A 144,179-nucleotide genomic window follows, 5' to 3' on the forward strand; every position below is an offset into this window, starting at 1 on the left:
GTCACAGCCAACCTTTGAGCTGAATAATAATCACACGACTAAGTTCTAGCCAATAGGGTTTGAGTGGAAGTGTCACGTGATTCCTCTGCTTCCTTTCCCTTCCTGAGGCCCCAGAGATGGCGGAACCGTACAATGGAAGGAACCAATGCCCTGTACTCACTCTCAGGAGCAAAGCTGCCCACAAATTATGCCTGCTTTGAATAGTTATGTGATCAAGAAATAAACTTGTGCGTTTGAACCATTTTATATTTTTAGATATGTCTTATATAAATTAATATATATTTAGATATATTAATAAATTGATATTAATAAATATATTAATATAAATATCTAAAGCAACCCACAAATTGCCTGCCTTGTGTAGTTATATGATCAAGAAATAAGCTTCTTGTGTGTTTGAACTATTTTATATTTTTATATGTATATAAATAATGCGTAATTTAGATATTTTATATACAATTTATATAGATATATTAATATATTGATATTAACAAATATATTAATACATATTAATATGGATAGCTAAATATTTAACACATAATATCTATGTGTTAAAGCAATTCAATCTAACCCACCATTTACAAGAATTAGCATTTTCAAGTGAAGTACTGCTTTACCGAACACTGATAAAATATATAGCAATTAAGACCTTATCGGACCAACAACAGGTAGTACAGAAATAGATTTCACAATCTGGAAAGATGGAGACACGTCTGGTAAAACCGTACCTACAATCTCTTCTAAGGAAGATCAAGTGCATACTGAGCCTCTTGCTCTGGAAGCAGCAGATGGAATGTGTTAGAACATTAGTGCTTACTGGTTGTTTCTTGCTGCTTATAGCAAGTAATTACAAGCAGAGTTTTGCAAGCAGAAATTAAAGAATTTACAGGGCTAAAGAAGCCAATTTCTCATAGATCACAAAGAACAGGAGACAATTTAAGACTTCTCAGTTAAAAAAGAAAAAAGGAACATAGCCTTGTGGCAAAGACAGATTAAGGTTGTTATATTTCTACCCAAGCCCTTTGTTTCAGATAGCCTCAAGGTAAGTGCTATTAATTTGAGAGAAAGAAGCATAGGACAAGGAAGAAAAGAAATATGGAAGATGCATCTAGGCAAAAACTTAGGACATGGTTGCTGCTACCTAGAACTCCCTAGAAGCAAATAGATCAAAAGTCTACTAAGTTTTTAAGAGAATTGTATTGCCAATGAAAGCATAAGCCTGGCCTAAAGAAGCCTTTAACTGCTCGAGTCATAAAACATCCCAAGGGCTCAAAACTTGTACCAGCAGCAAGCAGGCTGCAAAAGCTCCGTATGGGCACCTCTGTGCACTTCAGATGTGGCCAGAGGAGAAACAGGTGAGGAAGAGCATCCCAGAGGGTCTTCCTCCCAGAGAGCAGAAGGAGGGTCTGATGACTCTAGTCAAGGAATCTCCTCCACTGCCGGGGGTCTTCACAACGTCTGATCTCAGGATCCCATCATGGCAATGGACCAGACTGATGACTGTTTTGCATCCTTCTCCTTTTATATGGGAGTTTTTATTGTGATCATCCTATCCCTGTTCCACCACTGCACGTTGGGCATGTCTAGAGGTTCTCCACCAGCGGTGGTTTTATACCCCAGGGGACATTTGGCAACATCTGGAGGCATATTTTTATAGTCACAACTGTGGGCAGGGTTGCCACTGGCATCAGTGGGTAGAGGCCAAGTACGATGTTAAACATCCTACATGGCATTCCCTACATAAAGCACTATCCAAACCCATTTGTCTCCTTGAATTTTGCCCTTTGAATTTAGGTGAGGTTATATGACTAGGTAGAAAGTGAGCAGGAGTGATGTGTGCTGCTTATGGGCTGGTGATTTTAAAAGAGTAGGCGGGGGCCGGGGTGGCCCCGTGGCTTAGCGGTTAAGTGCGTGCGCTCCGCTGCTGGCGGCCCGGGTTCGGATCCCGGGCGCGCACTGAAGCACTGCTTCTCCGGCCATGCTGAGGCCGCGTCCCACATACAGCAACTGGAAGGATGTGCAGCTATGACATACAACTATCTACTGGGGCTTTGGGGGAAAAAATAAATAAATAAAATTACAAAAAATGAAAATAAATAAAAGAGTAGGCGGGTCTCTTGCTACACGGATTATATAGACAAAACCCTAAATGATGATGAAACCACAAAATGGAAAGAGCCTGGGCAGAAGAACCGCCTTACAATGAGCAATTATATATTCAGGGTCTATTTTTTAAGGTAGTCCTGCCTACTTTAATCAAGATACTGTAGAGTCTGTGCTTTAAATAAGATAACAGGTGAAGGTCTAAGACATAATTGGCTCTCATTAGATAATTTTTCTCTATTCGAGTGTATCTCTTATTTAAATAAATGTTTCATGTACTCAGAATTGTGAAAAAGCTATCTCCACACACAAGAAGTAAATAGCATTGCCTCTAACTTTAAGGAGCTCACAGGCTGTCGGGAAAATAAGAAGCTTAAAATAACAGCCAACAATACAGGATAAAGAGTTCAGCAAACATTACCTTTGAATGCCACACTTGGTTTGCTCCTACAGCTTCTATATACAACAATTATAAACTTACCTGCCAGCCATAACTTCTGCATATTAAACACAACCATCTTCTCCCTTGTCCCACATCTGTGAGAGAAGGGGACATTCTATGAATAAATAAAGAAGAGAAAATCATGGAGGAGAGAATCTGTTGTTTCCTTAGGAAGTGCCTATCAACAGGCAGTCTACCTCGAAATCTCTCCTTCTTACCTAAAATGATGGGGACAGGGAGCCATGCTGAGTGGTCACAAAGGAACCATCATGGGCTGAAGTTCCAAACATATTTCCAAATTCTGGGAATGTGAGTGTCCCAGAGTGAGTAGCATGAGGTTAGGACAATACATGAGGCACAGTTGCTCAGTTTGGCCAATAATCAGCAGAACAAAAAAATAGAAGCAGGAAACCTATCATTTCCAGTTTTTAACAACTCCCATTTACTAGACACTTAAAACAAGGTAAGCACTGTGTTCAGTGCTTTATGTACAATATCTTACTTAATCCCCAACACTATTATTATCTATTGTTGACTCCACTTTACAAAACAAGAAAATTGAGACTCGGAATGGGAAAATGATGTGTCCAAGTTCACACACCTAGTATAAGGTGGGGCTGGGTGGGAGTCAAGGAAATCTCTGTGATTCCAGAATTATTTTGACCATGTGGTTAGGCATTGGCAATTTGAAACTTGTCCTCAAGGAGAGGTTATTAGGCAGAAAGCACAGCATTGTGGAGGGAACACACGGGCTGGCAAGAATTGATCAGAGTCTGTCCCTATTAGCTGTTACTGTATAACAAACTACTCTAACACTTAGTGACTTAAAAAATATTTTTATTAATTTTTATTTTGCTCCAAATCTTATGGGCCAGAAATTCAGGAAGGGCTCAGCTGGGCAGTTTGAGTCTGAACCATGTGGCACCAGCTGGGATGGTCGGGGCTGGAGGACCCACAGCCAAGTTCTCTTTGTTCACACATCTAGCACCTTGGTGCACCTCAGCCTCTCTCTCCCTCACCACATTGCATCTCCACACTAGCTCAGGGCTCTCACAGCACAGGAGCCTCATGGTAGACACAATTCTTATGAGATTGCTGGCTTCCAAGTGGGAGAACTATGAAGCTATCAGGACAGCTAAGGGCTATGCTCAAAACAGGTACAGCATCACTTCCACCATATCTATTAGTCAAAGCAGTACAGAAGCTGCCTAGATTCAAGGAGGTGGAGAAATAGACCCCACCTCTTGATGGAAGAGTGGCCAGGTCATTCTGTAGAGGAGCGTGAGAAGTGGGAGACAATGTGGTCACCATCTTTAGAAAAGACAACCTATCCCACGGTAGGACACTCCTCAGGAAGCAGTGCAGCAGGACACATTGGAAGCTGGGACAGTCCAGGAAGATTATCAGACTAAAAATAAAAGTTTTCCTGACCAAAGACACCTCCCACCCAGCAGTGCCAAAACAACGCCCAAATAAGTAAACACAGGGGAAGAGATAGAAGAAGGATGGTTTAAAAGCAGAAGTGGCTGTTAAAGGTAAAGAAGGCATGTACTTCAGAAAGTGGGCTTGAGTGAAGTCCTTTGAATGCACTGACTATGTATCTTAGTACCCATGTGCCAAACCCTGTTTTAGGTGCTGGAGATACAAAGATTATAAAGCATAATTTCTGACCTCAAGAAACTCCAAGTCCAAAGAGAGTGTTATGAGCTCTTTTAATTAATATTTTTCTATTGTCACCTAGTCAAGGCTGAAATTGTGGAAATGGAGAAAAAGGAAGCAGAAAAAATCAAGACAGAGAATTTTGCGACAAAAAACTTGCGTTAGAAGACTCTGCTGATTCATTGGTGAATTGGGATTACTTGTTAAACATGAATTCTACCTGAATTAAACATAATTTAAACACCAATATATTTGCGAATTCAGGGATGAGCAATACATGGTGTTTGCACTCATTCTTCCCATCTCGAGTAGATCATAGCACTGTTTCCTCCCAAGGCCACATGTAGCTATAGTATCCTTTTCAATATCATCTCCAACCAGCCACTACCAATCTGTCAAGTTGCCATGCAAAAGCAGACCTACTCGCCATCATGTTGGTGTGAGGGATTTCTCACTTAATGCTTTTGATTCCAACATTCTGGGTTGATGATTGAACACGTCTAAAGACAAGTCCCCGTTCAGTTACTGTATTAGACCTCATAATAAAATCACCTGGGGAATCTTGAAAAAATCCTATTGCCCAGCTGCACCACAGACCAATAAAACACAAATCTCTAGTGTGCAACAGGATTTTCTTTAAAGCTGCGAGATGACAATATGCAGCTAAGGTTGTGAACCATTGTGGCTAAACAAGAAATGCATCCTTGAATTTCTGGGTACAAAGACACTAACTAATTATACACCATGCTCCCAAAGAGGGACATTTGCTGATTAAGGCATTGTCTGATCACTGGGTTTTATTCCTAGTTTGTTTAAACTTCCAGATGACCTCCAGATGTAGACTCTTTCACACTTGCTTCCATGTTTATATGCTGATAAAACCTCAGAATTAATAAGTACATTACAATCACGATTTTGTTGTGCTTTATAATCTTCGCTCTTGATTCTGTTAATTTTTCATCTTATATTAAGCAGACTAGGGCAGCAAGGAGTTTTAAAAATATAATAATAATGGAGAAAGGAGTGTAAGGCTGTTTTGTTTATCCTCTGGCTTACTTGAAATATTGACATTATTGGAAAAAGTCAACAAAACAAAAACACCAGAGATAATAAAAATGCCCCCATTAGAAGGGAATTTATCACATCAAAATTAATGATTTTCAGCCAGTAACAATGCCACTCTTTGGTTGTCAAGTTAACTCAATTTCAATTTAACTGAGCCACTCTATCATCTGAATCAGAGTAACAGACAGAGATGAATTAAGGCGATTCAGAGGCTGCATGTACTATGTGCCCAGGATAAGAATTAATCCTGGAGAATGTTATTATCTCTTCATATTGTCTCTCTCTCATGCTTCTTTGAGAATTAACTTTCTTAATTGCAATGATGAAGGTATCATTAAATTTATCTTATTCAATGGCTGTGACGTTCATTTTCTTTGTCTCCCTTTGTGAAAGGGAGAGTGATACCACACTTGCAAGGGAACTATTATGAGGTCTCTATTCCACCTAATGTTATAATATTTCCCTCTGCCTTCTCATGGAATCTATGGCTATTTTAACAAAGATCTTAAGTGTCTCTTTTTAATTCTTTATGACATTAGAAACTTTCAATTGGTATAAATAGTTCCATATCTCCTTTTTTGTGTGTGAGAAGAGTGAAACTAGGACACCGGATTCATAGGAAGCTCAACTTGGCATTAATTGGCATACTGACTCAGCAATCATTTCCTGAAAGCACAGACATCAAGGCATCCTCTTAGGCCATAAGGATGCAAAGATGAATAAGACATGGTCCCAATACTCAAGAGCAATTATAGTACAATGTGAAAAGTGTAACAACCTTCACCCTGACAAGGGATATGGAAGTCATAGAATAGCAAGACTGACTAGCTGTTAGAGACCTCTCTCTTCCCACTTCCCAGCCATTTACACCAAGGCCGGTCTCTGAGGCCAGATCCTGCACCTTTGACTACACTTACACCCTTGCACTCATGTCTTATCTCCACAAGCAGATAGTGAGCATCAGAACAGTCTAGTTTCTCCCTGTAACTTTAATAAATTTTGGAGCCCTCATGTGGCTCACTCTCTGTACAGAATTGCACTTGAGAAACTCTTAGTAGTCTAAGACCAAAAAATAATTTAAAAGAAATCTCACTCTTGATTGTGTCTTTCCAAGACCATCAAAAGGGGCCCATTCATAACCCACAGCAGTACTTCTCCAAATCTCTCTTCCTTGCCTCCGGAATGATCTCACATCTCAGCACTACCGTAGTGCCAAAAACACTCCCTCCCCCCAGTTTATTCCCTTCTCTCTACTCTCTCCTGCCTTTCTCTCTCCCATCTTTTCCTCCATTTTTCATCATATAGATTGCCTTTGTTTTCTTCCTATTTCTTATCTTCTCTGGTTTTCTTTGGGCTTTAAGCAGAGAAACTTCTTTCTCTTCTGCTTCTCTAGCTTTGTCTCTATCTACCTAGTCTCCTGATCCTGTTTAATAAAAATTCAGGGCCGGCCCCGTGGCTTAGTGGTTAAGTGCGTGCGCTCAGCTGCTGGCGGCCCGGGTTCGGATCCCGGGCACGCACCGACGCACTGCTTCTCCGGCCATGCTGGGGCCGCGTCCCACATACATCAACTGGAGGGATGTGCAGCTATGACATACAACTATCTACTGGGTCTTTGGGGGGGAAAGAATAAATAAATAAAAAATAATAAATAAATAAATAAAAATTCAGGGAACCAGGCAGGCAAATACAGAAGAGAGCAAAGAGAGAAGGCCTGGAGATGTTCATATTTTGATCAAATAAATGCATTTCCATCTCATCTCAGAATCCTAAAAGCTCAGGACAGTGCTTCTCAAAATCTGGTTTTCAGATCACCTAAATCAGAATTACCTGGAGAACTGGTTAAAATGACAGATTCCCCAGATCTCTTGGTGTGAAATCCCACCTCAGCCCTATGGATTCAAAATCTCTGGGGGAGGAGCCTAGCAATCTGTGTTTAAATAAGCACCCGGCAAGGTTTTTAAAGAATTTGAGAATCTGTGCTGCAGGAATATGAAGGAGTAGGAGATGATTGGGGCTGGAGTTTCCAGGGAAGTTCGCATGGACTTTTGAGTCAAGCTTGGAAGAGTGCGTAGGATTTAGATAAGTGAAAGGTACAATGGAGGTGCAAAGGTATTGCAAGAAATTACATAAAACAGACAGGAATATGATGTATCTATAAGACAGCGTAAGTTCTGCGAGAAGTGAGTGTGTGTGTGTGTGTGAGGCAGAGCCAGAGCCAGATAGCCAGATAGATTCTCTGTAAGTGAGAGAAATCTCCATGGCTTCCTAAGTGTTCAGTGTCTTTCAGACTCTGAGTGTTTATCTTCAACATTCCCAACCTAACTTGTAAAAAATTATTCTTGTTTATGATTTAAAAATGATTTTTGTTTCTAATATCTTTGTCAGTGCTTGCCCATGATCTCCAAATGTTTGCTTATAGTTTCTCACACATAGTGAATAACTAAAATTGTAGTTTAATAATTACCATCAGTATTCTTATTTATGCCAATTCTGTGATAAGCTTAGCCAATAATGTGAACTAGGTTGGCTCTAACTCATGCTCTGCTAATGTGAAGACAGTTGAGCTGAATGACTCCTCTTGCTATAATCAGCTCTAACACTATGAGGTATTTTAAAAGATATTCTAGCAGTGTATAATCTTCTGAGAATCAAATAAAAAAGGGTTTAAGAAAATGGCTTTTGTGTCATACAGACCAGACTATCTTTAAGCCCCAGCTATGTAACTGTGTAACTGTAACTTAGAGTAGACTCTTAATTTCTCTAAGTCCCAGTTTCCTCTTCTGTGAAATGGGGATGAGAATAATAACTACATTATAATGTTGTGTGATGGTGAAGTCATATTGTATGGAAAGCTCTTGTCACATTGTCTGACCCATGGTAAATATGCAAAATGGTAGTTATTGTTTAGCCCATTTATGTAGGTTAATGTACTAATTCATATTAATGTCATTATTGTGTTGGGATGTTAGGGATCGTGTGTTTGGAGGGGTTTTGTGTAGGGTTAATAGCGTAGTCTCTGGAATCAGGCTGTTTGAGTTCAAATCCCTCCATATTTCACCAACAGCAGCTGAGTGATCTTAAGCAGGTCACTTACCTTCTCTCTTTTTCAGCTACCTCAACATCTAAAGGGGGTTAATAATGGCACCTTCTTCACAAGGCTGTTGTAAGAGCTTAATTAGATAATCCATAGAGTACATTTGGAATAATGCCTTAATAATTGTTAATTATGATTATTATCATATAATCAAATGTTTAGATGATATAAACTCTATATTTTGCATTAAATTCTGATGAGGAAGGTGTCAAAGTATAAATTTAAAATTTGCAAAACATGAGTCTTATACAAATATAGAATGATTATATGACAGAAATATATTAACTTATTAATGAGTAACCAGTAAAATGGTAAAGCTGGTCCCAAGATCATGTAAGGAACTGAATATTTATTTATATGAGGATTAAAAAAATCAATGTTAGAATCAGCTTGCTAGGAAAACTGGTTAATGCCCTATAGGGCAATAAAACCGTAACGTTTGGAGTTATCTTTTCTATCATACAGAAATCTACAAGTAAACATGTAAGTTCCTAGTGTCTGAGTCTAATTAATTAGTAAATAGCTAAGTCAAACACAAATACATTTTCCTAAAGAATGAAATAATTCTTGGTGGGCCTGCTAATTCTTGAGTGGGCCCGAAAGCAGGACTTTGAATGGACATATTCTAAACATTTTTGCCTTATTTCCAAATTTTGAAAAATTTTTCTTAACAAATATAAAGTGTAGTTACTGGTAGTTAGGCTATAAACAGCTTGAAGTAAGAAACTTATCTTCTATATTTTGAGTATTCCTTGCAGTATTTACTCAGTAACATTTATTAAATATCTATTATGGGTTTCCATTATAGGTGCTGAGCATGAGATAATCTAGAAAAGGTCTCTGACCTTGAAAGGTTCACAGATAAGTGGATACACCCAGTGCATTCTTGTTGATTGAAAGACAAGATATGCACTATATTTAACCAAAGTATCCAAGGGTCTAGATTCTGAAGTCACGCTGCCTGGATTGGAATAGCATCTGGCTGTGGGGCCTTGGCAAGTTTCTTACTTCTTCTGAGCTTCATTTGCCTCAGTTGTAAAAAGAAGATAATAATAATAATACCTCATAAAATATGTAAGATTGTTAAATGAGTTAATATTTAGAAGAGCGCCTGGCACACAGTAAGTGTACAACAAATATTAGCTAGCATTGTTATATTACTACAGCAAACTACTGCAAACTGCTTAACTGGATTTCAGAGACAGAACTTGCCTGATCCTCAAATCTTAACAAGAGATTAACACAATGCCTTGCCAATGGAAGATACTCAATAAATATTTAGTGAGTGGATGAATGAATGAGTGAATGAATGAATGAATGTTGAATTTTTTGTAATGCCTACAAATAAAGCGACCTATTTCTCCTCCTCTCCATATGACAACAATTTTCTAATGTAGACAGTATGCAACAGTATGAAGTTAAAACTTCATCACAACATTTCTGTATTTCTTCAACCTTAACTTCAATAGGTCAGCTTGACACTGTTAGTGTACCCATAGACTTAGCATCCTATGACTTGCAAAAAATTATTGAAAATTGAATTCCAAACAAATTACTGAGCTGAGACTTAATTATAAGAAATAGAGATACCAAATAAAATTGTTCTCTAAATTATGTTGACTTTGCAGCCCATTGTTTGTTTATAACCTTATCCTTCTTTCAATTATCAGCAGAAACCACATTCCCTCAAACAATCCATTTGGCTTTCAAACTACAGAAGCTTGTGTCTGCAGAGCTTATGTTGCTCTAAAAGGGGGTGTGTGCTTTTATAAACGTATCCGCAAGAGTCGAAAATATTCTTTGTTTCCAGGTCTTTTTTTTTCTTTTCTCCCCTAAGTTTGTCAGGCCCCTAAAATGTCAGCTGCAATGCTAAGGCTGAATGGGCCAGATGAAAGGGCCACTGCTTTTAAGTCAGAACACATTAGAACTTGATTTGCAGAAAGAATAATTCACATCTTTGCCATTTAGGGTTTTTCCCATAACATCCACACAAAAGTGCCTGATTCAGTTTTTTGATTTGCGCACTATGACAGAAAAGAGACTGTATTTATTTCTAGCAATCCCCACCTAGATGATACCCTTTCTTGTTATCACTAGGAGATCTTAAACCTCCATGATTGTGTGTATTACACTAATTTTGTGATTATTGACTCGCTTGTTTGGCTCTTTCAGGAGACAGTGAGATTCTAGAGTATCAAATATTACTTATTTTTAAATGGTAATTTAACAATACTAATTGTTAAACTGTTAAAATGGTGCCCAGCACACATTAGGCATTTAATAAATAAAGCGTGTACTATACATACACGCTTCCATTTTCACCTACTACTCACTAGCTCACAGTATCTAAGACATCTGGCAGCAATCCTTACTGTGCCTTACAAACTCGGGGGGCTAACCCAGTTCCAGATTGCTCCCAGACTGTTTTCCACGCCTACTGTTTCTTTCTTTTTTTTTTTTTTTTTAATATCTAAGGCCATTCTATTTTGAAGGACAGTCTTTTTATTAAAGATATTTTAGTATTTATCTTTTATTTTTATTTTTTTAATTTTATTTATTTATTTTTTTCCCCTGAAGCCCCAGCAGATAGTTGTACATCATAGTTGCACATCCTTCTAGTTGCTGTATGTGGGACGCGGCCTCAGCATGGCTGGAGAAACGGTGCATCAGTGCGCACCCGGGATCCGAACCTGGGCTGTCAGCAGCGGGGTGCGCGCACTTAACCGCTAAGCCACGGGGCCGGCCCCCACACCTACTGTTTCTTTCCCTTGCAACTTATCTGTAACCTTCGTACCCTTTTAACATTTCTTCAAGCCCCACTTCACCTGACACAATCCCTCCTCCCTCTGATCTCCCTAAGAGTTTACAGTGATGCCACCCTTGAGTCCCGCCACAAGCTGCCTCATATTGCCCCTGAATTGTTCCACGTGGCTGATCACACGCCTTGTCATGATGTCTTCTTTCCTAAGGTATGCTCCGTGATGCCCAGGGCTATGTACAGAACAAGAGCTCAAAGAATTTTTTTTTTCAAATTGAATTTGCTCATATCTCATAAACCAATCTCTTCCAGCAATTGGAATTGAAAGCGCCTGGTGTAAAATTGAAATTTCAGGCATAAGGATGCCTAGAATATTCGATCTGACAATAAAGCCAGTAATAGATTCATTCACTTTCAAAATCTTAAGAAACTACTAACCAATTGAAAAATGTTAACTGGTGGCTCAATAATAAAATAAAACTAAGAATATTGCTTTTTAAAATCTGCTCCTCCGCCTCTCTCCTCCCACTCAGGGTTATCTCATTGCTAAGGTACACTTCTGCAAAAGCTAGTCTGTTTCTTTCTCTTCTTTTTTTTCAAATTTTTAATATAAATGCATGGTCAGGTCCAGGTGAGAATAAACACGTCAAAGGCAGACTACTGCTGGTTGCTGCTACTAAAGTTGTGATAATGGAAATACCTGATTTGATTTATACAGCACCTCTCTTTCATATGGCTCAGAGGGCATGCACACTTTGATGTATCTCATTGAATCTCACCATGTCTGCACTGGAAAATTCCAATATTACCAGAACAAAAAGATCCATGTGTAAAACACTGATCTCTAATCTGGAGGTGAATATCTTCTCTTAGAGTCTAAGAGGGTGGCAAATGAAAGCCCAGGGCTACAAACTGGCAGAGGAGGAAGAAATAACTCAGGGGAAGGAGGAGGAGAAATAGGGAGGACATAAATGGACTTTACCAGCAGTGGGGTTGCCATATAGAAGTACAGAGTATATGGGCAAGAGAGAAGAGAGTGTTGGGGTAGGCATGAATAGAAGGAAAAAGTCAGAGAAGAACACAAGAAAGAGAATAAAGAAGGATGTGTTGTAGAGAATTAATCAGTTACATTGGAGTGGATTTAGAAGGCCAGATAACTTCTGAATCCGTCATGACTTTGTTTTCTAATAGCTCTGACGTTATCTCCCTAATGAGGAATAGCCATGAATGGTCAGATATTTCCATATTTGATTTCCTGCTGTGTCCTGGCAACTGCTTTACTGTGTCAGGGCCAGTTGCAGACCCTTGCTCCCAAGAGTGTAGTTAGAAAGGATGGGGGATATATATATTTCCTCCCTGTGTGGAAAGTATTAGTAACTTTTAATTTTGGTTTCTTGGTCCAGGGAGCTCCAGAATCTGGCATGGTCTATTTTAAAGGGTTAAAATAATGGCAGATTGGAAGACACAAGTTTCCCTTGAGAAGTTGGCATTAAAAATGTCTTTTTCTAAACCTTTCATGAGGTGGGTTTCCTTCTGGAAGGAAGGAAGAATAACTAGAATAAAACTAGAAGAGTTTCACAAGTATCCATTTCTGGTTTAGGCTTTGTGTGGGACATCACCAATTTCCATAGTTTGATACATGCCAAGTAAATTACTTCTGGTCAAATGTTCTATGTTTCTTCTATGTTACATCTAGACACTAAAGAGTTATAGGTACTGCGCTGCAGAAACATTGACAGAGAAGTGGATGCATAAATGTGCAGGAAATGAAAGGAGGGAAAAATCAAAAGGCAGGGGGAAAAAAAGAACAAAAGATGCATAATAAAGAGAATCAATGGATATAAGGAGAAAAAGGCAGACAAATGCAGTTAAAAGTCATTATAATTGGGAACCAGGGCCAAATTCATGGATGTGTGACCTGTGCAACTGCACAGGGCCTTTCACTTAGAAAGTTGTCATGCTTGCTTTAGAGCTCTGCTGCCACCATCTTGAAATTTTTAATAATTTTTTAAGTCTTTTCTTCTTTTTTAATGTAGGTATTTATCCCTATAAACTTCCCTCTTAGTGCTCCTTTTGTTACATCTCATAAGTTTTGGTACGTTGTGTTTTCCTCTTCATTTGTCTCAAGATATTTTCTGATTTCTTTTTTGATTTCTTCTTTGACCCATTGGTTGTTCAGGTGTGTGTTGTTTAATTTCCATATATTTGTGTATTTTCCAATTTTTCTTCTGTTATTGATTTCTGATTTCATACTAATGTGGTAGGAAAAAATACTTGGTATAACTTCAATTTTCTTAAATTTGTTAGGATTTGTTTTATGGCCTAACATGTGATCCAACTTGGAGAATGCTTTGTGTGCACTTGAGGAGAATATATTCTGCTGGTGCTGGGTGGAATGTTCTGTATGTGTCTGTTAAGTCCAGTACAGTGTTGTTCACATTTGCTGTTTTCTTATTGATTTTCTGTCTGGATGTTCTATCCATTGTTGAAAGTGGGGAACTGAAGTCTCCTACTATGATTGTATTGCTGTTATTACTCTCTTCAGTCAATGTTTGCTTTCTATATTTAGGTGCTCTAATGTTGGGTGCATGTATATTTATAATTGTTATATCTTCCTGAAGAATTGGCCCTTTTTTCATTATATAATGTCCTCTGTCTCTTGTGACCATTTTTGACTTAAAGTCTATTTTGAGTGATATAAGTATAGCCATTTCTTCTCTCTTTTGTTTACTATTTTCACGAACTATCTTTTTTCTATCCCTTCACTTTCGGCCTATATGTGTCCTTAAGTTTAAACTGAGTCTCTTGCAGACAGCATACAGTTGGGTCTTTTTTATCCATTCTGCTACTCTATGTCTTTTGATTGAGGATTTTAATATATTTATTTTTAAAGTAATTATTTAAAGGGACAGACTTACTATTATATTTTGTTTATCGTTTTCTGCCTGTCTTGTAGTTCTTTGTTCCTCTTTTCCTTTCTTGCTGTCTTCCTTTGTGTTTTTTTGATTTTGTGTAGCAATATTCTTCTCTTCTTTTCTCTCTTTCTTTTTTGTATCTTCTATAGGCATTTTCTCTGTGGTTTCCATGAGGCTTACATATAATATCTTATAGTTATAACACTCTATTTTAAGCTGATAACAATTTAACTTCCATAGCATAGAAACACTTTTACTCCCTCTACACCATACTTTATGTTATTAATGTCACAATTTACATCTTTTTATATTCTCAAATAAACTCAAATAAACAACCTAGCGTTGCACCACAAGGAACTAGAAAGAGAAGAACAAATTAAGTCCAAAGTTAGCAGAGAAAGGAAACAATAAAAATCAAAGAATAAGTAAATGAAATAGAGATTATAAAGGCAATAGAAAAAATCAATGAGAAAAAGAGTTGGTTTTTTGAAAAGATAAATAAAATTGACAAACCTTTAGCCAGACAAAGCAAAAAGAGAGAAGACTCAAATAAATAAAATCAGAAATAAAAGAGGAGATATTACAACTGATGCCACAGAAATAAAAGGATCATAAGAGACTACTATGAACAATTATATGCCAAAAAATTAGATAACCTAGAAGAAATGGATAAATTCCTAGAAATATACAACCGAGAGTGAATCATGAAGAAACAAAAAATCTGAACACACTAATAACAAAAAAGAACATTAAATCAGTAATCAAAACATCTCAACAACAACAAAAAAGCCCAGGACCACATTGTTTCACCAGTGAATTCTACCAAACGTTTAAAAAAGAATTAATGCCAATCCTTCTCAAGCTCTTCCAAAAAAAAAAAAGAGGAGGGAACACTTCCAAAGTCCTTTTACTAGGTTATCTTTATCCTCATACTAAAGCCAGATAAGGACAGTAAAAGAAAAAAAAATACAGACCAATATCCTTGATGAAGATAAGTGCAAAAATCCTCAAGAAAATACTAGCAAACTAAATTCAACAGCACATTAAAAGGATCATACACCATGATCAAGTGGGATTTATCTCTAGGATGCAAGGATGGTTTGACATATGCAAATCAACAAATGTGATCTACCACATTAACATAATAAAGGATAAAAATCACATGATCAGTTCAATAGATTCAAAAAAAGCATTTGACAAAATTCCTCACAATTTTATGATAAAAACACTCAACAAACTAGGTATAGATGGAATTTACCTCAACATAATAAAGGCAATATGAAACAAGCCCACAACTAACATCACATTCAATGGTAAAGCACTGAAATCTTTTCCTCTAAGATCTGGAACAAAACAAGCTGCCCATCCTTGTTATTTCTATTCAACATAGTACTGGAATTCCTAGCCAGAGCAATTAGGAAAGAATAAGAAATAAAAGGCATCCAAATAAGGAAGGAAGAAATGAAATTATCTCTATTGGCAGATGACATGACCTTATATATATATAACCCTAAAGTTTCCACAAAACTGTTAGAACTAGTAAGTAAATAAATTCAGTAAAGTTGCAGGATATAAAATCAACAGACAAAAATCAGTTTCGTGTCTATGCATTAACAACAAACTATCCTAAAAGGAAATTAAGAAAACAACTTCATTTACAGTAGCATCAAAAAGAATGAAATACTTAAGAATAAATTCAACCAAGGAGGTGAAAGATCCGTATACTGAAAACTATAAAACATTGATGAAAGAAATTAAAGAAAACACAAATAAATGAGAAGACACCCCATGTTCATGGATTGGAAAAATTAAAATTATTTTTAAAATTTATTTTTATTATATTTTATTATATTATTTTTATTACATTTAAATTTTATTATTTTTAAATTTTAAATTTAATATTTAAAAATTTTATTAAAATGTCCATGCTACCCAAAGTGATCGAAAGATTCAATACCATCCCAAACAAAATCCCAATAGCATTATTCACAGAAATAGAAAAAACAATCCTAAAATTCATATGGAACCACAAAAGACCCCAAGTAGACAAAGTAATCTTGAGAAATACATGCAGAGCTGGAGCTATCATACTTCCTGATTTCAAAACATATTACAAAGTTACAGTAATCAAAGCAGTATAGTACTGGCATAAAGACAGACATATAGACCAATGGAAGAAAATAGAGAGCCCAAAAGTAAATCCACACATGTGTGGTGAACTGATCTTCCACAAGGGTGCCAAGAATACACAATGGGGGGACCAGCCCCAGTGGCCCAGTGGTTAAGTTCGGCGTGCTCCACTTTGGCAGCTCGGCTTCAGTTCCCAGGCACAGACCTACACCACCCATCTGTCAGTGGCCATGCTGTGGTGGCAGCTCATGTACAAAACAGAGGAAGATTGGCAACAGATGTTAGCTCAGGGCAAATATTCCACAGCAAAAAAGAAAGAAAGAAAGAATACACAATGGGGAAGTGATAGTCTCTTCAATAAATCGTGTTGGGAAAATTGGATACCCATATATAAAAGAATGAAATTGGACCGCTATCTCACATCACAAGCAAAATTAAGCTCCAAATGAATCGAAGACTTAAATGTAAGACTTGAAACTATAAAACTCCTAGATAAAAACATAGAAAGAGAGCTTCTTGACATTAGTCTTAGCAATGATTTCTTACATATGACACCAGAAGCACAGGTAACAAAAGCAAAAATAGACAAGTGAGACTACATCAAACTTCTGCACTGCAAAGGAAACAATCAACAAAATGAAAAGGCAACGTATCAAATGGAAGAAAATATTTGCAAACCATATATCTGATAAGGGGCTAATATCCAAAATATGTAAGAAATTTCTACAATTCAAAAGCAAAAAACCCCAAATAACTCAATTTAAAAAAGGGCAAAGGACTTGAATAGACATTTCTCCAAAGACATAAAAATAGCCAGCTACTATATGAAAAAGTGCTCAACATCACTAATCATCAGAGAAATGAAAATCAAAACCACAATGAGATATCACTTCACCTGTTAGGATGGCTATTATCAAAAAGAAAAAAAAACAAAAATAAAAATAAAAAATGTTGGTGAGGGTATGGAGAAATTGGAACCCTTGTACACTGTTGTGAGAAAGTAAAATGTTGCAGCTGCTATGAAAAAGAGTATGAAGATTCTTCAAAAAATTAAAAATAGAACTACAATGTGATCCAGAAATCCCACTTCTGGGTATATATCCAAAATAATTGGAATCAATACCTCCAAGAGATAACTTCACTTCCATGTTCATTGCTGTATTATTCATGATAGCCAAGATATGGAAACAATCCAAATGTCCATTGACAGATGAATGGATAAAGAAAATGTAGTATATTTATACAATAGAATATTATTCGGCCTTAAAAAAGATAGAAATCCTGCCATTTGTGACAATATGGATGAACGTGGAGGGCATTATATTAAGTGAAATAAGCCAGTCACAGAAGGACAAATATCGCATCATTCCACTTATGAGGTATCTAAAATAGGCAAACTCATAGAAGAAAGAATAGAATGGTAGTTGCTAGGGGCTGGGAGGACGGGGAAATGAGGAGTCGTCGCTCAATGAGTATAAAGTTTCAATTATGCAAGATGAATAAGTTCTAAAGATCTGCTATACAGCGTAATGCCTATAGTTAACAATACTGCGTTGAGCACTTAAAAATTTGTTGAGGCCAGATTTCATGTTAAGTGTTCTTACCACACACACACACACACACACACACACAAAAAAAAAGAGACAAAAGGAAATTTTAGGTGGTGATGGATATGTCTATTACCTTGATTGTGGTGATGGTTTCATGGGTGTACGCATATGTCCAAACACATCAAATTGCATACGTTAAATATGTGCAGTTTTTTTCTATCAATTATACCTCAACAAAGCTGTTTTAAAGATAATGATAGTATTTTTTGGCAAAGGATCTTGCAAATTATGCAGCTGGTTCTGCTGGAATCATATTCCTTTTCCCACACTCTCTAGCTGAATGGACAACGTACTGTATATTATTCAATCTCATCTCTTTATGTGTGAAGTGGTAGTAGGGATAGCTCACTATATTGCTGGGAAGATTCAGTGTGATAATGTATGCAAAGCACTTACCAATGTGCCTGACAAATATTAAGTACTCAATGAAGGTTGACTTTGGTCGTTATCATTTCTGGTTATGTTGGATGGTGTGGCACAGGGAATGCCACTTGCTATCTACAGTGTCAAGCAGGCAGATTCCTTCTATACTTACAGTTGCGTCATTCCTAAGACAAAGAATTTTGGCAGCAGTATATAGAATATGTGATCTAGGCCATAACGCAAATCCCTCTTGCTCTATGGAATCTTCCCTCACAGCCCTCTGGACTCTCCATGCATGAAATATGTCCTAGGCCTTCCTCCTCAACTTCCCAGTAGCGCTGGCACCCACATTCTGAGCCAGGCGAATCTCCACATCTCTGTGCTGCTCTGGCTCATCACCTCCCTCTGCCAACTTTAAAAAGAATCACGGTTGCATGTCTATCTCTGAACTTAGAACTTGATGTGCTCTGGTTTGGGGTTGGGGTGAGAAACTTCCTCTCCAAATGCTTATTTTTTAAAACTTGTTTCTATTTTTAGTTTGATTTCATTAGAACACAACTTTGCACCATGTTCTCTGAAAAACTCCAGACCTGTCTTTATTTACACTTTGGGCTCGTTCATCTTCAAAGTCCGAGTCAGAAGATGGGAGATCCTAGCACTCAAGCCTTCGCTTCCTTTCCCAAGTCCCCCAGGCTATACATTCTCCTTCTCCCCATGTGGGCTGGAGCTCAGGGAACTGTTGCCTAGCTGCAAGAGGCCCTGGAGATACAGGAGCATCTTTGAGATACTTGAAACATAATAAGAAAATTCAACTGTTTGATTTGAGAGAAGATTGGCCCAGCAAGCAATATAAGAGGATAGTGGGAATATTGAAAAGAGACAGGCAGTAAGTTAGGGGAGAAATAAAAAAATAAAAAAACAAAATGATACAGGACATTATTATTTTAGATTTGCCCTAGCTTTATATGACAACTCTCAAAAAAGAATACTAATGTAAGACAATGAAAGTAGCTGAACAACTTCAAATGTTCTATTTTTCTTTCTGGAATGGTCGCAAAAGGAAAATTACTTTTGATTATATAGCTCTGTCAGAATCTACTCTCTTATTTGGGGATTGATACTTATACCACATTCAAAGTCTGGTCTCATAAGGATTTATGGAATAGACACAAAAGAATAAGGATATCTAGAAATAATCTACTAGGCCAACAGAGAATTTGGTCAGACACAGGTACCCCAACTACATACTGGGCTCAATATTGGGACTTGAGGCTGGAAGGCCCTTAGAAGGAACAATATGTTACAGGTCTAAGTGAAATTGAATTACTATTCTATCAGGGAAAAAAGTTTCCCCGACTCCCATCATATCTCTTTGCTCTGGGACAATTTACAGACAAATGTTATTTCTATTGATTCCAGGAAGTTATTTGGAAACTTGTGTCAAACTATTTAAGGCTCAACTTATGAATGCTAAGGGTTCAAGTACACAGAAAATAGTTTAAATACTGTTGTGACTTTAATTTCCTAACCCTGGGGATTGAAGAACACAGTATAATCAAGAACATTTTCTACAATTTCACTTAACCTTTGAGTCTGCCTACATGTCAAGGTCTGATCATTTTCTACTTAGCTGGATGCCCATAAAAGATCCACTTCCTCCTCGCTGTAAGGCCTGGGATTTGGACAGAAACTACACCATTGACTCACCATATTCCTCATATTCAGACAGGAATTACGCCATTGAGTCACCATAGTTTCCAGCTTGCTGACTCACCCTGCAGACATTGGGACTTGCCCACCTCCATAATTACGTGAGCCAATTTCTTACAATAAATCTCTTTCTGTATATACACATCCTACTAATTCTGTTTCTCTGAAGAATCCTGACTAATTACCCCCTCCTTTGGATAATACAATGGAACATGTTATCTCAACAAGAGGCACAGCTCCTAATACTCTGACTTGATAATGTCTAGGGCAAGTACTTGAACATTCCTTTGGTAAACGAACTTCTTAATCCTTTACTTCAGGTTAACATATCTTTTCTTTTCACTAAAAACAAACAAACAAACAAACAAAAGTGGCAATGTTCTATAAAGCGAGGAATACCATATTGTCCTGTGGTCATCTGCTGGGCACAAAACCAGGCCTTTGTGGATTAGGAGATGGACATACGTAGCCACCAACAGAAGGTATCCCAGTTAGTAAGAGGGATCATAATTTTTTTTTCTGTTGCTTGCCTCATATTTACAAAGAAAACTTAGAAATATCCTCTGTGAGACAGAATATGTATGTGTATGTTAGCAGGAGGAGGGTTCTACACAGATTATACACACATATTTGCACAACCTCTTCCTTGCTTTTTCACAAACCCAATTTATGAACCTATGCCTTAAATATCTTGTTAGTTGTATTTGTCAATGAATACTTTTCAATTCTCCAAAATCGGTGTTGAAATCTCATAATCATAAAATTGGCCCTCCTGGAGTTTTATAAACATAGAGTTTCTTTAATTTTATTCTCAGAACAGGAATCTTAAAACCTGTGTCATATCTCCTCAAAAAGATGTACAACAAGATCCAAGAGGAAACCCCAGATAAAGGAAGAAAGAAAAGTGCAAGTTTCTCTGCTCTAAACCCTATATCCACCCCAACTGTAACCATTCTCCCTTTAGCTATCATTCACGACATCGGCGAACACACACAGCTGTAATGTAACCTCTCAGCATATTTCTGTGAATGAACAAGCCAAGTTCTGAAAGGGGCAGACTTTAAATGGTGAGTATCACAAGTTAGAAGCTACAGAGAACCAACCAAATTATCCTATTCCTAAACTTGCCCTACAGCTGGAAAGCTAGCGAGTTCTCAGAAAACTCTCTTTCCCTCAATGGTCCTTGATCATTGTTGGTCCTCTGGTACAGGCAGGAGCCCTGTAATGGGAGTCAGAAGCCTGGACTCCAGTCCCAATTCCCCTACAAACTTAAACAAAAGAATAAACCAAAATAGTGACTTAAAAAATGGTAGCACATCCTTTTCTTTAAATGAAGCCTTACACCAAAATTCAGAATATAAAACAGATCAAAGTGGCAGTCGCTCATGGATTGCCCACAGCCATTATGACGATTCCCCCAAACAATTAGTGCACGGTTTGAAACCAATGGTCTTGATTTAGAGAGGTCCTAGATCTAGCTGAAAAGCCTTCTCATGTAATACGGATTCCTGGGCTCCGTGCTAGATTATCTGACTCAGTCTCAGAAAACTCTCTGCAAGCGCCTGGGTGATTCTTATGACGCACAGCTGGCTGGTATAGATCAGCATTTGAAACTACTACAGTAGAATCTCTCTGATAGTCTTTCAAGTGCTCAAAACAACGACGACGACTAAATAATGTATAATTCCCTCTCCACAGTACTAGACTATTTTTATTAGCTTCAAGTTAACATATTGGAAACAGATGGCTTGTAAATTGCACCATCCTTCCACCTGGGTTATGCTTAGGTGATAACAGGCAAATAATGAATTAATTGCAATTAATCTCTAACCTCGCAAAAGCTTCTCCTTTTCACCATCAAAAATATCTTCTTGGTTTTTTTTGAAGGATGTTATCTCTTCTGAGAGAATAAGAGGGGCCACAAAAATGCATCCCACAAATATAGGAGATGTACCTACTAAGTCACTAACCCAGGGATGGTTACCAGGGTATTGGGAACTCATTCGGGGCAGACACTGAAGTCAAAAAGTTCCAGTGTCAACTTTCAAAAAGGAAGTAATACGTGTAAAGAAAGTGGTATGATCCCTCGTATATAAGCGTTCAATAAAGTTTACCTGCTATTACTTTTACTATTTATTATCATTATCAACAGAAATAAGTTAAGACACCTTCAGGTTGTGTAGGTCTGGCAAATTATTTAGACAAGGAGAATTTGTGTGCGATAAACGTTTCATAATATTACACTCAAAATATGCTTTAACTACCCCTCATAAAAAAGATAGAGCATGTTTTGAATCTACAGCATTAGCGCTCTACTTTTAGCGTGCATCAGGATCACCTGAAAGGCTTGTTAAAACAGATTGCTGGGCTCCACCTAGAGTTTCCAATTCAGTAAGTCCCTGGAAAGGCTGTGAATTTGCATTTCTAGCAAGTTTTCCCTGTGATGCTAATGCTGCTGGTCCAGGACTGCACTTGGAAAATCACGGCACTAACACGTGCTTTATACTCCAGGATGCTTAGAGGAATGTCCTTTGTAGCTAAGGCCAAAGGCTATGATTGGAGGGGGATTGTCCTTAATATTTTCAGTTATGTATAACAGCCCCATTCTGAGCTGAAACTGGTTAATCAAAAGCATATTCAAATGACCCAAGTCTTTAGGACTCATGTGGTGTAATGATCAGATTATTTTCTGTCACAAAACTGACAAATACAACTCATACTCTCTGATGCGGTGAGAGGAATTTATTTGCTTAAGTAACGGGGAAGTCCAAGGCATGGGTGGATCCAGGGCACAGCACCATATGGGCCGAGCTCCCACTCTCTCCATATTTTCGTTCTGCTCGCTAGTCCTCCTCTTTGCAGGCTGACCTTAGGGTCTCCTGCCACAGACAGCTCTCTCTTCAAGAGACAAAAAAGAAGGCATCTCATAGTTCATGATCCACAAGGAAGAGAGAGACACTGTCTCCCCGTATGCTCAAGCGAAGTCACATAGAAGATCTATGATTGGCCACACTGGAAACACATACCCACATTTTAGACCAATCAGTATGAACAGAGGGAACCAGTACCAGGATTGGCCAACCCTCGACCACATGCTCAATATAGTGGCTGGGAGAAGACAGAACACTTTGATTGACAGTTGTAGCAGAAGCATGTGTGGAGGGATAGTCAGTATCACAATGGGAAAAAAGTATCTAACAAAGAAGACTTTCTGCTGAAAATAGAGATTAAATGCCTGGAATGGAGAAAAGAGAAGAGTATAAATGCTGAAGACAAGAAACTGAGATCACTGGAGTGAACCCCAGTTCCGATGAATTTACAATTATGTGAGATCCTGCCACAGCACCCTATGATGGAAAATTTTCACAGGAAACCTGTTCTTTCAGTTGCTTGATGATGCCACTTTCCTGATGCCACGTTCCTGTCTCAACAGGGCCTTCTCTTGTCTGGAATTCCATGTCCTGCTGCTGTAATCCCTGAACCAGTTACCTTATAAGCCTCCATCACATATCAGACATCCTATATATGTTATTGAAGAAATAAATGAACGGAGGGAAGAAGGAAGGACCCAACCAATTTGAATTTGGGTAAGTCAAGGGAGCTTTCTGAGCTCATTTTTTCACCTAAAAAACAAATGGAATATATTTTCTGATTACTCTTGAGGGTAGCTTTGAGAATTAAATATATATATGTGCCGCTGAAAACTGACAATAAAAACACAAATGTAAGGTATTATTATTAATATACTGTGTAAGATTTGTTGGTTCCTTGCATAGCAAGGCATTATTAATATTGCAAATTAAAAACCCAGCAACGTTGCCAGATTTAGCTCTCCGAAACAGCTCAAATATTATTATAACGGTCATTTATTTCTTCACCTAAACCAGGGGTTCTCAGCCCTGGCAGTACATAAAAATCACATGGAGAGCTTTGTAACACTCTGCCACCTAGACTCGACCCAGAAATTTTACTCAAAATTGTGAGGGTTGGGTGTCTAGGTGTCTGTGGGTTTTTAATCTTGCCAAGTGATTCTTATGTGCAGCCAGGGTTGAGCAGCACAGGCCTCAGCCCATTATAGCCTCATTAGTTCTAAGTGCTTCTCTCTGCCTCTTGAAAGGAGGCTTCTCAGTTGACTTCAGGTGAGTTTCTTAAACCTCAGGTACAGTACATGAAATTGTCATTTCCCTTAAGTCAGCATTATCCGCTTCAAGGGTATGATAGGCCACTTTTGTAACAGTCTCTCAAGCATAAATTCTCTTCCGAACGTGTCTTTCTTGCAGGGATCTGAACAAAACAAATAAAACAATTTAACCCTGTAGCTAAATTGATGACATACACTAGAGATGAAAATTTTGTGTTTGCAGTTATTAAAATTTCCTTCTGCTTCTAAATACTTAGTAAATTAAGAGGAAGAGGTTAATTCAAACCTGAAAGCTGGTAATCTGAGTTCTAATTACAGATGTACTCTCAATTTACCAAATATTCCTTACAAAAGTTAACTCAGAGGGCCGGCCCCGTGGCTTAGCGGTTAAGTGCTCTCACTCCGATGCTGGCGGCCCTGGTTCGGATCCCGGGCGCGCACCGACGCACTGCTTCTCCGGCCATGCTGAGGCCGCGTTCCACATACATCAACTAGAAGGATGTGCAACTATGACAGACAACTATCTACTGGGGCTTTGGGGGAAAAATAAATAAATAAAATTATAAAAAAAAAAAGTTAACTCGGAGTAGGAAGAGACAAACCATTCCTTTGCCTGCATTCAATTAATCAAAATATTATCTACTTCCTGCTATGTTCCAGGCAAAGTTTAATTGTTTGAGTTAGTGGGAGCCAGGGAAAGGAAGCAAATTTGGAAACAAAGCCAAATACTCAAGCTTTATGCCCCCATGGGAAAGTTACGGGGACTAATTTTGTAGGGTAGGGTTTCTCAACCACAGCACTATTGACATTTGGGGCCAGATACTTCTTTGTTGTGGGGCAAAGCAGGCGGCTGTCCTGTGCATTGCAGATTCTAGCAGTATCTCTGATGTCTACCCATTAGAGGTCAGTAGTACTCCCCAAGTTGTGACAACAAAAGTGTCCACAGACCTTGTAAATTGTCCTCTGGGGGACAAAATTGCCCCCAGTCAAGAACCACTGTTTTACAGTGACCACAGAATTCACCGTTATGGTATGACCACAGAACTAAGTCTTGACCAGTTTAGGAAACAATTTCACAGAAAGTTAATATTAATAACCACAACGATAATAATGAATAATAATTTCAATCATGCCATCACTGTGTACCAGGCACTCTTCCAGGATTGGGACTATATGATTCCATTTAATTCTCACAACTCAGAAAGGTGAGATAATTCACTCATGGTTATCTTGGTAACAACTGACAGAGCTAGGATTTAATTCCAGGTCTTTCTCCCTCTGGAATAAGGTATGAGCTCTATATTCTGCTGCCTTTTTTGTTTTTGTTTTTGTTTTTTGGAGAAAGCTGTAGCTCTGAGAGGTAGGGTATGCATGAGCCATAGAGGTATGTGTTTTCGCATTGAGGCATGAGGGTCCTGATCTCACACAGCAACTCTAGGATGAGAGCCCATGTATTCCAACACCCAGCCCAGAGCTGCCACCTCAGCTCCCCAAGGGCATTTCAGTACCAAATTCCCAGTATCGCAGGGCTGGGCTTGGCAGTGTACACAAAGTGGGCACCTCCCTTTCAAAGCAGTATAGCCCAATAAACAAATCCCAAAAAGTCAGTCTTCCCTACTAGGCATTTATGCTTTCCCAAATTGGTCATTTTTAATTGGTAGGCTATACAGATTTCTGAGGATCCTCACGAACAAGAGGCTGGAGGTGTGGGTGGGCCTTAGGAAAATATTAGAATTCCACATAAAGTTTTGCTTATGGAAAAAAGATTTCACTGAGAAACGATTTGGAAACAAGTCATCTCCTGTACCACCAGCCCTCTTGCCCACTTAGCTCCTGGTACATGAGCCCTTTGATTATTCCTCCAGTGCACCAAGGTTCCGACTACCACTGGGTCTTTGCATATGTCATCACTCTTGTTGGTAATGTGCAACTTCCAACTTCCTATTCCCCCACCACTCACTCTCAGAAAGAAAACTACATCATGCCTACAAAGTCATCAAACCTCTACACATGGAAGCCCTCCTGACTTCTCTAATTAGGCCAAATCCCCCTACTATTGATTCATTGTCTCCACTCATTTAGTCATTCATTCATTTGGGGGAATATATTTTTTGAACTCCTATGTCTTAGGCACAGTTCTGGCATTGGGAAACGTATGACATATCACAAATAAGGTCTCTTCTCTTAATAAATGAGAATATTTTTGGTAGTACTAGGCTGAATAATAAGAAATTTATCATTTCTAAATGAAAAAATATAGTCATTTCTTGTGGTTCAACTGTTGTTAAATGAAATAAATAGAATAGGGTGATGTGATAGAGCATCAGTATGTTCTTATTTTAGGTGAGTCATAGGGAAAGCCTCTCTGAGGACATAAAGTTGATTGAGACCTGAAACATGAGAACTCAGCGATGGGAAGAACTGGAGTGAGAGCATTCCTGGAAGGGAACTAACAAGCACAATGTCTCTGACATAGGAGGAAAGGCGTTATGACTAAGGCAGAGAAAGAATGGGGAGCTACTAGACATGAACTTAATCAAGTTAAGAGATAATGGTTCTAATTAGAATGATGACAGTATATATGTCACAGGAAGCACTGTGATTTGGGATATATGTTGGAAATTGAATCTACAGAACTTCCTTATGGATTAAAAAGTCAGGAAAGGTGAACTTAAAAAATCAAAACTCCTTGGTTTTTAGCTTGAGCACAGGTGGTGCCATTTTCTATGATGGGGAATTCTAGAGGAGGAGTAGATGAGGAGTAGGAGTCATGGGAATCGTTCTCTTTTATAACTGTTTTAGATGCATGTTAGATAGTCAAATGGCAATGTCAAGTGGGCAGTTAAGCCTGAGACTGAGAGCAGTCAAGACTAGAGAAATGAATTTGGGAGTCAGCCTCTAGATGACATTATAGCCATGAGACCTGATGAGCTCGCTTAGGAGGAGAACAATCATAAGTTCAAAGATTGACCCATGGAGCACTAAAAGTTAAAAGTTGAGCAGAAAACCAGCAAATGAGACAGAAGAAAATAACCAGTGAGGTAGGAAAAAAGCAAAAACCAACCAACCAACCAAACAAACAAAACACATAAAGTGTAGTGTCCTAGAAGCTGTATAATTGAAAATATCTTAAGATTGAGAAACATCTGTAGCCCGTGTTGCAAACCCCTTAAATGAGGATTAGCTGTTTTGCAGATGGGAAAAATGTCCTTTGACAATGAATCAAATATATGAGCCTAAGGGAGAGAGTCTACCAAAGGGCCTTAAAAGGGGATGGGGGAATATGACACTGATTTATTGGAGTTTAAAGGATAAATAAATGCGTAAATGATAAATGATCATTTTCCTTGAAGACTGCTCAGCCCTGAATAATGGACCCCGCATGCAGGAAAAAGATCTCTGGACAGACACTCTGCACATCACAGCGAGATGAGCCTGACACAGGCTGGTACATATAGACCCAAGCAGCAAACATTCTATGGTCGTTGGTCCAGATCTTTTCATCTCTGCTTAAAATCTCTGCCCTCTCCACCAACTATGCCAGTTTTTACCACCATCTGCATTAACCTGTGAATTATAACCATGTGAATCTTACCTGGAATTATAATGTATATATAATACATATATACATGTATATAATATGGTATATATATATGAACATATATATGTGTGTGTATTATATACATATCTTACCTGGAAATTATATATGTGTATATATATAATATATGCTATCTATATAGAATATATATAAATGAGATACAGCTTTTTTTCTCACCTGATCAACATATCAACAATAGTAATGATAATAACGATAAAAGTCATCAGTTATTAAGCCTATACTGTATCAGACTTTTTTGGAAAATTCTCAAACCAGGCTCTTTCTGGCAAAGTAGTAGAGAAATGACTAAAGTATACAGAGAATTTAATAAATTTGCATAGCTAGTATAATTCTCTTGAAAATTAATGTTCCTTTTCCATAATAACTTTCTTTTGGAATTAATCATCCAAATAACTCTCTCAATACTCTACTTGGTTTTATCTCAGCAGCCTTAGCCCATCTCTTCTTACTCCTAGATACCTACATAAAAATAAATTATAAAGCTTTTCTTTCTTCTTTTTCCAGAAATTTATTAAATTTCAGGAGACTAGCAAAGATAATTTGTAAACCATTCTTGGTTTTGGTTGCCTTTTTCGTTTTGACCCTGACTGCTGTCAATTTTCACTATCCAGATAAGCATTATACGTGGAGATGTGAGTTTTAAAAACAAGGCTGCTTCCCACTTGCTACCCAATACTTGTGTGAGTAATCATCCTGCTCCCACCAGTATGATTTGGTCTTGGGGAATTAAAACCCTTCCCAGTAATAAGCAGATGTAAAGTCAACAGTTCTCTTTTATATCTGTTTTAAATGCATGTTGGATAGTCAAATGGCAATGTCAAGTGGGCAGTTGAGCCTGAGACGGAGAGCAGTCAAGACTAGAGAAGTAAATTTGGGAGTCAGCCTCTAGATGACATTAGAGCCATGAGACTTGATGAGCTCATGACCGCCTACAAATGTTGGCTGATTTTAAAAGAAATACTTATATGACACCTTTTTGAGACTAAGGGATTTGGAGATATATCTAAGTGCCTTGAAAATTATTTAACTGGTCTTCAATTTACTCCATACTTGGTAAGTAAAACCATACCAGAAAAGAAGATGCATGTATTATCAGTTGTTTTCTATTTGAAAATAATGTTCCTTCTTTTTTTTTTTTTTTGGTGAGGAAGATTAGCCCTGAGCTAACATCTGTTGCCAATCTCCCCATCTCCTCTTTTTACTGAGGAAGATTGGCCCTGGGCTAACATCTGTTGCCAATCTCCCCATCTCCTCTTTTTACTGAGGAAGATTGGCCCTGGGCTAACATCTGTGCCCGTCTTCCTCTACTTTATATGTGGGACACCTTCCACAGCATGGCTTGATAAGCGGTGTGTGGGTCCACACCCGGGATCCGAACCTGTAAACCCTGGGTCACTGAAGCTGAATGTGTGAATTTAACCGCTACACTGCTGGACTGGCCTCCTTCCTTTTTATACGTACACTTAGATTAAAATTTTCTGAGCAGAAAAATAGCTTCACGAGGTTTGTTTCTGAGCTTCCCTTTAGTTTGACAGTTATATGAAATGCTATATAAATCATACCATTTTTGGCAAAATAAAAAACTCAATTCAAACTCAATTAAGCCAAAAGGGGGACTAAAATATGCCGGGTTGGTTTGTTTCAGGCGTGGCTGAAACTGAGGGCTCTCTTCCCATCTCTGGGCTCCCCTTTCTTTTATGTAAACTTCCATCTCAAGTACCCTTTCCTTATATAGTGGCATTTCTAATAAATTCCATAATCCCAGTGGAAAGAACCTTCTTTCCTCAAAATTCTAACCAATTCCTGGCATTTCCTTTGTTCTAGTAGATTTGGGCCATTTTATAGTGGTAAGGAGGCTGGAACTTTCTGATGGGCCAAGCTATTCCACGTACTAACCACCTAAAATAGGTTAATAATGGAGAAGGATAGTTTCCCCAAAGAAAATGGGAACTATTTTACAAGAATCAGGGAGAGTGGGTTTTGGGTAGTGTTTTTATTTGTTTTTGTTTTTAAAGACAGGTTTTTACCAGAAAAAAAAACTTCTCATGGTAGCATGTTTTTATAGACAAATTATCTTGACATCCAGGGTATAGTACACACTCAAGAATTATATTGTATTTGTTCCATTTAAGTGACCTCAATTCTAAATACTTCTCTATATAGGCCAAGCACTGTCCTTGTGATAATAATTTCAATTCCTGATTTAAACACAGCTCTACAGAGAAAAAACATAGTTGCCTACTGCTTTTATTTATAAACCAAGATTCCACTTGTTTTCTTCTGAGATCTGACTTTCCTCAATTTTTTCTCTTTTTTTCAAAGTTCATAGTTTATTACCAAAAAAGTACATCACATAGAAACATAATTTTAAACAATAAAAATTTTAAAGATATTGTTTCCAGGTGTGAAAACCAGAATTCAAAAACAATGAGGAAACCTATGGTAGTTGTATGGTAAGCATTTCTCTAAGGACTCATGGAAACTTGCTAAAATGAACATATGTTTAAGCATCTTAAAAAAAATCCCTACAAAATGCTAAAGGTAAATTTTTATTATTGTCTTAAAAGCCAAGAATATCAACTGTGTTAAGAACTACTACTATGTGGGACTGGATTTCTTTTTTTTTTTTTCCAGTTTTATTGAGATATAATTGACATACAGCACTGTATAAGTTCAAGGTAAACAGCACAATGATTTGACTTACATATATTGTGAAATGATTACCACAGTAAGTTTAGTTAATATCCATCATCTCATATAGATAAAAAAAATGAAAAAGAAAAAATAAATTTTTTCCTTATGATGATAACTCTTAAGATCTGCTCACCTAACAACTTTCATTTACATATCCATACAGTAATATCGACTATAGTCGTCATGTTGTACATTACATTCTAGTACTTATTTTCTTATAACTGGAAGTCTGTACATTTTGACCACCTTCCTCCAATTCCCCTATACCCAACCCCCACCTCTGGTAACCACAAATCTGATCTCTTTTTCTATGAGTTCCGCAAGGTTCATCCGTGTTGTCTCAAATGGCAAGATATCCTTCTTTTTATGGCTGAATAATATTCTATTGTATATAAATATACTACATCTTCCTTTTCCATTCATCTGTTGATGGACATTTAGGTTGTTTCCATGTCTTGGTTATTGTAAATAATGCTACTATGAACATGGGGGTGCAGAGATCTCTTCAACACAGCATTTTCTTTTCCTTTGGATATTTTTCCAGAAGTGGAATCGCTGGATCATACGATAGTTCTATTATTAATTTTTTGAGGAACCTTCGTACTGTCTTCCATAGTTGCTGTACCAATTTACAATCCCACCAACAGTGTACAAGGGTTCCGTTTTCTCCACATCCTTGCCAGCGTTTGTTATCTCTTTTTGATGTCTTTGTTTGTCTTTGTTTGATTTCTTTGTCTTTTTGATGATGGCCATTCTAACAGGGGTGAGATGATATCTCGTTGTGGTTTTTATTTGCATTTCCCTAATAATAGTGATTTTGAGCACCTTTTCATGTAGCATTCATTGGCCATTCGTATATCTTCTTTGGAAAAATGACTATTCAAGGCCTTTGATCATTTTTTTTATTGGATTATTTGTTGTTTTGCTATTGAGTTGTATGAGTTCGTTGCATATTTTGGATATGAACCTCTTACCAGATATATGGCTTGCAAATATTTTTTCCCATTCTGTAGGCTGTCTCTTCATTTGGTTGATCATTTCTTTTGCAGTGCAGAAGCTTTTTAGTTTGATGTAGTCCTGCTTGTTTATTTTTTATTTATTTTGTTGCTTATGCTTTAGGTGTCTATCCAAAACATCATTGCCAAGACCCATGTCAAGGAGCTTTTTTCCCTAGGTTTTTATTTTAGGAGTTGTGCGGTTTCCAGTCTTACATTTAGTTCTTTAGTCCATTTTGAGTTAACTTCTGTGAGTGGTATAAGATAGAGATCTAGTTTTATTCTTTTACATGTGAATATCCAATTTTCCCAGCACCATTTGTTGAAGAGAGTGTCTTTTCTCCATTGAGTATTCTTGGCTCGCTTGTCAAGTACTAGCTGACTGTGTCTGCATGGATTTATTTCTGGGCTCTCAATTTTGTTCCATAGGTCTATGTGTCTATTTTTATGCCAGTACCACACTATTTTGATTACTATAGCTTTATAGCATATCTTGAAATCAGGAAATGTGATGCCTCCCACTTGGTTCTTTTTTTCTCTGGATTGCTTTGGCTAATTGGAGTCTTTTGTAGTTCCACACAAATTTTAGAATTATTTTTCCTACTTCTGTAAAAACCGCCATTGAACCTCTATAGGGATAGCATTGAATCTATAGATGTCTTTGGGTAGTAGGGACATTTTAACAATATTCTTCAAATTCATGAACACAGATACATTATCATTTCTTTGTGTCTTCTATTTATTTCATCAATGTTTTGTAGTTTTCACTGTAGAGAAATTTCACTTACTTGATTAAATTTATCACTAAGTATTTCATTCTTTTTGATGCTGTTGTAAATGGTATTGTTTTATTTCTTTTTCAGATAATTCATTGTTCATGTATAGAAATGCTAGTGATTTGTGTATGTTAATTTTGTATCCTGCAACTTTACTGAATTCATTGATTAGATCTAACAGTTTTTTGGTGGAGCCTTTAGGATTTTCTATGTATAAAATCATGTCATCTGTAAATAGAGACAATTTTACTTCTTCCTTTCCAATTCTGATACTTTCTCTTTCTTTCTTTCTTTTTTTTCTTTTTCTTGCCTGATTGCTGTGGCTAGGACTTCCAATACTATGTTGAACAGGAGCAGCGAGAGTGAGCACCCTTGTCTTGTTCCTGATCTTAGAGGAAAAGCTTTCATCCTTTCCCCATTGAGTATGATGTTAGCTGTGGGCTTGTCATCTATGGCCTTTATCATGTTGAGATATATTCTTTCTACACCTAATTTGTACAAGTTTTTATCATGAACAGGTGTTGAATTTTGTCAAATGCTTTTTCTGCATCTATTGAAATGATCATATGAAGTTTTCTCTTCTTTTCCTTTTATTAGAGTCTTAAGGAAGTACATTCATAATTCAAAAATGCCAGTCCACACAGTATTCTCAAGGATGCCAAGACTCACTGGCTGAGAGAGCCCGTACTCACTAATCTGCTTGTTTGGATTTGGTGGATAAGATTCAGAGGGTTTCAGCTTCTTCCCATCACTGAAGTTTCCAATTCTCCTGAGGGCATTTGTTGCATTTAGATCTCCTGCCATGTTTATCTTAATGCAAGGCAATTGCATCTCCATGTTCACAGGGGTGGCAAGGTGAAACATGTTTAGGGAGAAGAATTTGTAGGCTTGATAATTGTTGAGTGATTTCATTTACACACAGGACTTTGTGTCTTGGGGGGAAGAAGGAAAGCAGGCATTAGGAAAGAAGGCTCCAATTCTGAGTTAATGAAAATTGCCAAGATCTGAATTTCTCTGCAAAAACATGAATCGTACTTACACTAAACTTCCAGAGTGGAAATTACTCTGGGAGGCATGTTTCCCCTTTGATGAAATATATTCACCTGAGATTGTTTTGCTAAATAAACTAATCAACAAAATTAAGAGCAATTTGTTTTAAAAAGATAACACTTCCTAAAGTTTAACATGGACACTCTATATTTTCATATATCCCTAGAGGCTTACTTGTCATAATAGTCTGTATGCCATTTTGCATTTGCCCTTTTTCACTTAACATGTTTTTCATGTTTGAACACAGTCTTCCTGATGAACATTTTAAAACTTTCCTGGATGTTACAGACATTTCAATGACTATCTATCTACCTATATATTTTTGTTTTTAAAATCAGGCTTTAAGTTCCTGGGAGTAGGATGTCTGTGCCAAAGAGACAAAACACCATTAGAGTCGTGACTCTATAATAATATATTGTCTTTCAAAAGTGCCAGGTAATTCACCCTCCCAGTCACAGAGCAAGAGTGCAATGGTTTCAACACAAGGTTGAATCACAGGGTGTTAGGGAAAGCACGAAGCCTGTCAGATGGGTTTAACCCTTTGAGGATAGCTAGCAGGTATGAAGGTTCTTCTGCTTAAAGAAAAAGCAAAGAATGGCAACTCACACTTCTCCATGTAGTAGGGATCATGACCTCAAATGCCCTCACAGTTCTGGCAGGGAATGTGAGTTAATTAAGCAAGGTGTCAGGAAACCTGTAGGAAAAGACATAAACTATGCAAAATGGAGCGTGCATGCCCCATCCACCCCACTTCCACCCCCAGCTAAAGAGCAATTTCTACTCAGCCCCAGCTGAAATGTCCCAATTTCAAAACATTGGCCACTAATTCAAATTAAATATGTATAAAACATACTAACACTTCATAGATGAAAGAGAGGAAAGAGAAAAAGAAAGAAGGAAGGAAATAAACAGTTGTTTTGAAACCTCTGCATGCAGATTTTATAATGTACCATTTGCAATGATCTTTTCTTTATGGAAGTAAGGCAAGTCACAATGAGAAGATGCCTTGTAAAACTGATTACTGGGATTAGTACTGATGAAAAAAATACAAAATGAAAGTGCTAAGCAACGAGCAACATCTAAAATAAATCACTCATGATGATGTACGGTATGCATGCATGAAAAGCAGAATTAGATGTTGGGGTTTAGCAGATGTAATTATATAGCATGATAAAGTAAGGCACAAAAGGAGTTGAACCACTCTTTCCAAATTACAAAGCTGTAAAGCATTCAGCAGTCAAGTAGTAAAAAGAAAAAAAAAAAAACGCGTTTTACTTCTTTAATTTGTGTAACCTATTTTTTCCCCCACAACAAAATGCCTAGGATGCACAATGCGTTCACGAGTTACAGAATGACTGCTGTCCCTCTCCACTTATTTTCCAAGTGACTTAATTTCTTCAATAACATCAGCTACACAGGATAGTGAGAAGCCCTAGTTAGTGTGTCTTTTTCCAGATTTGCCTTTGTGACATGAGAAAACGTAAGTGACAGCAAGAAGGAGGGAAAAAACCCTCTAAATCAGGGTAAGATATTGACAAGGATAAAAGAGCTCAGCCCTTCAACAGCAAATTTCTCCTCATTTCTCAGTATCCTTTAGAGTTTATTCTTACGTGTTTTGGTGGAAGGCAGGAGTTATCTGATATGATGACCACTTGAAGCTGTCCACAAGGCCATCTGCTATCAAACAAAGTAAGTGGAGTGAGAGTAAGATTAAAGAGGATTTGGAGGAATAAAAGACTGACGAGAGGGTGATAAAGGCCATAAAAGAAAGCATTTTGCCATCAAGACAAAGACCTAGAGGCATTTGTTGTTGGGAAATATTTCCGGGCTAAGAATGTAAGCAAAAAGGACAACTAATAAGTTATGTAAATTGCCTTTTACTAGGATAATGAAAATCTGGGGACTGGCAGGAAGACAAAAGCAGTCCACAGATGTAAGTCATTGTTCCCTGATGTTTTTCTGCTACCCTTTGGCAGAGTCCTCGGTGCCACCATTTTGGCAACTCTAAGTACGCTTATGCTCAGCCAGTTCACAGGGCTGTCATTAAGAATGTGGGGATTTTAATTTAGATACTAGGGCAAATATTCAGGTAATTCAAGCAAAGTTAGTCTTGACCCTAAATTCGCCTTAAAGATGTCTTGATCCATAGGTGTGTTTTCCAACGAGTTATTATAATTAAACTCTTCCAGCACTAATGTTTTCTAAGCCTAGCTGATTTGATAAAACTCCTCTGTGTAGGATCCTGCAAGGCTTCTTTGGACTAGAAAAGGTTGTAATGAATAATCCTCTATAAGGTCCTTTTACTCAAATCAAACTCTCCCTTTCATCTTCTCCCCTCCTTTCCTTGATCTGAAAGTGCTCCTATGACACAAGAGGCTATTTCACATTGCATCTCCCCTCTATATCTCTTCTTCAATGCATGGGCCTGTGAATTCAGACATGAACCAGGTCATAGAGATGAATAATCTGCTCTGGAGATATTTATTGTCTTGTGGAGAGACGGTATTATCATCATCACTTACATTGGCTGGGCATTTACTGTGCGCTAGGCACTGCACTGAAGTCTTGATTGACATGCATCTCAATTACTATAGTGACTGAATGCATTATTTTTTATTCCCAATCGGAAGATGGAAAAATTGAGAATGAGAAATATGAAGTCATTTTTCAAGGTTGTGTACCTCTCAAGTGACAGATGAGGACACAATCTCAGGTCTGACTCTAAACTCTATACTCTTAGCTACTAAATAATACAAAAGATGAAGAAGAAGAAGACGATAATGATGATAGCTAATGTTTTTTGAGTAGTTTTTATGTTCCAGGCAAAGTACAAGGCACTTGACATAGATTATAATTTTGTTCAGTTAGAACAACCATCCTGCGAGGACAATAATGTTGCCACTCCCAATTATTAGATGATGAAAACCAAGATGTATAGAAATTATGCCTTATGAAAGGTCATTCAACGTGGTCTCAGTGAGCAGAGTGGGTCCCTCTTCCACAGCAGAACCAGTGCTTCTAATTTTCACCTGGCAGGTATCACATCCATCTTTGGCTTTTGTAGAATCAAAGGAATATGAAGAAATTATGTAGCAAACACAAAGGATAGCTCTGCTTGCTTGAAGTAATATGAGGAAATAATCAAGTAAAAGCAAACAAATTACCAAGAAAGTTAACTACTAATTACCTCCCCCCAACACCTTTGCAGAATTCCTTGGGGACTATCATAGTCATTCAATTGTTAAGTCAAAAGAGCTAGATCTATTTTTCCCTAGGGTCCCCTTAGAGCATCACATCGAAAGTGTGTTTGAAACCACTTAATATCAAGGGGTCTAGCTCCCAAGTAGATTGAGGTAATGTCTTATGGGTTTTAGAATCCCTGCATCCAACTGAATTCCTTGTAATCAGTGTACTTAGTAAATATTTGTTGATTTCAATTTTTGATGCTTAGGAATCAAGTGGTTAATGATTGATTTCGATTGATATAAGTAGTCTCTCATATACCCTGCGGCATTTTTTGCTTTAGAAAAAAATGGTAGCAGTATATGCTTATATTTGATTCATCAAAACAATGGTTATAATATTATTCTTTTCCCATCACATCACTGTGAAATTTATTCGAGAGCTATTGAAGGATGGGGACATGATTTAAAAGAAAAAAACAGATATGATTTAAAGGGAGGAGTAGGTTATTATTATTGTTTGTTTATTTGGAAAACATTACTGAGAGTCTATTACATGTTAGGCACTTTGGTAAACCTGGTGAGGAAGACAAAGATGTATAAAGACATAGCAGTCATTCCAACAATAAAATGTTATTTGCAAGCTTCACTATGCGGAGGATAAGCTTCTTGCATCATCTACAATTTGTCATCTACTTTAGGCTCCTCATTTGCAAAAGCAATTAATGGTCCTCTTAGCAAATGCGTAAACAATGGCTATTAAATACGTAAATACATTCATTTAACTACTCCTTTCCTTTTGCTAATAAAATACATCTTCTCTTCTCTAGTAATAAACTGCTATACACAAACATAGTTTATAGATGAACTGCACTTACACGAAAAAATGCCCTGAGTGTGCAGTGGTAGAAATGATATAGGAATCTAGAAATGAGACATTAGAAAAATTAATCACATTCTTTCAGATCTAACTGCCTGTGGTCTTCATGGTAGCATATATTACAGAATTAAAAGTACATTCATTTTCAAGACTTTTGTTACAAAAATGATGGTTTTACTCTACCTTTAGAAATTATATTTGCGTTTGTTTTTAATACTTTGTTTTAATACACTTTCTCTACGAGATGTTTCCACTCATTCACATACTGACTATAAAAGCAAAAAGAAATGTGGAGTTTAAGTTATGATAAAAAAATTAAAACCCTATTGCCAAAAAGGAAGAAGTGGCAGTTTTATTTTTTCATTGCCTTCTCTAAATAACTGCCTAATCTTCTACTTGACGCTGGCAATGTGGGTAATGAATATAAATCCCTTATATTTGTAAAACACTTGGATTTTTATTTGCAGTTGTAAGGTAGATGAAGTACCTTGGCCAAACCAACTAAAACTGGAGGATAATTTTTCTTTTACTTTATTGAGGTATAGCATACATACGTTAAAGCATGTACAGTGTACTAATCCTGAGCGTACAGCTAGATGAGGCTTTATACCTGTGTAACCACCACCCAGAACAAGATCTGGAACATTTCCAGAGCCCCAGAAATTTCCAGCATGCCTCTCCCTAGTCAATAACCAACGACGCCCCCGCCTCGCCCCTGCCACCACCACCAGCAAGTCAGAGTAACCAGCAATGTGGCTTCTATTAACACTGGTTGCTTCTGCCAGTTCTTGTATGTCATATAAGTGGAATTATGCAATATGTACTCTTTTGTGTCCAGTCTTTTTTTTTCACTCAAAATGTGAGATTCATCTATATTGTGTGTAATTTGTTGATGTGTGTAGGTTTTTTTTTATTGCTGTAGTGTATTAATTTGTATGAATACAATTCAATGTATTTATCCATTTTTCTGCTGATAGATATTCAAGTTGTTTTCAGCTTTTGTATAGTATGTGAATAAAATATTTTAAATAAAACTTTTTAAAGGTATCCATATGCTGAAACAAAGTAAGGCATACTCAAAAGACCAAAAACTAAATAAAAACAGACTGAAGCTGGCTTTAATCTTGAGAGTATTTGCTGAACTTGGTAAACCTGAGCTTCAGTTGTCACAGCTTCTCAGGTTTCATAGGACAGAACAAGCCCCTACCAAGTAGCCAGAGAAAAAAGGAGTCTAATACTAACCTCCTGCATTAAACTGGAACCCTCATTTAAGGGTAAATGAGAAGTAAACCTACCTCTGCAGGGAGCTGCCAAGAAAACTGCCCATCTTAAAATGTAGCACAAAGTATAGGAGAAGAAGAAATCCACTCTGAAATTTTATATCCCCAAGTTAGACCCATTGTGACTTTGAAGACCAATTTGTACCTCCTACTTGATCCTAGAAACCTCAAGCCAAAACTTTGTTTAAAGTTTTCCTAGGATATTGGTGCCACTCAGATACCTGGCTGAAACAATTGAAAATTCTTTCTGGGAGAATTCACTTTCAAATAAGGCCTCAAAAATTCAAATAAATTTTTAAAAATCATGAAACACACAGGAAATATGGTCCCAGAGCAAAAGTCAGCAGAAATAGACCAATAAAGAAAATCTATATTAGAATGATAAAATATAGATTATAAAAGAAAATGACGAATATGCTGAATGAAATAAGAAATTGAAAATATGAGTTGGAACAAGAGACCTCAAAAAGACTAAGCAATTTTGGAGAAAAAAGAGAACCAAACAGAACATGTAGCAATAGAAAATATAATAATTAAAAATAGGCCCAAAATAATGAAATTAAAGTATATAAATTACATTTAAACAGAGTTCCAAAAGGAGAGGAGAGAATGATGAAAAGACAATATTTGAAAAGATGACAGCAAAGAACTTTTCATAATAGATGAAAGACAATTTTTGATTCCACAGTGACAACAAAAAGAAAAGAAATAATAATAAAAATAGAACCCACATCTGTACATATTATATTGAATATGCAGGACACAAAGACAAGGAGAAGAGCCTAAAATCAGTTAGAGAGGAAAGACATGTTACTTTCAAACGAATGGCAATTGAACTGGCAACTGATATCTCAAAAGCAACAGAAGCCAGAAGGAGTAAAATATGTCTTCAATGTGCTTAGAGAGTAATTAACTCAACTTAAAATTGTATACTCATCAAAAAAATCATTTTTTAAAATTTAGATATAATTGACATATAACATTATATTAGTTGCAGGTGTACAACATAATGACTCAATATTTGTAAATATTGTGAAATGATAACCACACCAAGTCTAGTTAACACCCATCTCCATACATAGTTAAAATTTTTTTCTTGTGATGAAAACTTTTAAGTTCTACTTTTTTAGCAACTTTCAAATATACAATACAGTATTATTAACTACAGTCCCCGTGCTGCTATACATTATATCCCCATGACTTATTTAATTTATAGCTAGCAATTGGTACTTTTTAAACCCCTTCACCGATTTCACCCACAATCCACTAGTGCCTCTGGTAACCAAAAATTTGTTCGCTGTATGCATGAGCTCGGTTTTTTTATTTGTTTGTTTGTTTAGATTGCACATATGAGATCATATGGTATTTGTCTTTCTCTGTCTGATATATTTTGCTTAGCATAATTCCCTTAAGGTCCATCCACGTTGTCGCAAATGGCAAGATTTCTTTCTTTTTATCGCTGAATAATATTCCATTGTGTGTGTGTGTGTGTGTGTGTGTGTGTGTATTTATTTATTTATTTATACCACATTTTCTTTATCTATTCATCCATCAGTGGACATTTAGATTGTATCTATGTCTTGGATTTGGAAAAATGCTTCAATGAACATGGGGTGCATATACATTTTTGAATTAGTGTTTTCATTTTCTTCAACTAAATACCCAGAAGTAAATTTGCTGAATATTATGGTAGTTATATTTTTAATGTTTTGAAGAGCTTCCATATTGTTTTCCATAGTGGCTGCACAAATTTAGATTCCCACCAATGGTGCAGGAAAGTTCCTTTTTATCCACATCCTTGCCAACACTTTCCACTTCGTGTTTTTTTGATAATAGCCGTTCTAACTAGTGTGAGGTAATATATCATTCTGGTTTTGATTGGCATTTCCATGATGATTAGTGATGTTGAGCATCTTTTCACATGTTGGCCATCCATAGGCTTTCTTTGGAAAAATGTCTATTCAAATCCTCTGCCCATTTTTAATTGGATTGTTGGGATTTTTGCTATTGAGTTGTACGAGTTTTTTATATATTTTGGATATTAGGCCATTATCAGATATGATTTGCAAATATTTTCTCTCATTGAATAGGTGGCTTTTTCGTTTTGTGGATGGTTTCCTTCACTGTGCAGAAGTTCTTTAGTTTGATGTAGTTCTACTTGTTTATTTTTGCTTTTGTTGCCTTTGCTTTTAGTGTCTGATCCAAAAGAACATCACTAAGACTGACGTCAAAGAACTTACCAACTATGTTTTCTTCTACGAGTTTTATGATTTCAATTCTTACATTCAAGTCATTAATCCATTTTGAGTTAATTTTTGTGTATGGTGTAAAATAAGCGTCTAGTTTCATTCATTTACATGTGGCTGTCAGTGTTCTCTACATCATTTATTGAAGTGACTGTCATTTCCCCATTGCATATTCTTGGTTGCTTTGTCATAAATTAATTGACCATATATGTGTGGAGGTTTTTCTGGGCTCTCTATTCTGTTGCGTTGATCGATGTGTCTGTTTTTATGCCAATCCCATACTGTTTGATTCCTATAGCTTTGTAATATAGTTTGAAATCAGGGAGCATAATGTCTTCATCTTTGCTCTTCTTTCTCAAGGTTGCTTTGACCATTGAAGGTCTTTTGAGCTTCCATACAAATTTTAGAATTCTTTGTTCTATTCCTATGAAAAATGCCATTGGAATTTTGATAGAGATTTCATTAGACATGTAAATTACTTTGGGTAGTATGAATATTTTATGATATTAATTCTTCCAATCCATAAGCATGGAATATCTTCCAATTATTTGTATCTTCTTCAATTTATGTCATTAATGTCATAGTTTTCAGTGTACAATTCTTTCATCTCTTTGGTTAAATTTATTCCCAGGTATTTTATTTTTTTGATACAGTTATAAATGGGATTGTTTTCTTAATTTTTCTTTCTGATATTTCATTATTAGTGTATACAAATGTAACAAATTTTTGTATATTGATTTTGTACCTGCAACTGTACTGAATTTGTTTATTAGTTCTAACAGATTTTTAGTAGAATCTTTAGGATTTTCTGTATATAACGTCATGTCATTTGCAAGTAGTGACAGTTTTACTTTTTCCTTTCGAGTTTGGATGTCTTTTATTTCTTTTTCTTGCCTAATTGCTCTGGCTAGGACTTCCAATACTATGTTGAATAAAAGTGGTGAGAGTGGACATCCCTGTCTTGTTCTTGATCTTAGAGGAAAAGTGTTTAACTTTTCACCGTTGACTATGATATTTGCTATGGGCTTGTCATATATGGCCTTTATTATGTTGAGGTATGTTCCCTCTATACCTGCTTTGTTTACTTTTTATCATAAATGCATGTTGAATTTTGTCAAATGCTTTTTCTGCATTTATTGAGACGATCATATGATTTTTATCTCATTTGGCTAAAGTGGTGTATCACATTGATTGATTTGCAGATATTGAACCATCCTTGTATCTTTGCAAAAAAATCCCACTTGATCATAGTATATGATCCCCTTTTAATGTATTGTTGAATTTGGTTTGCTAATATTTTGTTGAAGATTTTTTACATCTGTGTTCATCAGGGATATTGGTCTGTAATTTTCTTTTCTTGTGTTGCCCTCGTCTGGTTTTGGTGTCAAGGTAATGCCAACCTCATAAAATGAGTCTGGAAGTGTTCCTTTCTCTTCTGTTTTTTGGGAGAGTTTGATAAGGATCGGTATTTATTCTTCTTTGAATGTTTGGTAGAATTCACCAGTAATGCCATCTGATCCTGGACTTTTGTTTGTTGGGAAGCTTTTAATTACTGATTCAATCTTGTTCCTAGTAATCAGTCTGTTCAGATTTCCTATTTCATCATAATTCAGTCCTGGTAAATTGTATGTTTCTAGGAATTTTTCCATTTCTTCTAGGTTGTCAAATTTATTGGCATAAATTGTTTATAATAGTCTCTTATGATCCTTTGTATTTGTGTGGTATCAGTTGTAATGTGTCCTCTTTCATTTCTGACTTTATTTATTTGAGTCCTCTCTCTTTTTATCTTGGTGAGTCTAGCTAAAGGTTTGCCAATTTTGTTTATCTTTTCAAAGAACCAGCTCTTTGTTTTATTGATCTTTTATATTGTCTTTTAGTCTTTATTTCATTTATTTCTGTATTGATTTGTTTTTCATTTCTTTTACTAACTTTGGACTTCATTTGTTGTTGTTTTTCTAGTTCCCTGAGGTGCAATGTTTGGTTGTTTATTTGAGATCTTTCTTGTTTCCTGAGGTAAGCATTCATCCCTATGAACTTCCTTATTAGAATTGCTTTTGCTGTACCTCATAAATTTTGATATATTATATTTCCATTTTCATTTGTCTCAAGGTATTTTTTGATTTCTTTTGATTTCTTCTTTGACCCATTAGTTGGTCAGTAGCATGTTGTTTAATCTCCACATATTTGTGAATTTTCCAGTTTTATTTTTGTAGTTGATTTCCAGCTTCATATCATTGTGTTTGGAAAAGATGCTTGATATGATTTAAATCTTCTGAAATTTACTAACACTTGTTTTGTGACCTAACATATAATCTATCCCGGCGAATGTTCTATGTACACTTGAAAAGAATGTGTGTTCTGTTGCTTTTGCATGGACTGTTCTGTATATATCTGTTAAGTCCATCTAGTCTACTGTGTCATTTAAGACTGGTGTTTTCCTATTGATTTTTGTCTGGATGATCTATCCATTGACATAAGTGGGATATTAAAGTCATCCATTATTATTGTATTAAGGTTTATTTCTCCATTTAGGTCTGTTAATATTTGCTTTGTATATTTAGGTTCTCCTATGTTGGGTCCATAAATATTTATAAGTGTTATATCATCTTGTTGGATTGAACTCTTTTTCATTATGTAATGACCTTCTTTAGTCTCTTATTACAGTCTTTGTTTTAAAATCTATTTTGTCTGATATAAGTATAGCTACCTCAGCTTTCTTTTGGTTTCCATTTGCACGGAATGTCTTTTTGCATCCTTTCACTTTTAGTCTGTGTATATCCTTGTATATGAAGTGAATCTCTTGTAGGCAGCATGTCGATGGGTCTTGTTTTGTATCCATTCAGCTTCTCTGTGTCTTTCAATTGGAAAATTTAGTCCAGTTACATTTAAAGTAATTATTGATAGGCATGTACTTCTTGATGTTTTATTAATTGTTTTCTGGCTGTTTTGTAGATTTTCTCTGTTCCTTTCTTCTTCTCTCACTCTCTTCCTTTTTGGTTTGGTGACTTTCTTTGGTGGTATACTAGATTCTCTTTCTCTTTTGTATATCTGCTCTAGTTTTTGCTTTGGGGTTACCTTGAGGCTTACATATGACAACTTATATTGTTATCGGCTTAAAATAGACTGTTATAAATATAAGTTTGAATGGATTCTAATGCTCTACATTTTTACTCTTCCCCCACCCATGTTTTATGTTTTTGATGTGCATTTTACATCTTTTTATCTTGTGCATCACTTAACTAATTATTATAGTTACAGTTGTTCTTACTGCTTTTGTCTTTAAACCTTCATACTAGCTTTACAAGTGATTAATCCACTACCTTTACCATATATTTACCTTTACCAGTGAGATTTATACTTTCATATGTTTTCTTATTACTAATTAGTGACTTTTTTTTTTAATGTTAAAGAATTTTCTTTAACATTTCTGATAAGGCCAGTTTAGTGGTGAGGAACTCCTTTAGCTTTTGCTTGTCTGAAAAATTCTTTCTCTCTCATTCAATTCTGAATGATAATGTTGCCAGGTAGAATATTCTTGGTTGAAATTTTTTCTCTTCCAGCACTTTGAGTATATTGTGCCAATACCTTCAGGCCAGCAAAGTTTCTGAAAAATCTGCTTATAATCTTATGGGGCTTCCCTTGTACGTAACAAGTTATTTTTCTCTTGCTGCTATTAAGATTCTCTCTTTGTCTTTAGTTTTTGATATTTTACTTATAATGTATCTTAGTGTGGGTCTTTTTGGGTTCATCTTATTTGAAACTTTCTGGGCCTGGATCTGGGTGTCTGTTTACTTCCCCTGGTTAGGGAAGTTGTCAGACATTATTTCTTCAAATAAGTTTTTTGCCCCTTTCTCTCTCTCTTTTCCATCTGAGACCTCTATAATGTGAACATTAGACCATGTGATGTCCCATAAGTCACTTAAGATATCCTTACATTTTTTCATTCTTTTTTTCATTTTGCTGCCTTGATTGAGTGAGTTCTACTGCCCTGTCTCTGAGTTCACTGATCCTTTCTTCTGCTTCATCTAGTCTCTTGTCAAGTTCCTCTAGTGTATTTTTCAGTTCAGTTATTGTATTCTTCAGCTCTGTGACTTCTATTTGGTACATTTTTATATTTTCTATCTCTTTGTTTAAGTTCTCACTGGTTCCTCCTTTCTTTTCCAGAGTTTGGTGAGCACCTTTATGAATATTTGAACTCTTTATCAGGTAAATTACTTACCTCCATTTCATTAACATGTTTTTCTGAGATTTTATTTGTTTTTTTGTTCAGAACACATTTTTCTGTTTCTTCATTTTGCTTGACTCTCTGTGTTGGTTTCTATGCATGAGATAGAACGGCCACCTCTCCCAGTCTTGAAAGAGTGGCCTTGTGTAGGAGATGGACATTATTGTTCAACCCTGCCCTAGTTCTTGGTTGTCTCTCACATCGTTGTGATTTTCCAAGCAGCATATTTTATTTTTAATGGCACCCAGTAGTTGAGGGTGTGCCAAGGCCTGTCAGTGTCCCAAAGGAGAAGTGTCAGTTAGCACCTAGATTCAGGCTGTTTGGAAGCCAGACCCTCAGGCAGCAGCTTTAAAAGTATGCAAATATGTACAGTTCCTATGGGATTTCAAGTGTAATCCTCACTGGCACCAGTGCCAGGTGTTATAGAGGTGTCCACTAGGCAACAGTTTCAAAAATTGGGGCTCCAGACAAATGCATATGCTCCTGTTTGGAAGATACTGTTGAGCTGTAGCAAGGCAGAGGGGAGGGAGACAGCAAAAATGGCACACGCCAGCCTACATTCCCTGAGAGCACCTCCGTAGGCCTCTAGATGTGTACCAAACGTGAAGACTGCCCCTTAGGCCAAAACTCTAAGACACACAAATGAGGCTTTCCCACATGTACGAAGTCCAGATACCCCTTGTTAGCCACTTCTGGGCTGGGCCCTGGGCTGGATGACTCCAAGTACATAAGCCCTTTAAAATCTGTTTCCCAGATCACTATAACCTTGTGGATTTCATGGATACCAGCCCCATTGGGTTTCAAAGCTAGATGTTTTGAGGGCTTGTCTCTTAGGTACAGATCTTAAAAGTTGGCTTGCCCCAAGAGGGGTTCAAACCCTTTGCTCCTCAGGTAGAAGCTTTGGGATTTGAGTTCCTTCCTGACTGTGGGTCGCTGCACTGGGGAGTGGGTTTTATGAGGAGATTGTGTCCCAGCCTTTCCTATCACTTCAATATGGGTCTTCTCTCATTCATCCAATGTGTAGGAGTTGCTCAGCCTAGTTTTAGTTTTTTTCAGAGAAAGTTTTTCCATATATAGCTGTAAATTTGGTGTGTTTGTGGAAGGAAGTGATTTCAGGATTCTCATACATCATCATCTTGAATAAGAATACTATTTTTAATTTTTTAAAGAAACTCCATGCTGGGCCGGCCCGGTGGCTTGGCGGTTGGGTGCACGCACTCCGCTGCTGGCGGCCCGGGGTTCGGATCCCGGGCGTGCACCGACGCACCGCTTCTCCGGCCATGCTGGGGCCGCGTCCCACATACAGCGACTGGAGGGATGTGCAGCTATGACATACAACTATCTGCTGGGGCTTTGGGGGAAAAAATAAATAAATAAAATCTTTAAAAAAAAAAAGAAACTCCATGCTGTTTTTCATAGTGGCCACACCAATTTACATTCCCATCAGCAGTGCACAAGGATTCCCTTTTCTCCACCTCCTTGCCAACACTTGTTATTTCTTGTCTTTTTGATAATGGCCATTCTAACAGATGTCAGGTGATATCTCATTGTGGTTTTCATTTGCTTTTCCCTGATGATTAGTGATTTTGAGCACCTTTTCATGTACCTGTTGGCCATCTTTATGTCTTCCTTGGAAAAATGTCTATTCAGATCTTCTGCCCAATTTTTAATTGAATAGATTGTTTATTTTTTGCTAATGAGTTCTTTATATATTTTGGACACTAACCTTTTATCAGATATATAGTTTGCAAATATTTTCTCCTATTAAGTAGGTTGCCTTTTTATTTTGTTAATGGTTTCTTTTGGTGGGCAGAAACTTTTTAGTTTGATGTAGTCCCACTTACTTATTTTTGCTTTTGTTGCCTTTGCTTTGGTGTCAGATCCAAAAAATTATCACTAAGACTGATGTCAAAGAGATTACTGCTTATGTTTTCTTCTAGCTGTTTTATAGGTTCAGGTCTTGCGTTCAAATCTTTGATCCATTTTGTGTTAATTTTTCTGTATGGTGTAAGATAGTTGTCAAGTTTCCTTCTTTTGCAGGTGGCTGTCCACTTTTCCCAACAACATTTATTGGAGCCACTGTCCTTTCTCAATTGTATATTCTTGGCTTCTTTGTTGTAAATTAATTGACCATATATGTGTGGGTTTATTTCTGGGTTGTCTATTCTGTTCCATTGATCTGTGTCTCTTTTTATGCCAATACTATACCGTTTTGATTACTATAGCTTTGTAAGATAGTTTGAAATTAGAGAGCATAATGTCTTTAGCTTTGTTCTTCTTTCTCAAGATTTCTTTGGCTATTCCAGGTCTTTTGTGATTCCATACAAATTTTAGGATTCTTTGTTCTATTTATGTGAAAAATGCCATTGAAATTTTGATAGAGATTTCACTGGACCTATAGATTGCTTTGGGTAGTATGGACATTTTAATAATATTAATTCTTCCAATCTATGATCATGGACTATCTTTCCATTTATTTGTGTCTTCTTCAATTTCTTTTATCAATATCTTATAGTTTTCAGTGTATAAGTCTTTTACCTCCTTAGTTAAATTTGTTCCTAGATATTTTATTCTTTTTGTTGCAATTGTAAATGGGATCGTTTCCTTAATATTTCTTTCTGATAGTTCATTATAAGTGTATAGAAACACTACAGAATTTTGTATATTGATTTTGTAGCTACAACTTTACTGAATTTGTTTATTAGTTCTAATAGTTTTTTGGTGGAATCTTAAGGTTTTCTATATATAACATCATGTCATCTGCAAATAGTGACAGTTTTTTTTTTTTTTCTGATTTAGATGACTTTTCTTTCTTTTTCTTGCCTAATTGCTCTGGATAGGACTTCAAATCAAAGAATATCTTTTAAAATATAGGTGAAATCAAGATCTTTTGAAATGAATAAAAACAGAGAGTTTGCCACTGCCGACTTATATTTGAGGGAATTAAAAAATATGCACTATAGGTAGAAAGAAAATGATTCCAAATGAAAGGTGTAAAACAGAAGAAAGAATCAAGAATAATAAGTGTTGTAAGTATGCAGACAAATCTAAACAAACATTAACATTACACAATAAAATCTTATAAGTAAAAAAATGAGAACAAATAGACGACTGTAGTGTATAAATTGAGAGGGAGAGTAATTGTAGTTAAAGTGTTCTAGGGGCTTCGTGTTTGGGGGAAGGGTAAAGGTATTGATTAGCTTTATGTTTAATAATTAAGTGTAGATGTTAAGATTCAAGAGTAACTATAACAGAATAAAAATAAAAGCTAACTTCCAAACAAGTAGATGGAATATTGAATGAGAAAAGAAGATATAAGATAAAAGAAGGAAAGAAAGAATAGAAAACATAAAAAGAAGACAATAGAAAATACAAAATAAGATGATAGAAAAAAGTACCAAAATATCAGTAATTTTAAACGGATTAAAAGTTTTAGTTAAAAGACAGATTGTCAAAGTGAATTAATAAAAATTCTAGCCATATGCTGTTTGTAAGAGGGAGATCTAAAATCTGAAACAGAAAGTTTGAAAGTAAGAGAATGGAAAAGACTTATTGATCAAATATAAATTTTAGAAAGTTGACATATCTATATTAATATAAAACAAAACAGATATTAAGAGGAAAAAGCATTATCAGAAATTAAAGGGTAACAATTTGAAAAAAGGCTCAATACAGAGGAAAATATAACAATTCCAAATGTATATGTACCTATAAATGTAACTTCCAAATATATTAAAGAAAAAATTAACAGAATTATTGAAAGAAAACCCAGAAATAGACCCACACAAGTACACCCAACTGATTTTTCACAAAGATACAAAAGCAATTCAATAGAGGCAGTGTAATCTTTTCAACAATTGGTACTGGAGAAATTGAATATCTACTGATAAAAAAATCAACCTTGACCTAGACCTCACACCTTATACAAAAATTAATTCAAAATAGATTGTAGATCTAAATGTAAAACTTAAAACTACAACACTTTTAGAGGAAAACAGTGGAGAAAATATTTGGAATCGAGAGTTTGGTGAAGAGTTCTTAGACATAACAACAAAAGCATATTCCATAAAAGAAAAAAATCAATAAACTGGATTTCATCAAAATTTAAAAAATTTTGTTCTGTCAAAGACCTTATTAAGAGGATGAAAAGATAAGCTACAGGCTGAGAGAAAATATTTGTAACTCACATATCTGACAAAGGACTCTTATCTATAATATACAAAGAATTCTCAAAACCCAACATTAAAAATCAAACAATCCAATTAGAATATGAGCAATTGGACATCAAGGGACATTTCACTATAGAGGATATACAGATGGCAAATAAGCTACAAAAAGATGTTCAACATCACTATACATTAGGGAAATGTACATGAAGACCACAATGAGATATCATGGTCTATTCTATTAGAACAACTTAAAATAAAAATTATTGACAATACTAAATGCTGATGAGGATGCTGAGAAACTGGATCTCTCATCCTTTGTTGGTGGAATATAAAATGGTGCAGCCACTCTGGAAAATAGTTTGACAGTTTCTTAAAAAACTAAACATGCACCTACCATATGACCTAGTAATCACACTTCTGTGCATTTATCCAGAAAAACTGAAATGTATGTCCACACAAAAATCTGTACACAAATATTTATAACAGCTCTATTTGTAGTAGCCAAAAACTGGAAGCATGCTCCTGAGTAGGTGTATGGTTAAACAAAATGTAGTACAACCATACTATAGAATGCTACTCAATAATAAAAAGCAATAGTTAATACACTCGACTTGGATGGATCTCAATGGTATCATGCTGAGATTAAAAAGCCAATCTCAAGGTGCCGGCCCGGTGGCGCAAGCGGTTAACTGCGCTCTGCTGCGGCGGCCCGAGGTTCGCTGGTTCAGTTCCTGGCGCACACCAACGCACTGCTTGGCAAGACATGTTGTGGTGGCCTCCCATATAAAATGGAGGAAAATGGGCACGGATGTTAGCCCAGGGCCAGTCTTCCTCAGCTAAAAAAGAGGAGGATTGGCAGATGTTAGCACAGGGCTGATCTCCTCAGAAAAAAAAAAGCCAATCTCAAGAAGTTGCATACTTTAACGTTCAAATTATATAACGTTCTCAAAATGGCAAAATTATACAGACAGAAAATGGCTTAGTGGTTGCCAGGAGTTAGGATAGATGTGACTGTAACAGGGCTGGCAAAAGAGAGATCTTAGTTGTGATAAAACAGTTTTGTTTTTTGATTGCCATGGTATCAGTGTTACAAGAATCTACACGTTATTAAATGACACAGTCTGTGTGCACATATTGCACCAAAGCCAATTTGTTGATTTTGATTGTGTACTATAGTTACGTAGAATATAACCATTGGGGGGAACTGGGTGAAGTATAGGTAGGATCTCTCTGTACTATTTTTGCAACAACCTGGGAATCTGTAATTATTTTAAAACAAAAAGTTACAAAATGAACTAGATAAATCCACCATCATAGTGGGAGACTTTTCACATTTCTATTAAGAATTGATAGCACAAGCCGAAAGGGAAGAATAAATAAAACAGGAGAAAAGAAAAATAAAATAAAACTTGTTATAGAAGATTTGAACAACTCAATTAAAACACTTGTTTTATGGATATATGCATATAAGACACTGAATTCAACTAATACAGTATGAATATTGCTTTAAAGCACACTTAAATCATTAACACACAGACACACACACACCCCCTAGCATCATATAGCAGCATAAAGCAAATATCAACAAATTTCAAAAAAATCTGATCAAGTATAAACTACATTCTCTAACCATCATATGATCAGTAATAAAAAGAAAACTTGGAAAACTACATATATTTGGAAATTAAGAAGCATGCTTCTAAATAATTAATGAGTCAAATAAGAAATCATAATAGAGATTAGAAAAAATTTCGCTGAATGATAATGGCATATAAAAACTGATGTCATGCAGCTAAAGCTGTGCTTAGAGAAAAATCTAGCTTTAAGTGCTGTAGAGAGTAAGAAAGCCTAAATATAAATGTATTAAGCATCCATTTCAAACATTATGAAATAAACTACTGGATAAACCCAAGGAAAGCAGAAATAGGAAATAATAAAGATAAGAGCAGAAATTAATGATATATAAAGCAATGATACAGTATTCTCAACAAAACCAAAATTTGGTTCTTTACAAAGACTACAAAAATTAACAAACCTCTGTGGCAAAATTGATCAAGAGAAAAAAGAGAGGAGTAAGGTTCAATTAAATGACATTAGGATTGAAAAAGGGGATAGATATTGCAGACATTACAAAATAATAAAATATTTTGAATCCCTTATGCTAATAAATTTGAAACTTGGATAAAATTGATAAATACCTAGAAAAACATGACTAAGATAAATTGCCTGAACAAATGGGAAATCTGAATTTTTTTTTAATAACAGATTACTAACTCTAAGGACAAATAAATGGTTATAGGAATATTCTTCTTCCCTTCCTCCTAGCTTGAGCAGAAAAATGACAAGAGGACTACGATTGCTTTTGGTTTTGGATGTATGCTAATTCCCAAATCAGTCACCAGAGCAGTGGGATAATGGGATGATGGCCCAGATAAGCCTCTTATCAGTCCCTGGGGCCAGATTACAGGAGCCAGTTGAGGGAGCTACAAGTGCTATCAACACTATCAGTAGGAAAGAAATTTCTCAAAGGTACAAAAAGGGATGAGGGGGTTTGTCCTATTCACCTGAAGACTTATAGATCATCCCCATCAACATTCATATTCTAGTTCTGCAACTGTAAGATTCAACTGGCACCTGACAATGTACTCAAGAGTTCCCCAAAGGTGAAATGAAAACACCCATAGCTTCCCTTACACATAAGCGCAGAAGTGGTTTGTCAGTTAGATGTTTGATTATAGTGCAATGGAAGATAGTGTGCTTTAAAACCTTAGCTATAAGGCTGTAAAGAATTTTCAAGAAACCATCTATAATATGGTAAAATAAACTCATCTTAATTGAAATTTCACTTCAAACTCGGGGCATTCTATTCTTTACATAAAATCAATTCATTTATAAACCAGTTTGCTCCTTTAAAAATGGAAAAAGAAGGAAAAAAAATGCAGAAATACATAAGGAAAGCTAACTGAGACACCAACCGTATTAGAAGACTCAGGTTTTGGGCTGATATTTGACAATGTCATATCATTTTCATTCTCTAGTCATTTGTTTCCTGTCCTCGTCAAATCTGTAAGCTTTCTCAAGTTTCTTGAAGCTTTCATCAATACTAGAACAGGGGCCGCTGCGCCATGAGCAGTCACATCAAAGACCATTAACAAAAGATCAACTCATGCCAAGGAAAATTCACAGAGCACAGAAAAAGATGCTCATTTCTTGGCTGTTTATTTCTCTGGATACCACATCGATTTTCATGGCAGTATCTTTTATTTATTATTTGTTGATTGTTGGTCTTACAACCCTAAGGAATTTTGAATTTCAGCAACTCAGCTCTATTTCAGATAAAGCAAGGTGAAGCAAGATATCTCTCAAGTTAATTTCCCACGATTTTCTTTCCTCATAATCTGAGCTCCTTTAACAATGCAATGATGTTATTCAATCTCTTTTATGTCTGTGCACATTTGAAAAAATATTTTTATATATGTTGTCAAAAAAAATGGACTTGGGGGCTGACCCGGTGGCATAGAGGTTAAGTTCACATGCTCTGCTTCCGCGGCCCGGGGTTCACAGGTTCGGATCCCAGGCGTGGACCAACGCACTACTTGTCAAGCCATGCTGTGGCGGCGTCCCATATAAAATAGAGGAAGATGAGCATGGATGTTAGCCCAAGGCCAATCTTCCTCAGCAAAAAGAGGAGGATTGGCAATGGATGTTAGCTCAGGGCTAATCTTCCTCAGGAAAAAAAACAAACAAAAACAAAAAACTGGACTTAGGAAACATTGTATGCATTATTTTAACACGTAAATATTGAATATCTATTCTGTGCAATGCATTTTGCTGGATGTAGGGCTGAAATTTCTTTTTTTTCAGGAAATAGCGTAGCAGTGTAAGTGGCAGCATCCAGTGAATTTTAGAAGTGGAAATTTTCCCAATTATTTTATTCTCTTGAGCAAGTTGGCATTCATTCATTAATGTATTCATGTGTAACAAACATGTCCAGAACATTCTTTTTTATGCGGGGTCCCATAGAGGGACTTAACATTCTATATCTTAATTTCCTTAACTATAAAGTGGGAATGATAATAATAATATCTCACTCGGTTGCTACCAGGATTAAATGAGTTAATGTATCTGAAGCATTGAGAATGGGGTCTGGCACAGGTAAGGCCTCTGTGTATACTGACCATTGTTTTAGCCTAGGTTGTCTCTAAGAAGCGTTCCCTGAGGCACCGCATTAAGCAGCCCATTATGGTGCTGACAGTTTATTTGGGAGGTGTAAGCCCAGGACAACAAAGGTGAGATTTAAGAAAGAAGCTAGGCCAGGAAGGAGGAAAGTGATGTGACATGATGTGTTTCCATGCCAGGGACCACTTCACAAAAAGCTACCCAGAGACCAAGAAGACAGTCAGCAGATATGTTTGTTTGCCACATACAACTTCTCCAGAAGGACTGAAAAGATAATATCTTAGTTGATGGCAGAGAGAAAGGAGGGGAAATGAATCTGCTCTGTGCCTTCCACCTTCCGTTTTCCATTGAGCAAGCTTCATCCCTCACATACTTGCAGGCTGCCATATCTGACTCCTCTGAGGCCTCCCAGGAAGCCAGATCCCACACCCAGGGCTATGTGTTTTATCTCAATCCTTTTCTCTTACATTCTAGCTACTATTAACCATGCTACAATGAGAACCAAAAGCAACACCAAGGTTGCCTTTGAATCAAACCTCTTTTTCAAAGCTCTCAGCACAGTAGTTGATAAAAAGCAAGGCTTTTAGAAGTAGACACGCAATTTTGAGTCCTGGATCTGCCACTTGCTAGCTATGCAAGTTATTTAATCTGTCTGGGTCTTGGTTCCTTCAACTATAAAATAGAAATGTTAATATCTACCTCATAGAGCTGTTACAAAGGATCAATGAACAGTAAAGTAATTAGAGCTGTGACTAGTACATAAATGTTCAATAAATGTTTACTATGACTGTAATTATCATTGCATACAAATGAGAAGATTGGGAAACCCATTCCAACCGCTGTGAATCTACTAGAATCACACTAGGAGGAACACACCACATCCTACAGCAACACGGAAAAGTAGAATTGAGTAATGACCATGACGGATTGAATCAACAAAGAAAGCTTGAATAAATAGTTCAGAACCCAAACTATATCTGTCCCTCACTTGCCTGAATTATCTAGAAAGTTGTCACTTCCCCCCACTTTAATTTGCCTTTATAGACACTGCCATAAAGTCACTTTCCACACCCTTATTTGGTTCTTTGACAGTCATATTCAGAAATGTGTCATCAGAATCTAAACGCATTTATATCAGATGTTATAAAATCCTATTTTATTCTGCCAAGGCAGAGTCAAACAAGAGTTGTAAGATCTGCAGTATTCACTACAACGTATTTATACGGACATTGCAATGAGAAATGATATAAGTACAATGCTATTGATGGATGCCTTCATGTAAGACATTTAAATTTTTTAAATTGTCATCTTCCTGCAGATTGTGCTGCACATTCCCGCCGTGCTTGCTTGAGCCTTCAATTTGGCTATTGTTTGACATTAAAATAAACATGCTGTATAAGAGACCTATTTTACATGTAGACAAAACATAAACTTAGATTTTTTAACAATACATGGCTTACCTTGGGCAGAGAAACAAGAAAAACAAGCTTTAGTTTTCTCAACCTTCTGGATTTTGAATAGATGTTTATTTTACTCCTCTTCAATCTTGTTGCTTTTAAGACCTTCAAAAATTGAACCCAGTGAAACTATACTTAAAGGGGCTACAATAGGAGGAAGAAAAAACTTGTACTAATTTTTTTTTAGATTACCATTGGTACAACACCAAGAGTCTTAGCTCAAGCTTAATACGTTAACCTGTATTCTAATGAATTGTCAAGAATATGTGGTGCAACAAAACTGGCTTGAAGTTTAAGCCCAGGCCTAAACAGTTGTTCCCAGCAACTGTTTATTAGGTTTCAAAACCATATATCATGCTTGTTAAAAATTTCGGATTCTTGTGCACTGCATCCCGACCTTGAGATTTTTATTCAGGAGGTCTAGGATGGTAAGTAGTTATCTGCATCTTTAACAAGTATCCCAAGTGATGATCCTGGTACAGGGAATTCATGGATCACAGTATAAACAACTGATTAAAGGATATAGAAGCCATTTACGGACCAGAGTCAGGAGAGAAGTAACATTGACCGTCAGGAGCTCTGATGTAGTACCACAAGACACCTAGTAGCTGAATACTAAGACTGCTAAAAGTTCAAGAATATTTGGATTTTAGGTCATAACAAACCGATGTTTTCTCCAGCTTCCATGAAAATTACAGTTGTCTGATCCAAAAGTAAGGGATTCATTTCTCAGTACTCCTTACATCTTTGCTGATCTACTTACTTTTCTAGTCACCAAATGCTCAAGAAAATGAACCCAAACTCCCCAAACTTCTTTGACTGGTTTCTAAGAAGACTCTCTGCTTTATACAATCTTATCTGCTGCTAGGGAACAGATGACCGTCAATCTATTCCAAAGATCTTCTGATGCATACAACCAATGATTTTTCAAAGAACTTCTAGTAAATTTAGAGTATGTTTCACTTGCAATTTCGCTTCTATGATCCCTGACCGTTTTCTTACTATTTGAATTTTCCTACTGATACTTCCCACGTAGTTGTTTACTGATGCTCCATGGTGACCCCTAACAGCTTCAAAGTAGCCCTAGTAGAAAACTCACAGTTGAATGATATAGATACATATCCAATAAGCCCAAGTAAAAGTAATGGCCATATATGCTTCTGGGCAGAATGGCCACAGAGCAACGGTGGAAAATGGGTTTTACCTCCAAGCTAATTCCAATCAATTGATATTGGCTCCCTGCAGGACTGTATTATGACAGACTGAGGAAGACTTCCACCTGAAAAAATGGTAACTAAGTAGGAAACAAGATTCTACTTTATTATTCGTTTTACTAATGCTCAAGCCACCACATGCAGGCATCAGATAAAGCTGGATCAGGACTACTCAATTTAGCACAAGTGGTAAATAGGCCCTTTTGCTTCATCATATGCCTATCTTAATATTTGGAAATACTACTGCTTCCTGCATGGCCACAAATATAGGAATCAAAAGCAATGTCCAATAGGCAAGTATGTTCGGCTAAGTAAGTTGCTGTTCTATCATCTTGATGGAAAATATGACTACTTGATTCTGCTTTCCACACTGACCCTGTCTACTAATACATGGGGGTACATCAAATTAGTATCCCTTCCTCCTAAAGAGAAGTGAGGAAAGAAAAGAAGTCAACAAAGGGATAGAAGCATTCTTGGATTAGGAAGAGAGGGTTGAGGAATCTTCTTTCCCATCTAACATTTTAAATGTTAGAAAAAACAATAAAAAGAACGCTTTTATTGTTGGTTTTTTAAAATCTATCCATCCTTCAAGACAGCTTAAACATTCTTTCCCCTATGGAATTCTCACTGATCCTTTCATTTAGACATGATCTTGTGATTTTTCACTCCTGTGAAACATTAATGCACTGTGTATACATCTCTTAAAAAGTTATTCCTACTCTGTGTGATAGATATTGATTTAAACGAATCTCTGCCCCATCATCTGTTCCGAAATATATATTTAGCAAGTACTGTGTAATAATTGCCACACTAAAGTAAGGCCGCATAAGCAAATAAATAAATAACATATCCCCCAACCCACCCCTACCATAGACGCACATTTCAGTGGGGAATACAGACTGTAAATGGACAGCTACAGAACAGTAAGAAGCTGGATGTCACAGCTAATTCAAAGCTAGATTTGGAGTTTTTTTGCAGAACTGATGAAAAGATGACTCCTATGCATAAGCCAGGAGTAGGGTGGGTGGGTTGTTGTTTGATGTTTGGATCTTGGCTGTAAAAAGATGAAACAGATTTTACAAGGTTTGTGCTAGTTTCTTTTGCTTTTTTAACAAAGTCGCAATGTCAGCACGCACCCTTGGCAATCGCAATCTCTCTTGCTTCATTGTTTTGGATTTCTCTTTAACATTAAGCCTGACTAAACTATTTTTCTCTTCATTCTCTCTCTCTCTTCCAGAACAGGGGTCAGCAAACTATAGCCCATGGGCCTGTGGCCTATTTTTCTGTTGGAAAATTCTATTGGAATATAACTATGCCTGTTATTTACATATTGTCTATGACTGCTTTTGCATTATAGTGGCAGAGATGAGAAGTTGTGGCAGAGGTCATTTGGCTGGCCCACAAACCTAACATTTTTACTATCTCACTCTTTAAGAAAAAGTTTGCTTACCCTTGCTTTAGAAAAGAGCTCTATGAGGGTGAGGACTACATCTTGGTCAACTGTGATTTCAACGCTAGGCACAAGGATCAGGGATTCTTGACCTGAGATCTACCATAGGTAGAAGTTTCATTAACTCCCAAGAATTGTCTGCTACATTATATATGTGTAAATGTGTGTATCCATTTGCACATGCACATTTATGTTTATTAGGGAAAGATTCCTAATTTGTTCATATTCTTAAAAGAGAATCCTTTTGGTATGGCCAAGTAAATGACTATCAGACCAAACCTCTCATAGACAACAGCTGTAAACTCTGGACAGAATACAAAAAACAGCTTCCTCAAGGCACTAAGAGTGAACAGATTCCAGAAAGGAGTCAAAAGTTGGAAGGGAACAGCACTCAATAAGTTTCTTTCTCTCTCTCTCTTAAACTGAGGGCTGTCCACAGGCAAAGCCATGGAGGATGCCTAAAACTCTGAAAACCCACAGTTTTCATGGTCTAAAGAACCAGAGGACCGAGTTTGAGGCATCCACAATCTCTGGAAAGTGGGGGTGGGGAGTCATGGACAGAAGAGAGACAGAGGAATCCCTAAATTCTCTCCCCAAATCTGTGACTGACTCCTGAACCACACAGGTGTGGGGTAGACACCAAATAATCCAGATTAGAATAAAAGAACTGAAAAGATTTTTCAGCTGTTGTCCAAGAGACAGAGTTTGTACTTCAAGTTCCACCACGTTAATTACCTGCTAACACAAAAAGTTACTGCTCTTCTGAGAAATACAGCAGAATCTAGAGATTCCAACACATAACATCCAAAATGTTCAGGATATAATTCAAAATTACTCAACATAGGGGCCGGCCCAGTGGCGCAAGCAGTTAAGTGCGCATGCTCCGTTGCGGCGGCCCGGGGTTTGCCGGTTCGGATCCCAGGCGCGCACCGACGCACCGCTTGGCAAGCCATGCTGTGGCAGCGTCCCATATAAGGTGGAGGAAGATGGACAGGGATGTTAGCCCAGGGCCAGTCTTCCTCAGCAAAAAAAAGAGGAGGATTGGCAGATGTTAGCACAGGGCTGATCTTCCTCACCAAAAAAAAAAAAATTACTCAATATACAAAGAAACAGGAATGTGTGACCAATACTCAAAATAAGACAATCAACAGAAAACAACCCCCAAAATATCTAAATATTGGAATTAGCAGACAGTGACTTCAAAGCAGCTATTATAACTACGCTTAGTGAGGCAAAGGAAAATATGCTCATAATGAATGAAAAGTTGGAAAATCTCAGCAGAAAAAGACAAATGATAAAAAAAGAACCAAATGGAGATTCTAGAACTGAGAAATACAATATTTCAAAGGAAAATGTGGCTTTCTCTTCAATATTAAACTACACTGACTACTGGCTCACTGCTTATTTGATTTGAGAAACTTAAGTTCATTCTTCTCTGAAGAAGGAACATGTCATAATGGAAAGAAACAGTCCTGAAATAGCATTGAGGGTGAAAGTTTTTGATCTATAAGAAAGCAATCAGTTGTTGCCTAAATAAATTGAACTTGAACAAATTACTTTACCTCTCTGTACCTTATTTTCTCTAGCTGCAAATGGGAATAATAATTTCTGTATAATATGCTGTTCTAAGCACAATTCCTATAATATAGTAATTATTCAATGAACTTTATCTGTGATGATGATGATAATGATTTTTAATTGGATTCTAAAAGTGCCTTCTCTAAAACAGGAGTATCAAGGTGAATGACATATTCTGGCTGGATTTTGGGAGCTAGCTGAGAAAGCAGAGACCAGGACCAGATAAAGTAACCTAAAGAGAGATTTCCAAAAGCAAGGAGTATTTCTAAGACTTAGCTCATAAACCTCTGTAGAATTTGTCCACTGATAATTAGCTTTTGACATCTGTGCCTCTCCTCACAATTTAATGTTAATAGTCTTTGTCAAATGATTCCTTTAAAGTGTCTTATTAACACTAAAATAATGGTGAAATGATTAATTTCTTGGCGTTGACTTGAATAACATTAATCTCATTGAAATCATTTGGTATGAATGTGACTGTCATGTGTATTTAAAAAGAGTGAAGGCAACTGACTGTTTTTGATCTATTGTGTCACTGCCATTGATGTTTGAAGGAACTGTGGGGTCTGTTCTCTTGAGAAGCATATCTCACATATTTGACACTCACTGATAGCAGTTGTAATTGTAGTACATAGGAAGGGGAAATGGAATTTTCAACTGCTTATCAAGCAGTTCTTCCCTAATCCTCCTCCCACAGGAATGGAGATGCAGAATTCCAACTGAACTGAGATACATAAATTTCAATCATCTCCTGCCATTAACCTCAGGCAATTGTTCCAAGATGCAAGTTAAATAAAGGGAATATAATAGCATATGGTACTGAGTGTGAAACAAGATTGTTTTTCTGCCCTCAGCCTCATAGCTCCCTTGGAAAAGAGACTTTTGACAGCTAAAGGATGAAATCATGTACACAGATCTGAGATCACTCATGGAACGTATATTTATCAGGATACTCTTAAGTGTCATTGCTTATAATAGGTAGCAGGGGCATGCAATGGGGTGAGATATATTCCTGTTATCAAGTTCTTCCTAACCAGTGGGGGAATGAAATTAAGTTTTTTAACACTTATGAGCCAGGTATCTGCTATATCATATACAAACATTTGAATTAATCCTCATAAGCATCCACATAAGTCAGGTATTATCTTTTTCATTTCAAATTGGAGCAACTGAGCCTCAGAGAAAGTGATATAAGTTGCAAAGTCATTGCTGTAGCCCAGTAGAGAGATGATAGTGGCTTGAATTTAGAGATTGGCAGTGAGGCCCCAATATATTCCCAGTAACTGATTATATGTAGTCATTGTACAGAGTAATTAAGAAAGAATAATTTTAAAAGGTTAAAACTCAGTAACTAGGTTATATACAAATGTGAGTATAAACATGTAGATGCATCAGGAACCTTGTTTGTATCCCTTAAATAAAGCCTTGAGAATTGAAGGAATGAATTATTAGCAGTAGTGGCAATGCAGGCTTGATTAGTGCTCTGGGATTGTGTTAATTTCCTTTATAAAATGTGTTTGACTGTATATCTACCTAGTTACTGGGGAATAATTATTGAAATGTTTTAATTATTTTGATTAAAAAATAACAGGCCCCTTTTTTTTACTTCTTACTATGTGTCAGACACTGAGATAAGCATTTTAATTTAATTTAATTTCAAATTTAACCTGCACAACACTACCAAAAGGAAGGGATCAGAATCTCCATTTTACAGAGGAGGAAGCTAAAGCCCAGGGAGCTTACATAATTTTCCAAGGTCAGAGATGTAGTAAGTAGCAAAGTGAGGATTAAATATCATGTCTGTCTTACTATAAAAATTATTGTTCTTCAATTCCGCCTATTTTTGAGTGGGGATTGATTTTACATTTAATCCAGAGAGCAGGTATTGACTAGAGAAGGTAGAAAGATAATACCCTCCAGAAGGAAACACGTCTTCCATAATTGGGAATTTACATACACTGAAGTCAACCCTCCCTGGCATAACTATTTGCCAAAATTAGGCAGGAAGCATAACTAGCCCTGAATGACAAACAGAGATCATAATTCACCAAATCGTCTTATCACTCCTGTTTTACACTGATCAAACAACACCTATTGTATTATGTCTATTTTGGAGCATCGTAATAGAGAGTATTTTTGTTAATCTATAACATACCCAGATAAAGGTCCCCAGGTTGACAGAGGTGCTCAAACCCCAGTGATGGCATATGGAGAACACCTGAATAACCTGGGAATGTTTAAATCTCAGAAGAGAAAACTTTATTTGGAGTGAGAGAGGAGGAAGTTTATTAAGGCATGAGAATTGTCTTTCATTGTGATATGTGGACACACAAAAAAGAAAGATTTAATTTATTCTGTTTATATACAAAGGACAAGACATGGAGCTCTATGTACAAATTTCAAGATGGTCTCAATTCAGTGTAACATCTCCCTGTAATTATAACTTTTCCATCAAGGAAGCCTGCCTCTTGGGATCATTTACCCCATCATGTGAGGTATTCAGTGAGACCATGAGAGGTCACTTGCTGAACATGCTACAGATAAGATGCTTATCTAGACAAACTTAGGCTTCTGACTTCTGAATTTATAAAATTATATTAACCTCTAAAGTAGTTGGAAGTATAATGAAGCGGTTAAAATCTAGCTTTTCTCATCGGAAGATTCTGGTTTTATAGTTTCTGGATAAGTGAATTTGGGCAAGTTATTTAATTTCTCTGAGCCTCAGTTTCTTCATCAAATAAAATTAGTACCATAGTCCTCACAAGACTATTGTGAGGAATAAAGAAGATCATCCATGGAAAGCGCTTAGCCCTTGTTGGTTATTACATTTATTTATGCTCTCTCTATAAACACTTCTTACCTGGTGTGTCTGGGATCTTCAGTGTCTTAGCTAGAAATATAAATGCGAAGGGTTGAGAAAGTATCTCTCTAATAACAATTCATGCCTGTGGCAAGGGCCAGACTGTCTTTTCTCTTTGCAGGACTAGGAAGCGTCCCAGAAACACATTCACTTTTTTCAGCAATTTAGGGAGGGTGTGGTAAGGACCATAGGGTAGCTATAAAATTGTGCCACAAGACTCTGGTGAGCATATTTCTAATGTGGTTTGAAAATCACCCTACACAGCATTCGTTAGACTTACAAGCTGCCTTAAAGTGTCCCTCAAATTCTAGTTGGATTTGAAGAGCTTGAAAATGTGTCTTGGGTACCACCAATTAACACAAGTTTAATACCTGAGGGATAAGTATCATGGGTCTGGCTCTTTGATGTAACCTTTACTTTATGAATTGATAAACAAAGATCAGGGGTACATGTATCGCTCAACTAAGCAGGTAGATGGGGGCTGAAAACCAGATTGCACTCGGATCACCAATGTGTATACTCTGGCACAGTGATGTATCTACCCAGAGGAAAGGGCTTATTTTTATAATTCACACATAGGTGTCATATGGACTAAAATAGACCTGGGTATGACAGTGTTTGCCTTTACCTTGCTTTACTTACTTTATTTGGTTTATACAACAAATTAACTGTGGCTTTCAGTTTCTCAGTGTATTTTGAGAGACTGGGGCTCAGAGTGGGTTATACCCACTAGATTATAAGATTCTTGAAGATAAAAGTCTATCCACATAAAGAATGCTTTTCACTCAATGAACACACAACCATTTGCTCCTTCATTGAAGCCCTGCTTATGAACACCCAGGGTGCCAGGGGTCCGGGCCTGAGGGCGATACAATGGCTCAGTCACAGTTCTGTTCCCAAGGGGTTGACTATCTAGTGACTGTGATAAAGTAGACCAACAGCTATACTAGAAAGTAGAACATAGTGAAAGTCATAAAAGGGGTACAGACAAATGCTGCTGACCATTCTGAGGAGGTCATCTATGTGTTATGTGCAAACATAGGCCTCAACCAAAACGTCTTGTAATTGTGAAATAATATTCCAAAGAATCCGCATGTGTTTGTACTTCAGCCTCCTTTGGTTAGCAGATGCTGTTGATGCCCTTCCTCATAGTGCTTCCACCCACACGTATTCAGTATTGCACAATCAGAAGACAATGGATAATACAAAATAGCCTCTGATTTATATATCCTCATAAAAGGAAACACTTGTTACACAAAGATTCTGAACATCTGGAGGAGGCAAATCCTCAAAGTTTTTTTGTGTGAGGAACACTGGCCCTGGGCTAACATCCATGCCCATCTTCCTCTACTTTATATGTGGGACGCCTGCCACAGCATGACTTGATAAGCGGTGCATAGGTCCGCGTCCAGGATCCGAACCTGCGAATCCCAGGCCGCCAAAGGGGAGCATGCGAACTTAACCACTACACCAGCGTGCCGGCCCCTGGCATTCTTTTCAGTAATGTATTGAGCCAGATGTCTTTTTAGCTGTCATGGGGGCGTGATGGCAAACATCCCTTCATACGGCAGAGTGTGAATACAGAAGAAAAATTAGACTAAATTCATTCAGCAGTGATGACTGACCCTACAGGGGTCAGTATTTTTCCAGCCTTACATAATACACTCTGTGTCCCACTGGGACCTTGGGCTGCAGCAGCAGCATCAGATGGGCCTGGGGAAAAGCCTTCGCAATGGAGTTTAGCAACTCCGTCCAGAGTTTCCTCTTGACTATTACACAGGCAGAAATAGCTGTTGGGGTCTGAAAGTTCAGAAATGATGATGTAGCCTGCTGTGAACCAGCAGAAACAGAGACAGAGAGCCTTCTAGGAGAGTCAGGGTACAAATGCTTTGATTAGCTCTACTACAATGCACTCTGGTGGAAGAAAAATTACTAACAAAGTCTAAGCTTGACATGGGTGACAGAAAGAAGTCAATGAAAAGTAGGCTGGAGTGTTAAATATTTAATATCTCTTGAATTGCTTTTGATCTTTCAATCACAGTGGCTATTATGTGTTTGCCGCCCTCTTTTTAGCTTTTCCCTTCAGTATTTTATTAACATCTCTTTTTTTTTCCCTGATGATAATACATTGCATACTCACAATAAGATGTAGGGAAAATACTGGCAAACATGATATAAAACACAAATCATCCATGATCCTATCACTTTGAGGTAAGCAGTGTTAAAGTTTATGCATTTTCTCTTCCTGGTTTCTTTGCACATAATTTTTTCATCACAACTGTTATCTTGAATATGTAATTACATATCCTACATTTATATTAGGTCATTTAGATTATGAGGATTTCCTCGTCTTTCAAAATTGTATTTTAATGTCTGTGAAATATCTCATGATACCATTTACCATAAATTATCTAAAAATTTCCCTATTTTTTGGAACACTTTGTTTCTGAATTGTTGTGATTATGAATTACATTGAAATAATTCTTCCTCATACATAAATTTATGAACTCATCTCTGAATAATTTCTTAAAATAAATTCCTAAACTAGGGCTACTGTTTCAAAGAGTATGGTCATTTTTAAGTCTCTTAAATCAGGAAGTTAGGCCATTAAAGCCTAAGAGTAACATTTTTGTGTAAATTGGAGACAACTCAGCAGTGTCCAGGCACCCTGTTATCAATGGTGGGCATACCAAGCTCAAAATACCATAAGTTTTAGCTACTACTTCTATGTATGTTTAGAAAATAAAAGTTTTATGAATCCATCCAAAGACACTAGGTATGAACATTTCTCATGGTTGTTTTGGTAGAGTTGTCTTTTTTCTTATTTGTTTCTTTCATATAGTAGAATTCTGACACCAATTCCAACGTGTGGATTTTTCCCCCACACCGAGCATTTCTCCAATGCCAGCTGGGTGTCCTACAATTCAACTCAGCATAAGATCCCACAGGTTCAGGGCTCAGTCCCACAAGACTGCAACCCTCTCCCCACTTCACTTCAAAAGCCAATCACCAATCACAAGTCCAGGTTGTCACCTGTGCTTCTGACTGACCAGCTATAAATCAGAGGTTTCCATAACCACCTCCTTGAGTTCAATTAATTTGCTAGAGCGGCTCATAGAACTCAGAGAAACACTTTACTTTCTAGATTACCGTTCTATCATAAAAGGATATAACTAAGGAGTAGCCAGACAGCAGAGATGAACAGGGCAAGGTATGGGGTAAGGGGCATGGAGCTTCCATGCTCTCTCCAAGCACTCCACTCTCTCCAAATCTCCATGTGGTCACAAACCTGGAAGCTCTCTAAACTCCATCCTTTTGGGGTTTTGTAAAGGCTTCATTACATATGCATGATTGATTAAATCAATGACCATTGGTGATTGAAATCGATCTCTAGATCCTCTCTCCTCCCAGGATGTAGGGGGACTGAAAGCTTCCACCCTCTAATCACATGGTTGGTTCTCCTGGCAACCAGCCCCCATCCTTAGGTGCTTTCCAAAAGCCACCTCATTAACATAACACGGGATCTCTTTATAGCTCTCATCATAGGAAATTCCAAGGGTTTCAGGAGCTCTGTGTCATGAACAAGGACAAAGACCAAATATGTATTTCTTATTATAAATCGCAATATCACATATAGCAGACCAAATTTAAACTCTCCTACAAGTTTATACTATTTATATCAAAGTGGCTTGGTCTATATGCTCAGATATCTCCAGTTTAGGGCATGTGCATCTTCTCACACAACTCACATTGACTGAGTGTCTACTCTGTGCCAAGCAGTTTTACATAAGTATATTACTTCACAGATTTCACCTGGGCTCTATACTTCTGACAGCTGGGCCAAGACTTAACATGGGGATAGAGGCCTCACCAGGTGGTCCTACTGAAGGCTACAGGCTTATGGTCATGCAAGTAGGCCAAAAGCAGCATATTGAACACCTCTTGCACACACTCAACTTCATGTCTTACTCTGGCCGCTGAGTGGCTTCTAGCCTCCTCATCATACCTCTCCCCTGCTGCCCTTGGATTTCTGTAGTAGTATAACATGGGACTCAGGTAAGGTAAGAATCACTCGTAAGTCACCCACGCTCAACACAGAAGTAACATGAAGATGTAGTGGTAAATGCCTATGAGGCAACCCTTGAGCAATGGAGCACTGGATTCATTGGATAAATGCTTCTCCTGTCTTCTCTTGGGCAAATGACTTGAAGGATCTTCAGAAGGTCCTGGTAAGATTGAGCAATGGTCTCTTAGAAAGGAGGGGTGGAGAGCCATCTCAAAAATCAAAAAATGCATCATATTGGCTTTCCTTCCTTTCCTAAGGATCGTATTCTCAGAGGACCATATTTCCAAATAAATTGCCTACATGCAATTTATTTTGTCTCAGGCTCTACTTTCATCAGAAGCCAGGCTAAGGCAAACGACACGTCTGAATGAGTCTCAAAATAAAGTAACTGACACCTCTTAGTTGGTTATTTTTCCTTTAAGACAGCCCTTCATACATTCTCTGTCTGTCTCTCTCTCTTGCACTTTCTTTCTCTCTGTCTCTTTTATTTTCTCTCTTTCTACACACACACCCCTACACATACAAATATACGTTAAAAAAAATTTTAGTGGGGTTAGAGTAGTAAAACTTCAGCCTAGGGACCCCTCCCCATTAAATTATTAAAATTAAAGATTAGCATATGATGGTATAATATAAATCATTACCCAAATTTTGATAATCTAAATCAGCAGTTCTCGAAGTGTGTTTTGCAGACACTGGGGGTCCCCAAGACCCTTTCAGAGGGTCCATGAGGTCAAAACTATTTTCCTAATAATAAGATGGTAGTTGCTTTTTTTCACTGGTTGACATTTGCACTAATTGGCACAAAAGCAATGATGGGTAAAACTGCCAGCAACGTAGCATGAATCAAAATAGCGAAACCAAACTGTACTACTATTCATTGTATCTTCATCAAAATGTGCTTGCAATTTAAAAAAAATGCCAGTTTCACTTAAGACTCTCCTTGATGAAGCAGTAAAAATTGTTAAATCTTAACCCTTCAGCATGTCTTTTTCACATTTAGATGACACTCCTGGAAGTACACATAAAGCACTCTGCATACTGAAGTACAATCGATGGTTGTCTCAAGAGAGAGCTCCTGCATAATGGTTTTGGTTGCCAGCTGAACTAGCCACTTTTCTCAGGCAGTGCCATTTTTTCTTGAAAGAACAACAGAAAGACAAACTATGAGTATTCAGCATTGAGCATTTGACAGACATTTTCTAAAAAAATAAAGTGATCTTGTCACCTCAAGGAAAAAATTAACACTATTTGTTGCCAGTTATAGAATTTGAGCTTTAAAGTAAAAATTAGAATATTGGAAAACTCAACCACTGTCAGCTTGACAGCTTCCAAATACTTAAACATTTTTCTGATGAGTTTAGTTGTGATATTAACAACTGTGATTTCCTGAAATTGTATATTAAAATGTGTCAATATTTGGGAGACATTGACAAAGAATCTCTCCCTAACAGACATTAGTCAGGCCTCTCTGAGCCCTCTTCTTACCTAGACCTTGATCTTGGCCTCCATCCTTGCTGGGCCTGCATAACTCAGTTTTGGCAAGAATCTTACTAAGTCAGTTTAGTGAGAATCCCCCCAGTCTCACTACCTGATCAAGTTCCTCATCCCCTACCGTTGATGCATGAGTCCCTGACCTGCCTTCAGCAAAATTCCTAAGTCAGTTGAGCAAGAATCCCTCTACCCTTGATTACTTCTCATAGTAATTTTCTATCCACTGATCCCCCTTACTCTGCTCATTGGCTATAAATCCCCAGCTGTCTTTACTGTATTCAAAACCGAGCCTGATCTCTCTCCCCTATTGTAATAGTCTTGACACCTATTGCAATAATCCTGAATAAAATCTTCCTTACCATCTTAACAAGTGTCAGAATAATTTTTCTTTAACAATATACATAACAGAGTGAACCGAATATTCTCCTAAAGACCAATGCATGATGTTACAAAATAGTGTATGGGTAAAAGATCCATTCAAAATACAAGAAAGATCAATAGATGTTAATGAAACAGAGCCCCCAAAGTACGTTGATAGGATTTCAGATTCTACATTGCAACTAACCTTTAAGAAACTACAATTTGTCAAGTTCTGTTGTAGTGTCAAAGATCATTATCCACAATTATCTCTGAATGGGATATTAAATTATCTTTTCCCTGTCCAACTACCTGCGTGTGTGAGGCTGAATTTTTTTCTTTTACTTCAACATATCAAAACGAATTGAAGGCAGAAGCAGATAGGAGTCCAGCTGAGATTCACAAAGATATAAAACAATGCCACTCTTCTCACTAATTGTTTGCTTTAGAATATAGTTTTATTTTTCATATAACTGTTAATGTTAACATGTAATGGGTTTAAATGAATTAAGAAATAAATAATTCAATTTAGTTTTTAATTTGGTAAACACCAATAGACATAACTCACATGAACTAAAGCTTTTTAGGGTCCTCAATAATTTTTAGGAGTCTAACAGGGTCTTGTGAACAAAACACTTGGAAACAGCTCATTTAAGTGTATCAGGGGTTCAACACTCTCTAATAGTAATTAAAGAGTTGTTTGAAAGGAACAAACTGACAAATCAGGTAATGATATTATGTTAAAGTTGGCGACACTAAGCAAACATGTTCATGGGTATTAGGTTCCTGGACAAAAAAAAAATATCAAGCTTTCAAAAGAAGGAGGCAAGGGGGTAACATGTGCCAAGAAAAATAGACCTGGACTTGGGAAATTTAATCACCAAATCAAATTGGATTAATTTGATCTCATTATACTATCCCAGGACATTGAAGTACTACTGTTTGTCAAATGGAAGATAATGAAGTTAATTTGAATTTGAGTTAATACTGAAATGAATTTATGATGCCCAGTAAATATATTAACTACAAGAATTATGTTTCAAGAGGCTGTTTTCATTGTGTTAATAAAATATATTATAAACATTTCTAGAACTTTTAAGAAACCTCAAACCATACCAGACTCAAATCACTTTCTCTCGCTGAACATGAAAACTTACACTGTACCTTTCCAAAAATGGTATACTATATGAACTCTAACAAGTTTCTGATTCCACATGCATAGTAAGCCACCTAGAACTCTGAGTGTCTACATCTACAAAGAAAAAGTAACCTCTCTGGGTTCAGGTTTCAGAAAGACCTGCGGATTCCAAAGCATAAAAATATTATAACTTGGAAGCATAAAGAAGGCGTGGCCATAGATCTCCGTAGGATGATTACAAGATTACTTTTGTTTGGGATCATTGTTTCTTGAAACGTATCTTAGTGCAAGCTGTTCATGAGACTGACTCTCTCGGCTTCTGTAGTTCTGCAGTTGGATTCCGTGGAGCAAAGCCAGCTTTAAGAGTACAGGCGGAGTTGGTATAGCTAAAGGGCACCACCTGAACCACTTCCTGTGATGATCTATCTTAGTATAAAAAAATTTCAAAATTAGAGGTTATTTTCAATAGGTATCAGGACATTTCAGCATTCAACACTTATCTGTTGAAGTGTATTTACTATTGTAAATTATAAAAATACTTTCAAATATTTATCTACATTCTTGGTATAGTCAGACTCCAAATAAACGGAACACGTGGTTGGTAGTTTACTGGGGCAAGTGGAAGGGGATATGAGAAAGTCTCTGATGTTTAGAACATGAAACACTGTTTAGTGCGAGGTGGCGGGATTTCCAGTTTTACTCACTCTGCCCTGATTTGGTCTGTGCTTAAAAGAGAAGATTTATACTTGGCTAGGTTGATGCAGTGCTGGAATTAGTCATCAAACATTCCTATACTTTGTTTACAATAGCACAAACTGGTAACGTCTGAAATGTCTGACATAGGGAAGTAGTTAAGTAAACTGCAGTAGAACTGTATGGTGAAATAGCAGGTAGCCATTAAAAATGATGCTTGCCAAATATTTTAATATTATTAGAATAAATTTATATAATAATATTAAATGAAGGAGTAGGAAGAAAAACTGCACAAATAAAAATCTAAAATTTATAAAAACGATATGAGTATACACAGTCAATTGATAACCATGTAAACATTAATATTGATACATTATTGAGGGTCCTTTTGCTATAAGCATCAAAAAACAAATCTCTTGAAAATGTAATGGAATATGTTAAAGAAAATTGGGTAGCTCATCAAATCTAAGAAAGGATAGAAATACAGTCATTATCAAGGAACACAGTAGGAGGAATTATGGACAAGTTCTTCAAGGGCTATCTTAAAATGATTCTTTTCTAAACATTTTCTGTTCTTAAGATTCAATTCCGTGTAGGGGGATTGTGAATGAACTTGTGTTGGTCAAGCACCCACTTCTTAGCCAGAGAAAAAGAGGTAGCTTGATTGACAGCCCTACCAAGAAAACATGGAATGAGGGAAGGGGTAGTGGATTAAGAAAAGGAGAGTGTTGTCTGCTACAAAAGAGAAAAAATTATTATGCAGGTTAAAACCACATGTCCTGCATATACATATATGATGACCCTAATAACAGTAGCTACCATTTGTTGAACACTTACTGCATGCTCAGTACTACTCCAGTTTCTCTGCTTTACAGGGATGCTCTCATTTGAACCTGTCAACATTTAAAGGTAGGTTTTATTAACTACCCTCAGTTTACGCAGGTGGAAACTGATGCTCAGAAAGGTTGAATTAACTAATGTCATAAAATGAGAATATAGTAGATCTGGAATTTGATCTACGGCTGACTAGCTACAAAGCCCATGAATGTGACTACCAGAATACATTGTAGATGATAATGTATTTTTATCATCACTGCTGCTTTAATTTCGCTCAGTTCCGTGGACTAAGTGTTAGAGCCTAATACCTGTTCCACTTAAGACATTTCTGTAGTCCCTCACTCAAGAGAAATGGGTTTATCTCTAAATAGACTTAGAAATAATCCAACAAGAGGGTTTTAGAAATATCCACTCTACAATATTTGAATGTTAGCTTTAAAACTGTGTGTCAAGCAAATTTCAATTGTTTTATTGGGAGAAAAGGATGGAGTTATATATCATAGCATGTTCCAATTAGTCATGAAGAATAACCACAGAATGCTAATGATGAATGGGTATTCCAGTTCCCCTGAAAAGTTAATATCCTCAAATCAATGGCATTGTCAGAGCTCTGACTAGAATAAGAAATAATGCACATTTTTCACTCCAGTAGTCTTAGGCAGACACCATGCCCTGGACATTTTATTCCTTACCTCTCAGCTTGATTTCTAGGTTTTCAGTACTAGCTTTGTTTCATTTAGTTTAAGCTACTGGAAGTCTCAGAATTCCACCCCTTCAAACATTGAAACTCACTTCAAATGCCTCCAATGTTTATTACTGAAATCTCAAATATTGGCTTGCATAAGAATTATCTTGTGAGCTTCATTTTTTTTATAGAAGTATAATTGATGTATAACATTTTATTAGTTTCAGGTATACAACATAATGGTTCAGTATTTGTATATATTGCAAAATGTTCTCCATGATAGGTCTAGTTAACATCCATCACCATACATAGTTAACAAAATTTATTTTTCTTGTGATAAGAACTTTGTAGATTGTCTCTCTTAGCAACTTTCAAATGTGCAATGCAGTATTATTAACTATAGTCACCATGCTCTACATTACATCCCTATGACTTATTTTATAACTGGAAGTTTGTACCTTCGGTTCCACATCACCCTTTTGCCCCTCCCCCATCACCTATATCTGGCAACCACCAATTCATTCTCCGTATCTACAAGCTTTTTTTTTCATTCCACATTAAGTGAGATCATATAGGATTTGCCTTTCTCTATCTGACTTACTTTACTTAGCATGATGGCCACAAGGTCCATCCATATTGTCACAAATGGCAAGATTTTTTCTTTTTTATGGCTAAATAATATTCTATTGTGTGTACATATATACATATATATCACATATTCTTTCTCCTTTCATCCATCAATGAACACTTAGGTTTATCCTGGCTATTGTAAATAATGCTACAATGAATATAATGGTGCATTGTCTTTTGATTTACATTCCCATCAACAGTGCACAAGGGTTCCCTGTTCTCCACATTCCCACCAACATTTGTTATTTTTTGTCTTTTTGATAACAGCCATTCTAAAAGGTGTGAGGTGATATCTCACTGTGGGTTTGATTGACATTTCTCTGATTATTAGTGAAGTTGAGCATCTTTTCATATACCTGTTGGCCATTTGTGTGTCTTCTTTGGAAAAATGTCTATTCAGATCCTTTACCCATTTTTAAATTGGATTGTTAGGTGTTTTGCTATTGAGGTGTATGAGTTCTTTATAAATTTTGGGTATTGGCCTCTAATCATATATATGATTTTAAAGCATTTTCTCCAAATTCAGTAGGTTGCCTTTTCATTTCGTTGATGGTTTCCTTTGCTTCACAGAAGCTTTTTAGTTTGATGTAGTCCCACTTATTTATTTTTGCTTTTGTTGCCTTTGCTTTTGGTGTCAGATCTAAAAAATTATCACTAAGACTGATGTCAAGGAACTTACCACCTATGTTTTCTTCTAGGATTTTATGGTTTCAGGTTTTACATTCAAGTCTTTAATCCATTTTTAGTTAATTTTTGTGAATGTTATAAGACAGTGGTCTAGCTTCATTATTTTGCATATGCCTGTCTAGTTTTCTCAACACCATTTATTGAAGTGACTGTCCTTTCTCAATTGTATATTCTTGGCTCCTTTGTCATAATTAATTGACTGTATATGCATCGGTTTAGTTCTGGGTCCTCTATTCTGTTCCATTGATCTCTATGTTTGTTTTTATGCCAACACCATACTGTTTTCATTACTATAGTTTTGTAATTTAGTTTGAAATCTGGGAATGTGATGCCTCCAGCTTTTTTCTTCTTCCTCAAGAATGTTTTGGCTATTTGGGGTCTTTCGTGGTTCCATACAAATTTTAGGATTGTTGCTCTGTTTCTGTGAAAAATGCCATTGAAATTTTGATAGGGATTGCATTGAATCTGTAGATTGCTTTGGGCAGTATGGACATTTTAACAATATTAATTCTTCCAATCCATGAGTATGGAATAGCTTTCTATTTATTTGTGTCATCTTCAATTTCTTTCGTTAACATCTCATAGTTTTCAGTGTACAGATCTTTCACTTCCTTGGTTAAATTTATGACTAGGTATTTTATTCTTTTTGATGCAATTGCAAGTGGTATTGTTTCCTTAATTTCTCTTTCTGCTAGATTGTTATTAGTGTATAGAAATGCAACAAATTTTTGTACATTGATTTTGTATCCTGCAACTTTACTGAATTTGTTTATTAGTTCTAACAGATTTTTGGTGAAGTCTTTAAAATGTTCTCTATATAATACCACGTTATCTGCAAATAATGACAGTTTTACTTCTTTCCAATTTGGATGCCTTTTATTTCCTTTTCTTGCCTAATTGCCCTGACTAGGACTTCCAATACTATGTTGAATAAAAGTGGCAAGAGTGAGCATCCTTGTCTTGTTCTTGTTCTTAGAGGAAGAGATTTCAGCTTTTCACCATTGTGTATGATGTTAGCTGAGGGCTTGTCATATATGATCCTTATTATGTTGAAGTACATTCCCTCTATACCCACTTTGTTGAGAATTTGTATTATAAATGGATGTTGAATTTTGTCAAATGCTTTTTCCGCATGTATTGAGATGATCATGTGATCTTTATCCTTCATTTTGTTAACGTGGCATATCACCTTGACTCATTTGCAGATGTTGAATCATCCTTTCATCCCTGCAATAAATCCTGCTTGATCATGGTGTATGATCCTTTTAATGTATTGTTGACTTCTATTTGCTAATAGTTTGTTAAGGATTTTTGCATCTATGTTCATCAGGGATATTGGCCTATAATTTATTTTCTTGTGGCATCTTTTTGTATCAGAGTAATACTGACCTTGTAAAATGAGTTTGGAATTGTTCCCTACTCTTCTATCTTTTGGAAGAGTTTGAGAAGAATTTGTATCAATTTTTTGAATGTTTGGTAGAATTCACCAGTGAAGCCATCTGGTTCTGAACTTTTATTTGTTGGGAGTTTTTTTTGATCACTGATTCAATCTCCTTACTAGTAATTGGTCTGTTTAAATTTTCCATTTCTTCATAATTCAGTCTTGGTAGATTGTATGTTTCTAAGACTTTATTCAAGATTGTCCATTCTGTTGGTTTATAAGTATTCATATTAGTCTTTTACAATCTTTTGTATTTCTGTGGTTTTAGTTGTAATGTCTCCCCTTTCATTTCTGATTTTATTTATTTGAATCCTCTTTTTTTTTTGATGAGTCTAGCTAAAGGTTTGACAATTTGTTTATCTTTACAAAGAATCAGCTATTAGTTTCATTGATCTTATCTATTGTCTTTTTAGTCTTGTTTCATTTATTTCTGTTCTGATCTTTGATATTTCCTTTTTTGTACTAACTTTGGGCTTTATTTGTTCTTCTTTTTGTAGTTCCTTGAGATGTAAAGTTAGATTGTTTATTTGAGATTTTTCTTATTTCTTCATGTATGCATTTATTGCTATGGACTTCCCTCTTAGAACTGCTTTTTCTCTATCCCATAAGTTTTGGGATGTTGTATTTTCATTTTCATTTGTCTCAAGGTAATTTTTGATTTCTTCTTTGACTCATTGGTTGTTCAGTATCATGTTGTTTAATCTCCACATATTTGTGAATTTTCCACTTTTCTTATAATTTATTTCTACTTTCATACCATTGTGTTTGGAAAAGATGCTTGATATGATTTCAATATACTTAAATTTATTAAGACTTGTTTTGTGGCCTACCATATGATCTATCCTAGAGAATATTCCATGTACACTTGAAAGAATCTGTGTTCTGTTGCTTTTGGATGGAATGTTCTGTATATATCTGTTAACTCCATCTGGTCTAACATGTTGTTTAAGGCCAACGTTTCCTTATCGATTTTCTGTCTGGATGGTCTATCCATTGATGTAAATGAGGTATTAAAGTTCCCCACTATTATTCTATTATTGTCTATTTCTTCCTTTAGGTCTGTTAATATTTGATTTATATATTTAAGTTCTCCTATTTTGGGTGCATAAATATTTACAAATGTTGTATTCTGTTTTGGGATTGATCCCTATATCATTATGTAATGCCCTTCTTTCTCCCTTATTACAGTCTTTGTTTTAAAGTCTATTTTGTCTGATAAAAGTATAGCTACCCTAGTTTTCTTTTGGTTTCCGTTTGCATGGAATATCTTTTTTCATCCCTTCACTTTCAGTCCGTGTATATCCTTACATCTGAAGTGAGTCTCTTGTAGGCAGCACATAGATGGGTCTTGTTTTTTTTAATCCAATCAGCCACTCTATGTCTTTTGATTGAATTTATCTCATTTACATTTAAAGTAATTATTGATAGATCTGTACTTATTGCCATTTTGTTAATTGTTTTCTGGCTGTTTTATAGATCCTCTCTGTACCTTTCTTCTTCTACTCTCTTCCTTTGTGGTTTGATGACTTTCTTTTGTGGTATAGCACATTACTTTCTCTTTCTCTTTTGTGTTTCTATTATAGTTTTTTGCTCTGTGGTTACCATAAGGCTTACATATGACAACTTATAACAGTCTGTTTTAAGTAAGTGTATAAGTTTGAAAACATTTAAAGCTCTACATTTTTACTCTTGTCTCCATGTTTTACTCTTTCCCCCAAAAGATGACACATTTCACATCTTTTTTCTTGTGTATCCCTTAACTAATTATTGTTTTTATAGTTATTTTTACTACTTTTATCTTTTAACCTTCATATCAGCTTTATAAGTGATTAACCCACTACCTCTACTATATATTTCCTTTTACCAGTGATATTTATACTTTCATATGTTTTCTTCTTACTAATTAGTGCCCCTTCCCCTCAGCTTAAAAAAGTCCCTTTAATATTTCTGGTAAGGTCAGTTTAGTGGTGATGAACTCCTTTAGCTTTTGCTTGCTCTTTATCTCTTCTTCAATTCTAAATGATGATGTCTCTGGGTAGAGTATTCTTGGTTGGACATGATTTTTCTTTCAGCACTTTGAATATATTGTGCCACTAGCTTCTGGCCTGCAAAGTTTCTGCTGATAAATCTGCTCTTGATCTTATAGAGATTCCCTTAAACATAACGAGTTGTTTTTCTCTTGCTGCTTTTAAGATTCTCTCTTTGTCTTTAACTTTTGACATTTTAATTATAATGTGTTTTGCTGCGGGTCTCTTTCAGTTCATCTTATTTGGAACCTTCTGAACTTCCTGGACCTAGATGTCTCTTTTCTTCTCCAGGTTAGGAAAGTTTACAACTATTATTTCTTCCAAAAATTTTTCTGCCCCTTTTTCTTTGTCTTTTCCTTCTGAGACCACTATAACGTAAATGTTGGTCTGCTTGGTTTTGTCCCATATGTCCCTTAAGCTATCTTCACTTTTTTTCATTCTTTTTTCTTTTTGCTGCTCTGATTGGTGAGTTCTTCTGCCCTGTCTTTGAGTTCACTGATCCTTTCTTCTACTTCATCTAGTCTGCTGTTGAGCCCCTCTAGTGTATTTTTCAGTTCAATTGTTGTATTTTTCAGCTCTGTGATTTCTATTTGGTACATTCTTATATTTTCTGTTTCTCTGTTGAAGTTCTCACTGTGTTCATTCTTTCTTCTCCAGAGTTCTGTGATCATCTTTATGACCATTATTTTAAACTTTTTATTAGGTAAATTACTTATCTCCATTTCAGTAAAGTTTTCTTTTTCTGAGATTTTATCTTGTTCTTTTGTTTGGAACTTATTCCTCTCTTTCTTCATTTTACTTGGCTCTCTGTGTTGGTTTCTATGCATGAGATAAAACAGCCACCTATCTCAGTCTTGAAAGAGTGGCTTCATGTAGGAGATGAATCTTATTGTTCAACCCTGCTCTAACTCTTGGCTGTGTCTCAAACCTTTGTGATTGTCCAAGCAGCCTATTATGTTTTTAATGGCTCCCAGCAGTTGAGGGTGTGCCAAGACCTGTCACTGTCTCAAAAGGGAGGATCTCAGTCAGCACCTAGATCAGGCTGATTGGAAGCCCAACCCTCAGGCAGCAGCTTTAAAAGTATGCAAATATATACAGTCCTCAGGGACCACAATCATATACCCCACTGGCCACCAGAGACAGGCTATCTGGAGGTGTACCTTGGGTAGCATTCATGAAAATCAGGGCTCCAGACAAGTGCATAAGCTCCCATCTGGGAGATACCAGTGAGTTGTAGTGAGGCAGAGGGGGAGTGCAAAGTTGGCATCTGCCAGCCTGTGTGCCCTGAGAGCACACCCATAGCTGCCTAAATGTGTGTCATACCTCAAGCCTGTCCCTTAGGCACAAGCTCCAGGACAAGCATATAGACCTCTTTCACAGAAAGACTGGGGGTATGTTTCAGTCTGCCATAGTCTGAGGGTGACAGCCTGCCAAGAACTGTCTCTCTAATTGTTACAGTCCCATGGGACCCAGGAATGCAAGCCCTTCTGACCTCCAGAGCAAAGTGATCATGGGGTATCCCCTGGGCAGCATCCGCAAAAACTGAGGCACCAGATGTAAAAGCCAGAGCACCAGATGTGTGTAAAAGTTCCCCTCTGGGAGATCCTGGAGATACTGGCACTCCGGATTGCAGTAGAGGGAGAGTGTGCAGATGGCACCCACTGCCTTAAGCAAGGTAGAGAAGGGGCATAAAGGTAGCACCTGCTTGAAAGAAAAAAAATGATAGCCTCCTCTGGTTGGGGGGGTGGGGAAGGCCTAGAGTTTTGAAAAAACAAAAAAGTGACATCCAAAGATGGCACATGCCAGCTACTGTTCCCTGGAGTGTATCTATCTCAGCAGGTCCCTAGATGGGTGTTAAGTTAGATCCTACCCCTCAGGCTGATGCTTTAAGATTAGTAAATAAGCCTCTTTCACATTAAGTCTTGATGCAATTGGTTGCATCTGTGCTGGGCCCTGGGGCAAGTGAGTCCAAGAAGGTAAGCTCTTTAAGAGCTGTTTCTCTGTTGTAGGTCTCCTGGATGTGAGCTCTGTTGGTTATCAAAGCTACATATTTTGGGGGCAGGTCTTAAAAGTTGGGGTGCCCGGGGGCCAGCCCCGCGGTGTAGCAGTTGGGTGCGCGTGGTCCGCTGCTTGCGGCCCGGGTTCAGATCCCAGGCGCACACCGACGCATCGCTTCTCCGGCCATCCTGAGGCGGCATCCCACATACAGCAACTAGAAGGATGTGCAGCTATGACATACAACTATCTACTGGGGCTTTGGGGGAAGAAAATAAATAAAAATTAAAAGTTGGGGCGCCCAATGTGGGCTTCAAAGCCTTTGCTCCACAAGAAGAAGCTCTGGCTTTTGATTTCCCTCCTGATAGTAGGTTGCCACACCAGCAGTGGGATTCATGGCGAGATTTTCCCAGCCTCTCCTATTCACTCCAATGAGTTTTTTTTTTTCTTCATTTGCCCAATAGGTAGTCATTGCTCAGCTAGTTTTTAGGTTTTTTTCCCCAGAGGAAATTTTTCCATATGTGGCTGTAGATTCGGCATGTCCATGGGAGGAGATGAGTTTAGGATCTTCCTACAAGACCATCTTGAACCTCTTGGGAGCTTCTTGAAAATGCAAATCTTGGGCCCCAGCTTTAGAGATCTGATTCCATAGGTCTTGGACAAGGTCCAGGTATATGCATTTTACCAAGAAATCCAGGTGATTCAGATGGTCTCTGGACTGTGTTGTAAACAACACCAGCTTTTATGGTAGTCTAAATGCATACTGAGAAATAAATGGTTTGTAGCCAACCTACAATGCAATCTCTCTCCTTCCTGGGTGGGGAGGTTGGAAAAGGAATTACCCAGGAAGGAAAGAAAGTAATAAGGCCAAATCTCCTTGTTAACATGCTAATAACATAATATTAGGCCTCCTGGCAAGCATAATGGTATTTGCTAGTGGAAGAAGCCTTATCTGTGGAATGCTTTTAGCAAGAGGTGCCCAACCTGTTTAGGACTGCTTATAGTAAGCAAACCCAGAACACTATGGATTTATGGAACATGGCTCCCTAGAAAACATCACGTAAGCTTTGCAACTATGTGAGTATAAAAGTGAGATTAAAATTGTGAGTATAAAACAGCTCCTTTTTCTGGAAATAATGTAGCCAGGCACATTATTTAAAGATCCCATATATTGATCAGGGCGAGTGCATCCTGACTCAACCAGAAAGGACTGAGGTGCTGTGTTGATGATTTTGGACTTGTCTCTTTTTGGCATGTGCCTCATGATTAATTGCATTCCTTAAATTATTAGTAAAGCTTGATTCTAAGTAAGATCTCTGATCTGTGTGAATATGCCTGCCACTTGGTTCCTTTTTGCAATCTTACATACAAAATCCTCCATGATCTGGGTCCCGCCTCCAACATCTCTCCCAAAACCTGTCCTCTATGTAACAGCATATAAAACAACAACCTGGAGTTATGCCAATACACCATACTGCCTCATTCCTAAATGCCTTGTCTTGGACTATATTCATGCTGTTCTGTTTACTTGAAATTACTCCCTTGTCCACAGCTGATCTCACAAGACTCAGCTCAAGTATCACCTTTCCAAGGAGTCTCCCTAGGAAAACTGATCACTCTCTCTTTATGCTCACCAGAACACCAAACTGTGACAGACTTCATTCTTAAACCCTCCATCACTTTACTACATTTATTTGTTCTACTATCTATTTCAGGATCTGGCTTTATATTTACAGTAAGTATAAAAGCCTATTTTTATTATCAAATCATAGGTACAGACATTTACCCATCCCAGGTCGCCTATCACTGAATCTCGTTTCATCCTGAAGCTCTAGTCCAAACTCTGGACTTTGCTATTATTTGTAATTTTTTGAATTTTCTGTTATGTTAAAATGAGGTACATTCCATGGGTCCTCCTGTAGACTAGGCAGAGCTGTGTCTCATCCACCGTTGTATCCCCAGTGCCTTGATGCAAAATGGACTTTGCCAGTGTGAGAAGAAGAGAGGGCTAGGGAAGAAGGTGAGACTGCTCTTCCCTTAGACTTGATGTAGGCCTCTGGCATCCCAGTGGGACTGACGGGAAGGAGGATTCCATCAATCTCTGGTGAAGAGCAAGCAGTACAGTTACATAGAACTTGAATGGTCAAACGAGCACAGCCTCCCAGCAAATTCATCCAAGATTACGGACATTATAGTCAAATGTCATGCCTGCTGTGTGTTAAGAACACAAAAGCTTTCCTGTGGAGACAACGGCATTATCAAGTGTTAAACCAAAGTAGAATTTATGAACTGTGACCTTGATCTTGCACATGCTCTTGGAGAAAATAAGCCTTTGTGAACACATTCCCTTTCTGATTTGAAAGGGATTCAGTTGCTGTGGACCAATTCTCAGGCTGCAGGATCAGAGGAAATGCAATGGAATGGAACTCGATTGCACGCAAAATGCCAGCAGATTGCATTGCAAACACAAGCTGCTGACTGGGAAAACCCAGCCCCAGACTTTTGATACACCAGTGCTGCCATTTCTGTAGGCAATTGCGAGTTTCCCCAGAGACCTCTTTATAAAGCTTAAATGACTTTGGAAGTCCTGCTTTGGGGTGATGATGCAGTAGTTAGAGCTGACAGGCATCCTGGGGAACTCTGAAGTCTACAGCTGTAATGCTAGACTGTAGTGCCATCCCAGCAAGTGCCATCCAAAGACTGTTTTTGTTCACTACCATATTCCAAGCACCTAGCATAGCACCTGGCACCGAAAAAAAGCACTCAGTGCATTTTGATTGAAAGATAGGATAAATAGATGAATGATCAGCCAGAAACAAATGTTCATAAAATCATTTTCTCTACATACTTGGATTAGCAGAAAGTCTTGCTGAATGAAGTGCAGGGATATAAAATAAATATCTAATAGGTAAGTCTGGCCAATGTTTTGCAAATGTTTTTTTGTTTTATAATTTTATTTATTTATTTTTTCCCCCAAAGCCCCAGTAGATAGCTGCAAGTCATAGCTGTACATCCCTCCAGTTGCTGTATGTGGGACGCGGCCCCAGCATGGCCGGAGAAGCAGTGCATCAGTGCGCGCCCGGGATCCGAACCTGGGCCGCCAGCAGCGGAGTGTGCGCACTTAACCGCTAAGCCACGGGCCAGCCCAAATGTTTGGTTTTTGATTGGGTGTGATTGGAGATGGAATAAGTAGTGTGTAGCGGCAGGGGCAAGCATGAGGAACATACCAGAATACGAGATGAATGAACTTCAAACTAGAGAAATCCAAGCACATAATCTTTTACTACTAGACAGTTCTGAATGTAATTAATGAACTCCCAGAAGAAACACACACAGGTTTATGGCTGTTGCTGTCAGCTGCAGTTTAGCCAAATTTGATGTTTAGCCTCATGCATAGCAGATATTTTATTGCACATAACAGGACACTGGGCCTTTTATAGTAGGCAGGCAAGTTCTCTGTGAAGGCATCAAACATGCATGTCACACCTTTGGAAAAACACATTAGTGACTTTGCTGGCAGGAAAAATGTAGTCAGGACGCAGCATTCACTCTTCCAGGCCGGAAGTGCGATACTGAGATTTATAATAAGAAATACATATTTGGTCTTAGTCCCTGTTTCTGGCACAGAGCTCCTAAAACCTTTGGAATTTCCTGTGATGAGAGCCATAAATGTGTCTTTTGCAATGTGATTGAGGTGACTTCTGGAAAGCACCTAAGCATGGGGGCTGGGTGCCAGAAGAGCCGATCATGTGATTAGAGGGTGGGAACTTTCAGGGCTACCCCCTGATTGCAGGAGAGGGGAGAGAGGCTGAAGGTTGAATCAATCACTAATGGCCAAGGATTTAATCACTCATGACTAGGTAATGAAGCCTCCTTAAAAAAAAATCCCAAAAGGAGAGGGTTCAGGGAGCTTCCAGGTTGATGAACCAGAACGCTTCCACATGCCACGTGCTGGGCTCCAAACTCCACGAGGACAGAAGCTCCTTTGTTGGAGACCTCTTCCTATGTATCTCTTGTCTGGCTATTGATTTGTATCTTTTAATATCCTTTATAATAAACTGGTAATCTAGTGAGTAAACTGGTTCCCTGGGTTCTATGAGCAGCTCTAGCAAATTAACTGAATCCAAGGAGGAGGCCATGGGAGCCTCTGATTTACAGCTGGTTGGCCAGAAGCACAGGTAACAACCTGGACTTGCAATTGGCATCTGAACTGGGTGGAGTCGTGTGGGACTGAGTCCTTCACCTGCGCAATCTGATGCTATCTCTGCATAGTAGTGTCAGAATTGAGTTGAATCGTAGGACACCCAATTGGTGTCCAAGAGTTGCTTGATGGTGTGGGAAAACCCCCATGCATCAGAATTGGGTGAAGAATCTTAAAGAGCATTAACTGAACTGAGCCAGACACTCTTGTTGGAGAAGGTGTTGGCATGAATTAATAAATGCACACTCCTACCCTCTTCAGAGCTTCACACTATTTAAAATACTCGAGTTCTTTAGGCCCCTTCCAGCTTTCCTACCCTATAAATCTGAGAGCACACATTTCCTAGGCAGTCCTTACAGAATTCAAAGAGTAAAAGCCAAACTACTTCACTAATAGTAAGAAATAGATTATTGTGAGCAAAAACGAAAAAAAATACTTTGTTCTCTCTGTTGAACTCTACCCTGGCTATGTTTGCATAGTGCTTATGCAGGAGGCTTGCTAACATCAGGCTTTGACAGCTATCTCCCCAAAATAAGCTGTGCATTAGCCAGCAGCTGCAACCGTTTCAGTGACAAAACTCTAGAGCTGCCGTCAGCCGGCTCTCCTCTCATTAATTTGCCTTTCTGCTCTTGACAGGAGTCCACCTTACCTTGCAACAAACTCTTCTCCACTTCCCCTGTTCCCACACCATGATCTGCCAGTCCCATCCCTCATGTCTGCCCTGGCCTGCCTAATCAGCCCCATTTACCTCACTCACTGCCCAGCCACCTCCCTGACACGTCCGTCCTTGCTGCCCTGGCCTCTGCCAATCGCTGCTCCCCAACTCCCAACAGCTGTTTCTTGCTCTGCCCTCAGTTTTCAGTGTAATTTATCCATGCCACTTGTGATTATTCACTTAGTAACATTTGCATCCTCTTTGGCTTTCTGACCATCTGAACAGTTTTTTTGACTGCTGTTCTCCTCCCTCTGGGGGGAAAAAGTTATTCAATGAATTGAAATACTGTGAAAATTCGAGTGAAATTCCAATTGAATTCAATCCAGTGAAAATTTTAATCCTGGAATAAATGCCACCCCAATGCCGATTCTAATCTGCTTTTCCGAGGACCACTGTAGTTCAATTCCAGTTAGTTAGAACTCTGCATCAGAAGGCAATCATTTTTCAAGACTTATGCAAGAATAGTAAAGCTGTCAACATATAATGGATGTCTAAATGCACAGGATACCACCTATATAACAAACCAAAAGAATGGAGATGACACTTCATTTCCATGAGTTCATTAACATGGCAATAAAGGAGATAATTAACATAAAGACTTTAATTTAGCATGAAGCCTGAACATAGAAAGCATTCAGTATTAGCTATTATTTTTTTTTTTAATTATTTCAAGACCATTGGAATAGTAAGTTAAGAAAATGCCCTCTACAAAAACTATGGGCTAGAAAAAGGAAATAGAGATAGATATACACTGAATGGAAATAAAATACAGTAAAAGATTAAAAAGTCTTGACCAAACTGTTTGAAGTGTTAGTGAAGGTGTGGTGGGACTGGCTAGGGAGAGGGAGTTTTGAGTAGGGAGAAATTTTCTGCAGTGTTGGCTGGGGTGTTAGTTTGTGAGGGCTGCTGTAACAAAGTACCATGAACTGAGTGGTTTAAACGACAGAAATTTATTGTCTCACAGTTCTGGAGGCTACAGTTGAAATCAAGGTGTTGGTAGGGCTGGTTCCTTCTGAGGCTGCGAGGGAAAGATTTGTTCCAGGTCTCTGCTGGGTTTGTAGATGACCATCTTCTTGTGTCTCATTACGTTATGTCTCCTCTATGCATGTCTGTGTCCAGTTTTCTCCTTTTAATAAGGACACTAGTCATAGTGGCGTGGGGGCCCACCCTGCTCCAGTGGGACCTCATTTTAACCTGTTATATCTGCAATGACTCTATTTCTAAATCAGGTCACATTCTGAGGTACTGGGGGTTAGGACTTCAACACAGGAGTGGAGGGAGGAGCCAATTCAACCCATAACAGTTGGTGAGATATAACAAGATGCTTAAAAATAGACATAACCTCAGATAATAATTCCAGGTACAAGGCACACAAATATGTGGGTAGTTAGCAATTATAACATATTTTTTTAAAACTGAGAATACTTAAATACCCTAAATAGATAGTAATAGGTATGTGATTATGTCAATCTCAGTACACACATTGTAGTGAAATCTTATACAACTCTTGAAAAGAATGTGTTAGAACATTGACGACATTAGAAATATTTGTAATATATTGTTAACTTAAGAATCAGATATATTTATTGAATTATGTGAACTTATTATAATAATTGCTATATAAAATAACCCAATATATTAACAGTATTATAACTGGGAAATGGAATTATGAGGATTATGAGTAGAATTTCTTGGTTTTTTCTTGTGTGTGTGTGTGAGGAGGACGAGCCCTGAGCTAACATCGGATGCCAATCCTCCCCTCTTTTCTTGAGGAAGATTGGCCCTGGGCTAACATCCATGCCCATCCTCCTCTACTTTTTATGGGACGCCGCCACAGCATGGCTTAGCAAACAGTGCGTCAGTTCACGCCCAGGATCTGAACCTGCGAACCCCGGGCTGCCGCAGCAGAGCACGTGCACTTAACCGCTGCACCACCAGGCCAGCCCATGAGTAGAATTTCTTAATGTCTATTTTTGTATTTTCCAAGTTTTCTACATGTATGTGTTAGAATTTTTTTTTTTTTTTTTTTGCTGAGGAAGTCACCCTGAGCTAACATCAGTTGCCAATCTTCCTCTATTTTTGTATATGGGTTGCTGCCAAAGCATGGCCACTGACGGATGGTGTAGGTCTGAACCCAGGAACCTAACCTGGGCCACCAAAGCAGAGCACACCAAACTTAACCACTAGACCACCAGGCTGATCCCTAAATATTTTCCTGAAAAGATATGTTAAAGTACATTTTTAAGGGGCCACCCTGGTGGCGCAAGCAGTTAAGTGCATGCGCTCTGCTGCGGTGGCCCAGGGTTCGCCGGTTCAGATCCTGGGTGTGCACTGACACACTGCTTGGCAGGCCATGCTGTAAGGGCGGCGTCCCATATAAAGTGGAGGAAGATGGGCACAGATGTTAGCTCAGGGCCAGTCTTCCTCAGCAAAAACAAGAGGAGGATTGGCAGATGTTAGCACAGGGCTGAACTTCCTCACAAAATAAGTACATTTTTAAAAAGATACTGCATTATTGAACCATTCTCTAATTTCAATCTCACCTGGGTTTCTACGTACAAATATCTTTATACTTTGTAAAATTCTATAAAGCAGGTGCTTATTTTGATAAATGTCAGTTTATTTTGTTGAATTTTTAGACTAAAAAAAATGACAGACGTACTTTGTTTTTCCTTGTTTCACTACATAGGAGTCACATTGCTCTGTAATTATAATGTTAACAGTCTTATCTGATAAAAACAGAATTAGCTGTTGTTGATCCATTTATGCAATTAACATTTTGTTGCCTTTGCTTTCTCAGTCCCAGGCCCAGGGTTAGACTCTTCAGGGTGCAGAAATAAAAGATCAATATTGTCAAGTCTTAACAGCATGAAAGGTAATGGAAAAAAATATATTTAATGAAAACTTAAATGTGAATTCCTTTTGGTGAGGGCTTGTCCACATAGGTTTTGGTTCAGCCTAGCCTGGCCAGCTATTTTTCTTTTATTGATGAAAGCTGTGTACTATGTGTTTAGGTTTCCATCTATGATATGCTAGAAGTGTGTTAAGGCCTAGCTGTAAATTATGGGCATTTTCACTCTGTCTTGACAACTTGAGTGGAATAAATAGTTAAAATAGTCCATTGGTTTTCTGTAGGTGGAAGTAATAATTTCACACAGACTGAAGGCAATGGTGATATTGAGTAAAATTATCTTTTTTTTTTGACTGTTCTATTGGGATAGATGGGTAGTGTTTAAGCCTTAATGGAACTCATGTAATTTCTCTCTACTGCCTGCCCAGATGAAGACGATATAAACAGATGAACTATGAGTCAACACAAGACTCGTTTTCCTGTGGAACACTTGAGATTGTTGTGTTTCAAAAACCAAGGATAAGGATATCTCCTATATGTAAGAACATTTTCCTGGTGACAAATGCCATGTAACTCAGAAAAATAGATTCAATTTGCCTCTAAAAAATGAACCAAAAATTTTTAGCAACCTATAAACTTCTTTGTCAAATACTTCATTTGGCTGTCCCCAGAGAGAAAACATGTGTCCACGTTATCGTGGCCCATTACCTTTCGTTTTCAAATTGTCTGAAGAATTCCCCTTTCTTTCAAAGAAGAACTGGAGTAGGGTCAGAATCTATCACAGTCATGCATTGCTTAATGACGGGGATACATTCTGAGCAGTGCATCATTAGGTGGTTTTGTCATTGTGTGAACATCATGGAGTGTACTTATACAAACCTAGATAGTACAGCCTACTATACACCTAGGCTATATGGTACTAATCTTATGGGACTACCGTCATATATGCAGTCTGTTGTTGACCAAAATGTTGTTATGCAGCACACATATGCGACTGTATATAAGTACATCATATGTCACTAAGGGAAAATCACTCTGAAAAACCAGTTTCCAGGGCTTTGCCTACACAACCACCCAAGGTGCACATAAGCAGTGCATTCTTTTTTGATGATCTAGTCAGTGATTCTCAACTGGGGGTGATTTTGCCTCCCAGAGGCCATTTGTCAATGTCTGGAGACATTTTGGTTGTCATACTGGGGGGCTGCTACTGGCATCTAGTGGGTAGAAACCAGGGATGCTGCTAAACTCCTACAATGCACAAGAGAGCCCACCACAAGAAAGAATTATCCTGCCTCAAACATCAATAGTGCTGAGGTTGAGAATCCCTGATCTAGATATTTTATTTACACTGTACCAGCACTGTTGTTGTTGTTTTCCCAAATAGTCAAATGTCACATTAACTAATTGAACACCTGGACACTTGGCTGAGTCTTCAACACTTTACCTGAAGAGGTAAACATCATGGTCCCACTCACAGGAGGTGGAAAGATAAGTTCTACTCTAGTAATTCTCAACCATGGTGTAATGACACAGCACAGGCACCCACTTTGGGTCACATTCAATTTTGAATTAGTAAGTGTTAAAAGGTCAAGTTAAAAAATTTTAAATGACTTCTTAAATATGAAATAGAGAGGCATCAAGGTTAGTGATGTCGCTCACAGTCCCTTGCAATATGCTTTCTTGGTGGTGGAGCTAGTGTTTAGATACGACACCTTAACTGCAGATGGCCCTGGCCACTGTCATGGGTGTGTGAGCATAAGTACATCAATAGTCACATGGGTTGAGAACATACTGAGAGCTGCCAGTCTGCAACATACAGGGCAACATCTAGAAAACTCTTTATTCTCCTTTTTTCACTCACATGCCTGTGATGGCTGAGAACCGTCCTTAGAAATTCCTTGCTTTAACAGTTTATGTTGCCAAAACAATTACGGCTCCTAACACCAGAGGCTTTAGAGGTGTTTTTGAATATTAATCTTTCTTGGGGTTTTCTGCTTATGCTAGATTAGATAATGTGGTAAATGGATTTGAAAAGAATAAATCCAGGACACATTTGCATTAATGCTTTCTATTTCCTGGAAATGTTTCCCTGGATAATTGTTAGATAGCCCATGGTAAGCAACTTATCAATTAATTGCTGGAAAATGCACTGTGTGTGTTACTTTGGTCTTTAATTGACTACAACTTTTCTTTTTCATTAAATGTTAATTTAATTGTTTAAGTAAACAAGGCCATTAGAATAGTAGTCAATTCCTTGGAAAAATTGTTTAATGAAATATAAATTTCACTTGTAATTATGAATCAACTTTTTTATAATGAATACATCTCAGAGTTGGGCTTCTTTTTAATTATGGAAGTTGAATAGTCTGTCTCCAAGGAAATAGTGTACCTAAAACCCTTAACTTTCCTGAGAATGTAAATTCGTCATTGTACTAGTGTATATATTTTTATGTAATATGTAATGTCATTTATTCAGAAAATGGGTGAAATTTTAAAATAATTGTTTGTCTTTAAGCTCTAATTTAAAAAATGACCTGTTTGATAGAAACTTAAAAAACATACCTGTCCTTACGTTTGAAAGTAGAGAATCCCAGATAAAATTTAATGTTCTTTATTACTTTTACCCATTGTAATGAACAGTCATTACTTCTGGAGTATCCTTTGGCTGTTTCTCCAAGTGACAATGATTTAGAAGGGACTAGATTCTTTTTTGCAGCCATATGCTTATTTTTAAAAATTTTTATTTAAAAAAATTCTATTAAGCTTACAATATCCAACTTCTTTGTTCTTAACATGACCCCTTATCAATGAACAGTACTTTCCCATCATGAATTCTCAGTGTTAAAAAACAAAATTCAACTGAGTAAATTTTTAAAATTTTATTGGCTTTATTCCATGATTCAAGAATCAGGCAGCATCCAATCTAGCAGATAGAAAGGAGCTGTACAAAATGAAAGACTCTTATAGGCAGAAGAGAGTAGGAACAAGAAAATTATACTAGGCAAAAAAGCAAGTTGGTTATTGCAAGGTTACTTTCTCTATAGGAGATGGCAGGGGTCTACCAGGCAGATTACCTAACTAGTGCTGATCAGGAGATTCCTGATTGACTGGTTTAAGGTTCTATTTCTGGGAGAGCCGAAACTTTAGTTAAGGTCTCAGTTTGGTGACATGAGGCTTAGCACAAGTGACTCTATTTTGGGCTTGTTGTCTTGTTTTTAACAATATCCTCCTTTTGATCAGACTCTCAGACTAACTGAGAGATGCAACCAAAGTTTAAGGAATCAGCGCTACTCCCAATTTTTTGCTGAATCTCTCGGTGGTATTCACGGTTCATGATGTCAGATTCACATTCTTTAAGTAGGTCATTCTCTTCATCCCTTTTCTGATGTTCTAGTCTTAGGGGGATCATTTGCTTGGTGGTTAGAGGCTGCAAACATGCATTTAAAGCTTTTGAGAGAATACAGTGCACCAGGGAGACTATTATGATTATTATAAGCAGGATAATTCCCAATGTCTGGAGTGCACTTCAGAGCCTTGGTCCCCAAGACCCAAACCAATCAGAATCAAGTAAGTCAAAGAAAGACCCCATTGAAGGAGTCACTTTTTCAAGCCAACTGACTTGTTCAGTGATCTTATGTAGCTGAGTCTCAACTTTCCCAGAACCGTCAATCTAACTGCAGCAAGTGGTGTTGGCCATAGCACAAACACCTCCTTACTTCAGCTAAAAGATAAGCAAGGGCTATCCTCTTATCAAGAACAACTTTGGCCAGAGAGTCTAGGGATTTTTTTGTTAGGCAGCTATTGCTTCAGCTGCAGATTCTACAATATCTTCAAGAGTTAAGGATAGGTTCCTGATCATAGCCTCATTTGCACTTACTCCTAGTTAGAGGAGTAGGGATCTGCCAAAGGAAGCTAGTTTTGAATCGTGAATGTCTCCTGGTACTTCTCATTTCAGTCTGTGGCTTGACACTGGAAAGGTGACAGCCATGGAGGCCAATAAAATTTAAGGTTCTGTAGACCACACAGGTGGTTTTATTCTGGTTACCCTTGCCTTGTGTCCCTTTCTTTGTACAGAGCCTGGACACAAGGTTCTCTGGGTTTGAGGTTGTTAACCAGAGGCAGGGAAATAGACCCCCAAGGTTAAGGAGTCTGACATGAAAGAGAGGGAACTGAGTTTGATCCAGAGAAACTGAAACATTGGAAATCAGGGAGCAGTTTGTGATGGGCAGCACTACAGAATCACCAGCATTATGGCAAATCCAACAGTCATTTGGAAGTTGGATTATTCCCTTTGCAAAGGCCCAAGATATGTGAACAAAGACATTATCTTTCCAAGTGAGAGAAAGGCAAAAGGTGAACAAAACAATAAAGGATAAAGACCTTCATAGTGTTAGAATTAGGAAAAAGATGGTCAGAGAGCAAAGGAGGAATGGAAAGAAACGTTCTTGATCTGATGTTTGGGAGGAAGCAGTTTACCTTGATGTCGGCTACATCTCTTCCTAGTCAATTTGATTTTGAAGTCTCCAGCATTTACACAGGACCAGATGTCAGGTGGAGCCTTCATCAGTTATGAAATATGGACCCAAGGTTTGACACCTTGCAATTTGTCAGCTGAGTCAGTGGTCAAGAGTACTTGGTAGGGTCCTTTCCATGAATCTCACTTTTGCAAAAGCATCAGAGTAAAACAATAACTTCCTGTAAATGACAAATGACTTAAAAACGCCCATAGTTAAAGATCTGATGAGAGTTCATTATAATGGAATAAAAAGAAAATTTGGTTATTTCTGTGATATACAGCATTTTGATAATAACTGGAATTATAACTGTTAACACTATACCAGGACACATCACATCAGATTTCTAGGCATTTTATATAATTTCTAGAACAATTACATTAGTAACATGCATCCAATCAAATATAACCTCAGAAGATTTAGCGTCACTTCTTATTTGATAATGCTTCTCATGTAATTTAACATATCAAATAAATCTAATTATTTTAACATCTTACTAGGTGAGAGATAAATCCTTTGAGATTTTCTAAGGGCCCTCTGGAAAATCTCAGTTAATTTGAGGTCAAAAAGATTCCATTTAGAATTTAGGAATTAGGATTGAGATTTTCTAAGGGCCCTCTGGAAAATCTCAGTTAATTTGAGGTCAAAAAGATTCCATTAGAATTTAGAAATCAGGAAAATGTCAAATGGTATGAACATTTGATTAAATAAGATCACAGATCATTATGAAATAATACTTAATTACCTATTTAACCAAAGTGACAACAGAAGATGTTAAAGGCAAATACAGAAGGTTACACAGTTGTGAACAAAACTAAGATCTTTTAATATTGAGAAGACTGGGTTTTCTTAAGTAATGAAAGCCTGGATTAAGACAATGTGAAACACAGTAAATTGTTTTGGTAAGACACAAAATCTTTGCTGTCCAGACAGATTACTTAAAGATAAAGAAATTTTTACAATTTTTTATCAAAAAAAAGTCCAAGAAAACTTTATTCTTTTAACAAAGAGAAAACTAAATTCTAATTTTACCCCAGCATACTTTTGATATTAAAACTCATTTTTTAAAAACTTAAATAAATCCATTCCAATCTTAGCCAGCTTGACCATACATAAAATTCCTTTCTCAAAATTCCTTTTCCACAAACTTTCTACAACTTTTTCATATCCATTCAGATTTTTTTTCTCATTCTGGAACAACAAATACATTTTACTTTCCCTACCTACTTTACATACAGTTTTTCCTTTCACTATTATTATTTCTAAGTAGTTTTAATTACATATATTGATTAGAATTCTTAACCCTTAGAATTCTTAATTCCTAGTGAAAACTAAGAAGTAAGCTATTGAGGACTATCTGTTACATTAGCATTCTGTGAATTGGCAAATTTATAAATAGATTTCATAATTTCTAGAAGTATATTCTTCCTCATAGTAAAAATTTCAATGTGGCACAAAACATGTTTACTAATAGACCCAAATATCTTTAGTTTCTCTGTAAAAGGAAGCCAAAAGTGGATAAGCCTATGTTCAATAGTTAATGTTTCAGTATTTTACCTTATTTGTAAATGTTCTAGATATTCAATGAATATCCATCATTTAATTTATCTCAGCATAACTATAAGGTTTCAAGTTACCAAAAACATTTTGGGAACTATTTTTAAGTAGACATATCATAAAGCATCATTATTGTTGAAAAGTTATTTATAAGCTTTTATCTTACTAAAATCTATTAATTATTCTTAACAATGTTTAGATTACTCACGAATATTTCATGAGACATTAAACAGCTGTCATCTTAAGTTATCTTTCTTGCTGACAAATTCTATAACAGAGATAAAATGAGCTTGTTTTACCTTTAGTAAACCTAGGCAGAATAAAAGTTGTTTATCCACATTATATCTAATACCAATAGCTCTAAAGTCATGCCTGTTTTAATTAAACCAACAAAGTTAAACTAGCTTTTATTTACTGAAGATATCCTAGATCATGTAAACTTGAAAAGCATTTGGGTTCGTTTTTATATTTCTGAGAGTATACTTAATTTATATAGTGTTTGTCTTTAAGTCAATTAAATAGAGCTCTTTACAAATTAATTTTAGCAATACCATCCAAGGTAGAAAAAATCACACATCTGCAACATACTTACATAAACATACAAACACAGACATACATAAACATGCAAATGCAAATAAAGTAACTTTCATTTTAAAAGTTTAGCCCTGAGATGGGTGTGATAATGCAAAACTCACTAGTTTATAAAAGAACAGTTGGATTTAAATTGTGTTTTTGGCAGATGGAATACATTAAGGTTACCTGCTCAGATGGCTTAAACTTTTCACTAATTTTTGTGTTGAAGATTTTTAAGATTTTTTTACAGGCCTAATTTTCAAATAGCCTTCTTTCTTTCTTTCTTTCTGATAAGAATTACCTTGGTTCCTGGAGAAGACCAGGTAGAACATTTACATCTCAAAATGCCCAGAGAAGGAATGTAAGTTCCTCAAAGAAGGACTTTTTTCCCCTAAATCTAGATCTTTTACAATATCTACAAGCCCTGTGTGATGAATAGGGGAGGTTTTGGGACTGGTAAAAAGGATAGGTGGGCTTTGAATTCCTTCTAGAGCTGCATTTCTGTTCCTATAAAGAGTCAATTTATAAGGGCAATTTTTTTTACATAATTTACAAGGACAGTGTTTTTAATTCCTCAGAAAGTTGGATTGCAACCTGAATGACATCAGATCTGATCCACCCATCCAACTGCATTATCTTCAATTTGCTTCTTTATATCAGGGAGAAGATCTTCAATGAAGATGGAAATCAAAAGATTCCTATGTTCTAGAATAGAGCATTTTGTCTTTGGAATGTTTTTCTTTCCCTCTGGGTATAGTTTCATTTTAGCTTAAGGGAGAAGGCCTAACAAAAAATCCCATCAGGCTCTGAATATCAGCATCTGATTTGGCCAACTTCTGACTACAGAGCTACTTTGAAAAAAAAAAAATCGTTTCAAATATCTTGTCAGGTTTCAGCTGAGACAAAACAGTAAATATTCCTTGCAGTACTGAATGACCCCATGGACACAAGAGGTGTCCCCAAAGAGGGTTCAAAGGATACTATCCTCCCAAGATCCAGAGCCACTCCCAAAGATAGCCCAAAGAAAGGACTTAGACAATTTCCCCAAGAGATGGCAAAAGTTGGTAGGACCCTAGCTGCAAATGGAGTGCAACTCCCATTTCTGTCCAGCCTTATCCAGCTGCAAATGGGATGTGACCCACATTTTTGTCTGGTCATATTTTGGATCCCCCAACATAACAGTGCCAAGCCAAGTTCTAGGACACAAAATGAGACAAAGAAAATGGCAATAGCTGTCCCCAGAAGAGAAAGGACCAGTAACCAATAGGTATGGATTTGGAAAGGAGGAGACCATAGAAAATTTTACCTTCCTCTTACGAATAGGCATTACAGAAATTCAGGAGAGCTGACTCTGGTAAGAATTCTCACCCTTTGCTGGCTTCTGCCAGTTTTCTCAGGATCCCATCTTCAGGCTCCAGAGTGAGTGGGGTTTGAAGTAGAGAGGGTAGCTCAAGTATCTACCAGAATTTGGTAAAGTTTCCTATTAATTTTAATTTTAGTTCTCACATGGAAGCTCCTCTTTGAGAGTAGATATGGGGGGCATCTGTTAGGCCACCAACTTGGCCAACTCTTGTCTGTGATCTTGTAGTCTCTTCAGAGTGGAAAGGCAATTCAGAAGAAGGATTAGTAGGCTGTGAGTACTCAGATAAAGTAAGATCAAGGGGAGTAGAAGGAGTCACATCAGTCAGTCTTATCATCTTTTGTTGTAGGTACCTCTTGTGTCTTTAATTTTTCATTAGCCTTTTGCAATGAATCTTTCAATGAAGCTATTTTGAAATCTTGAAGCCTTTTGGAGGCTTCTGCATGCCAATTAAAATAGGTATCCCCTTCTGTTTGTTCACTTTGGGAGCCCTTGCTTTCAAGTGCACTTCTTAAGTGAATTATCTTGTCTAATTAGAACATTCTCCATAATGGCTATTGTAATTCTAGGTTGTCTTAGTAAGATTTTGCCATTTTTGTAGATATTTACAGCTTCTGGGACCACATTTCCTAAATATAAAATAAGCAGTTGTGCTGGAGGGTGGTGTGTTCAGTTCTTTGAAACTTGAGGATCCCGTTTCTTCAGCTAAGCCTTGGGTCTCTTGGAGCCAAATTAATACCTAGAGGGATGTACCACTGGGTTGTGGACAGTGTGGTGTTTTACAGTGTACCTCATTGCATGGAAACTTTCTTGAGGTTGGCAAGTAACCTAGTGTCAATCTAACCCATTCTGTGACCAACTTATCCCAGCATGTGAGTCTTGGAGTTAGGTGGCAAGCGCTCTAACACCTTTTATGAGCTCGACCCATGCCCATCAATTTTGCGGCTTTGGCTACTGAAATTCCCACTAACAATAAATCTATTATTCTTTTATCTCATGTGCACATTAGCAGGAACCAACAGTAACTGAGGAAATAGAACTGTGGACACCAGAAGTAACCAAAGAGATGCTGCTGCAGAATGGCCAAGATAAGACCTTAGGTGCACACCACCAGCAGTTCCCAAAGTGGAACTACAGACTGAGCCAGGAAACTCCAACAAATGGGGCCTGTGAACTAACCAAGGGGTAGGGACTCAGGACTCAGGTTTCAGGTGGAACTGCCCATCAGCTCAAGATGACCAGATAAGCCCTGGACTGAGACTGCAGGCTAACCAAGGGCTAAAGACTGGCACTCTGTTAGAGACCTCATTAGTCTAGACTAACCTGTTAACCCATAAATGGAAAGCCAATTAGATTGGAAGCTCAACACAAAGAGAATGGATCTCAGATCTGAGAGGACCTTACCCACGGCCCTCAGAAATGGTGAGAAAGACAGAGAACTCAAAGCATTCACTGGGTACCAAACAAGAAACCTGTGTTTCTCATTGTCCCCAAAGCTGTCAGAAGTCTCTTCCAGATCCCATCACTGCCACTAAACTGTTAAAAAACACCATTCAACTGAGTAGATTTTAAAGATCTAATTGGCTTTATTCATCAATTCATGAATTAGGAAGCATCCAGTGTAGCAGACAGAAGGAGCTCCAAGGAGCTGTACAAAATGAAAGACTTCTATAGCCAGAAGAGAGTGGGAACAAGGAAGTCATACTAGGCAAAAAGCAGGTTGGTTATTGCAAGGTTACTTTCCTTTAGGGGATGGCAGGAGTCTGTCAGGCAGATTACATAACTACTGATGACCAGGTGATTCCTGATTGACTGGTTTAACATTCCATTTCTGGGAGAGCCAAAACTATGTCAAGTCCCAATTTGGTGATGTGGGGCTTAGCATAAGCTATTCCATTTTGGGCCTGTTGTCTTGTTTTTAACATTAGCTATTAATTGAGTTAAATGATGGGCCAGCCCAGTGGCTTAGCGGTTAAGTGCGTGCACTCCCCTGCTGGCAGCCCGAGTTCGGATCCCGGGATCGCACCAAAGCACCGCTTCTCCAGCTATGCTGAGGCTGCGTCCCACATACAACAACTAGAAGGATGTGCAGCTATGACATCTATCTATCTAACAACTATCTACTGGGGCTTTGGGGGAAAAAATAAAGAAATAAAAAAAAATAGTTAAATGAAAGACCTCATGTTGCTTGATGTGAACATTATTATACTAATAAGACTTTAAAAATATATGCTTCTGTTTTTGTTCCATAAACAAGAGAACTAACCTTACAAATTAAAGTAGGCAACTATTTCTTTCAAGGCTTCTTATATAAAGCTCAAATAATAGCTGAAGTTTTTGCTAAAGTGTCTGAATTTATATATTCTCTAAAAGAGCTGGATTACTCCAATAGCATAGGCCAGACAATTTTGCATGATGCTTGATAACTAAAAAAGTAATTTTCAAAATTCTGCAGAAGTTTTATTATATTCATCTCCACTTCAGTCCAGGAAAGTACATAAAGTTCAGGTTATCCATAGCATCCAATATAGCTGCTCAATTCCCTTTGGAGCAGTCTAACCATAACTTAAGATACTCAGAGTGAAAAAGAAAAGAACAGCCTCAAAAAAGACATGAGTTTGTTGGGAAGCTGGAAAAAAACAGGTCCTAGAAATAGAGATACTGTGGGACACAGGGCATAGTAGTTCATTTTGGAAACATTTTTAGAAAATCTGTTAGGAAGATGACTATTTTTTTTTATATTTTATTTTTTTGGTGAGGAGGACTAGCTCTGAGCTAACATCCCTGCGCATCTTCCTCTACTTTTTAATGGGACGCCGCCACAGCATGGCTTGATAAGGGATGCGTGGGTCCATGCCCAGGACCTGAACCTGCGAACCCTGGGCCGCCAAAGCAGAGCGCACGCACTTAACTGCTTGTGCCACCGGGCTGGCCCCGTAAGATGATTATTATTCACTCTCAGATTTTCTAGTGCCTTACAGAAGAATGTAACAAGATGAATTAACATAATGTTAATCGTATATTATTATAAGTATGGATAGAGGAATTGGAAGCCCATAGGGAGGAATGACCATAAAAATTCCTGAAATTGGTGATGAAGGTGCGGACACTTAAAATAGTTTTGATGATGGCATGGTGATTAGGAAAAATTTTAACCTAATTTTTTCCTAATTAGGAAAAAATATAACCAAATATTCTTAGAAACTTAGAACAATAAAATCCTGAAAATAAATCTAGCAAAAAAGTACAAGGCCTATAAGAAAGAATAAATAAACTTTTATTGAATACATATAAGAAGACAAACTGCTGCACAGGAATACTAGAAGACGCAGAAGTATAAAGAAGTCAGTTCTCCCCAACGGCATGCATACTTTCAATGCAATTCCCATCAACATATTACTCTTTATTTTTTGTAATTTAAGCATTACTCTAAATTTTATCTGGGAAAATAAGTGGATAAGAATAATCAATACAATTGTGGGAAAGGAAAATGAGGAGCACTTTTGATAACAGGTGGGTGTCAAAATCATATTTTAAAGGTATGGTAATGAGAGCTGCCCGTCTTATCTAGCAGAGAAATAGCCAAAGACTAGTGGAAAAATCAGAAGTTTCTTAAAATAAGGAATATACATTAGAATTTATCAAATGAAAAGAGTAGGAAACCATGACTTATTCTATGTATGATATTGAGACAGCTGGCTTTATATTTGGAAAAAAGAGCTATATCCATATATTACAATATATAAACAATTATATGTTTACATACAAAAAATGTAAACATGAAATAATGTTAAAGCAAAAAAAATATGTAAACATGAGAATAGTAGAAAGACATAGAGGAAATATATAGGGAATAAATTGATAGACTAGACTCCATAAAAATCATAAAACTCTCATAACTAAAAACACAATAAAATAGCCAAATGATAAACTGAGAAAAACAGATGCAATACACATGATACACGATGAATTAATAACCTTACTTTATAAAGCAGCTTTTCTTAAACTTTTTCTCAGAATCACTCTACTACTTTCAATAATCATTGAGGACCCCCTCAAAAAACTTTTGCTTATGTGGATTAAATATTTACTATTTTGGAAGTTACATCTGCAACATTTAATATTTATTTTTAATTTATTTCAAAATAACAATAAACTCATTAACAGAAATAATGTTTGTATTAAAAATGTTTTTTCCAAAGCAAAAAAAAAATAGGGAAAAGAATGACATTGTTTTATATTTTGCTAATCTTTGTAATTCATATCTGCTTCCGCATTCAATCTGATGGAGCATCCCACATCACATGGCCTCTGCAACCACGGCTGATGTGGAAAAGAACAAGGAAACTCCAGAAATGCTGGACTTAGCATCATTAAGGCTAGAACCAATGCCAGCAAGTATCTACCTTCAGACTTATTTAAAAAATAAATAAAAAGCAGAAAAAGAGGAAGGCAGGGAGGAAGGGAAGAAGATGAACCCTAACCATTTAAAGCCACCGTGGCTCAAGCATTGGGTCACTTGGTGCTGAAAGCAATCTTAACAGATCGAACTCTCCATATCTAAGTGGTTCCATCTTTGCCTCAATTCCCACACCCTTCTGAAAAGGCTAAAAATAAGGTAAAACCCATGTTTCAGAGCCCATTTGGTGACAGAGGTGGAGCTCAAATGATGTTAGTATGGACCACATCGTCACTACTCTCTTCCCCTACGTTTGTTTGTAGAGGTTAACATGAAGAGGAATTGGGGCTTTATAACTAGGGAAGGAAGAAAGAGTTTAGCTTAGGGATGTGAATTCAAAGGGCAGAATGGAAGAGAATTGGGAAAAGAACATGGTATTCTGTTCCCTGCAGGACCCCTGGAATGGGTTTGAGCTTCTATATTTCAAGATGTAAGAGCCAGAAATAGTGCAACTCTGAGCTCAAGCTGATATGTTTCATGCTTCAGGTAGGGACATAGTACGGCCAGAATCATGGGGGTTGGGGAGGCAGGGGATGCTGCATTCTCCCCACTTCTGCCTAGAACTCCAAAATAAACTGGTTCCCTGTGGTAGACCCTGTGTTACACATTTAGCTAATGTTTCATTTTTCTCTCCCTGGACACCCAGGAAGACTATATTTCCACAGCCTCCCTTGCAGTTAAGTTGGAGCTATGTAACTGGGTTCTAGGGAAATGCATGTGGGCAGACATGATGTATATGGCATCAACAGCTGCCATAAAACTCCCCTGTCCTTCTGTAGTAACCACTGAAGCCACTTGTTTCAGCTGGCAACATCACAATATGGAAAATCCTTGGGTCCCTGAGTCACCATTTAGAGGAAAGCTGCCAAGGAAAGCCACCCAACACAAATCAGACTGTTGTATGAAAGATAAGTAAACATTTGTGGTGTTAAGCCATTAAGACTTAGGGGTTATTTGTTGCTGCAGCATAGTGTAGCTGTCATGACTAATACACACCCCAACAATGAATGTTTCAGATCTGTAGACACGTCCTTGACTTTGATAGTGGAGGTCTGATTGTAAGCAGTGAAGCCTGTTAATTAAGTTACTTCCTGGGCAAAAGATCAGCTATATGAGAATTACCAAGAGAGGAAGAACAAAGCAGACATAGCTAAGTGCTCTGCCATCAAATTGGCTTGTGATAATATATGGGAACCCTTTTAGGAACTCCCAGAAATATTTGTGAGAGGGGGCACTCTAAGAAGAGTTCGTTGCCAACAATCATATGAATGGAGACCAAAGATAACATTGTTTTTGCACACACAGGAAATGTAGTCTTTTTTGATGTCATGGACTAGTATATTGAGATTATACTTGTGTCATGCAAAAAAAAAAAAAAAAAAAATCAAAAGCTGATCTCCGCTCCCTGGTCCAAAAATGATAATCACACTCATCCCCTTTCAAAGCTCTGCTTCAGTGTATCTCAAGAGCCTTGTGATCTCAGGGGAACTATCCAGCTCAAAACAAATAAAAAAGCTTATGTTTCTGGCAAGTTAAAGAGAATCTGTCCTGGAGCAAGTCTCATTCTGCCAAATGGGAATCTACCTCCAACCTACGCCTTGAGAAGAGACTCTGACATTTGTTATACAAGTCAAGCCCGTATTTACTCCTTTGGTAACCAGCTGAGAGACCCCTGAGACCAGTCCAAATAAATGACTTCAAGAAAAGGAATACTCCAAGCAGGAATGATGGCCTGTGGAATGATTGCATCACTGTGCATGACTATAATCCCCTACCATTCACATAAGAGCAATTATTCAGACTCCCCTCTAGATGAGTAGTCCTATCAATCATTTGGTTTGGGTATCAGGAAAGCTTTAATCTTTCATTACAACCACCAGATTGAGTATTTTCTAATTTTTAAAACAAAATAATAGTAGCAACATTGTTGTATATTCCAACCAAACTTATTTGTACAATTTATCAAAAATAAGCATAACCTCTTCCTCTCTCTCCATTTCAACTGATAAAAGCCTTAGAACAAATCCAATGGCTCACATTTGATTCCAGTCCATTAGTCTGCCTACCTCTAAGATAAAGCGCACTAAATTTTTTATTGTGTAGTGCTGAGGGAAATAATCCCACCACTAGAGGACCCACAACATTGAATTATTCATAGGCTTCTTATTTCAAAGTCTATTATAACTCAGGGTGCCTCTGGGACTTAGGTACTTCGTTAACAATTTTGATAGGCCTTCTGCACCTCAGCTGTGGGAAAATGTGTGCTTAAAGGGAGATCATCGGTATTAATGCCAAACCAAGTTTATAATTCCTGTTAAATAAGAGGAGGTATCTTCATAAAGTCAAATGCAAATATTATGATGACCTATTGTATAAGACAATATTTTAGAAGCTCAGTTTCTTCCGTTTTATCACACACCCTTGGGTAAATGTGAAATCTTGAAATGCTTTACCAATTGGGTATTTATGAGGTGTATGTGTGTGAGAGAGAATAACAAATATTTCTCCATAGGTTATTTGATATTGAGAGTAGGATTTTCTAAATCCTCATTTTCTGAAGTGACCTAGAATCAGCAAAGTTCTAGGTGAAAGTCATCCATAAGGCAAGTCAGTTTTATCAAAGTCATCTACTTTTGATATAAACATGTCTGTGTTTTCTGCTCTAGACACATTCTTCCCAGCATGGAGGTGATTCTGAAGTGTGTTTAAGTTATGTCACTGACCATCGGTGACTAATTCACATCTTAAATTGATCTATGTTGCTTAAACATTTCCCATCAGCAGTCATTTTGGTTTAGTTACTGGGTCGTCAATGCTGGTGCAATCAAGGAACCTTTGTTTATGGTCAGAGCATTGCCGAGTTCTGATTAACTGAATCTACTTAAAATCAGATTGTTCTCAATATTAAGTATGTGTTGACAAGAGTACAGACTACACAGAGCTCTTTTGCTATGAAGTAAGATGGACTATATTTGATATGTTATATGATACATAATAATTTTGTCCTGTTCTAAATAGTGGATTTTATAAATAAAATGCCCAAAACACAATACCAATCTCTAAGAAAAGCAGAAAAACATGTTCACATTTACACTGGACAGTTTTTGCAAAGTGCACAGCTGTGAATTTCACATTCACATGAAATGATCTTTTCTACGCAGGACCTGAAGGGTGTCCACTGTGGCCTAGCCTGAGGTCTGCACACCATGGATGACCTCACCCTACCTTACCTTATGGCAGAAGCATCTCTTGATATTCTCCTGTGTGGTAAGTTTGAGAGGGCAGAAATGGAAATATATACGTACAGGAATGTGGATTCTACCCAGGGAAGACTGGATGCTGACAAATTTTAAATGGTCTTCTGTAACAAAAAAACTTTTAGTGCCTAAGAATTCACATTATCATGTAAATTACCATGGTAGTGATATCATAACAATGATAATAATGAGAATTAACTTTTATTGAGCAGTTTACTTACTACTTACCAAGCACTATCTATCTCATTTAATCCTCATTACATTCTGTGAGGTAGCTATGACAATTATCTCCCATTTTACTGACCAGGAAACCAAGCTTCAGCAAGAGAAGTAATTCATCTACAGTCAACATGGTCTAAAGGCCTGAGCCAGCTTTGCACCCAGGCAGTTTGGCTCCAGAAGTCTTAACTATTGTGGTAACCTTGAAAGTGGTCCCCCAATAATCTGCACCTCTGGTAGTCACACCCTTCTGCAGCCCCCTTCTACAGGAATCCAAGCTAGCCCTGTGTAATGACAAAGATTCTCTCCTTGACCAAACTCTAGCCAGGCTCCTCTGAGCTCCTTCTCAACTAGGCCTCAACCTTGGCCTATAAGGACTTGAACAAAACATTAACACAGTTTCTAACAGCTCAAGGCCACATCCCCCCTTAAAGTGCTTGCCTGAGAAAACTCAAGGCTGCCAGATGAATTTACTGTTTGTTCCAGCCATCTCCTGCCTGAAGCTAGGACTCCTGTCTCCCAGCCTCTGTGGGAGAGGAAGAGCCTAAATTCCATGAGCACCAGTTAGCAAACTCAGATGGGTGTCACATGGACCAACCCCTGCTTCTTGCTTTTCATAATTTTTCACTTCCCTGACTCTACTGAGACCCTGATCACATGCCCCCCTTTATTCCCTCTCTCTTTAAAACACCCAGTCACCTCTACAACAAATCAAAGTTAAGTTCAATTTTATATGGACTCTTTTCCCTATTGCAATAGTTGTAGCTGATTAAAATCTGTCCTTACCCCTTTAGATGGTCTCCAGCTTTGGCAATAACCTGTTGGATTCAGCAGCAGAGAGGCAGAGTGACTTGCAAAGCTGGATCATGAAAGGCCTTGTAGCATCCACTTTGGTCTCCAGAACACTCGCCCTTGGAGATCTGAGCCACCAAGTCCAACTGCCTTGAAGCCACCATAATCGAGGGACTATGTGAAAAGATGATGGGGAGAAGGCCTGAGACAACATGGAGAGAGAGGCCTCCAGCAACTCAAGTCATCCTGTCTCGGCAGATACAAGTCGTTCCCTCTCAGCCTTGCCCACATTGCAGATTTGTCAGCAAACTAGTTGATTGTTGTTTGCATTAAGCCACTAAGTTTTGAAGAGATTTGTTACGCAGTGATAGATAACTAGAACAGCCACTGCCAAGTACAGGCTCTTTCCACTCTCCCGGGATGCCTCTCTTTCTTCCTAGTACTCAATGCTAAAGGTCCTCTTCAGGCTCTTTGCCCCACCTCAGCTCACCCACAGACACACATACCAGGCCGAATGGAGAGGAAAATCGACTAAACACCAAGCCCATCGCCAGTCATAAAGGAGGTAAAAGTAACAAAAGAGAAAAATACCTGCTATTTCAAATGAAATGTTAATGCATATAGGAAACTCTTTTCTACTTCTTAAAGGACATATACTACCAACAATATGTTGGCTGATTTCTATTTGCTGGTGAGAATTTTCTTTAAAAAATAATTCTTAATTTTGTGTAGAAAGACACCAGTTTCTCTTACAAGGACAAAAGTATAAAAAACTTTAATGGTTTTATGTTTACATTTAAATATATTCAAATATGTTAAAAATCAGCTTGCTTGTACCGTCAGTAATCTACGTAGGTGATGTGGTTCACTATATGGAAGACTTTCTTCATCTGGATAAGATTTCTAACACTTTAAACTCGAAATTATTGGTGAAACAACAGAAGTCACATTAATCCCACATTCTGGACCATTAGTTGCAAAATGAGACAAAATTGAAATAAAATTCTAGTCAGGGCTTCCAAGAGTCATGATCCTGGAGGGAAAAGGAGCCTTCGCTCATGTAAACCATGACTCCTGAACTTGATTCACATGGCACTCGGAGTCCTCAGACCCCTGAGCATTTATTAGTCTGCACTCAATTCACTGGAAACTCGCCGATGCCTTTGGCAGTAGCTTGGGTGCTTTGCTTTGTCTTGCGCTTGACAGGGTGTTTGGTTGTTCCCTTACAAAACATTATACCTTGTGAATCTCATTGGCTCCCATTCCCGCGCTGCAGAATGTGTGATGGGCCTCCATGATTTGCCTCAATTTGCGTCAGTTTGCCTCCTGTTTGAAGCTAGTTAGTCCTCTGACCCTGTTGTTGATGCCTTCACACGACCTACCTTAAGGTCAAATCTGGGATCCAGAATCACTGCAAGCAGAATGTGGAAGGGCTGCTCTGGGAGTGGCTGAGAGCTTGCAATGCCCCTTACCAACTTGCAGGCTTTAAAGAAAGGCTCAGTTGGGAGATCGAAGGGTTTTAATTCCAACAACTGGACACAATAGGTAACAACGTTTTTCTCAACATGCAATTTAACCACTGGCCAAAAGAAAAGGAAAAAATAAATCAGCCTTTATCCCTGAAACATAAACTGAGACTAACAAAACAATCACATACATAACTGGCAGGGCTCAAAAGCCCTGGACTTTTCAGAAGATTTCACATATTTGCTCTTATGGATCCCCTATCTACTAATACATTCTTACCAGTCACAGCATGTATGCCAGGTTTGGCTTCAGTAAATATAGCCACATAAACATATATTAGCATAACATGACATTTTAATTATAAAAATGATAGGTTTTTAGTAATTCATAAACAAAGCATAGAAGTATTAGGTAATAAATATCTTCACTGCAAATATATGTGTACAGTTACTAGATGAATTTTCTATATACATATAGATTATACATTTTAATAAACATTCATCACATTTTTCATCGATTCTGAATAAGTGCTGGCAATGCTGTCAACGGCTGTGAACTTTTATGAGATCTAAGCATGTAATTACCCAAATCCAGCCTAAGCAAGGCCAGCCCATCTTGTAATACCGTATGACAAAAAGTTAGTGAGGGCCCACATCAGCATTTATGCCAACGATATCCCGGCAAAATGCCCCTGGGGGAGAGGCTCAACTCCTTCAGAAATGCCCAAATCTTCTGACAAAGTGGCTTCATTTCACCAATATGATTTCTTCCTTAAGGTAGAAGTTTTATTTCCTCCTCTGGCTTACAAAAGCAAGTAAAAGGAGATAGAGCTAGGGTGGTGCAGGGCTTAAAATAGGAAATTTGGGGGCCGGCCTGTTGGCATAGTGGTTAAGTGCACTCCGCTTCGGTGGCCCAGGGTTTGCAGGTTTGGATCCCAGGTGTGTACCTACATACTGCTTATCAAGCCAAACTGTGGCAGGCATCCCACATGTAAAGCAGAGGAAGATGGGCACGGATGTTAGCCCAGGGCCAATCTTCTTCACAAAAAAAAAAAAAGGGGGGAAAGTTGTAGCTCATTATCCAAAATCCCTGCAATACATGTATCTAGGCCTGGGGAGGTGAAAACTCCTACAGCTACTCCTTTCTCAGAGACAGGAACGCGTTCCTCATCTTACCTGGCAGTGTTTCTCCAATACTTGCCATTCCCTCCCCCAACCCTAGGCTCAGGGAATGATTAGAAAACAGCAGGTGAAGGCAAGACTATGATTTCGGTATCTCTGTTGTCTCAATGACCAAATTCAGAGCAAAAATTTTGAAAATTTATACTCCTGGTTATAGAGGGCCCAAGCATGAATATATTCTTAATTCTGAAGAAGCATAACCCTTCTGGTACAAAAAGAACATAAATCAATTCATAAAATGCAAAGTTTATGTCCATGTTTGTCCAAATGGGAAAGAAGAAACAAAGCAATAGAAGACAGTCTGTGACCCCAACCACATTAAATAAAAATACAACTGCTTTATGGTAGGACAATTACATGAGAGCTAAGTCAGACATTATTAGTGACATCATCCAAGTAGGAGAGAAGAAAAAAGACTTATCTGCACTCTAGGCAATTCCTAAAATTTTCCTCCCAATATTCTCCCAAAATCCAAGATTCTTATTGCAACATCATCTTTATTCCTACACCAAATTTACAAAAGAAGCTTCCCAAATTAGCCATAGGACCTTTGGCATTTTTTTGGACCACTATTGCATTCACTCATATATTCAACAAATATTTAGCAAATGCTTTCTAAGCATGAGACACAGAATAGATACAAAAACATATATGACAATTATCTCACCCTTTAAAAAGAGATTTTATAAAATGACTACAACTACCTGTCATATTAGTAAGACAAACAAAAAAAAGATAGCTGTCAGGTAAGGTAAAAGTGTGCATGAGTGTTTCCCCAAAAGACATTCTTAAACTTTCCTTTAAATTCCAGTGCTTCTATCACATTGAAATATGCAGTAACAAAGCTAAAACTTATAAACTGCACATGGTCACATAAAACCTTTGAACTTAAGTGTCTTGCAGAGTACTGAGTATTTAAGTTATTTTTCCAACATCGTTAAATTTCACCCAAGCCATTCATATTTCCTATAATAGGCTCCTAATGACTAAGGTGAGTTAGTATAAGTTATTATCCTTCCTTACAAGAAGGTCAAGGTCTAGAATAGCAGCTTAGGCTGCCAGAGAATCACCCAGTAACTGATTTAGCCAAGACTCAAATGCCTATCAATAGATTCCATATTCAATGATCCTTTGACACATGCCTTCTTGGTCATGCACCATTTAAAGCTTCATGGTATATATTCCAAATTCAAGAAGATCAATTCCATCATACCAAAACCATCTGACCCTCCCCATGAATCTACTGGCACCTTCTATTAACTGTTTTTCAGGTGTCCACCCTGCAGCCAGAGTAAGCCTTTCCAAAGGCAACCAACCAGTCTTGCTGCTGCAGAAAACCAATTTGACAATTCCTCCAAAAGCTGACCATAGAACTGCCATGCGATCTAGCAATTCCACTCCCAGGTGTATACCCAAAAGAATTGAAAGCAGGGTCTGAAACAGACATTTGTACACCAAAGTTCATTGCAGCGTTATTCACAATAGCCAAACGGTAGAAATAACCCAAGTGTCCATCAACAGATGAATGAATAAAGAAAATGTGATATATCCACACAATGAAATATTATTCAGCCATAAAAAGAAATGAAATTCTGATACATGCTACAATATGGATGAATGTTGAAAACATGTTAAGTGAAATAAGCTAGACATCAAAGCACAAATATTGTATGATTCTACTCACATGAAATATCTAGTATAGGCAAATTCATAAAGACAGAAAGTAGATTCTTCAATTCAAATTTATGAATTTGCCTATTCTAGATATAGGGGCTGGAGGTGTAAGAAATGGGGAGCCATTGTTTAATGAGTACAGATTTTCCTGTTTGGGGTAATAAAAGTTTTGGAAATAAATGGTGGTTGCACAACATTGTGAATATAATTAACACCACTAAATTGTACCCTTAAAATAGCAACTTTTATGCTGTATACACTTTACCACAATAAAAAAATTAATCAAATACCAAAAAAAAAAAAAAAAAAGGAACCAGTCTTACTAGGTGATTCCTCTTCTTAAGCCCCTTCCATTGAAGTAATTAGAATGAAGACTACATTGATAACATGGTCTAAGGGTTCTACAAAGTATGGCCCTCCCCATCTCCATGGCCTCACTGAGTACCACTCCTCTTTCTACTCTCCACTCCTTACAATCCGGCTTCCTCTCAGTCCCTTGAAAGCATTATGTTCCTTCTCTTCATAGGGCCCTTGCACATGAGAGGTCCTCTGTTTGTATCATTCTTCTCTATCATCTTCTCCTAGTTAACACCTACTCACCCTCCAAATTTCAGCTTAATTCTCATTTTTTAGGGAAGCTTTCCTGATCTGACAAGTCAAATCCTCCCATTCTGCTCTCAATTAAAAAAAAATATGTCTCCTTTATAGTACTTATTGTATTTTAGATTTATTTTTATTTACATGGTTTTTGGTAGCCAGCTTCCAAGATGGCACCCAATGATCTCTGCCTCCTTGGAATGGTACCCTGTGTAGTCCCCTGCTCACTATTCCAGGGTTGATTTGTATGACAAATAGGACATGGCACAAGTCACTTCGCAGGTTTGGTTTTAAAAGACTGTCACTTCTATCTTGGCCTCTCACTCTCTGTCTCTCTGCCTTTATGTCTCTCTCTCGTATCACTTGCTCTGGGGGAAGCTTTATCATGAGCAGCCCTTTGCAGAGGCTCACACGGTGACGAACTGAAGCCTCCTGTTCACAGCCACGTAAGTGAGCTTGGAAGTGCATATTCCAGTCCCAGTCAAATCTTCAGAGACTGCAGCCCTGGTCAACAGTTTGACTACAACCTCATAAGAGACTTTGAACCAGAACCACCCAGTAAGCCACTCCCAGTTTCCTGACCCTTAGAGACTGAATAAAGTAATAGATGTTTGTTGTTTTAAACTGCTGGTTTGGGAGTAATTTTTTATATAGGAATAGATAACTAATACATGATTATTTGATTAATATTCCCCTATCAAATTCAAAGAGGGCAGAAACTGTTCCTTACTGTGCTCACCAATGCCTACTGCAGTATTTGACATATAGTAGACACTCAATAGATATTTGTTTACTGAATGAATAAATTAATGAACCCCAATGACCTCACAGGTCTACTAGAAAGGAAGTAGAAAGCTTACATATCTTACATTGCATTGGATGTCATGGGTCATTCAGCAGCAAGCTTCATTGACATAACTTTAAATGTAAACGACACTTCATTCACAAGCAACCCAGGAAAGAAAAATCAGTACTCATATTTTTAATTAATCTACCATGCAACTTGACAACCTGAAAAAAAGTAAATTTAGATAATTTTAGATGGAATGGAGAATAGGAAAGAGGGACCATTGCAAACAATGCAGTCATTCCTTCAGTGAAATGGAAGCCAATGGAACTCATCAGAGGGTTGAAGAAAATGAAAAGGACAAGGTGAAAGTGAGGTAGAAACTTATTTGGGAGAAACATACTTTCTGTCCATCTCTGTGACTGACAGGTTTCTCATGAAAATAGCTCAAAGCCAACTGATGCATTTTTACTCCTTTAATGCCAAGATAATTTTTAAATGATTTTCCAGATCCAAGGATGATAGTTAAATAGACAAAGAAGAAAAAAAAATTGATCACATTAAATAAGACATGGAAAAGAACTGCTTTAACATGAAACTTGACATTGAGCCATTAGAACAAGAAGCCACAGTCAGACACCAAAACATCAGCATCTGTTTCCCTCGAAGAATAGTGTTACCAGTTCAACAGCACATAACACAAACATTTAAACCAGCTTCTCATCCAAGCAAGCATGGATCTCTCCTGGCCTCCTCCATTGGACCAACTAACTCCCTGAACATGTCTTAGATCAATGGAATATGAAAGCATACTACACAGAGATTAAAAAAAAAGAGAGAAGGGGCATATAATTTGAGATTGGGAACATCCGAGCAAAATCCTTGAGAGATAATGAAAGTAGGATTGGGACAGAAAGCTTGAAGTTACAAAAGAATTAGAAAATGGCAGAATGGATGGCACCCATGGGTAATGTAATGTATTTGTACTCTCTCACTACACACTGATTTCCATAGTGTACATTTTCATGTGTACCTGGTGCTTACTTCAAACATGTTTATTGTGGGGAGGCCCAAAGACTGACAGCCCAATGTATATAGGTTCCTCTGTGCCCCAAATTGCTATATTCCCACTGCATGCCAATAAAAATGGTCAAGTTGGGACAAGATTTGAAGCACAGAATGTTAGAGAGAGAAAGGATATTACATCTTATTATTTTTACGTTCATGTTTTTAGAGGAAAAAAACCTGAGACACAAATGCCAATTCCCCTGTGTTATTTCTCTAGTCCCTATTCTGATTACTTCCCATCATCTGACTCTATGAGAATGTCTCCTTTGAAGGAACATGTAGCCAGCACGTGGAAAGCGTTAAAAGCCAGGCTGAGGGATTCAGACATAGATCAGTGAGGCATTGAAAGCATTGAGGCAGTTTAGCAAGGATGTATCAGCTATGAGGTAGGGGGATTATTCTGAAAGCAATATGGAAGGTGAGCTAAAAAAAAAAAAAAGAAAGAAAGAAAAAAGAGGAGGATTAAAGCAATTAGGGTTGGGAAGAGGAAAGTAAGCAACAAAAAATGACTTGGGGCAACTTAAAAAAAAAGAGAGCAAGAAGTAACTTATTGAAAGAATATTTGGTAGGTAAGTCATAAAGTCCAAGAGAAAGTTGAAAGACCAAGCTTTGGAAAGGCCCTGAACCAAAGTAGCCCTGGAAATTCAGGAAAGTGAGAATTCAGGGCACTGTCTTTAGGCCAGGCCAGTGGGAAGAATCAGGATCAATTCTTTTCCTTCTTTGAGTCACTCTCAGGGATCAAACTCCCATGAGAGCTTGGTTTGCATATTGACTGCTTGGATAGGAGAAGGAGAGCATCCTGACTTGACCGTCCCTTCAAGATTTGAAGTGTTTTCCCCTTAACTTTATAAAGGACATTGGATACTCCTTTTTAAAGTTAAAAAGGATACTAGGCAAATTAAATGGCTGCCCATACGCGGACTAGCAAGACAGCTTGTCTTAACTCAGTCCTAAGGGGATGGGAAATGACTGAGGGTAGAGGCCAAGCCCAGGGTTACATCCAGCATGCTTCCTATTGTCTAACCTCAAAATCAGTTTTGATGCATACTCTGACAGTAACGATTGTCCTCAGCACAGGTGGCAGGAAAGTGACTTATGCACTCCTAAATCCCCACTTCATATGCCTTAGATTACTGTCACATGAACAGTCAAGTCAAATGCATCCAGGTCCTCCTGCCAGGTGCCATCAGGTGGGCTGTCAAGTGCTGTCAGCTGTCACTTTCCCTTTCTTCCTTATCTCCTCCAAGTGGTGGGATGTGACACTGGTAAATGTTCAGTCTTACTAGGAATGAGCCTGCCCAGTGCACAAGAAAGCAGAGAGACTGCAGAGTTGTTACTTGGTCCTGTTTTCTGCAAAACAAGCTGGTTTGTAGTCAAGACCAGGGAAAATGCCCAAAACACTCTTCACCCTCATTCACGGAAGAGCGATCATCCCTGAAAGAGAGAAGAGACAAAGGTTGTCAAACACAGCCAACAACATTTGCATAGCCCTAAAGCTACAGATCTCAAGAGCCCCCAAACACGCTCACCAACATGTCCCATCACCCTGTGTATATACATCCTTCTGGAAAGTGATCTCAAGTGATCAGGAGAGGAAGCTGAAACTTTGTCTCCAACTGACTTTATAAGAGAGGATTTCAGAAATTTTTCTTAGTATCTAAAAATGTTTATTTAAAAAAAGAATAAATAAAACAGCATTTGTGTGAAAACAGAATAAAGAAAAAAGAACGAGGTTTAGGTAAACCTTTTGTGTTTTTTTTCTTCCAGAGAAAGAGAGACACCCTGTGGATTTCAGAGAGAGCCCAATGTAGCTCAGTTTACTTGAATATTCCATAAAGGAAAAATATTATTTCTTAAGAAGCTGGCAGCAAAATAGAGCACAAAGACAGATAAAGAGGAAGTTCAAGTGACCAGCACAGATGAACCAAGATCTATAGCTTCATGGCATTGAGCAGAAATTCCTCTGGGACTGTTTTCCCTACTGTGTGGCAAACCAATGAAGAATGTGCAGGAACCATACAGATTTATAAATTTGAAAGCAAAAGGTTGGAGAAAGTCAGAGTTCCGGGTAAGTCCCATGTTCCCCCTCTTAATACTGATATGTTTGCAGAGACTAACCTAGAAGCAGAGCCAAGGGAAAGATTCCCCCTGGAAAGCAATTCTGAGTCCACAGCTCCCCTTGTATCCCTGCTTTGGGGACTACATGGCAGGACCATTAGGGGATGCAGTAAATATACTTCCCATCAGGTCCCACGTAACAGATATTTTGATTTGATTTGAAGCAGTGCTGCAGAGAATGGAACCTGGTTTGAACCTGATCTCATCTGACACGTACAAAGATGTAAGAAGAGAAAGCAATTTAGTCTGCAGCTCTCTCTAGTCATGCCTGGGAAATAATTGCAAAGAGAGGCAAGACAGCGCAGAGCCTGGAGGGGGCACTGGGGCAGGCAGGGAAGAAGAACAGATGGTCTTCAACACTGAGCTCAACACTGAGCACAAATGAAAATGAGCCATGTGCTTCCAATGGAATCTGTTTTGGTATCTCATCTGCAGCTACGAGAGGCACTGAATGCTGTGTGATTTAAACACTGCCCCAAAGACCTGCAAAATAAAGGAATGTGCATACATGCATACACGCCATGAGCCCCCTGCCACTATTTTCCAAGAGAATTCATAGTGTGTGATACTATGCTAGGCTGGTCAGCTTCTCCTTTTCTCCCTCCTTGAGAAACTTGCTATCTAGACCTAGAAATCAGTTTGTAAATATAAAGCAAAGCCAAATAATGTGCAAACACGTGAATATGCACATTCTTGCACTTAGAGACAAGTGCAATAACACAGAAACTAGGGCTGAGAGAAACAGTCCTATGACTCCTATCACTGATTTAAAAAAAGAAAGCAAAGTGGATCAGAGAGTTCATGTGGCTGTGCTAAAGTCAGACAGCAAGAAATGAAACTCAGGTCTCTGTCCTTAGTCTAACATGGTTTCCATTACAAAATGTGGGAAGCCATTCCATGCTCAGACACAGAAAGGCATTTTCTTTATAAAAATCATACAAAACCTCTAGATGTTCTTTAAGCCTGCTTGCTGTATGTGAAAAATTATGAATAAAAAAAAACTTTAACAGATGTACCAGAATTTATATATCTTATATATCCAAAGACACCTACTCTTTAAGTGGTGATTCTAGAAAGCCAGTGGAGTTGCTATGGTTTGCCACATTGGGAAATTTCACTCTAGACACTGTCATCAGAGTCAGTATTGAGTGACACAATAAAACCATTCTCATGACTTTAAAGTCATATGTTGCATTTGTCAGTACCATTCAGAAAAAGAATTCATCTCAGATAGTTCAAATGAAAAGATTTTAAGGACGAGGTAACTTAAAGAGGTGAGGGCAAGGTTAAGGATGATGAGGTACCCATAGACTAGAGACGTTCCCAGTGCTGAGACTGGGAAGCCATTGGGTGACAGTACAGGGGAGGAAATAATGTTACTCAAGTCCAGTGAGAGATACAACCGTGGAGACTTTGCCACCTCAGGGAAACCATAGTCTTGGAAGGTCTTATCTCTTAACAGAGATGCACTGTTAAAGCAGTGTATCCCAACCTCTCTCTCCTCCTGCCTGCCAATCTTCTGCTAGTGCCTCCCAATGGAAACGAGCTGACAAGGAAGCTGGGGTGATCCCATCCACAAGGACCCACATCAAGGCAGAGATATTGGCTTTAGTGGGACAGACAGCAAAAAACTGGGACGCACATCATTTCTGAATTGAAATGAGTTGATTATCCACCTTTTCTACCATCCTAAATTACTGCTGCTTCTAAAAGCCATACTCAGTCCAGTTCGCAGGGAGTAACTGCCCCTAAGTTTAATTGTTTTGTTTTTTAATTCTTCATGTACATTAAAAGCCATATCTGGCATGAACTGAACAGAAATATTTTGTTGACTGGTGGTCACAATTCCAAATGAATGATCCACTCCTCTAGTTCTAAATGAATTAATCGTAAGTACTGTACATAAAGTACTCATACAGGAACTAGCATGTAAGTTCTTAATAAGGCTTTTGTACTTCTGGTTTTTACTGCAGGCCATTGTACTTGAAGTGAATCATTTCAAACAAAATGAATTAGCACAGTCTGGCAAGTAGGGCCCTTCCCAGCCCGTTCAGCCATCATTTCTGGAAGGTCATCAATGCTGGTCTGGCGTCTTGGAGTTAATCTGCACTGCCAGTTTCTGCAGTACTAGAGAAGTATGCCATGTTGAATGAAGTCCTTCCAAGTGTTGGTCATCATGGACAAAGGGTGCTTTTGTCACAACCAATTTGTAATGGAATAAATGGCATGGAAGGAACCAAGGATTCAGGGACTTGGTTCTCATTCTAGCTCAGTTTGATCTTAAATAAGCCACTTAAACTCTTGAGGGGTAAAACTCCTCATCTCAAAAGTAAGCAAGTTGAAAAAGACTTCTGAATGCCAAACTTTTTTGTTTCAGTAGAACCGTGTTATCTAAAATACTATAGGGACAAGTAACTGATAAAACACATAGAGGCAGCATTGCTCTGGCTGAAGAAGGCTGAAGGAGCCTGGAATACTTTTCACCTTCCCCCTTTTCCAGGAGCTCAAAATTCCCTAGGAGCACAGTAGAAAAACCCCAGAACAGGATGACTACTGAAGGCCCGTTTCTAATCTAATTTCTTCAAAGATTAGTTTTCCAAAATTTTATGGGGGTATGGAAGGGGAAATGCTTAATTTTGCTCTCATAAAGCATAAAATCTAGCAGCAAACTTTTATAGACTACAGTGCAAATGGTATAATAAGTTCATTGTCCCATAGTGTCTGCTACATAATTGTGTTCATTCCCTTTGTGTATTTTAGTAATGAGAGTATAATTGTCAGCGCTAATAATACATATAGTCTCATTACTGTCACTCCTATTAGTATGCTTTCACTCCAGCCTATATATACACAGTGTGTTCTACTTTCCCTCTCATTGAAATACATAAATATTTCTCCTTTCTAGCATCCAGATTTCAGTCCAATTTCTGACAGTTACCATGGCTAATCATTGAGACGATGCTGTCTGCCTTGTGTTTAATATGTTTAATCTACCATTGTGACACAATGCCAGGAAGTCAGCATTGCATTGGTGTTGAATTTCCATGACCACATCCTTGCCTTCCTACTAGTATGGTTGAGACTTTTATTTGGAGTAGAAACTAATTTAGACATGCAAATGACTGCATTCCTGTCAGTGACTATGTTTGGAGAACTGTAAGATTAGACACAATTATATCATGCCTCAATTTTGTCATCTGTCAAAGCACAGATTTGGCCTTTGTTCTTCTCCTAGATGCCTTCTACTTCTAATAATTCTTATTATCTGTAAAAGATGCAAATCAGGAAAACTTATCATAAACTTCTTTGTAACTTATTTTCTCAAAGTATTATATGAGCAGAGTTTTAAAAGTCAAACAGTATTAATAGACTTACAAGAAGTATCCCTCCCTAGAGGCAATGACTCTTAATTAGCCCTTCTGAAATTTACAAATCTTTGTATTTCTATATAAATTACTATCTTTAAATTTATGCATTTTAGGCATCATCTCTTGACTTTCTGTTTGGTAGATGAGAATGTACCTCTCTCCCACCACCATTTTGTTTCCCTTTCCCCAGACTCCAATTATATTTATATTGTAATTTTCATTAAATAGAGACTCTGCTATGCATAGTGGAGTGTTCTCAGTTCTTCCTTTATGGTCTTAGAATCTTACTTTCTTAAGTCCGTTTAGTCAATTATCTCTTTCCAGTCTCTCTACTTTCCAGTTTCCAAAATATTACGGAATTACATATATTTAAAAAATATTCTCATGATAGTTTTTAGTGTATTTTGGTGAGAGAGTGAAATTAGATATACACGTTCAATATGCCATCTTAACATGGAAACTCCCTACATTTCCTTTTTAATCCATATTACCAAAACACAGATCAGTCATTATGTATTGTTGATCATACCTTTTAAATGCCTCTCAAATCCATCGTCTCTTCCTCACCCCTCTGCTGGCCTCATAGTTTTTTTTCCCCCCCTAGAAAGTTACAAAAAACCTCTTCAAGGTATGAGGGCATGGGGAATGTTTACCTCTTTCTAGGCTCAGAGATCTGGACATTGTACTATTTAGTTTCATCCAAATATAAGTGAAACAAGGCACCATCCTGTCTGGGGTAGGTAGGGTATACGAGTGTCCTGGGTATCGTTCATGTAGAGTAAATTACATCAAAGGTGAACTAGATCATACATGTACTACTGCTAGACGATCAATGAATTCTATGCTGACTATAGTCAAAGGCATCCTTTAAGGATGCCAATGAGAAGGACAATTCCTCATCTGAAATCTGACATCCTCAAGAAAGCCGCCATTAAGTTAAGAAAGAGAATCTTTGGAGTAAAAATACAGTGAAACAAGAATTTGAGAAAATCTTGAAAAGAAAGGTGGATGTGTTTACTGCCACATTTAAGTGACTAGAAGCAGATAGATGAAAAACCTAAAAGGTTTTAAGAAAGTTGTGTTAACCAAGCAAAATGTACCTAGTCTAAACTAAACTTATGACTTTTCAAGAATTAAAACAACCATGAGCTCCCACCATTCCATATAGGCAGGAAATAAAATGAATAAGATTTGTGGTCTGCAAGAAGGGCACGCTTCTTTGTGTTTTTAGTTCTTGGTTAACAAAAGGATCCATGATTGGATTTGAAAAGGAAAATACAATGCCACATCACCCAGAGATCCTGGATGTTCAACTCAGTGCAGTAACTGGATCGGATTTTAGGTTGCCTCCATGAGGAAGGGGTGACTGTGCTGAGTGGTTAAAGGGAATAAAGGGATATTTCAGGATGAGAAGGTCAAACTGTGGTGGCGATATTTACTGCTCTCTGAATATCCATGTGCTCTCCCAATTTTCCAGCTGCTTTTCAATTAAGTGGAACTATATAAATAGTTCTGGGAGTAAACATGAGCTGTGTCACTTCTGGGTTGAAGCATTTAAGAACTAGTATGTGATCCTTCTCTTGTCAAGTCATTTGTGGAGGAATGAAGAATGTGGAGAATGAATTCCTGAGTCACTACATGGAGGAGAGCTGCCCTAAAGAATCACCCAGATGTGCACTTTTGAATAAGCAAGAAAAGAACTTTCAGGGGTTAAGCCATTAGGATTTGAGTGTTGCTTATTATTGCAATATGGCTTAGCTTATCCTTACTGATAATGAAGTATATTTTTGCTTGATAAGTAAGATTATATAGCAGTCAGAGATATCCAGAAAATGGCACAGAGAGTAGTAAGTTTCCCATCACTGGAGATATTTAATCAGGAAAGATAAATAATAGTCTTAGAAATGGGCATCCCCTCATCATATGAAGGACTGAATTAAAGACCTTCGAATTTTCTCATTTTAAGATCTTTTGTAACCCCATCCTTCTACTAGAATAACCATTCAAAGCTCAAGTTCTTCTAAATGTTTGTCATCTTAATTTGATTATATTAATTCTAAAAAAGAAAATAATTTCCAAAGATAGATATAGACTTTATAAGAGTCTTTCATTTGCAGTGTGTGAAGAGTTAAGGCAGAGTTTCTTAAATAGGTATTTAAAGACAAGAGAAACACTTGATAGTAAAGAGAAGAGAGAATAGAAGTAGTATGGAGGGTGTAATAATCCTGAAGGAACAATCAAGGAAGTCAAACAGATTAAAGTAGGTAGATGGGAGAGAAAGTGACAGGGAGAGTGGAGGAATGATGTGAGCTTGGAAAGTTGGGTAGATTGTTTACTCAAAGATATTAAGAAAAAGGGAGAAGATGGAGTTGAATTAATGAATAGGAGAACATCATCATAGACTGTTCAATGGAATAGCAAATGAGCCCATATTGTGCCTAAGAAATGTTAATCTAAGTTGCTTGAAAATTGCTTGGAACAAGAGATAAACAAAAGAAAAAGAGTTCAACTTAGATGCTATGCTGTTGTATGCATTTTTTTTTTTTTTTGCTGAGGAAAATTTGCCCTGAATTAACATCCGTTGCCAATCTTCCTCTTTTCACTTGAGAAAGATTTTCCCTGAGCTAACATCTGTGCCAGTCTTCCTCTATTTTGTATGTGGGTTGCCGCCACAGCATGGCCACTGACAAGTGGTATGGGTCCATGCCCAGGAACCAAACCCAGGCCGCTGAAGCGGAGTGTGCCGAACGTAACCACTAGGCCACAGGGCCAGTCCTGTTATATGCACTTTAATGATGGAATATTTGAGAAGCACTAAAAGGTGGAAATCCAGAATCCTGAAAGTAATTCTTAACACTCCTCTTACATCAACCTATAAACTTCTCCTATCACTCTTTTCTTTTACTTACTAAATATATCTCCTGAGTTCATTCATTTCCTTCTAAATCCACCATGAAAAATGTGGTCCAGTTGAAAATCATTTCCAGCCTGAATGAACCAACTATGCTCCTAAAAAGTCTTCCTGAAATTATCTTCATAATTTATTTGAGATTGTTTAGTATGCTTATGGCTTGCTTCCCCCTTCTAGAATGAAAGCTCCTTGAGGACAGAAACTCTGTTTTTCTTCATCACTACTGTACTACCATCACCCAGAGCCAGTTCCTGGGACATGGTGAGTGCTCAATAATTATCTGTTGACTGAAAGACTGATTTAAATATTATTTCTAAGATACCTCTCTGTATGACCAAGTCACAACTGACTGTCACAGTAGGAGACACCAAGTCACCAAATATGGAGCACACGTGTCTTCTGTCACTGTTAACATCAAAGAATCCTCAATCTCCATTGGCCAGAATCCCCTTAAGTGATTTTTCTATATCCTCAAGGAGACAGAAGACAATAACTCAAGATTGGGAGCTGAAATGACTTTGTAAGTATCTTGGGAGCAGTGTTTTCAGAAGTCTTGAAGCCTCCAAAGTGAATATGGAGAGAAGACTAGTTGCTCAAAAGCTGCAGATAATCGACAGTGTGAAAAGAGTGGGCATTTCAGCTTCTCTCCTCCTTGAGCTCCCTCTTCTGATAGCACTCTGAAATTATCAGGCCATGAGTGTCAAAGCAGTCATTCCATAAATTGTAAATCCAATTTTAAGAAATGGAAAAATTTCTGCACTACCTCTTTAAAGGTGAAGAAATAGCTATTAATGGAAAAAAAAATACTTAGGGTGGACTGCTACAAAATCAATGGTCTAAACTTGCTTCATCAGCAACTTTATCTGAAATACCAGAAACTGGGAAAACCAGAGATCTGTCCCCTTTAAAGAATTTCTGCAATATCTCTTATCATGTTGATTTCAATTTATAACTTAAGGAGGCAGCATTGAGTTGTACACAGCTAGTGAGCTCTGATTACACATTAGGGTCACCTGGGGAGTTTTAAAAACTTCATATTTTTGTCAAAATGCATTGAATTGGGTACTAAAGATTTGTGAATTTCACAGTATGTAAATTTTATGTTAGAAAAAGAACTGCAAACAAATATTGAAACTCTAATTAGTAGATTCTCTTTTCATAGTGATATCAGCAATCCTGAAACTACTTTCAGTGTCCTCTAGCCTTGAGCAAATATATACATATATGTACCTGGTGATATTGGATTGGATTTTGAAGTATTGGTATTAACTCATATTTTTAATATAAATAGGTAGATTGATATATATATATATATATATCATATATATGTATATATGTAAATATAAATAAGTATACATATACATGGATACACACACACATATATATTTCCCAGTCCTTTCCACGGAAATAGCCTAAAAACAATAACAGACAAGTAGCAATAGCCCCTGGAACCCATATCTTCATTTCACAATATTCTCCACTTGGTGGAATTAGGGATTCATGAAGACATGTTTGATTCCAGCGCTAGGGCAGGGAAGACATAAGACTCGTTGTTTTACCAAAATGGTTAAGGCATGGGGATACGTCAAAAGGATACGGAAGGCAGCTTGAAGAAGCTCACACTAGCCAAATCAGGGATGATACTAGAAAACAAAACTAAATAAACACACAAAACTATTCATTACATAAGAATGTCAGCTTATAAATAAATCAAGGAGGAATAATAGAGGAAGAAAAACATCATTTTACAACAACCAACTTGATAATAGATTCAGGCAGGAATGATCAATGGATATATACCCACTGGGTGAAAAGTTGGGGAAAGGGGCAGAGGGGAAAGGTATTTGTATATTATCACCTCATACAGAGAGACTGTCACCCCACACAACTGCCATCGAGCCTCAAATTGGCTCAGTTCTTGATAGAATTAAAGTGATTATTTACTCTATATGACCAGTACTGATAAGATAAATCCTTTCTGGAAGAAATCTTCATCTAGAGCTTCTACAATTGTTTTTGATAGATGGAGAAACATTTAATCAAAAATTAACATGCATGCCAATATATTAAAAAAATAAAATTAGATAAAATGGTGGAGAATTTAACCAAGGGAATTGGAATAAAAAAACAAATTGAAATTCTAGAATTGAAAAATTTATCTCAAATTAATATTTCAATAGATAGCAGCAGATTAGACATTGATGAGGCATGATCTATGGACTAGAATAAAGTCAATAGCAAATGTCTAAATAGAAGAACAGAGAAACAAAATATGAAAAATACAGAAAAGATCATAAGAGACATGAGGGACAAGGAGGAAATGACTAACATGTTTAAGTGGAGAGGAGAGAGAGAATGGGACACAAGTAATGTTTGAAGATATAATGGCTGAGAATTTTCCAAAACCTATAAAAGATAAAAATCCACAAAATGAAGACATTCTAGAAAACCCAAGCAAGTTAAATGCAAATAAAAACAAAGATAAATACATCATAGTTAAACTGCTGAAAATCTAAAACAAGGAGAAAATCTTAAAGACAGCCAGAGGAAAAAAGGACACACTACCTTCAAAGGATGAACTATATGCTGAGAGCTGGACTTCTCAAAAGAAACAACAGAGTGGGGTCGGCCCAGTGGTGCAGCGGTTAAGTGCGCGCTCTACTCCAGCAGCCCGGAGTTTGCAGGTTCGGATCCCGGGCATGCGCCGATGCACTGCTTGTCAAGCTGTGCTGTGGCAGCGTCCCATATAAAGTAGAGGAAGATGGGCACAGATGTTAGCCCAGGGCCAATCTTCCTCAGCAAAAAAGAGGAGGATTAGCATCGGATGTTAGCTCAGGGCTGATCTTCCTCACAAAAAAAAAAAGAAACAATAGAATTAAGAAGATATCAAATGGCTGAAGTACTGAAAGATAAATTCCACCCTATAATTCCACACCTGACAGAAATATACCTTAAAAATGAAAAAAAAATTTTTTCAAACAATAAAAACAAAAAATTCACTATCACACTTTCACTAAAAGTTATACTAAAATTAGTTGCTCAAGCCAAAGATAAAATGATCCCCGATAAAAACACATAGTTCCAGGAAATATTCAAGAGTAGAAAAAAGTGAAATATGTGGGTGAATATGAATGAAAATTGACTGTGCAAAACAATAATTGTAATGCCTTATAGAGTTTCATATATACGTATAATTAAACAGCATGCCATCAATAATCCAAAAGTTGAGAGCAGAACAAATAAAGTCAATAAGTGCAAAGCATTTTCTGTTAATGAGAACATGGTAAAAGTATTAATTTGTGTTATATTGTGATAAATAAATAATCCATATGGAAATCTCTAGAGTAGCAAGTTAATAAGAGGGAAAATGGAACATGAAGAACATTTGATTAGTCCAGAAGAAGGTAAGAAGGAAAAGTTAAAGCACATAAGACGAGTGGGTCAAATAAAAAACAAATAGTAATTTGGTACATGTAAACTCAATGATATGAATAATTAAATTACCTATAAATGGACTAAATATTTGAAGTAAAAATAATATGGTCAAGTTGGATTAAAAAATCAAACAATATGCTGCTGAAAAGAGTCACATTTAATATGACAAGGGAATCAAACAATATCACTACAAAAAATCAATTAAACAGAAAAGAGGACAGTAATGGAGGAAATGAAAGACAAAAAATGCTGTAAGACATAAAAAACAAAAAACAATTGGCAAAAATGTTTCTTTATCAGTAATTACTTTAAATGTAAATGGATTAAGTGCCTCAATCAGAAAACATAGATTGGCAAAATAAACTTTTTAAAAAAAGATTCAACTATATGCTGTCTACAAGAAACTTATTTTAGATCTAAGGACATACATAGGTTGAAAGTGAAAGGATGGAGAAACATATTCCATGTGAGTAGTACCAAAAGAGAGCAGAGGTGGTTATAGTAATATCAGACAACATAGACATTAAATACCAAACTGTTATGAGATCAAAGAAGGAAATTATATAATGATTAAAAGATCAATTCACTGAGAAGATATAACAATTATAAATATATATGCACCAAACGTCAGCAATCCAAAACATATGAGTCAAACATTAACTGACTTGAAGGGAGAAATAGACATCTCTACAACAAAAGTAGGAGACTTCAATAACTCACTTTCAATAATGGATAGAACAACCAGACATAAGATCAATAAGGAAAAAGAAGACTTGAAAAATACCATATATTAATGCACTAAACAAACATATAGAGAATGCTCAACCCAACAACAGCAGGCTACACATTTTCCTCAAGTGCACATGGAACATTATCCAGGAAAGACCGTATCTTAGGACACAAAACAACTTTTTAATAAATTTAAAAATATTGAAATCATACAAAGTATCTCGTTTTAATCACAATGGATTGAAACTAGAAATCAATGGCAGAAAAAAAACTAAAAATTCACAAATATGTGGAAATTAAACAACACACTCTTTAAACAACCAATGGGTCAAAGAATCATACGAGAAATTGGAAAGTACCTCGAGACAAAAGAAAATAAAAACACAACATGCCAAAACTTATAGAATGCAGCAAAGGTAGTGCTGAGGGGGGAAATTTAAAGCTGTAAATGCTTACATTAAAAAAGAAAAAGGTCTCAAATCAACAACCTAACTTTACACCTTAAGGAACTAGAAAAATAAGAACAAACTAAGCCCAGCTGGAAGAAGGAAGGAAATAATAAACATCTAGGGCTGAGGTAAATGAAACATAGATTAGAAAAACAATAGAGAAAATCAACAAAGACAAAAAGTTGGTTCTTTAAAAAGATCAACAAAAATTTACAAATTTTAACTAGATTGACTAAGAATATAAGAGAAAACTCAAATAACTAAAATCAGAAATGAAAGAGAAGACATTGCTACTGATTTTGCAGAAACAAAAAGATTATAAAAGAGTGCTATGAACAACTGCATGCCAACAAATTGGATAACCTAGATGAAACAGACAAATTCCTGGCAACACACAACCTACCAAGACTGATTCATGAAAAAAAAATCTGAATAGACTGACCTATAACTAGTAAGGACATTGAATCAGTAATCAAACACCTCCCAACAAAGAAAAGCTCTGGACCAGATGGCTTCAACTGGTAAATTCTACCAAACATTTAAAGCACTAACACTAATCCTTTTCAACCTCTTCTAAAACACTGAAGAGGAGACAACACTTCCAAACTCATTCTACGAGGCCAGCATTACCCTGATACCAAAGGGAGACAAAAATACTGCAAGAAAAGAAAGCTGTAAATCAATATCCCTCATGAATATTGATATAAAAATCCTCACAAAATACTAGCAAATCAAATTCAACAGCATAAAGGATTATGCACAATGATCAAGTGGGAATGCAAGGGTGGTTCAATATATGAAATTCAATCAAATAGAACATATTAACAGAATGAAGGGGAAAAAATCACATGATCAACACAATTGAAGTAGAAAAAGCATTTTACAAAATTCAACACCCTTTCATGATAAAAACACTCAATAAACTAGGAATAGAAGGAAACTACTTCAACGTAATAAAAGCCCATGGATGAAAAACCCACAGCTAACATCACATTCATTGGTGAGAGACTGAAAGCTTTTCCCCTAAGATCTGGAACAAGAAAAGGAAACTTGTTTTACCACTTCTATTCAGCATATTACTAGAAGCTGTAACCAGAACAATTAGGTAATAAAAATAAATAAAAGACATTTAAATCAGAAAGAAGTGACATTATCTCTGTTTGCAGATGACATAATCTTATATATAGAAAACCCTAACAATTCCACACACACAAAAAAAAAAAACTGTTACAACTAATAAATGAACTCAGCAAATGCAAAGTTGCAGGATGCAAAATCAATGCACAAAAATCAGATGCATTTCTATATACTAACAATGAACAATCCAGAAAAGAAATTAAGAAAACAATTTCACTTAGAATAGCATAAAAAAAAAAATACTTAGGAATAAACTTAACCATGGCAATGAAATACTTGTACACTTAAAACTACAAAATGTTGTTGAAAGAAATTAAAGACGACACGAATAAATGGAAAGATATCCTTGATTCATGGATTGGGAGACTTAATGTCAATACTACCTAAGTATTCAGTACCTTGAAAACATTATGCTAAGTGAAATAAGCCATCACAAAAGGACAAATATTGTATGACTCCACTTACATAAGTACCTAGAGTAGTCAAATTCATAGAGACAGAAAGTAGAATTGTAGTTGCTAGAGGCTGGGGTGGGGACAATGGGGAGTTAGTGTTTAATATGTTTCAATCAGGGAAAACGAAAAAGTTCTGGAGATGGACGGTGGTGATGGTTGCACAATAACATGAATGTACTTAATGCTACTGAACTGTATGCTTAAAAATGGCAAAAATGGTAACTTTTATGTTATACATATTTTACCACTGTATGTATAATATATCTGTATATTTTAGCACTGTGTGTATATATATATATATATGATATATATCATATGATAACCAAAATTAAAACCAGAATAGCCACACTATTATTAGATAAAGCAGATTTTAAGGCAAAGAAATCATAAAAATAAAGAAGGATGTTTCATTATGATAGAGGGGTCAATCCATCAGGAAGTTATCTTAATTCTAAATCTTTATGTACCCAATAACATAGCTTCAAAATATATAAAGCAAAAAGTGACAGAACTTAAAGCAGAAATATCCACATTCATAATCACAGTGGAAGACTAACATATGTCTTTCAATGGCTGATAGAACTAGCAAATAAAAAAATAAATAGTATAGAAAATCTGAAAAACATGATTGAAAAATTGACCAAATTGAAAGAGAACATCACACTCAACAACAATAGAATACACATTAATTTCAAGCGCACATAAAATATTTACCAAAATTGGTCACATGCTGGGTCACAAAGCAAGCCTCAGATAATATCAAAGGATTGTTATTTGTCAGAGTATTTCCTCTAACCACAGTGAAATTAAGCTAGAAATTAATAAGAAAAATATAACTAGAAAACCTCCAACTGCTTGGCAATTAAGCAATGTACTTGAAAACAACCCATAGATTAAAGAAATAAAATGAAGTTTGGAAAATGTTTTCTCTTGAACAATAATAAAACAAGACATATAAAAACATCAGGAATGCAGCTAATGGGAGCATAGAAGTGCATTATTAGAATATATTAGAATACATATATTAGAATAGAAAAATGCTCCTCCCCACCCCCCCAAAAACAAAAAATGAGCCAAGCTTCAATCTCAAGAAGCAAGAGGTAAAAAAGCAAATAAAATATTCCATTGATTATTGTCCTAATATGTTTCTGCTGCTATAATAAATTACTGACTGGTTAGCTCATAGACAACAGAAATTTACTTCCCACAGTTCTAGAGGCTGAGAAGTCCAAGATCATGGTGCCTGCAGATTTGGTGTCTGGTGAGATGTTCCTGGTTCATAGATGGCTGTGTTTTCACCGTGTTCTCACAAGGTGGAAGGAACTAGGGAGTCTCAGGCCTCTTTTAAAAGGGCACTGATCCCATTCACGAGGTGTCTGCTCTCGTGACCTAATCACCTCCCAAAGGCCTCAACTCCTAATACCATCACCTAGGGGTTAGGATTTCAACATATGAATTTTGGGGGTACACACTCAGACCATGGTAATTATTATTTACAAAGATAAAAGGTGCCTTTACAATGGAGAGATCTGGTAGACACCACCTGAACCAAATGACAATAGCTAGTATCACCACTAATAGAGCAAACCAATATGTATGACTCCTGATGCAATACAGTGGAAAGTATATAACATCACCAAATCTCATTATTGCCAAAAATCTTTGATCTAAATCTAAAAATGAGGAAACAACTCCAGATGGTAGGAGATTCTACTAGAAAGCTAGCTTGGATTCTTTAAAGTATTTGAGTCACAAAAATTTTGTTTTTTTAAGGGAGTGCAATATTCTAGATCAGAGTCAGCAAACTTCTTTCTGTGGAAGGCTAGATAGTAAATATTTTAGGCTTTGCCATATGGTCTCTGTTGCAGCTACTCAATTTTGCCCTTGCAGCCCTGAATGCATTCATGGACAATACATAAACATATGAGTGTAGCCAGGTCCCATCAAAACTTTATTTGTGGACACTAAAATTTGAATTTTATATAATTCAAAGTACATTGTATTTTTAAAAAATTTTTTTTCTGCCATTACAAAATGTAAAAACTGTTGTTAGCTTGCAAGTCACACAAAACCAAGCAGTAGGCCAGATTTGGGCTATAGTTTTCTAACCTGTATTCTCGGTTAAAGGAGACTAAAGGGGTGTAAAAATCAAATGCAATGTGTGATCCTTGATTGGATTCAGAATTAAACAAAAAAGAAAAAAATCAATAAAGTATATTTTTGAAACAAGTGTAAAAATTTGAATGTGGACAATATGTAATATACAAAAGAACCATATTATTTTATCAGTGTTAGATATCTAGGGTGTAAAAATGATATTGTGGTTATAAAGCAGGATATCCTTGTTCTAGGTAAGTGCATGCTGAAGATTTAAGAGTAAAGTGATATGATATCTACCACTTACTTCCAAATGGACTAGGGAAATAAAAGAGGAAAATAAGTATGTATATGTGTGTGTATATATGTGTGTGTATGCATATGTGAGAAAAAGGATGATGGAAGGGAGCAAGGAATGGAGATAAGCCAATGAGGCAAAATATTAATAATTAATAGCTTTAGGTGAAGGGAAAGGTGCTTACTGTACTATTATTTCAAATTTACTGTGAGTTTGAAATTTTCAGAATAAAAAATTAAGGAAAAATAAAAATTAAAAAATATCATTTCCAGACCGCACCCCAGAATTCTAGATCAACTGGCCTGTTGTGAGGCCCCAGGCATCGGTACTTTTAACAGGATCCAATATGCAGCTTGGGTTGAGAACTGCTAATGTAAGAAAAACAAATGGTGTTTTAGGGTCAGAGAGATTAAAGTTTTCTCTGCCGCTCACCTTCCACAACCTCTTTCAAGTTATTTACTTCACTAAAGCTTAGTTTCCCAGCCTATAGTATATGAATACTACTACAAATGGCATAGAGTTGTTGTCATTATTAAATTAGGTAATGACTGAAGAGCACAAGACCAGCATAAGACACATTGCCTCGACTTATTTGAGTAGGTTGTTGAGAAGACCGGATATGAAACAAAGTGAGCAATGGACCTAGAGAAATGCAACAACAGAGGATGAGCTACAACTCGAGCTACAACAAGGAAGGATGATCTGGCAACACAAGACAGTAACAATACCTGTCGTCAGTGCATTGTAGCAGCAGTTAGAGCTGCCAGTAACCAAATGGATGTTTCCAAAAGTTTAAGGCCATTGCATTTTTTTTTGGCCTTGTCTACTTAGCGTATGTACTGTTAATTATCTATTACTTTTCTTTAATTTGTATTTTTAAAACTTTTTCTCTTCTTGGTATGCGCTGTAGTTTTATCCACATACAGATTAAAATGTATAATGCTTAAAATTAAAAATATTCAATGTATCTAAACAAATCTCACAAACTCTAGCAATGTATGTGCAATACTTTGTGAAACTCGGTTATTTGTATCCTGTTAAGAAACTGGAAAAAACAAATAAACAAACAAACCAAAACAAATCTTTTAACGGTGTGAGTAAAAGGAAACCAAGTTTGAAAATGACAGATGTCACATTCCTCCAAAATTGCTGATAACAGAGTTAGAGGGTATGGAGGGAGGAACAGCATGCAGAGCTGGCCAACATTCATTGAGTGACTATACTGTAACAGGCTCTATATTAATTTTATAAACAATGTTAAATTTAACTTTACAAACACTATTTCATTTAATGCTCATAGCTTCCCCAGGAAGTAATTATTTCTATATCACAGATGTGAAAACTGAGGCTTAGAAAAGGTAAAGGATGTCCCTGAGGTCACATGGATGGTACACAGAAGTAGGATTTGATCTATTTGTTGATATAACTTACGGGCTCAAGCTATTGGTCACCATGATCTGTTACTTCCCACAGTATGAAATCTCAAGTCCTTTTCACTCACAATGAGTCAGTCTTCTGGGTAGCAGCCAGTCTGTAAAACTACATTTTTGAATTGTCATCATTAAGATCATAGATTACTCTTTTATAAGTGATAGAAATGTGCTCCAAGGCAGAACAGGAGACAGTCAGCCCACAAGCATGGCGATTAATCTACGAGAAAACACCTCATTGCTGTAGTCCTGGAGGAAAGAGTCAACCAGCTTAAACCAGTGATTAGAGGCTCCTCCTTCAGGTTTATACAAATAGACAAACAACATCAGGTTTTATAATATCAAATATTCATTCATTCATTCATCCCCTCCTTCATCTACTTTTACATATATTTTTTTATTCATCCGTTCATTTATCTATTCACATGTTTATCTATTTATTCAATAATCCATTAATTCTTCCAACCCTTCATTCAATCTTTTGGTCAAAAAAAATATTTATTGAATCCTTGCTATGTGCCAGGTACATTTCTAGAAGCTGAGATACAGAATTAAACAAAGCAGACCATTATCTCTGCTTTCGTGGAGCTTACCTCCACAGGGAAAGATAATAAACAATAACAACAAACAAACAAAAAAATACGTAAGATATACAGCAAAATAACTAGTGATTCGTGTTAAGGAGAAAGAACAAAAAAGGAAGTGGAATAGCAAACGTTAGGCAGGATGAAGGTGGTAAAAGTGTAGACAAATGGCCAGAGAAGCCTTACTAAAAAGGTCACTTTTGAGGTGACTTTTAAATCAAAGACGACGGGGAGCAAGGGAGGCAAATAAAAAATATTCACATGTGTATACATGCACCTCCACACATATATGCCTACACACATGCATATATAAGTGTGCATACATACGTATGTGTGTAGGTATGTGTGTGTATACAAATATGTCAGTGTAGCCCCTCCTTCATTGAGAATGTGTCGCTACTAAAAAAACAAAATCAGCTGAATTAAACAGTGCTCAGTGACACTGTTGATTTTATTTGGGGACAGATTGAGGACTATTAAGAGTCTGTGGACTGGCACTGACCACACTTCAAGCAGCACTGACTTAAGGCATTGGAGGTTCAAGTCAAGTTTTTGAGTTTTGTAAAAATAATTGCAGGGTTTGGGGCAGAAGAGTGACATGATCTAATTTATCTCTTAAATATTTCACTTTACTTCAAAGATTTGGGTTTCCTGAGATGCAAAGAGAGTCTTCGTGCCATCACCATCTCTTCCTGGAATTTCATATTAACTGGAGACACTTCCTCTATACTCACGGGACACAGGACCCTGAACAAGGTGTCATATTTCAAAGCCTTGCTTGCTGATGGATAGACAAGTCTGGTTAAGAAACTGAAAAATAATTGAACCAGCTCAAATTCCTGGCATCCGAATGTCACCTGGATTGAATCTTCTGCCTTTCCCGACGACACTATCCCTGCATCTCATTTCTATCTGCTCTGTTCTGTTAGCAAGGACCTGCATTCTAAACCAAGAGTGGGCGTCTCTGGCTTTGAAAAGCGGAGTTAATTACTTATATGAAGTGACTGAATTACCAGGGGAATGTATTTTTGATGGCGCTAATACTTCAGCTCTATTGTAACAGAGTTTTGTTGGTCCCTTGATGAGACACTACAACACACAAAAGGCAAATTGCGAGCCTTAGAAATATCAAAATGTCAGCCCACCAAAGCAGCTATGACACCTTAATGAGCTGTTTCGGGAAGCTCATTGCTCCGGCAGTACGATGGACTGCATTTTTATTCAACGTTTACTTCTTTGAGCTCCAATAGAGAGTTGACTAGTTTACAGTCCTTTTTGTACCTGAAAACAAAACAAAAACTTAGCACCACTTTATTGGGTTCACCTCTATTCTTCCTTTTATCCTCCAGCTAACCAACAATAACAATGCTTCCCATAGAACTGTATCATGGCTACTTACCTGCCAGGAACACCTTGAATTCATCTGTTATCTTTGATAAGTATGGTCACTGAGGGACGCAGAGCCATTTCAAGTCCCTGTCCTTCCTGGTCCCCACCTCCTGGAAGTAGCTATCCATAAAAATCATTCCTTGCAGAAACTAACTATATGAAGCTTCCCTGTATTTTAGAAGAAAAGGAAATGATCAGCTCCTTTCGGGTGGTCCATGGTAGACAGAATAATACCCCTCCTCTTCCTACCCCCTTCCCCTAATGTTTCTAGATCCTAATCCCTGGAACCTGAGAATATGTTACATTATATGGCAAAAGGGACTTTGTAGATGGAATTAAGGTTATGGACTGTAACTTAGGGAGATTATCCTGAAATTATCCTGTAATCACATGGGCTCTTTAAAGTAGAAGAGAAAGGCAGAAACGTCTGTGAAAGAGATGCAACAATGAAAGAAGAGGCAGAGGAGATTGGAAGTGTAAGAAGGACTTGACCCATCAATGCCAGCTTTGAGAAGAGAGGAGGGGGGCATGAGCCCATGCATCAGGGCAGCCTTTAGAAGCTGGGATCAACCCAGAGCTGCCAGCAAAGAAACAGAGACCTCAGTTCATAACCACGAAGAACTGAATTCTACCAATAGCCTGAATGAGCAGGAAACAGATTCTCTCCCAGAACCTCCAAAAAAGACCACAGCCTTGTCTACACTTTTATTTTAGCCTCCTGACACCCATGTCAGACTTCTGACCTACAGAAGTATAAGATAATAAATCTGTGTTGCCTTAAGTCACTAAATTTGTAGTAATTTATAATTGCAGCAACAGAAGACTAATTCATGGTCTATAAGAGTCAGATTCTTGGATAGAAAGCACTCCATCAAGTTTAGAAAGTATGGCAATGAAAAAGTAAGCAAGCACAATGGGGGTGCATTCTCTGCCTGTTTCCTTTTGCCAATTTAATTATTTCATTATACAGGTTTGGGAGTGGGAGAGAGGGAGGGAGGAGATAGCAAACGAGAGAGAGAGAATAATTTCTGTAAGTGTCTTGGTCTTGGGACATCAGCATTCCATTTAATGAGCACACACCCCAGAGGAAACCTGAGTCTGATGCTTTCCAGTGAGTCTCAGGCCCTATGTAACTCTCATAGTATGAGCATCTTGTTACACTGAGTGTGATGTAGAAGTGTGATCTTAGCATTTAACGAAACATGTTCTTCAGGAAAAAAATGGCCCTCAAGTACAAGCCAACTCCATCAACTGGCAGTCAACTCCATCAGCTGGCTCAGTTAAAGAAAATATGACTCATTCTAGTACTTACAGAAAAGCTTGCTGTTCTGAGCTACATAGTGCTTATACTGTTCTCTAATAGGGCACCTTGGTAAAGAACTTTAAAGGGTAATTGTCAAATAAATTTTTGCCTTAAAACTTAACCTTGAGTAAAAATGAGTCCTCTTTAAAGATAGAGGATGAAGTAGAACAGTGTCTCTTATTCACAGAAATCCTCAACAATGATCTTTAGTTTGAAAAAAAAATTCAATTAATTCTGGTAGTCAGAGTTAAATAGAGATACACTTTAGAGTTTCACCAGCTTTCAAGAGTGAATCTTGATCTGGAGATCCCCTTTCATATTTACCTACAGCCAACCTCTGACCCTCCAGGCCTGTAGGCTCCCAGGCCTGAGTGTAAATTGTTCTTACCTAGGACAGCCAGGAGCAGGTCTGTAACATCTCCCACACTTGCTTGATTGTCTGCTACTCTCTCAGGGACACTTTCCTAACGCCTGACCACACAGTTGCCTAAAATGGTCCCAGTAAGGTATGAGCTAATAAAGACTCAAAATGGCTATTTAACAGGAAAATTTCAAGGAATAAAAAGACTCTAAAATGCAAAGGAGTTTTCCTTTTCAACTGTGAAACCTCAGCCATTGCGACAAACAGGAGGAGATGTTTTAGAACACTCTACAAATCACAGCTTGTAATCATGATGTTTTGTTTTGAGATACGAAACCATATTGATCACAGAAAAGATCTCAAAGACATTGAAAAGATGCTCTAATCCAATCCCTTTAATTTACTGCTGGGAAAACATAGGCTTGAAGATGTTCAGCAACATGTGTGTTAGTGGTTTTACCTGCAGCTCCCATCATTCCCTTGCATTCATTCATTCCTCAGTCATTCACTCAACAAATATTTAATGAGCATCTGCCAAGCACTGGTTTAGGCACTGGGGATTTAATCACGATGAAGTATGATATAGTGAGATTATTTTGGACTAGAAACCAGTCTTCTTATTCCCCCATGTTCTTCTTAACACGACTTTTAATTACCTCTCTACTTCTCCATTGAGTTGTTTGTATATCTAACTACATTTTTTCAAACATTCCCTTCCTAGGGGTCACAATTGAGATCCTCTCACCCGGAACTTTATGTCTTTGAACTAGTCTAATATTCATAACCTGGTATAAACATCTAAGTAATGCACATTAATGTCTAAGCATCAAACAAAAATCAACAAATTATTACAGAGTACTTACCACATAGAAGCATCAGTCCAAGAGCTCATGGTCATACAGCAAAGCATAAGGTGGAGTCCATTTCTTCAAAAACGTTAGAGTCTACTCAGGAGCACAAGATGATTATCCTCAAAATGGAATACAAGAAGATAAAGGGACTGTTACATCCAGGCAAGAAAATGCAGGTCCTATGCTGGTTCATAGAAGGTTTTCCAGAGAGGGTAGCATACGACCTTGATCTTCATAACCGTTAGAATAGGACTAGCCAGGAATGGATATGGAAGGAATTTCTGGAACGGAAAATAGTATGAGAAAAATAAGTGGGGAAGTAAAAAAGCCTAAGATGCATTTGGGAATAATAAATGGATGGAATTGGCTCCATAAGGAACTGAGCTATGTTTTTTGGGAAAAAAACAAAAAAGTGTATAAAATTATTCAAATTTGAGTAGGGAAAGCTTTCCTAACTTGGAAGTGTTGGCTAGAAAGCAACCAAAGGAACTATTACCAGAATGGCAGGGTCAGGGTGCTAAGAGACCTTCCTACATTGTGAAGGTGAAATTGTGTTAACTGCTCTATCACCACAAATGACAGCTCTTGGTTTCATGACCTATCAAGGAGTCATTGCAGTCTCTATGGATTTAGAAATAGTTACTTTTGCCTTCTCTCCTTAGAAAAATGCCACACTCAATTTATTCAAAAATTATTTAACAAATTTTCTAAGATCCTGAGGATCATGGTCCTCAAGTCAACAGGCCAACACAAGGGCCAGCCCAGACCTTTGAAAGTATGTACTTAAAGCTGACAAACATTAGAGTCTAGAATGGTGTTGAGCCTTGCATTGCTTCATTTGCCTTCTTTAAGCTTAACTACATGACTAATCTTATTGCTTTATCCCTATAGCAGAAGATGGTCTAGCTGAAAGTCTACTCTAAGCACCAAAGGTTTACTGTAAAAGTTAGCCTCTTATCATCTCCATCTATAGCTGGTCACCCCAAATGGTACTCTTGAAGTTAATCTTTCAGTTCTTACTTTTCATACCTTATTAGAAGAATAGTTAGGTCTTGATGAGGCAAAGATATATAAGTTGCTCAGGTTTCCATAAGATTGAGCACAATAGATTTTAACCATGAGATTGAGCATAATAGATTTTAGGATAACTTCTGGTCAACGTAGGAAAATGATTGGTTCTGAAAAAAGGGTCGTAATATTTTAAAAGATTGGGAATAGCTGTTTTAGTGCTTTCTCATTTGGTTCAATTTCTCTGGGTAAACCTAATTCAGAAATCATCCCCAAAGCAAGAGAGAATAACAAATCCTAATTCCCAAAGAAAAAGGTTTCCCAGCAATTTAGATTTCCTCCCTGAGTTGGGTGGGGAGCATTCCACCCAAGCTCCTCACAGGTAGGCCCAGCTTCATGGGCATGCACATGGCCCTGTGCTTAAGAGGATCCCTCACTTAGTTTAACATTCTACTGTCACTGTCTTGAAATTCTTAATAACTTTTTAATAAGGGGCCCTGATTTCATTTTTCACTGAGCCCCACAAATTATGCAGACTGTCAAGGAGATTGGGTGCCAGTCTTTACACTTTAGGTAATTATACTGAAGCAAAATGGCAGAGACTTGAGAGAACAGGATTCTCAACTCTGCTACTTATCAGTTGTGTAGTCCTGAACAAATCATTTGAGTTCTCAAATCATCAGTTTGCTTATCGGCAAAGTAGATGTCATAAAAGTAGCTGCCAGCACAAGATACATGTGACCATTGAACAAAATAATGAACATACCATGCTAAGCACTATGCCTGACACCCTAGCAAGCATTCAATTAATGTGCCCCAACTAGGTAAATGTCAATAGTTCTGAAAAAAGCCATTAACGCTGGGTGAAGAAAATCTTTTCAGTGCAAAGATATGCCCGTGATAACCTATAATGGATGATCTGCAGCTAGGACTGGATGTCATCTGAGCAGAAATGCTTACCTGGGGCTTGTGCTGAAACAGTCTTGGAAGGGGAGTGTGTGTGTGGGAGTGTGTGTGTGTGGTGTGTTCATGTGTGTGGGTATATGTGTGGGGGAGTGGTGGTGGGTTGTGATGGGCCTTTCTTGTTAATCCTTGAGAACAATATAGTGAAATACAAACTAAACTAAGTCAGTCATTTTCAAATTGTTCCCAACACAACATTACAGATTAATGGTCTGAAAAATGCCCACTTCAAATGCTTGACTTATATGCATAAAATACTAGCTTAATGTCTGAAACTGGAATTTCTCCATATACTGACGACTAAAAAGTTCATCAAACCATGTATTACTTTTTTAAAAAAATCATCTTGGCATGTCTCCCTCTGATTCTTTATACTTACGGGTTTGCCAAGGCAGGATTTTTTTTTTCCATTCAAAATCTAGTAAATAGGGGTCTATCACTGAAACAACAAAGCAATCTTAATTATAGTTATTCAAACAAGGCCACTATAATTCTCCATTTATTACAATAAGGAAAATGCTCAGAAGACAATCAATGAATCATGTTTTTCTTTTAGAAAATGCTAGACAATTCACTAACATTTTCTAATACACTATTTGGAAGGCAGTTTCTGATTCAGGCTAATCAGACAATCTTCTAATGAAATTGCAGACAAGATTAAACTCAAAATTCCATACTTAGAAAACATTTGGGGTCAATGCATTTGAGTGCTGGTAGAATAGTACAGAAATTAGGCCTGTGGGATAAAGCAGCTGGCTCTACAACAGTTCAACAAGCCACACAAAACTGGAATTAAACAGTTCATGACTCTCTGTTGAACCACTTTTGCCTTTTATTCTCTGTCCAGTATAAGGAGGTCCTATAATCTGATTTGTCAGCATGGGCAAAAACAATAAGAGAAAACGAATTAGCAAAGATTAGAAATATACACCTATGGTCACACACATATAAACATATTTATAAGCATATAAACATATGGCTATTCTTCTCTAAAATATTAACTGGTACAGTTTTTTGATCTTGTACTGTCTTATGCCCAAGTGCCCTTCTCCCTTCAGCCAGGTAAGGCTAGCTTCACTACTCCTTGCTCCAAGGAAGGGAAGGATAAGCAGAGCAACAAAATCTCTCTTCCTGGCTTTGCCTTTCAAGAGTTTACATTTTGCAGGGAAAGGGAGAAGTCCTGGCAGAGACTATGGGTTTGGGAACACACTTAATGAGTCAGAGCAAGGCTTCCAGCCTCCCATAGACAAATGATGATTCTCCAGGTGGAGGGTGCTGGGAGAAAATGTACAAGGAAGAGGGGAGAGCCGAGAGCCAAAGTGTATCTGTGCCATCTAAGCTGAACCTCAGGGACAGAGGGAAATACTCCCAACATGGATAAGGGAATATTTTGTATATGTTATAACAGTATATTTTTCTGTGTTTATGGAAACCAAGGTCTAGGCATTAACAAGCCATTTTGGAGAATATGTAATGTCAGAGGCAATTTTTTTTAGCCTTCACACTAGACGGAGTGTCCTTGGATTTGGAGGACTGGGAGACAGAGAAAAGAAGGTAACTTAGACATGGAGGGGCCCCCAAGACAGTTCCTGCACTTTGTCTCCCAAGAATGAGTCTCATTTGTCTTTGACTAGCCCAGTCTAAGAACGACATAAACTCCATAAAGTTGGGTGTTTCTTTAGTTGAATAGTTGGACTGATAGGTGAATGAATCAATGAATTAGCTATTTTCAGTATTTTTTATTGTTTATAACAATTGGGAGATACTATACGGGTAGATAAAAGTCTGGAATTCTGGGTTAGTCCTGAGTTTAAATTGATAATCTTCTGCTAACAAATTACATAGGATCTTAGGTAAGTCATTTAATTATTTAGACTGTTTCCTCATCTCACACTACTCTTGTTGTGAGGATTACGTGAGACAATATATTAAATGCACTGTGCCAGGCACATAAGTGCTTATTAATAAATGGTAGCTACCCATTGCGGCAATTGTAGTTAGCGTTCTTATCAAGATACTTTGGAATCAACAAAATTGCAAATTAGTCAGTTTAGTCAAGTCAGAGTAGAAGATACGGCTAAAAAAGGGGAAGTTAAGTAGCTCAAATCACCAATCCTTTACCTAAAAGTTAAATTAGGCCCCAAATTCAATTTCTTGCAGCCTCATTTGTCCTGAGCAATGTGGCAGGAACAGAGGATGAATAAAGCCTGGGGTCTCTCCTCGGGAGTTCACATTGAGCTGGGAAGGTGAGACAACCACACAGAGCACAGAAATAACTTTGTGTGTGTCTGTGCCAAAGGCAGGGCCGTTAAAAATTAACAATAAGTGAACAAGGAGCTAAGAGGAAGAAGGAATCAGTGTGAGCTAGAGTGCTTGGGGAAGACTCAGGGAAGATGGCAGACATGAGTTCAGCCATAAATATATTGTAGACACTCTCAGTGTGGAGAAGAGGGGCAAGACTATGCATGGCAAGATGACAAATAGAGTGAAGATAGGTGTCCCCCCATATCCTCATGGCACATACTATTTCCACGCAAGCAGCTGACTTTCAGCTGCCAGCCCTTGTGATTCTGTGCCTGGGCACTTTCTCTGGCCATCGGTTCAGGCAGAAGTGCTAGAAGATTAATACTCACCACGCCCCTCAAGAAGTTCTCAATGTATCCTAGTTGATGAATAAACAACCCAGCTCCCTCACCCCTCTGCCTCCCATGATGTCCCCAGGAGGATTAAGTTCTAGTTGCCCTCAGTGGTAAGTGTGCTATAGAATAAAACATGTTTTATTGGCTTCCTTCCCTGCTCTGTCTCACTTCTCCACTCCCGTAGGTTGTTACTTGGAATCATTTCCTAAATAAACTGCTTACACCTGAACCTTTGCATCTAGCCAAACCAAGACGAGGAAGATGATGAAGTTCAGTTCAGTTCAGCATGGATTTCTTAAGCACTTTCTATGTGCCTGCACCAGGCTACCCACTGTGGATACAGAGATGGGTCAGAGGCTATTCCTGACCTTCTGGTTGGAAATCTGAAGTGCACAGGAAATGAATTGTGTTGGGGTCAACTAGATTACAAGCTCCTTTTGGATAGGGATCATGATTTATCATTATAGTTCCCTCAGTAATTAGTACAATTCCCACCAGATGGTAGGTGCTCATCTATTTATTGAATAAAAAAAGCATGATAATAACAATATAATGTATATAAAATGTTCTATACATCTTCAGAGTTAAGTGCATTACAAAAATGTCATTTAATCTCCACTGAAACCCTACTAGATAGGATCATTGTGCCCATTGAATAGATTAAGAAATTGAGGCTCAGAGCAGCTTTATCATTAGCTAGTAGGTCACCAAGATGGGGGTTGACACAATGCTACCTGATTCCACATTTTCTTTCCTCAATAACTGTACCATCCTGGCCTTTTCTTCCTTGTAACCAGGTAAGCAGGTTGTAATTAGGGAGAAATGCAAGAAGACAAATCTGCCTTCATGTCACCAGGAGCTTGGCCTATGATGCAACAAAAATGTGGCCTCTAAGTTTCCTCAAACATTTTCTGGACTCTAACAGTCAGGATATTTGCTTCATTGGTTGTAACCCTAACTTTCCCGGGAGAGAGGCAGCCACAGGGAAAGGAAGCACTCATTCTTTTACAAGATGATAGAAAATTAGAACCAAGGACACTGTGTTGAGCATATGGTTCCATTATGGCAATTTACAGATGACAAAGAGGACCCAGAGAGGTCACGTGACATGCCCAAGCTCAAGATTGTTCCTTCCCTGCCAGTCTCCTTCCAAAAAGCCCAGGCAGGAAACTCCTTCAGGTAAGAAAAGCAGACGCCAGCACATTGGCCTTTAGTGGCTAAAACAAGGCAAGAGGTTGGAGAATTCGGTCTCATGCATCATCTTGGGTGGTGCTTCTCAAACTATCTAGAGGGAAGGGCCACTGGTTTTTCTTTAATTTCCAATCTACCGCAGACTGATACTTCTGTAAAATACAATAAATATGAATTACTAGATGTCACAGCCACACCAAATTGCTCTAAACATTTCTAAACACTTACTCTCAATTTCTATACTTGTCGTTGGCCAGTAACAGTTTGTGGTTTGGCATTGGCCTTCTGATCACATATACTTTGAGCAGTACAATATGGCGGGGGGGGGGCCGGAAAGAGAGAGGGGGTACACATAAGACAGCATACAGTGCTGATCCAGGCTCAGTTGGCAAGAAGCTATTTGATGTGCCCCCTTTGGTCTTCAAATATAGTCCCTCTGTCAGCAATGCTTCCCTGTGCTACCTTTGACCCCCCCACCTCACTTGGGCCCTTAAACTGCATCTTGCATGTCCAGAACTCCTTTCTACAAGTCCCCCACACCTGCAACTCCCCTTACAATCCCTCAGCAAAATTTATCCTGTTGCCCATCTAAGCTAGGCCCTATTCTCTGCTGGAATGGAACACAGAGCAATCCCAGAGGTAAATTTCATATTCTGCAAACTACAAAACAATAGTTTCCAAAGTAGAGTGCTTACCTCCTGTGGGGTGTGCAGAAGATCCACTGTAGGGTATGACAAGCAAATACAGCTTCCATTTATGTTGATCTTTTCTCTCATCTTTTTAAAATACTTTTGAGATATCACTTATACTGTACGTATCATTTCAGTAAAGTACATGTAATAAACAAACAAACATATGTTAAAGGTGCCAGCTCTTTTGTTTTCCAGACAGTGCTCAATGAAAAAAATTGATTTTTTTTTTTTTTTTTACCTTTAACGTATTTAAAATTCATTGGAATCCCTTGTTTAAATTGTGGATTCCAAGGTCCCGGCAGATTCCGGTCATAGGGCCTGCAGTGGGGCCCTGGAATATGGATTTTTAAGAATCACCTCCCCCCATCCAAGTAATTTTGATATAATTGTTTGAGGAGCACCCTGAACCATCCTCTGCACATAAAACGTTAGGACATTTTGTAAGAAGAAATTGATATAATTTTTGTGAGATTTTAATGATAATACATGAGTAAGAACAGAGTGCTGATATTCCTTTAACAGTGACATTTTAAAGTAATTAATTCCTACACTTGAAAACAAGGTCACTGTCTCTAAAACTCAATGCTCGTTAAGATTCTAAAAGTAGAAATTAAGGGAGAGAAAGTCATTTATTCTAGAAAATGCAAACGTAAAGAGAACATGCTGTTCTTTTTGGATGAGTCCAAATGAATGTCATGTTGACCTGCAGAGAAACTGTTAAAACCCGCTACAAGTAAAGAATCTGAAGCATGTTTTGACAGACATGGAGCTCAGCTGACAGCAAACCAGGCCATTCTTGATAGTTCCGGGATTTGGAGAAGAGATTTCTTTTCCAGAATGGGCCATGTATTTGGAAGCCTCAGCTTTGGCAACGAAAGCTAGAGGCAAGCTAACAGGATTGAAATGACATCCTGAGAGTATGACAGAGGAGAATTCAGGCAGTGGCTAGTGAAAAGAAGGTCTAGAGAAGGATAACAGTGGTCAAGAAAGGATGTTCCTACAACAGACATCAGGGATACAATCATTGGGCTGAAGTCGGGGAACACACGTGGACTTGTGATTGGACTGTTGGGAACAAGGCAGCTTCTCCACACTGAGCTCCTGAGATACAAGGGAGATTATCAAAGCAGGGACTCCGGGACAGCAAACAAAGGCTACAGATGGAACCTAGGTTACAAATGAGGCAGGATCTCAGTTGCTTGATTTGGAAATTCAATCAAGACGAAAAGAAGGTTAACTTGATGCAGTTGAGCCAAGATGCCTTGAAACACTCTTTAGGAAAAGATGTATCCTATGTCCCATGATGGCCTAGGTTTCCCTATGGGAGTAAACTCCATTGTTTTTATCAAATATGTTTGTGCCAGACATAGTGCTGTGTGCTATATGCTAGTAGAATGTCAGAAAAGTCTCTGTCCCTGCCCTCTTGGAGCATTTATTATAGTGGGGAAAGGTTTAATTAATAACACAAATAGATGTAAAATTTCAAATATTTATGTCCTAAAAAGTACTCCTGCAGAAGCGTGGATACAAGTGTGTGTGGTGGAAAGGGTTCTAACTGGGCAATTGATGGCTAAGATCTAAAGGTGAATAGGAGTAAGCTAGGTGAAGATGAGAAGAAAGAGTATTCCAGGCAAAAGGAACAGCATATACAAAGGCCCTGGGGCAGGATGGAAGCTTGTGTGGCTGAATGTGGAGTGTAATAAGCGCAGTGAACAATGTGGCTGCAGAGACTAGTTATTGACCTTTATTCTAAGTGAAATGAGAAGACTTGGAAATGTTTTAAGCTAAGGCAAGGACAAGAGAGAATCTGAGATTTGAACGTGTCCCTCTGGATTTAGAGCTAAGAATAGTTTGCAGAGAGGTGCAGATGGATGAGACTAATCAGATGGCTGTTAGAGTAGCTCTGATGAGGGATGATGGTGGTTTGGACTAAGGAGGTGGCAATGAACATAAAAATTTAAGATAGAAGTGAAGGATAAACAGAGCTTGTCACAAGAAAGGAGGGATGTCATAGCAGAAAACTAGGCATGTTATTAAATGTTTGTCTCAATAACATTATTTTAGCCAAAACATCCTTCGAATACAGTCTGGGCACATACATATAATAAACTAATAGACAGATAGATATTATCATGGGGCAGATCCTATCCCTGACTCAAAGTGTTGCTGATTGCGTTATCCAAATATTTCAGAGCAACCCAAAAAATGCTTTGGCTGGAAAAAAATGAACTTTTAAACTTGTTACTGAAGAGTTGAAATTCTCAATAAAAAATTCTCGGAAGCCTGACGATTCTGTATTGCACTAAAGGAATTCTTTCATGCATTTACTGAGTGCCCTATAGTGGGCAAGGTACAGAGCAAGAGGTGGAAAGACAAAAATCAACCATGGATATCACATTGAAAAGGGAGGAGATGAGGTAGAACAGATAAGGACCTGCCATGCTAGAAATCCATACAGGTTCAGCACGGGTCGTTTCTATTTGTCCTGAATTTTCCATGTGGATTATCCCCTTCATGAAAGTCAATGGCAATTCATCCTCATCCTGGCTGGGTGACTTCTCCCCCAGCTGACTGTCCTACTAGGCACCTGCTTGATCTTGAGCCCCTAAAGCGCTGGTGGTCAGGTTAGACGTCCTGGGCATGAGCGCTGAAGCAAACTCCCCTCATTAGCTCTTCGCATTGAGAAGACATCAAAGTAAATGAACGATTCATTATTTGTCTAAATCTAAAATCTAAAACTTGCAAGTTTCTCAGAACATACCCCAATTCATAAATGATGTATGCATTTCGAAAAGAAAACTTCTGGCCCCTTTCTTGCTCATTCTTTCAACAGATGGTTGTGTGTGATGGGCATTGTCCCAGACAAGGGTGATAGGGTGGTGCTCACATGAAGACAGAGTGAATTAAGATATTTGAGCCATTAAAAAATGAGGAATTCAGCTCTTGATGTAAACAGCAAAGATGGATCTCGAGGATAAACCTGTGGGACTTTTCCTGAAGGGCAAATCTGGCACCTTATGATTTAATTGATCAACCCTCCACATTATAGGGGAGATACCATGTTTAAGTCAAAAGAAAAGTTATAATGACACACAGACAATAAGAAGGTAATTGATAAACATCTACTGAGTCATCCACTTGCTCATTTATTCACCGAAAACTTACTAACAATACCTATTAGATGCCAACCACTGTATGATGCACTAGGATGAGTTTTGAACAAAACAGTCATTGTGGGAAAATAAAAACAAACATTAAATAAATCATGCCACCAATAACTATATAACTACAATGGTGTTAAGCTCAACTAGGGAGCATTGCAGGGTACTCTAACAGGATATAGCAGGGGGCCAGATGGGAAGGGCAGGCAAACAGGAGGACAAGTTGGAGGAAAGGGATGGGGAATAACAGAAGACACAGCACACACACACAGAGATCCTGAGGAGAGAAAGAGTTTGGGGTGATAGGCAGGAGGCAGAAGGTCCAGGAAGCTGAAGTGTAATCAGCAAGAAGAGGACAGTCATGAGGTGAAGCCACAGAGAAAGATAGGAGCTGGTGTCTAACCCTTGTGCGAAGCCTCGAGATTTTGAATTTTCATCAGGAGAGCAAAGGAAAGCCAAGAAAGAGTTTAAGTAATTTCAAAACACTATTTAGATAGTTCTGGCTGGTCTCAAGTAAAAGCTAAAAAAAAAAAAAAGGGGGGACCATTCCAGACATTCTTTTTTTTTACTTTTTTGTTTATTGCAGTAACATTGGTTTATAACATGGTATAAATTTCAGGTGTACATCATTGTACTTCTATTTCTGCATAGAATACATCACGTTCACCACCCAAATACTAATTACAACCCATCACCACACACATATGCCGAATTATCCCTTTCGCCCTCCTCCCTTCCCCCTTCCCCTCTGGTAACCACCAATCCGATCTCTGTCTCTATGTGTTTGTTTATTGTTGTTATTATCTACTACTTAATGAAGGAAATCATACGGTATTTGACCTTCTCCCTCTGAGTTATTTCACTTTGCATAATACCCTCAATGTCCATCCATGTTGTCACAAATGCCTCGATTTCATCGTTTCTTATGATATTCTAATGCAAGTAAATTAAAGCTATACTACCAAGCAATTACATTTTATAGTTTGCTAATGGGAAAATACACACAAAATAAAATAAGAAGCTATTGGTCATTTTCTTTTGATTGTCCTGCCCCACTGCCTCCTGCAAATGCAGGGCTGGAGGTCAATTCAAAAGTGTCAACAGCCCTGTTCACAGCAAACACTTCAAGCCCATCTATAGCATGTTTGTGCCTTTGAAGGACTAGGACCAAAGTGTTCCTGAAAATGAATAAAATAGCTTGATAAAAGATAGCTGTGTCTTTCTCTAGGTTTAGAAAGAAGTTGAGGAGCGCTTCCCTTTAAATTTCTCATAGACAAAGTAAAAACAATTCTACTTATATACCATTTTCATCCTAATAATTGTTGTTTTTTTTTTTCCCAATGGAGAACAGATTTTGCAAGAGTAAATACTATGATCTATCAGACAACTTTTTTCCCCACCAGGTTGTTATTTTAGTCCTTCCAAAAATACTTTAAAATCTTTGAGTTTTCAGTATTAGGAATGGACCTCCATAATAATAGGACAGAATTTGCATTTACTGCTTGTAAAGAACATTTAATAAACATTTTAAGTTGGCCAAAGAGAAGAAATGATTTTATTTTCCATTAAGCTTGTTTGTGAGTATATTGCAAACTCTTGGCCTCAAAACTGCTTTTCATTTCCACCAACAAATCTCACCCTTGCCAAATTGTTTTATAACAATTGCAGCTTTTCGAATGATTTCTCAACAACACTCAAAGATCCATTTTCCCATGTGCATTCATATTATGATTGTTGAAAAACAACGTTAGTTTGGGTGGGTCTAAACACAAACAAGCCCGGGTACGAAAACAGCATTAATTTTCTTTAATCCACAGAAGGCAAACAACCATCTTCATGAAATTCTTACATGCACAAATTTCCAAGTCCTCTAGATTGGGATCACTACCCTATAATAAACATGCCCTCACCGTCTACTGCTATACAATTAAAGAGTAACTTCTCCCAGCCACTCTACCCCATGCAACACTTAATGAAGCTGGTGGTATCTCTCCTACATCACCTTGGCACTTACCCTTCCACAAATCGGAGACTGTATGTGGCCACAACTCTAAGCCTAAGAGCTTTCCTTGACAGTAGAAGGTTGCTCAGCCCTCACGTGGGGCAGACAGATCTGGGGAGTTCATGATCCCAGGCAAGACCTTCAACCAACAACACACAAGAGTTGATGGTATCCTCATCCTTCATGTGGGACAACTCTGAGACAGCAATCTACCCAATGTCCTGGGGATCTACAGCACTAACCTACTCATCAACCTACCTTGAACTGGCTTCCTTCTCATCCCTGCCTCACTTCCCCACTCTCTACTGGTGTTTCTTGAGTTACCTCACAATTAAACCACTTACTTTCATATCATTGTTTCTAATCCTTAGATTCTAGGGAATCCATCTGAGGCAAATACATTTTACAAATGAGTTCCAAGGTTTTTTCCCAAAACTATGCT

The 144,179-nt window shown here is 37.5% G+C and overlaps 1 long non-coding RNA gene across 1 annotated transcript; it reads left to right on the plus strand.

The window, feature by feature from the left end:
* Positions 1-23,034: 23,034 nt before the first annotated feature.
* Positions 23,035-111,229, plus strand: LOC131418761 (uncharacterized). The gene is made up of 5 exons (XR_009223031.1): positions 23,035-23,436; positions 42,672-42,725; positions 44,877-44,918; positions 101,286-101,391; positions 110,934-111,229. It is a non-coding gene; the product is annotated as an uncharacterized LOC131418761 (long non-coding RNA).
* The last annotated feature ends 32,950 nt before the right edge of the window (positions 111,230-144,179 follow it).

Source organism: Diceros bicornis, chromosome 2 (assembly GCF_020826845.1).
Source record: "Diceros bicornis minor isolate mBicDic1 chromosome 2, mDicBic1.mat.cur, whole genome shotgun sequence".
Lineage (NCBI taxonomy): Eukaryota > Metazoa > Chordata > Mammalia > Perissodactyla > Rhinocerotidae > Diceros > Diceros bicornis.